General features: G+C 35.1%; 3 protein-coding genes and 2 long non-coding RNA genes across 9 annotated transcripts; 3 read left to right on the top strand and 2 right to left on the bottom strand.

Annotated features, from left to right (window-relative positions):
- Nucleotides 1-18,594: 18,594 nt before the first annotated feature.
- Nucleotides 18,595-44,972, top strand: LOC126970688 (uncharacterized). Its single transcript, XR_007730685.1, has 3 exons — nucleotides 18,595-18,774; nucleotides 20,232-20,396; nucleotides 44,711-44,972. It is a non-coding gene; the product is annotated as an uncharacterized LOC126970688 (long non-coding RNA).
- A 21,755-nt stretch (nucleotides 44,973-66,727) lies between these two features.
- On the top strand, nucleotides 66,728-74,200 carry LOC126970683 (uncharacterized). Its single transcript, XR_007730679.1, has 5 exons — nucleotides 66,728-66,896; nucleotides 67,775-67,840; nucleotides 68,479-70,653; nucleotides 71,197-71,262; nucleotides 73,968-74,200. It is a non-coding gene; the product is annotated as an uncharacterized LOC126970683 (long non-coding RNA).
- Nucleotides 74,201-75,329: 1,129 nt separating this feature from the next.
- On the top strand, nucleotides 75,330-77,463 carry LOC126970662 (uncharacterized). The gene is made up of 2 exons (XM_050816749.1): nucleotides 75,330-75,656; nucleotides 76,737-77,463. The coding sequence occupies exons 1-2, from the start codon at nucleotides 75,330-75,332 to the stop codon at nucleotides 77,343-77,345; spliced, it is 936 nt and encodes a 311-aa protein (XP_050672706.1). The 3' UTR covers nucleotides 77,346-77,463.
- Nucleotides 75,449-78,101, bottom strand: LOC126970648 (putative nuclease HARBI1). The gene is made up of 2 exons (XM_050816728.1): nucleotides 77,479-78,101; nucleotides 75,449-76,488 (listed from the first exon to the last, which is right to left on the bottom strand). Exons 1-2 carry the CDS (start codon nucleotides 77,884-77,886, stop codon nucleotides 75,679-75,681), a joined length of 1,218 nt encoding a protein of 405 aa, XP_050672685.1. The 5' UTR covers nucleotides 77,887-78,101; the 3' UTR covers nucleotides 75,449-75,678.
- Nucleotides 78,102-78,107: 6 nt separating this feature from the next.
- On the bottom strand, nucleotides 78,108-138,192 carry LOC126970615 (vascular endothelial growth factor receptor 1). Of its 5 annotated transcripts, XM_050816641.1 has the most exons (24): nucleotides 137,732-138,192; nucleotides 117,865-118,218; nucleotides 117,674-117,786; nucleotides 116,632-116,764; nucleotides 115,863-116,011; nucleotides 114,270-114,432; nucleotides 111,600-111,717; nucleotides 108,500-108,675; nucleotides 105,902-106,053; nucleotides 104,251-104,530; nucleotides 103,175-103,318; nucleotides 101,406-101,533; nucleotides 99,546-99,726; nucleotides 99,221-99,475; nucleotides 98,237-98,461; nucleotides 94,156-94,312; nucleotides 93,720-93,811; nucleotides 91,212-91,250; nucleotides 90,207-90,361; nucleotides 86,068-86,190; nucleotides 84,436-84,605; nucleotides 83,733-83,877; nucleotides 83,092-83,272; nucleotides 78,108-79,432 (listed from the first exon to the last, which is right to left on the bottom strand). In XM_050816641.1, the coding sequence occupies exons 1-24, from the start codon at nucleotides 137,817-137,819 to the stop codon at nucleotides 79,023-79,025; spliced, it is 4,131 nt and encodes a 1,376-aa protein (XP_050672598.1). In that variant the 5' UTR covers nucleotides 137,820-138,192; the 3' UTR covers nucleotides 78,108-79,022. The 5 variants fall into 5 exon arrangements, with proteins under 5 accessions (XP_050672598.1, XP_050672599.1, XP_050672601.1 ...); XM_050816642.1 differs by lacking the exon at nucleotides 91,212-91,250; XM_050816644.1 differs by lacking the exons at nucleotides 116,632-116,764; nucleotides 117,674-117,786.
- Between the last annotated feature and the right edge of the window lie 5,987 nt (nucleotides 138,193-144,179).

The following is a 144,179-nucleotide window of genomic DNA, read 5'->3' as shown; positions in this document are numbered from 1 at the left end:
CGTAATAAAAATATAGAATTGTGTTTACTTATATCATACATTGTATATTAAGGATAATTATTATACAATGAATCTAAAAATGCAGCGACTATCCAATTTAATTTTAATTCGACTAATGGGGACAACTGGGGACACTCACAAATTGAGGTCAAAACGTTCAATCCGCAATTCATTTCGATTATGACGCTGTCCCTTCCAATTTCATTAATTGAAAATTCCAACCTCTGGTAATATAAAAATAACATTAAAAATTTACATGCAATGTTTAATTAATATGTATTTTGCCGTAATGTGCCTCGGAAAAACGTTTATTTTATCATTTGGAGTGCCATCACAGAAGGGTATGGTACTCCATTCAACTTAAAAGTTCAATTACCATTTAAAGCATGAAGCCCCAGCTTTCTCTATTAATTCAAGCAAAATTTTGAACTTTTCTCGTATTGTAGTAATTCCATTTCGTAACGATAGAATACAAAAATGTATTATTTTGATTAGTTCTTGTGACGTCGTTGTGGGGCGGGTCGCGGGTTCCCACAAATTTTATGGCTTAGGAAAAGATGGCTATCGGCAGCGCTTTTTATGATGGCTGAACTGAAATAATTTACTTTTATAAAATGTTCGCATAATATTATTATTTTTTATGAAAAAGGAGGACTAACGAGCGTACGGGTGGGCCACTTGGGAGTTAATTGATCACTGCCGCCCACATTATCTTGCAACACCAGCATTCCAATCACAGGAGCGTTGCCGGCCTTTGAGGACACCTTCCTTTACGCGCTTTTCTTTTAAGAAACCCATGTCGTATCATTCCGGAAACACACACATCTAAGATCAATACAGCGTATTTTTACATGGATGTAACGCCATTGAAAGCTGCTTTGTGTGACAAATCTAGATACTGAGGGTACAGGAGTAAGAATTAAGAGCTCCTTGGTACAATCCTCTGATAGGTTTTAGAAGACGCCTATTGAAAAAACGTGTAGATTCGTAACGGAAAGATATCGAGTGATTCATAGAGTACTGTTTCCACGATAATTTAAGCAGAGTTTAGGAACCTCGACAAATTGACCCTCAAAAATTCCCTTCAAACTCCAACACTTTTACTACCTACTCAAATATTAAATAACCTAATAAGTCAAAGTAATAAATCAGCCTGTCTATGCAACTCAAAAATTTTAATTAACTCGCTTCTCTTACACAAAACTTAGTAAAATTTCTGCAAGTCATTAGTCTATGGCATGAATCTTTTCATGTCTCCTTTAAACTTCGTTTGATTATATATTATACTAGCTAGAGCTAGTATAATATATAATCAAACGAAGACCCGAGACTTCATTCGCTTTCGATGCATATAGCGCGTCCTCGCGAAAGCTGTCACGTTGTGTGTAAACGGTTGTGTTGTAAAATGTAATGCCTACTACTCGCCTAAGTCGAGTTAGTGTGTCTTTGTGGGGCGTTGTATTATGAAATTCAAAAGAATTATTAAAAAACGTTTGTGTGGTAAAGGTTACTACAACATAAATGACTTTCTTAATGACATAAGCCACACTTTTAATTTACAATTTATTAACTATATGATACAAGTATAAAGCAGCTTGCATTTCAACAATTAAATTAAGTTAGATGCTGCGGTGCTCGTAATCTTGCTGCGGGGTCGGCTTCCTTGTAAACTGGAACAGACAACTAACAAATCGACGTTAACGTCTGTGGGATATCGTACCAGTGAGAGCTTTGTGCTGAATTTACGAAGGACTCATTATTAGAGCACAATTATTGTTTTTAACGGGTATTGTAATACCGAAAGCAATGCATTGTACATTATAAAATTACAATTCGCTGATGATGCAAATGATTTATATTTTAGTAGAACTGCACTGCAAAATTATTAGAATATAGATATAAACTACTTGACCCGGTAAACGTTGTTTTTTCATATAAGTTATTTTGAGTATTCGATGGTTTTATCTCCGAAGAAGTCTAATCATTTTTTCGGTTAATAAATAGTATATAAATGACACTCGTGAAAATTTGAATTGCTAGTCGTAACAGATTCAAAATCGGCTTAGTAGATCCAGAGATAAAGACCGGCAATACTCTTGTGATTCCTCTGGTGTTGCAAGAAAATGTGGGTGGCGGTGATCACTAAACACCAGGTTCGTCGGCTGTGGTGATCACTTAACCCGTACGCTCATCTGTCCTCCTTTTCTATTAAAAAAGGTTACCCTGTAGAAAATTGTGATAATGATTTTAAACGAATGAAAGTATTTTATTTTTTCGTCCATTTTTCAATGGTTTTATATTAATCTGCTATTCGGGACGGAGGCAAATCCATCAAATTAAAGATAATGGAAATCAGTCCAGAGATCTTCAGATATAAGTGTTCGAACAACTATATTGTGTAATGTATGTGCTTTGTTCTGGAATGAAATACAAAACTTTTACATAACTTAATAGCAGATTGATTGTCATTATAAATCGTGATTTTAGCCATGGTACCAAAAACTTCAAATAAAAATTTTCTAATAAATAAAGCTTCCTTACATGTGTCTGACAACGCCATGTACTCTGCTTCAGTGCTTGACAGAGCAACAGTGCGCTGCTTGCGGCTCTCCCAAGCAACAACGGACTTGCCCACGGTAAAAATGAAGCCAGTAAACGATTTACGGTCGATGTTGTCTGACGCCCAGTCAGCATCTGCGTAGGCTGAAATGTTCAAACCTGATTTGGAAAATACAAGGTTAAAATTAATTGTACCTTTCAAATAACGTAGTATTCTTTTGGCAGCTTTCCAGTGAGTTTCGCCGAAACAATCATTGAATTGACTGAGGTAGCTAACTGCATGACTGATGTCAGGTCTGGTGCAAACTGCCACATACATCAAAGAACCAATCAAACCTCTGTAGTCGTAGGTCTCGTACTGCTTGGGTTCTTTGGTAAGTTTAAGACCTGTCTCCATGGGTGTTGCAGCTGGTTTGCAGTCCTCCATGCGAAACTTTTTCAGTACCTTCTGGATGTAGTTCGACTGATTTAGGTAAATTTTGTTATCTTCCCTCATCAGCTTCATGCCAAGTACATGCTGAGCTGGCCCTAGATCAGTGATTTCGAATTCCTCCTGTAGTTCCTTCTTTATTTTATCCTTTCCTTGAAAATCTGGTGATGAAAATACAATCAAGTCGTCCACATACAACGCTATGATCATCATTGATCCATTTTCACACTTAAAGAATACGCATGGCTCAGAAGTCAAGCGGCAGAACTTTAATTTGTCACAGAGCACCTTAGTAATTTTATCGTACCAAGACTTGGAAGCTTGTTTAAGGCCGTACACAGCCTTGTCGAGCTTATATACCATATCTTCGCTCCCTTTAACCTTGAAACACTCTGGTTGCTCCATGTATACTGTTTCCTCAAGATCTCCATTGAGAAAAGCAGTTTTCACATCAAGATGTTCCAAATCCAAGTTGTATTCTGCTGCTAGAGCAAGAAGCATTCTTATTGTGGAGTACCTTACTACAGGTGAAAAAGTATCCTGGTAATCTATACCATATTTCTGGGTATAACCTTTGGCAACCAAACGAGCTTTAAATTTTATGAGCTCACCATTAGCACCATATTTCCTTTTAAAAATCCATTTACATTGAACGGGCTTATGGCCAGGTTTACGTTTTGTCAAAGTCCAACATTTGTTCTTAATGAATGAATTATACTCATCTGTCATTGCCCTCCGCCAACTGTCTGAATCCGGTCCCTTCAGTGCTTCGGTTGCAGTCTGCGGGTCATCAGGGTAACCATCAGCCAGTGCCACAAAATTAGCAATTAGGCAGGACCCATCAGCTTCTTCGTAGGAGGTGTCTTCCTGCTCTGCTTGAGCCAGCGTGTCATCTCCTGGAACGTAAGTATAATCCAAACAGTTCTCCGTTTCAGAACTTGTGTTATCGCTCTCAGAATCATACAGTGTGATCATGCTGATCCTCTGTTCCTCTCTCTGTGATAATCTCATGTCATCAGATTGATCAGAACTCACAGTGGATGATTCTGATTGCTGAATTTCATTAGAAATCAGACTGTTGATGTCAACAATAGGATGTTGCTTGAAACTATCATCATGTGACATGTCTTTGTTCCAAAATTTATTTTCTATGAACACAACATTGCGAGAATTGACACAGTTTCTGTGGTTCTCAGTATCTATTAGTCGGTAGCCTTTCGACTCTTCATTGTATCCCACAAAAATATATGGTTTGCTTTTAGGATCAAGTTTCCTCCTATTCTTTACCATAGAATAAGCTACACAACCAAAAATTCTTAAATGGTTTAGATTTACCTTCTTGTTTGTCCACTTCTCCTCGGGGGTTTCACCAGGAACGGCCTTGGTAGGACTGCGGTTCTTTAAGTAGACTGCTGTGTTCACTGCCTCTGCCCAGAATTTCTTTTCCAGTCCAGCGTCACGCAGCATGCATCTAACCTTCTCCATCACCGTCCTATTGGCCCGTTCCGCGACGCCATTTTGTTGTGGGCAGTCGGGGATGGTCTTCTGGTGTTTGATCCCGCAGGTCTTTAGGTATTCCTTAAATTTAGAACTCATATATTCTCCGCCTCTATCACTTCTAAGAACTTTTAACTTCTTCCCAGTTTCATTCTCCACAAGGGCTTTGAATTTTTTGAAATTAGCAAAAGTTTCATTTTTTGATTTCAAAAAATAGACAAACTGCTTTCTTGTGTAGTCATCGATGAAACTAAGTATGTACCTAGCACCACTTATAGAGGGAACCTGTATGGGACCACATAAGTCTGTATGTATTAAACCCAGCACTTCTGTCGCTCTACTACTTGATTTCTTAGGAAAAGGGAGTCTACTTTGCTTTCCTTCAACACAAGACACACATTGCTGAAAATCAGAAGTATTAAAATGAACGCCAATTGCCATACCTTTTTGCAAAAGTTGCATACTTCTTAGATTAAGGTGACCGAGCCGCTTGTGCCACACTTCCTGGGATTTCAAGTCTGCCGCAGCTGATGCCATCATACTGCACTCCTGTTCCTCTGCAGTACAAACGCTATCAGACACAGTATCTAGCTGATAGACACCATTGACATGGGTACCTGTAGCTAAAATCTCGTTATTATCATAGATAGTACATGATGTACTATCAAAAGTAACAATATAACCTTTTTTGGTCATGGCACTGACTGACAACAAATTAGTACTTAAATTAGGAACATAATAAGTATCACTTATTGTCCTTACACAGTCTTTCAGCTGCACTTTTACTTGACCTAACCCCGCAGTGGATAGCTTTGCACCGTTTGCAATGCACACATCCACTGTTTTTTTCGGATCACATCCTACCATCACTTTTGCACTGTTACACATATGATTAGTGGCTCCGGAATCAATGTACCACTTGTTACTATTCACATTCACAGAGAGAGCCGTCACAAGCGCCTTGTTTTTAACAGGAACCTTCTTCTGCGAGCTCCTCGGTGGATGCCTCGTTCCCAGGCTGCTACTGTAGTTGCTTGCAGTTGCAATCTTTCTCTCCGGACAGTTCCGAGAAAGGTGTCCTTTGCCGTTGCACTTAAAACATTTGAATTGTTTCTGTGTGTGTGTGGTGACTAAGGCTGTACCACCTTCGTTCTTGTCTTCACGCCTTTGTACCTCTTGTAATAGTTTAGAGGAGATGGTATCGGTCGTCAACTTGGAACTAGAATTCTCAATTGCCATGATGAGCGGGTCGTAGTCTTCTGTGAGTCCACTCAACATTATCACTGCAACAAATTCATCATCCAGAGGTGATTCTATTTCCTCCAGTTGGTGAGAAATCTCCTTAATTTTGTGTAGGTATGACTCCATCGAGGGATCTTCACTCAACTTGGTGCTGAAAAGACTCCGCAGCAGGCCCAATCTTCTGCTCAGACCACGTCCTTCATAAGCCTTTTTCAGTATGTTCCACGCCTCAAACGCGGTTTTGGCAGAACGGATGTACGGTATTACCGTCGGTGCCACAGAGAGCGCGATCCTCGCCAACGCTTTCTCACCTTTATTTTTGTCGCTTTCGTTATTGGTTTCAACGAAGTCCCACAATTCCTCGTGAATTAATAGCATGCGCATAGTAAACTTCCAAGTGGAGTAGTTTTCTGCCCCTTTTAGTTTCTCCATACCTTGTGCAAGCGGGGACGCCATGTTGTTCACCGAAGCAACGAAGTAACGCGTGCGTGATGAAAAATTGGTACGCGTAATCTCGCCGAAATAAATATTTTTTCCTATTCTCCCAACCACGCTCTGCTACCATGTTAGGAAAAATGATAGGAATAAAAACACTGCGATGAGATTACACTTGATTTTAATACTATGAGCGATAACAAACAAGACAAGTGCGTACATTACCAATGACCATTAGCAGAGAACAGGAAGTTAAAGGGCTGACGTCTATTTGACATTACATATGTCACACTGAGCACAGACAAAATAAACTTTTAGGTTGCGTTTACATTTAAGCAATAGCTTCAACAAATTTGTACTAAGAATTTTTATGATGATTTCAATAAACTTAACTTACAATAAACGCTATAGTTTTTAGAAAAGATAGGTTTCAGATTTATTTCAGTCAAAATGCAAATTTTGCGATTTAGAAATGCATGAGCAAGTCACGTAGAGTAGAGTTGGCCGTAGGAAAAACTGCGATTTGTTGATAGTCATTGAAAATGCAAATTAATTGGAATTGCACTCTCCCGCAACTCCTTCACCCGCAGTCGTCCGATCGCCCGCAAGCCCGTCCCACCGCCTGCCACCGGACTGCACCGCAATATCGCGCACTCGGTTGTTTATCGTCATCGTCATAACTGTTCAAATATTTGATCATATAATGTTGTATAGACAAAGATTATATACTTTAAATATCTATTATGTAAGTATTATTATGATATATAATACGCGTGAAAGAGCAACAAACATACATCCATGTATCTAGACGTCCATACATTCTTACAAACTTTCGTATTATAATATGAGTAGATACTTCTTTGGAAAGCCAGAAGGTAGGGCTGAGATTTTCACACGGTCGTAAGATTAAGTGATGTACCTGTTTATTATGTCTGACCTAAATGACTCTTCGTTCTCACTCTTTGCCTCAGGTGGATATGACGTCCGTCACACACAATTGATTTAATATGAATGACGCTATGCTGGGCTATGTTTTTGTAGTGTTTTACTTTCCCGCAGGAACCCGTCACTTTTATGGGTTTTTTTTTTATTTTAGAATACTTACACATTGTCATACCGGCAATATAAGGTATCAACTAGACAAATTTAACTAAATTAGACGCATAAATTGTTGTGTACTAAGCGTTATAAGAAATGATAGTTTTTTATATTTCCCACGGGAACTGATTAATATTCCAGGATGAAAGGTATCCAAGATGTTGACTAGCAACGGCTGGATTACTTGGCGTTGCGTAGAGACATCGCTTCATTGTGTGTCCTCTACCGCATTTATCACGGGGAGTGTTCCGAAGAGCTGTTTAACCTGATTCCTGCCGCCGAATTCAACCTTCGCACGACACGCCACAAGTTAGGATGGATGTGTGGCGGTCCTCCACATTGCGGTTTTCAAGGAGCTTTCTTCCACGTACTACAAAGTTGTAGAATGAACTTCCTTGTGCGGTGTTTCCGGTACGATACGAAATGGGTACCTTCAAAAAGAGCGCGAACACCTTCCTTCAAGGCCGGCAACGCTCCTGTTTTTCCTCTGGTGTTGCAAGAGAAAGTGGGCGGCGGCTCGTTTGTGGTCCTTTTCCATAAAAAAAGACCAACATATTTGCGACGCTTGCTGTCTTCTTATTTCTTCTTCTCTAGTTTCTTATATTAATTACAAAATAATAACAAAATTGCTTTTATCTGATATTGAAGTCGGTGTAACAGTGGCCCAGTTGGTTGAAAGTTTTACAATAGAAAGAGTTCGATGGTTTAAGTTTGTTCGGGTAACGACGTCTAGTTTAAAACTTGTTTCGTGGTACAATAATAATATTAAATGATATGTGTGCTTTTCGTAAGCATATTTGTGGTTATTAGATGGGCCATTTTTTAGGGTTCCGTAGCCAAATGGCAAAAAACGGAACCCTTATGGATTCGTCATGTCTATCTGTCTGTCTGTTCCTTGTCACAGACACTTTTTTAAGGGTTCTATAACAACTATACTGTTGAAACTTGGTAAGTAGATGTATTCTGTAAGCCGCAGAAAGATTTTCACACAACAATAGGAAAAAAAAAGCAATAAATTTTGGGGGATCCCCATACTTATAACTGAAACTCAAAAAAATTTTTTTTTTCATCTAAGCAATACGTGTCTAATATATGGATAGGTCTTCAAACATGATATTGAGGTTTCTGATATCATTTATTTCTAAACTGAATAGTTTGCGCGAGAGACACTTCCAAAGTTGTAAAAAGTGTGTCCCCCCCCTGTAACTTCTAAAATAAGAGAATGAGAAAACTAAAAAAAAATATGGTGCACATTACCATGCAATCTTCCACCGAAAACCATGGTATGAACGAAATCTAGTAAGCAGTTTTTTTAATACGTCATAAATCGTAAGCCGCAATTTACCTTTCATTCAATCAACCCAAAAATTACTACGGAACCCTTCATCCCACTCCGACTCGCACTTGGCCGATTTTTATTCGTTCATGTCGTGACAAAACATGAAAGAACTCATATTAGATAAGTTATTATAATATTTATGATAATATATGTTGACTTAGATATAATGTGAGTTTATTGAAAGCACCATGATACAAGAGATATAAAAAACAATAAATAAACCCATTTCACTAGACGAAGCTTTAAACCCGTAGTGTGTTGAGTCGTCAAAGGTGGGAAAAGCTCTGTTCGGTGATCACAGCGTATCATCAGGTAAACTTATAATAACCGATAAACTTTATAATATCTGTGACTAATAATGTTATAAAGACTAATATATGTTTTTTATAATAAACTGGTCACACTCACACCGCCCTTTAAGAATACAATATTGTGTTTAAATTTCAAAACAATCAATAAGCAACTTTATTACATATGTTATTTTGAACAAATGAATATGTTTTATTTTAATTTTTTTTATTTGTTGATTAATAAGGACATGGCCCTATATATTTTTTTTTATAAATACACTATTTCGTAAAAGATTTTATAGATAATGTGTTGCATAAACCAAATAAAAAATGAACTATTGAACAAGAAGAACGAAGATGTATTTTTTAAAAGATCTATATCTAATTGTAAGTTTGAATAATTAACACAAAAATATCAAAAATGTACAAGAGAGATGTTTATAAGCAAAAGATTTCAGTAATAATAGTACAACTAAAGATACAATTTAGTTTAAATATCCTAAAAAGCAAGTACCTAAGTTATTACATTAAGAATAATATAAACTACAGATTGTTTTAGAGTCGTCAGATGTAATTGAGAACAAACTTTTATTGACAACTTCATAATATCTTAAAATATATTGAGAATCTTTTGAAGTCCTGCAAATTGAGATCTTGCAGCAAGAACTTGCTTCATTTTTCTGAGTTGAAATTTAAAAAGTTTCAATAAGTTTCTTTTCTAGAGCATACGCCGAAGTTTCCACGAAATCTTGAGGCGGATAAATTTAAAACTAATAATTTTAATTGTATATGCTATTTCATTTTATTTTTTACCAACTTGTTATGTTTTAAAGTGATAACCCTCACTTCTGGGATTAATTGGTGGTGATAGATGAAGCCACAACCTGAGAGTTGAACAAAGCATACAAGATTTTATCAACGATACGTCACTCGAACGGTTGGCTCAGTTGGAAAGAGCGCTCGCAAGGAACGTGAGAGATCGTGGGTTCGAGTCCCGTATCGTTCATAAAAAAATTGTTTTGAGTTTCTTTTTATTATTCAAAGTTATCCATAGTACCTAAGTTAGCAAAAAGTTCCTTGAAAACTGCCTGTTGACAGAGTACTCTAGATCCCTGACGCTTCGAGTACCTCTGCATTGCACGCGGTCAAACATTTTGAGATGACACTGGGGTGAACCAGACCAGAGATGGGAACAATACTCCATATATGGCCGAACCTGCACTTTGTAAAGGGCTATAATGTAGGCTGGCACAAGTCAATTTCCTAATATTGCATATTAGGAAATTAACTTTAAATTGACTTGAGATGTCGCTCTTGTAAATCTAAGCAATTTATTATGTTATAATTGGGGTTGAGCTGGTCATCAACTGTAAAGTAGATCCTGTAGATGAAGCCACAACCTGAGATTTGAACAAAGCATACAAGATTTTAGGACTATACGTCACTCGAACGGTTAGCTAAGTTGGCAGAGCACTGGCACGGAACGCCAGAGGTCGTGGGTTCAAGTCCAGCATTGTTCATAAAACTGTGTTTTCAAATTTTATTTGTGTGTTAATGATCCTAGAAGTGAGGGTTATCACTTTAAAAACATAACACATCCAATATATAATTATTAATATCAATATAAATTAACAAAGAAATTACTGGAAAAGTATACATATTATCTTTCAGTATGCTATATTTTTATTGCTATTATTATTCGAGTAAACTGTTATTAGTATCGTATTTGGTTTGATCCTTTTGTTTAGAAAGCTTTTATATACATAATGAATTTCAGTAGAATATTCTATAAGCAAAAGTAAGAATTATATATACTGATATATAGATATATATTATGTATCTGGACAAAAACCTATTATCAAATATGTTACAAGTTAAAACCTATCCTTGTTAAAAACTAATCCGATACATGAGTACCACAAAGCTTCGTCCAGCTTTGAATCCGGGAAGCCTTTCGTTATAATCCTGTGGCTTTAAACATGCAGGCATGCCTTACATTAACTTAAAAGTCAGGATTTCATCTACCCCTTTTATTTCTCACAAAAAGTAATTTAATTATAATAGATATAATTTGATATTTGAAACATTTCAACAATAAATATACAAATTAAACTATCTTTTGAAAAATAAATTGGCAGTAATTAAAAAATATATACACATATTATTAAAATATAATAATAAATCTGTTGTGTTTATAATATAAATATAAGCACAGCACTATTTTACTTCTTACCAGGAATAATTTAAGTTATGATCTTGTATTTGAAACAAAACTAGTCCAGATTTGTTTTTATAAAATCAATTGATAACATTATATATAAAAATATAATGTTGGTGACCACGTACTGGAAGACCCAGTGTTGGTAGGTCACAAGATGGACCGACGATCTGGTCAAGATCGCCGGAGTAGGCCCTCATCCACGATCCACGATCGTCGTGGAAACCTTTGGAGGAGGCCTTTGTCCAGCAATGGACGTGTTCCGGCAAGAATGGATATAAAAATAGTGTAGTGTACAAATAATATTACTATATTTCTACACTTATAATTCCCTGCTCTTAAACTTCTCCACATACCCAATCAGATATGGATATTTTAGAGTAAGTAAACTTCCGCTGCTTTATACGTTCCCAGTAATCCAAAAAAAGTTCTATTGCATTATTTGAAGGCAAAGGTTTATTTATATGCTTTGTAACCTTCACCTGTATGTAGTGGAACCTTCGAACGTGATTTTTCACCACCTAAAAGAGACGTCCAATTTCCTTGAAACTTTGCAAACGTATCAAACACCGATGACAATACAATATTTTGCTTTTTAGGGCTTGTCTATTTAAACTATTTTGTTAAAGATTGAGAATGATGAATATAAATATTAAATTTTAACTTTTATGACCAACACAACCTCTCGCTTTCCGTGCGAGCGCTCTTCCACTGAACCAACCGTTCGAATGACGTATCGTTGATATATCTTATATGCTTTGTTCAACTCTCAGGTTGTGGTTTAATCTACAGGATCTACTTTACAGTTGATAACCTGCTCATCCCCAATATTTGCGTAATATTAGGAAATTGACTTGAGATGTTGCTCTTTCAAAATAATCTAATTTCGTTTTAAAACTTAATTTGTGTATTTAAACCCAGAAGTAAAGGTTATCACTTTTAAAAAAATTAACATATTATAAATATTCTAAGTGAACTATATAAAGTCATTATTTTCTTTCGAGTATATTTTGTTTCTTTTTTTAATAAAATTTTAAGTTGAGAATAACTTGTTTTGCTTTTGTCGCTATTTTTTTTTAAATTATAAGTACAGAGCTGCAGATGAGATACAAATTGCAGAATCGCATAAATATAATAACAAAAATATTAAATAAGTAAATTTCAAAACATCTAAATAATTTTCAGTGGATCTGTTACAAACAAGGTACCGCTAGATAGTCCTATTAAACTGCTTAGCGGTAATTGGTTTTGGCCTCAGGTGTTAGAGTTAACTAAAATAATTTAAGAAAAAAATGATTTAAGCTTTAAGTAGGTACTACATATATACAGGGACTAAAATAGCATTTTATCGCTAGGGATTAAGAGTGATTTGAATTATGAATGTGCCTATTGTTAATTAAAGTTTCAATCACCAAAGAGATCAATCACGAACAGTGAATGAACAAGAAACAGGCTGAATGAGAGGTAAACCGAGAGATAGCCAAATTAAAAAAAAAACTTTGTAAAAGAAGTAATAAAACGTTGATTCATTCGGAGTTCCGACTACATTGGCAATTGCTTACTCAGATTTCACTTGGTTTTAGAAAAAAAATATAAGTATGTATTCTTCAAATAGCGAGGCTTACTGTATTATATTGACAATTGATAAATATTTAAAATCATTGGGCTACAACGAGACTGAAAATTCTTATTTGACCGGTAGGCACAAAGGCATTACTTCCCCTCAGGTACCTCAATGCAGTACATACATCACCCTTCACACATACAAACATACTTACACATTCACGATACCCATACACACATAACAGTCATAACGTAAATATTACACACTTGATCGAATTCGAACACAATCTAGTACCTAGTTTGTAAAAGTTTGTTAATTTCAATTACACGCACCCAAAGTATGGCCGATCTAAAGTCGAGGAGAATTATTCTTTTCTGATACAGTATTTACTAGTACGAAAGGATTGGGTTAATCAATTTAATGACATCCTCTTAGTTACCTATAGTATTGGTGTATTTTAGGGCTTACCTCGATTTCCGGCAAAACTACAAGTCCTATTTAAAAAAGTCAAATGGAAAAGATGTACACTTTTTTCACATAACCTCAAAATGTATGTAAAAAATTTAAAAACCAAGTTATTGGTTTTTTATTTTTATCTCTTACAAAAAAATACTTTTTTGCACGAAATTTGGTGAAAAGTTACCTTTTTTTGTCGCAAATATACTAATTTCATTCATTTTTGTTATGTTCAGTTTTGTTACATTCTCTACCATTTCCAATTGGATTCATCTTACTATTATTTTTTATGGTTTCAATAATTATCGACACTGGTCTATCATATAACATGGTATGTAAGCTCCAAGAAATTAGCTTGACGTAACTATGTAAGTAATTGCAAATGTTATTCGTGTAACTCAACTTGCGCCGGTTGCCGCACATGAACAAATATCCACTCAAAATTAAATTATACATGAAGAGAAACTGACGCTAGTAAGAGAATAATTTATTAGTAATAGGTTTATTTAAATCAAATTGGGAATTGAACCATGACGCACGTCTTAATACAGACACTTGAGTCTAAGACTACATTAATATGTACTCATGTGTTTTAATTAGTCATGAGTTTACTATGACTTATAAACAGCCACTATTGCATCGTCGGAATCAGTTTTATTAAAGGCATAAAAGTCATTTATTTTCTCAAAATTGAATCCTTTAGAATTCTTTTTGATGTCATTTTTTTATACTAGATAATTATACTACCGCTTTGGAAATAAATGGCGCTCTGAGAGAGAAGAAGCGGCGCAAGAAACTCTCCCAGCATTCTTTTTTTGCGCTCTTTTTAATGAAATATAGGAACTGTATTGTATTGTCATTGCAATTGCTATAAAATAATCATAATCTAGTCCCAGGCTGTGCGATCACTTAGATATTCAGCTGTGGAGTAGAAGGATTTACGACGGAGATATTTTTAATAAAACATTTAAATTTATTTATAGATAATGCCTGAACAGTGGCTGGGACTTTATTTAAAAGTGTATACATTTATCCTTAAAGCTATTATGTATCTTATGAAGCCTACTAGAATTAGTTACAAGCGAACCCTTACATCTAGTGTAACAAAAATTAAAATCACTATTAAGAGCAAAAAGGTAACGATTTTATGAACGTATATAAAAATTTCATAAATGTACTGACAATAAACAGTCATAGTAATTATTTCTTTAAAATTTTGAGAGATTGCCTATTCAAATTCAAATTCAAATATTTTTATTCAAAATAGGATGTGAAATCACTTATTGAAAGTCAAAAAAACTACCACCCATTCCAAAGTGAATGCCTCAGGCCTGAGAAGAATGGGCGCAAACAAAAAAAAACTCAAACTCAGCGGGTCACTTTCGGCTCACTTTTTTTTCACCAAAAATATGTTTTACAATTAAAGTAACATTTACAAAGTAACATTGTACAATTAAACTTATTATTTAATAGCCTGAGGGCGGTCGCTCCATTCCCAATCTGTGGTATCATTAAGAAAGTCATTTATGTTATAGTAACCTTTACCACACAAACGTTTTTTAACAATTCTATTGAATAACGTAATACTTTTGTTTTGAACATTTTCTGGGAACCAAGGATCTATAACCAAGATGTCTATACTTAAGGCCACGATTTTTTTAATGTAATTGCATATCAATAGGACTTTACTACTAAAACTCATTATTACCTAAACTTAATCTTTGTTTTGTAATTAATACATTATTTTATATCTATTTCCTGTTTTTGTACTTTTTCCCCTCTTACAAACTATCATAAGATAACATTCTTGTAAGTAGTGGTATATTTGTAATTAGCGAACAAGTTGTTAAGCAGACGTAAACTTAGTTGTGAGTTCAGTTCAACTGATCATTTTCTACGGAAACGTGTCGGAAGTTTGCTAACATTCATTTATTTCTTTGTATACTTCACTTTAGTTAACTATTTCATGTCATAAATGTGGACTGTATAAATGTTTGTAAAGTAATTTTTGAAAAATCATACTTAATTTTTAAACAAACGTTGGGTTTAACCCATTCTCGTCGGATTTAATGTGATTATTGCTGATAAATACATAGCCATAGACTATAACCTCTTAATTAAGCTGTAATGTGTAAACATTATTGTGTTTCGGTATTGGCGCCGTAGCTAGTGAAATTACTGGCCAAATGAGGCTTAACATGACGCGCGCAATTGTAGTGCCGCTCAGAATTTTTGGGGTTTTCAAGAATCCTGAGTAGCACTGTATTCTGTGTCAGGGCGTATCAATTGCCATAAGCTGAACGTCCTGCTCCACTCATTGCTTATTATCATAAAACAAATACATTTATAAGTAACTTGTATCGACTAATACTCGATTAAGTTTGAAGTTTTAAGTGAATAATGTATTTAGATAGGCTATTGCCTATATAATACCTATTACATTGAAGCTAGTAAGAGTTATTTCCCGATTTTAACGATACCACTCTTAATAAGAGGTAGTCCATATTTTTGATTAAAAAAAATCTATTTTCTATTAGAAAACGTTAAAACGGAACGATCGACAGTGACACACACCGCAATTAACTGGCAGGGCCGGGATTAAATCACTCAAAATCAAATTCGGTTAAATCTTTTATTAAATTACGAATGTTTCGCATGATTATTGTAATTTTCTTTTTAAAAAAAATTGACAAGTGTCAGTTAATTTTTTATGTTCAATTTAACGTTTAATTTTATCTTTTTATCTGATTTGAGGTTAATTAACAAATTCTTGTTAATTATTCTAAGTGCATTCTTTAGCACTAATAAATATAATATAGTATTGACACACTTTGACACAAATTATCTTGACCAAACCTGGCGTAGCCTGTACAATGGATCCAAGACAACGAAATATTTAACACAATATACTTACTTAGACAAACATAAATACATATAAATGTTTGCACCTACCGAGATTCGAACCCGGGACCTCTAGCGCAGTAGGCAGGGTCACTAATCACTGGGAAATTGTTAAAACCCATTAATTAACTGCACCTAATAATATACGTAAAAGCCTACTTCACTGAAATAACACATAACCTCAACTAGTATCTATGTACCTACCTACACCTATACCTGTTTATAAAAACCTGAACCTAAGTAATATATATATTCCAATCTATTTGGTAATTAATTTGATTAACCCCGTCGATGAAATAATAACACATAAAACCATTTACAGATATTTAATGAATATATAACCACCACTACCATTACAAATTTCAAGGAAATAACTATTCATCCGTTACATAGCTCTATAGTACTCACATTTTAGAAAATCACAGGTTATCCCTGTGATTTAGCTAGATCAAGATAATATTAATAATTATAAGGTTTATTTGGTTCAAAAGGTTAACAGAAATCCTATAACAAATAACAATATGGACATTAAAGAACCAAAATGGCGTCTAGTCAGCATAAAAATAATTTCTAACAGAATCTCTTTAAATTATCAAATATACTTATCTTTTGACACCAATTCCGTTTTTACAAAGGGCACAATTCTACAAATTGGATGTAGGAATAGAATAGATATTAAACCACAAAAATAATAATGAGCCTCCAGTCTTCTGCCCGCTGGCCTAAATACCTTTTTTATTTTTTTTTAAAAGGAGTGTCACTGATTCTTAACAATTTAATATAACCACATCCGCCACTTCCGTTGTTGACGACATGACAATAGATTTCAATAACTTGACTAAATCAGCGCCATCTAGTTGAATTCGGTTTCAACTTCTTCATAATTAAGTAAATATTCATGTCGTAGATAGATAGTGCACCCATCATGGGTACCTGGTAAACGCCTTATTCACACTATATAGTTCCTATATTATATATAAATAACGTTACAACAAAGATCTTTGCTATACCGATTTCCGAAAGCACGCCAATAGCTTCGGTGCGGCTACGACCATCAATTCCACTTATCTATACAATTATTCAACTACCGTCATAATGTGGGTTTCCTAGCGATCCTTTGTCTGTAATCGAACTACTAAGCCACATGATTTAAGGTTATTGTCCGGGATAATAGCGTTCATTTTCGGCTCTACCCAACACAGGTGCGATAGGAGGTTTTTTACCAAAATCATTTTATTTATGGTCGTTGTAATCCGCTGAATCTGAACTCAAATATAAGGATTATTCCATGATGTGATGTGTTATATGCATAAAATACGTCGATGTAACCGTTATTTATTGTAGCTTAGAATTTCTATTTGACACGGGGTTTTATTTATTTATGGAAAAATTACAAAGTTTGTTTTGTACAGTGACATCAAGTACTTTGTTACATTAAACTTAAACACTTCTTATACATGGGGCTAAAAAAGTTTTGCACTTCTGGCTTATCGGAACTATTTGAATTTCGAATGTTATATTTTTTGATGCCATGTTTTTTGTCACCCGACCTGTGAATTCTGTATTTTCCCCAAAATTAAAGATTTGATGAGAGGTTTCACTTTTATCAATTTCGAAGAGGCAGTGATAGTGTTCAATCAGCACGTAGAAAACATGCGTTCAGATCTGTAGTCCTCCTGTTTTAAAAAATGGTTCGATCGCATGACAAAATGTTTAAAATGTAAAGGAGATTATTTTGAAAAGCAATAAACTTAATATTTTGGTAATAACATGTTGTTTTTTTAAGTTACGCAAAACTTTTAGTGTGACCTACGTATAGAATGTAATTAATTGTGATGTGTGGTGACTATTTAATTGCATAGGAAAGTTTTGTCACGCAGAATTAAAAAAAATGCATGGTGAATAATTTGGATGAGATTGTCTGACAAAATCTAGGAGTATGTGAAATGTAAAGTAGTGAAAAGAGTCATGGGTTGATTTTATAATGCATAAAATCACAATTTATTATGTATAAAAAATTGTCAGTGTTATAAAATGTAATGCTGTGTCTAAGGCTTACATAGACTAAAAAACCTTGCTGAATTAATAATTATTATGCTTAACAACGTTTTTTTACCATGTAATTAACTTATTCTATACATTTTATATGTTTTTATTAGGCCTAAGTACCCACAAAACAATACCTAAAACCACAATACTGTACTACTAGGATCTACCTACACTGGTTTTGTACATAACTTAATTTACTTGATAATAAAGATATTTTGAAATTGAATTGATATGTATAAAAGAATTAAGTTATTGTATTTTTTTTAAATTTGGAGTTATATTTTCGGCAAAAACTTCATGCTTTCTATGAATTTTCTGTCTAATAGGAACTTAAAACACGTGTTTGCGCCGCAATTGTCTATTATCTTTATTTTTTTATGGCAAGCTTTAGTGCAGATAGATTCCGGTAGATAATAGAGAGATAACTATGGACAACAGACGAATTAGTATCTGATTGGTTAAACTAATGCCAATTCACTCTTGCGCCGGTTAATAATCATTTGTCACCGAGCACCGTCATAGTCGCACGCATATTCATTGATAATTCATCAGTGGTCACCGGCATATTCGCATTACATCAAAGTCATCGGTGTAGCGCATTCATTCAACAAACTTCGAGCGCCTACAGAACCTCAAGCAAAGTCCTAGAGGATTAGCAGGGGCCCCCAGCATACCATCTTTTCCTCGGAACCTCAGGTATGTCTGTCTATTGTTTTGACAAATCTATATTTAGTTTTAATCTAACAGAGTGACAAATTAAGACACAATGCGGCATAGATTGTTTCTAAATGGAAAACATTGTGATTTTTTCCTCCGATTCAGTACAGTCAAAACCCAATTTATCGTGATGAAGTGAATTTTTCAGAGAAAGTACTAAAATTGAAAATGCCTTGCACTAAATTGCTAACAGTTTGTAGCCGACTATTTACTTCACGCCATTTCTCACTTGTTATAAAATGAAGCTACATGAAAACAGTTTGAAAATTGTATAATTGCGAACGTCGTAAATATTACACGTAAGTAATTATTTTGTTATGACAGCAAGGGATGAGATGAGCAGGACATTTAGCTGATGGTAATTGATACGCCCTGCTTATTACAATGCAGTACCGCTCATTCTTGAATAACCAAAAAATTCTCAGCGGTACTACAATTGCGCTCGACACCTTGAGACAAGTCTCATTTGCCTAGTAATTTCACTAACTACGGCGCCCTTCAGATCAAAACACAATAATGCTTACACATTACTGCTTCACGACAGAAATAGGTGCCATTTTGGTACCATAAACTGGCCGGCATCTTGTGCAAAGGAGCTTCCCACTAATCATCGCTACCCTGTGGTATAACATTTTTTAAATTGAATATTAAAAAAAAAAACAAGAAAAATTTTAAAATATAGTATATTCATTTAAATTTAATAAATACTAGCTGATTACAAAAATATACGAAAGCATAGATAATTTAAATAATATTTCCTTACTACTCACAATTTCCAAAAAGGCTTTATTTTATGAAGGTGTGGACTTAATTAATATTTGTCATTTATGAACCTATACGGGAGTATTTTTATTTATTTATTCATTTATTAGTTTTGTTCAGTGGAGATTTCCTAATTGAGATATAAAAAGGCAAACTACACAAGCCATAAGTTTCTCATAAATTTGTTATCATATTTCTGAGTCATACGAAATGATTTGTGTAAAATACACATATGATAAAGGTGTATAACCTCTCGGGAAATTATTTGCCAAAATCTCACGTGCTCGCCCAATAGATGGTTTGTACGCTTCCTTTGTACTTTAAATCAATTCCCCGAACTTATCTACATATTTAGTGAGATTGTGAGGCGTTGTGTTGCCGCAGCATGATATAATTGTACGTAATATTCTGTTATGTCAAATACCTTATAACTTAATAAAGCTTGTATCGTGCAAGAAATTTAGTTTAAATACCACTTTCTCTATTTGCGCTACGTGCTTTTGAAGTTGGTTGATAGCTATAATAGAATTTTAAGTAAAATACAATTATTGAACAATTTGTGTGACTTTACATAGATCTGTCCTCACACCATGTCTTAATACTCTGATAGCTTCAGTATTCTATAATATTCATGTATAAAAATAACCTTGCATGATATTAATATTTCGTTTTAGTTCATCATCATTATCAGCCGGAAGACGTCAACTGCTGGACAAACGCCTCATCCAAAGATCTCCACGACTATCAGACCTGCGCTACCCTCGTCAAATGTATTCCGGCGATCTTCACCAGATCGTCGGTCCATCTTATGGGAGTGCCTACCATTACTGCGTCTTCCGGTACGTGGTCGCCATTCGAGGACTTTTCTGCCCCAACGGCGATCTATTCGTCGTTTTTGTTCAACTGAAGTAAATAATAGATTGCCTGCAAAGTTAAACGCGGTCCTTCACCCGATGCCTTCCAACAAAATTAAGTAATATATTAATATCACTTAAAAAAACTTCTTTTTATCAGCAATTCGATATCACCTGCTACTATATAAAGTGCATATTCAGTCAGACAGTAATGGAGAACTGTTTGCACCTCTGACTGCTTGATTCTTTACCATTGCATTGTAGAGAGCCCGATGCGTGATACGAGTAGTGCTAAGAGGAGTTGTTAGTGTGCCACTACCGGACATTACGTCAAAATACAAAAGTCCACCCGCATCCCGTTGACGTATGTCATTACAAAATCTGCGAAGCTTCTTGCCTCGCACAGTCACTGTAAGGAATCAATTACCAGCTGCTCTTTTACGAACCGATACAACTTAGAAACTTTCAAGCTTAAGTCATACTCCCAAATTAAAGGCTGCCAACGCATCTCTTGATACCTGTTGTGTTGTCGTGTGTAGATGTCCGTGGACGGTCGCTGCACCAATTCACCACGTGAGCCTCGTGTCCGTTTTTCCCCTTTTATATAAAAAAATATTGATCCCGGTGAGTGCGAGCTATAAATACACCTGTTAATAAAGAATATTTAACTAATAAAGTCCGACTTGGCAAAAACGATAATTTTATATAAGCTTTTTATAAATAATATAACTATAAATGTTAACCTGTGGGAGGCTTCTTTGCACAGGATGCCGGTTAGATTATGGGTACGGCAACGGCGCCTATTTCTGCCGTGAAGCAGTTATTGTGTTTCAGTCTGAAGGATGCCATTGCTAGTGAACTTACTGGGCAAATGAGACTTATCACCTCATGTATCAAGATGACGAGCGCAATTGCAGTGCTGCTCAGAATTTTTGGATTTTTCAAGAATCCTGAGCGGCAATATATTGTAATGGGCAGGGAGTATCTATTACCATCCGCTGAGCGTCCTGCTCGTCTTGTCCCTTATTGTCCTAAAAAAACATTTACTTATAGCTATCTAAATAATCAAATTGATGTCATTACTTAATAATAATGAAAGCAAGTGCAGTAATCTGCACTACATCCGCAACAAAATTTAATTTAATAAGTTTGAGCGATGTGGATATTAAAAAAGGAGGTACACATAATTTTCAGACTAAGTCAAAGAAATTACCCCAGGAGGGTACCGGCTCTTGTAGAGCCGGAGAATCCCTTCCCGAGCATTCGCGCTCGGGCTGCCCCTCGTATTCTGGGGAGGGCACAGTACCGCGTATGTCACAGGACAAACAGGGCAGCAACACCACGGCACCCCGCTCCACGCTTAATGTGGACTTTTGTAACATCCGGGGAATTCACTCCAACTTAAACGCCGTCCACCACCACCTTGAGACGGCGCAGCCGGCCTTGTGTTTCCTTACGGAGACGCAGATATCTCGACCTAGCGATACGTCATATTTAACGTACCCCGGGTACAAAATTGAGCATAATTTCATGTCTCATGCCGGCATATGTGTGTACGTTAGGGAGGATATCTGCTGTCGCCGTCTCGGCAATTTTGAGGGTAGGGGCCTGTATACTCTCTGGCTCCGCGTAGATTTAGAGGACCGCGTCCGCATCTATGCGTGTGTCTACAGGTCGCATAGTGGTAACGCAGAAACGGATCACCTCATGGGCTGCGTTCAAGCGGCATTTGATGACGTGCTTGCTCAGATCCCCTCCGCTGAAATCGTAGTCTTGGGTGATTTCAACGGGCACAATGCCGAATGGCTTGGATCACGTACCACAGACTACGCAGGGCGATCTGTGCATAATTTTGCATTGGCGTATGGTCTGTCCCAATTGGTTGAGTCGCCGACGCGGCTCCCGGATGTGGATAGCCACATGCCGTCCTTATTAGATCTTCTGCTGACTACACATCCCGATGGTTACCAGGTCTCTGTCGACGTCCCTCTCGGAACGTGCGACCATTGCCTGGTCAGGAGTGTAGTGCCTATCCGACGCCAACGTCGCAGACCACCAGCGACCCGCCGCGTTTGGCACTACAAGTCAGCAGATTGGGATATGATGCGTTCCTTTTTTGCATCCTACCCTTGGGGCAGGGTTTGTTTCCTTTCGGATGATCCTAGTGCCTGCGCCGTTGCAGTAGCCGATGTGATACTGCAGGGCATGGATATTTTTATACAAAGCTCTGTAGTACCGATCGGTGGCAGATCACAGCCCTGGTTCGATGCGTCAGTTAAAGCAGCATCTGACTGCAAAAAACAGGCGTATCGAACTTGGGTTGCGGCGCTGAGCTCACAGGATCCGAACTGCAAAGTTCTGAAGAGGTAATATAACCGTGCCTCCAGATTTTTTAAGCGGCAAATCGCCCGTGCGAAATCGAAGCACGTCGTCAAAAATTCCAGTTACCCGACCGGAACACGCAAGTTCTGGTCGTTGCCGAAAGCTGCTCTTGGTAACTTCAACCAGCCGTCCATGCCGCCGTTGCACATGAGGAATGACACCCTGGCCCATACGGCAAAAGAGAAAGCCGATCTCCTGTGCACTCTTTTTGACTTTTTGCCGTTTACCACTAAAAAATCCCCATTTGCCGTATCAACGCTCTTCGAGAACACTTCCCTTAAAGCCTCGCCTAGTATCGGAATACTGGGTCTCGAAATCTCGAGCAATTGCCAATTCCGTGGCCATCTGGAGGGCAAAGCCAAACTGGCTTCAAAGAAACTGGGCGTCATAAATAGAGCACGGCAATACTTCAAGCCAGCCCACATTCTAGCGCTCTACAAAGCACAGGTCCGGCCTCACATGGAGTATTGCTGTCATCTCTGGACTGGCGCACCCCAGTATCAGCTCGATTCATTTGACCGCGTGCAACGCAGAGCAGCTCGAATTGTTGGGGACCCAGTACTCTGTGAACGGCTGGATCACTTGGCGTTGCGTAGAGACGTCGCTTCATTGTGTGTCTTCTACCGCATTTATCATGGGGAGTGTTCCGAAGAGCTGTTCAACCTGATTCCTGCCGCCGAATTTCTTCTTCGCACGACACGCTACAAGTTACGATATCATCCCCACCGGATGTGTGGCGGTCCTCCACAGTGCGGTTTTCAAGGAGCTTTCTTCCTCCTACCACGAAGCTGTGGAATGAGCTTCCTTGTGCGGTGTTTCCGGGACGATACGACATGGGTACCTTCAAGAAAAGCGCGGACACCTTCCTTAAAGGCCGGCAACGCTCTTGCGATTCCTCTGGTGTTGCAGGAGAGTGTGGGCGGCGGTGATCATTTAACACCAGGTGACCCGTACGCTCGTTTGTCCTCCTATTTCATAAAAAAAAAAAAAAAAAAAAAAACAAAAACAAAAAAAAAAAAAAAAGTCAACTCAAGTAATTTAACCAAATGCGGCAATAGTCTGTAGAGTATTATTTCCATCAGAAAAATAGTCTGGGTTCTCACAAATCATCATCATCAGCCGGTAGTCCGTCTCCTCCATCTCGGGGGCCTACCAATATTTTGAGGTAATTGAATTAGACTGATTATGTTGCGCCACTCAACGGTAAGGGCTGCTCGAGTCGACCCAGGGAAGCACGATCGGTAAGGATATCTGTACTTCGTATTTTTAACTCAGTTTGGTGATATTTTCACATCTGCCGTTTTGTATTAATCACTCTCTCTCTCTCTTTCTCATTGTTATCATTTTGGGAAAATCATAAATTTACAAATTCAGATATTCAAATTTTACTCATCATCATCATTTCATTCGGGAGCGTCCACTGCTGGACAAAAGACTCAATGTCGAGCTCTTTGCCCTGCCCACTGCCACTTCAGTTTCGCAACCATCTGGGCTATGTCGTTAAATTAAAATGGTAGATGTAAAAATTTGTTTATTTTAAGTGTGCTACACGTACATCATACTCCTTTGTCATCACACAACCGAAAACATTTACCTTACTAAAAAAATATTAGAATAGCTCCGTATATTTTTAATGAAATTATGACTTTCTTTAACTACATCATCAAAGGCATTAACAAGATAAAAGTACTTATATTATAATTTATATTCTAGTTTTTTATTTAAATTTAATTAAGTTTAATTTAATTTGTTAGATCTTTTCTATCAATGCGCATAATCAACTAAGTTATTTCTGTGATTGTTTGCGTTTCTGACTGTTATTATTGTATCTGTGAAAGATGTGTTAGGATACATCTATATGTATATTTTGTATCTCTTCTTATATTTTTCAGTTCTTGTGATGATAAAATAAATTCAATTAACTTGCAGGCTTCGGTATGAAATAGTTCGTAAAGCGTTGAGCGTAAAATGGAAGGTGAATATTGGAAGCACTCACCATATATCACATGTGTGGGCACGTTTTATTTTCACCTGTTAGTCAAAAGGTTTTGTGAAGCTATTGGTTTTCGTTATCGTTGTAATTGCTTAAAAAAGCATTTTTCATAACATCCACGCTTGCAAACAGTGGATTTGGCATAACATTATAGTTTGGAATAATTTCTTGCAATATTCAATAAATGGTTCCTGATAAGCTATGCCATTCCACTTGAAGTGATCTTTAATGCACACACAAGGCCATAGTTCTATAAAGATAAAAATATTATGTGCTATTTTACTAATGAAAGTATGTATTTGTAGGAATCCTAGCGGTAAGGGGAGGGAGTGCGAGGGGCCAATACCGAAGCAGGGGACGCGAAATCAAGTTTTTACTGATTTATGATTAAGATTGTGAATTGTAAGAGCGAACACAATCAAAGTCATGGTAATTTGTCAATGATATTATCTTGACGTACCTCTTTCGTTACATAATTTAATTGTTTTTTATGTTTTTTGTTTCATAAATGTCTGTAGTAGTGATAAAGTAAGAACCAGTTTTATTTTAATTAATTGTGTATAACATTTGTTGTATATTCCCGTACAACATATTGGATTCCTCGATACGTGGTTAACATACACGTCTTATAAATAAATAAGGGTAACGTCTGCTGATACACAAATAGATTTTGGAAATTGATTCAAATCACCTTTGTGTTATCTCTTTCTTTTACATGCAGAAAGTTTAGTAAAGTTTCAACACGTTTACCGTTTCCCAATGGAGTTCCTACACATTTGCGATTCTGTTATCTTTTATTTCTCTTAGTAGTTTATTTATAGGTTTTAAAAAGGCATTTATTTTCTCAAAATTGATTTCTTCAGAATTATTTTTGATGTCATTTCTAATATACTAAATATTTAATGTTTCGATCGAGTAAAAAATCTTATCTATTGTGCTTAAAAGATTTCTAATAAAGTTCGTTTATTGAAATGTAAGTAATGTCCCTTTATTAAAAAGCGTCAAATGATATTCATCCAATATCTAAATTCTATTGGTTTCGGTTTTGTTGGAGTTTGTTTATCCATAATAACATTAATATATCCCTATAAGAGTTATCAAATAATAATAAAAGTTGTATAGAACAGGAGGACAAATTAGCATACATACGTGTCACCTAATGTTGAGTGATCACCGCAACCCATATTCTCTTGTAACACCCGAGGAATCAATAATCTCTTTTTATAAGCTCAATGCTATTAACGTACATATGAATTCCAGAACCGAAAACACCTTGATACGTGGCGGACGAGGATTGAACCTTAGATCCGTGGTGAGAGTGAACGGTTCTACCTATTGCACCACTGACGCTGTTATATGTATGTATAATATATTATGTTTGAGCGCATGCGTGGTTAAGATATGAATATTATTGCGAAAACAGTTATGGCTAAATTAATATGCCGACGTACCTGATATTCCTGGTCGCGATGGTCTGCCCCCGCTAGTCCTTTAGGAACTCCTGGTAATTATGTGCGTCTGACTTCCTTAGAGGTGCGTAGAAAAAGGGTATTTGCGTTATACCGAGAACTTCTTGATTATATTATAGTTCCCTGATGAAGTCCTTTGAATAACTTGCGTAATTATATTAAGCGGATTTTAAGCGTACCTATGTGACAATTTGCGTGAGAAGTATATTGCTCAGTGACAATTTTTGGTTATATTAGGCGGAATATGCAACTCTCATTATGTTAACCTCACAGGTGACAATGCGTGTGTTGTCTATGGTATTTCTCTATCTACAGGCGTCGGCTGTAAATTGGCCATAACCAAATAACAATAAAAATAATAATTGCGGCGCATACAATATATTATTTTAAGAACCTTATGAATTTTTTTAATTCGAATTAAGAATTTTCTTATGAATATTATCTCCTTATTATTATTTTAAGTTATGAGTTAGTAAATGTTTAGCGTCACCAAAATGTTTTTCGTTCATTTACACTGAATAAATTTACAATCTTAAATTCAAAATCAAAAGTAATTTTTTATTATGAAAATAAGGGATGAGACGAGCAGGACGTTCAGCTGATGAAAATTGATACGCCCTGACCATTAATTCATGTAAGTCAAAAAAATTACGCTTATAAATGTAAATGTCAATCAAAAGTATAATATCATTCACCGCTTTGAAAAGTTAAGCTTTAATGAGAAGAAGTAGCAAGAAAGTCATTGCTACTCTATTGAGTCAATATTTATAGCTTCATCATTTTTAAAAAATATATATGCTAAGTGATGCAACAAATATTCAGACCTATGAAATTACTTAATTAAAATAAACTTAAGTACATATGCTAAGAACCTCAAGAGCTATTGAATACAGTAAAAAAATCTGTATATATCTAAATCCAGTGTCCTGATGTTTGTTTTCAGTGAGCTCCTAAACTAATGAACGGATTTTAATGGGGATTACTTCTTGGAGTGCAGTTAATCCAACTTGAGAGATAGGAATGTATTTATTTCGATTTGGGAATCATATATATTCATTTCCAATATTTATTTTGTATGTACATATTTTCTATGAGCGAATTTATTGACGCACGGTTTTACAGTTCTATGAACCACAATGAATATACATATCATGATTTCCCGTAAAATTGATTTTAACTTTACTTGAAGCTTTTCAACACACAAGTTTTTTACAAAAAAAAAATCAGTATGGTATAACAAATATTTTCTGAAACCAAAAAATGGGTAATAGTAAAATTTTACTAAATATACACAATATATGTTTTACTTTATGAGTAATTGTAAATTATTAATAATTAGTATAATTACCATACTCTCAACGATGTGATGTTATACTGCCTCAAGTATAATCAGAAAATTTGCACGAATAGATGCCTCGACGATAGTAACTCTAATGGCGACCACGTACCGGAAGACGTAGTGTTGGTAGGCCCCCCACAAGATGGATCAACGATCTGGTCAAGATAGCCAGAATAGGTTGGAAGAGGGCAGCGCAGGACCGATCGTCATGGCGATCTTTGGGGATCAATTTATTATAAGCACGGACGAGTAAAAAAGGAAGCACTCCGTGTCACCTTACATGACAGTGAAGCACCAAAACAAGCCGGTAAACGAGTAAATACATAGCACCACGCACACACACTAATACAAGCCGATCTGCCTCCATTATGAGATTTGCCATCGTCTGTGACAGATAAGTTTGCGTCGCAATAAAATATTTTAACAATGCCGTCGTGCGTTGTGAAAAAGTGTAAAAACGTTACTATATGCGGCCATATATGATTATTTAAAGGAGAAAAAATTGTGTAACTACTATGCCCCGTAACCACACACACAATAGCATAAAGGTGCTTCACTTGCTAATATCACGGCGCCGAGTCCTTATTTTTTTACTCGTCCGTGATTATAAGTATGTATTATTACTTACAATAACTTTCGATACACACAAATTACAACAGAATGAAATCCCGACTCGGATTTATTACAAAAGTTCTACAACAGATAGAAAATAGAAAGAAACCCGGGTTAGTTGGATCTGATTATTCGCAGCCGATATCGAACACAAAGAATAAAAGTATTAGTGAACTACACTCGAACAAACTCGTGGAACGAGCTAGCTCTTTGCTTTTTCATATTATCACTTTGAGATATCGAGTGGTGTTTTTCCTTGTTTTTGGATTGCTATTACGTATTATTAACGTCTTCTAGTTCTTTATAATAATAATAATTTATTTCAGAAAAAATCCATAATAATTGTTAGTAAAATGTCCTTAATAAATTATGTTAGTATAATTATAACTAAACAGGCACATGAACCCTATGCATATAAAGCATCGTAATGACTAACAATGGTTTGCAGAATGATGTTAGGGCTACCCCGCAACCTCTTCACCAATGACGCGGTTATTTTGCGTTGGATGGCATGGAAGCCGTCCACCCTCGCATCGGCGAACATTGCCACTGCAATTTCTAACTTTTAAATGTAAGACAGCATCTGACACGTTCCAAAACATTAACTCTGAATTTACAAAAATATAGATTCGAAGAGCTGTTTCACCTGATTCCTGCCGCCGAATTCCACCACGACACGACATCAATTAGGATATGATCCCCACCATCTGGATGTGTGGCGGTCCTCCATAGTGCGGTTTTCAAGGAACTTCCACGTACAACCAAGCTGTGGAATGAGCTTCCTTGTGCGGTGTTTCCGCGAGGATACGACATGGGTACCTTCAAAAAAAGCGCGTATACCTTCCTTAAAGGCTGGCAACGCTCCTGTGATTCATCTGATGTTGCAAGAGAATGTGGGCGGCGGTGATCATTTAGCACCAGATGACCCTCCTTGTTTGTCCTCCTTTTCCATAAAAAAATAAGTTTGATTAATATTAATTTCAGATTATGTTATAATATATTAAAAACAACTTTTAAAATACACAAAACATGTAAATAGAACATTGATAGTGTCGTTTCTCCCAAATAAAGACGCACTCACTACCTAAACCTTTCTTAAAACCTTAAGCCCGCGCTGAGGCAGCGACAACAAATTGCGGCTATATATTCCGTGGTTCCTCTTCTGTATAGATATCTAAAGAATTCAGTATATAAATTTAAAATTTAAGTCTAAAAAGTATAATAATACTTAGTTTATATAACCTAAATGTTTCTGAGAACCTTTTTATCGTACGTTTTCAAAATAACATCCTTTCTCAACTATGTCGTAACTACTGATTTTCTTTAAAAATGGCGTTCATTTTATCCGAACAGGGCGACCAGAGCAAGTGTATCTTTGACATGAAATTCTCAGATTGAATACTGAAACCGACTCTGTGCTACTTACTCTCAATGACACTGCATTAGGACCTTATGCATCTAACAAAATAAAAAAAAAGAACATGAAAAAAGAACAACACTAATTTCTTTCGTTTTTTGAAATGTAACCTTTATATTGTCATCAAAACTAGCCAGATACCAATAGTACAAGCCAAAAAGTTTTTAATTTAAAAAATATTTAATGTAAAAAGACTTTTTCCAGGTTTATTATAAGACTCACCATCTTGATATTATGTGACGATTATACTCACGTTATGGAGTACTATTGTATCCGTTTATTTCAAAACATATCTGCAATAATTAAGTGGCTCAGTCACAAAATTAATTTCAGTAATTTATCTAATAGTACTTGTATTGGGAAATATTATATTATAACTAGCTTTTTCCCGCGACTTCTTTCAATAGCATTTCCGCATTGAATTGTTACTTTGTAGTTACTTAATAGTATTTCCCCATTAACTTTAATATCCTATTTCATCCCCATGTAGGTCAAAGATTCAAAAATGCTGGAACAAATGTTCATAAATTATTTCTCATCAAGTGCCTAAATAGAAAATTTAATGGTATTATCTTCGATTATGATGAATTTCCCTACAGACTGCCATCCCCTATTTTAATCCCTCCATTTATTGTTTTTGCAATAAATGGTAGCCTATATCCTTTTTCAAGCTCTAGTCTATCTCTGTACTAAAATTTATCAAAATTGGTTCAGTGGTTTAGGCGTGGAAGCGTAACAAACAAACTGACATACACATTTATAATACTAGTAGGAATCTTATCATGTATTATTAAATTAAACTCATTTCATTAAGGTTTATTATTGCGCAGAATACTTGTTATTAAGTTTGCCTTATTCCATTAGCTTAAACAAGCTGTCGATTAAGCTAATTAAGATAAACATTTTTTTTTTTTATGTAATAGGAGGACAAACGAGCGTACGGGTCACCTGGTGTTAAGTGATCACCGCCGCCCACACTCTCCTGCAACACCAGAGGAATCACAAGAGCGTTGCCGGCCTTTAAGGAAGGTGTACGCGCTTTTCTTGAATGTACCCATGTCGTATCATCCCGGAAACACCGCACAAGGAAGCTCATTCCACAGCTTCGTGGTACGAGGAAGAAAGCTCCTTGAAAACCGCACTGTGGAGGACCGCCACACATCCAGATGGTGGGGATGATATCGTAACTTGTTGCGTGTCGTGCGAAGGTGAAATTCGGCGGCAGGAATCAGGTTGAACAGCTCTTCGGAACACTCCCCGTGATAAATGCGGTAGAAGACACACAATGAAGCGACGTCTCTACGCAACGCCAAGTGATCCAGCCGTTCACAGAGTACTGGGTCCCCGACAATTCGAGCTGCTCTGCGTTGCACGCGGTCAAATGGATCGAGCTGATACTGGGGTGCGCCAGACCAGAGATGACAGCAATACTCCATGTGAGGCCGGACCTGCGCTTTGTAGAGCGCTAGAATGTGGGCCGGCTTGAAGTATTACCGTGCTCTATTTATGACGCCCAGTTTCTTTGAAGCCAGTTTGGCTTTGCCCTCCAGATGGCCACGGAATTGGAAATTGCTCGAGATTTCGAGACCCAGTATTCCGATACTAGGCGAGGCTTTAAGGGAAGTGTTCTCGAAGAGCGGTGATACGGCAAATGGGGTTTTTTTAGTGGTAAACGCGCAAACTTGAGTCTTCTGGGGGTTAAATTGGACAAGGTTCAACTTACCCCATTCCGCGACCTTCTCGAGAGAGGACTCGATAGAAGACACAAGTTTCTCCGGGCACTGGTCGACGTTTTCCCGAGAGAGACCTGCATGGCCCGTGTATACGGCATCACCAGTGCTGTCGTCTGCATAGCAATGCATGTTGGCGGTGTCCAACATATCATTGATATGCAGAAGAAACAGCGTGGGAGATAGCACACAGCCTTGGGGCACTCCAGCATTCACGGGCTTGGGATTTGAGCAATAACCGTCGATAACGACCTGTATGCTGCGCCCAGTGAGGAAGCTGGAGGTCCACTTGCATAAGCTCTCGGGAAGCCCAAATGATGGAAGTTTTGCGAGGAGCGCCTTGTGCCATACACGATCAAAGGCCCTCGCTATATCCAGACCAACTGCCAGGCCTTCCCCCTTGCTTTCAATAGCCGCCGCCCATCTATGTGTTAGGTATACCAGAAGATCGCCTGTCGACCGACCATGGCGAAAGCCGTACTGCCGGTCGTTGATCAACTGGTGACCCTCAAGGTATACCAAGAGCTGGCGGTTAATTATGCTCTCCATGATTTTGGAGAGTAGGGAGGTAATAGCAATATGCCTGTAGTTTGCCGGATCCGAACTGTCTCCTTTTTTTGGGATCGGATGGACAAGGGCTGACTTCCATGAATCAGGGACTACGCCTTTTGAATAAGAGTGCCGGAATAAACGCGTTAGCACCGGCGTCAACTCAGGGGCACACATTCTAAGCACGATTATTAATGTGTTCAGATTGTTTAAAATCCAGCTTTCAGTAAAACCATTCTAATGAAACATTTATAAAAAAAATACGGGTTGCTCTCCGGGAGTGCCGGAAGCGAAGCCTTATTTTGGCGCGTTAGACATTTTTAGAGGGGTACTAGGGTTATTAGGTTTATTTATTTATTTTTATTTATTTAACACCAACAAGACAAACACTAACAAAATATAATAACATTATTACAATGAATAATAAATTCTAAGTGTTCACTTAATTATAGGTGTTACACACATTTCAAAAACATAGACACAAACATATTTAATTAAAATAAATGCAAACATTATCGGAATATTACAAATTGAATTAAACGTAAATGAATGAGAGATCAATATATTATATAATAATTAAAACATGCATCATTTCACAATTATATAAAACAGACTTAAACTTATCAGTATTTATTAATTATTTGAATAAAATATACTTTTTGCCTATAATTTACAAAAAAAAATCATGAATATAAATGAAATAAATTCCGTTTGAATGACGAAATATGATCTGAAAATATATCAGTATCAACTTTTTTATCTTTTTCTTTATCCTTTTCTTTATTAACAGTAGTTGTTATGACACCAATACATTTCTTATGTGATAATTTATATATAGCATTATAACTCAACATCAATCTATTAATTGGAGAATAGCGTCTTTGACGTGAGAGTGTGCTTTTTTCTACGAATGGCATAAAAGACGACGGCCTTATTGTCTTCAGTGGGGCACGAATATTTAATTGAGCTAATAAATATCAATGACGCCATTCACCAACTTATATAAGAAAGTAAGATCGAGGAGCTGTCTTCGATTCGAAAGTGACTGAAGCTTGAAGTACTTTAATTTGTCCTCGTAAATCCTAAGAGTTTTAACTAGATTATGATCGTAAGATAGATGCAAAAGAAATCTCTTTTGTATCCTTTCGATTCTTTGTGAGTAAATATTAAAGTGTGGATTCCATACAACGCTGCAGTATTCCAAAATACTACGTACCAAAGCTGAGTAAATAATTATTTTAGTGCGAGCATCCTTAAATTGCTTACAGTTACGAAAGAGGAAGCCAAGAGTCCTAAAACCCTTGCTAACAATATTATCTATGTGGATATTATAGCGGAGCTTCTTGTCTAGCGTAACTCCTAAATCGTGTATGTGAGGAACTTCAGACAAAAGACTACCATCAATGTAATATGTTGATGCAAGAGATGTTTTCATTCTAGAAAATTTCATAACATGACACTTGTTAGCATTTAAAATCATGCCATTGTTACGACACCACAATAACAAATTGTTTAAGTCTTCCTGTAAAAGCTCTGCATCTGCATTTGAAGAGACAGGTCTAAAGATCGTCAGCGAATAAGTAAAACTTAGAATTCGTAAGGCAATCACTGATGTCGTTAATGAATATGTTAAACAACAAAGGCCCTAGATGAGACCCTTGAGGTACACCAGAATAGGCAAAAAATGGCTCAGAAGCATAACCATTAACAACAACAGTTGATGACCGATTGGCAAGATAATATTTAAACCAGTTCAGCAATGGGTCTGCTATACCTATGCCTTTGAGTTTCATTAGTAAAATGGAGTGATCAACCTTGTCGAAGGCTTTACTGAAGTCTGTGTAGATTGCATCAACGGATTTGCCAGTATCAAGAGCCTCAGTAATGTCTTCCACAAAGGAAACATAAAGGAAGCTTTTAAAGTGCCATGAAACGACAGGACATATAAGTAGCTCAAACACTTTTGCAAAAACAGAAATTATGGAGATAGGTCTATAATTTTTTACCTCCTCTTTGTCACCGGCTTTAAATAAAGGCAACACCAGGGCTTTTTTCCATAAGGTTGGATATGTACTAGTCCTAAGAGATTTGTTGATAATCAGTGCAAGTGGTAAAGCTAATGCACTAGCGCAATTATGTACAAATATCGATGGAATACCGTCTGCTCCAGCTCCTTTCCTAATATCAAGTCTTTTTAAAACATTATAAACTTGGTCCTCTGTATAAGATATATAATCAAGGTACACATTACAACAAGGGTTGATAAGATTTGAAATACTATTAGAATTTTGATTATTACTATTACTATTATTGGAACTGTATACTGACGCGAAATAATCAGCGAAAACATTACAAATGTCTGTCCCATTGGAAACAGAGTTATTATCGTTTTAAATTTTTGAAGGATACGAACTTTTGCCTCTCTTTTGTTTTAAGAATCACCAAAATAATTTAGGGTTTGATTGTAATGATAGTTCAAGTCGTTCAATATATTTAGCGTAGGAGCTTGCTAGCAATACCTCACATCTTTTTTTCAATAAATCAAAGGATAGTTTATCGCGAGGATTGTTATATTTTCGAACTTTCATCCTATATTTATATTTTTCTTTAATGCACTTGATCAGACACGGAGTGAACCAAATTGGGTATTTATGACTGCGTGATTTTGCTTTAGGTACATATTTCAAAATTAATTTACGAATTTTACCATAAAATAATAATGGTTGTAACCATATCGTCAACACAAGAACATTCACTCAAAATTTCCCTCCAGTCTAATTCATTGAGACCTTTCCTTATGTTTTCATAATCAGCCTTATGAAAACAAAATTTTGTAACGGTATTATTAGGGACTAGAGATGCCGGGTTTGTTAAATGAATTGTGAAAACCAATGGTGGATGTAGATGTAGGTAAATTCATGGCACGAGAGGAAGTCCGTAAAAAGATTCTGTAGATAACTATTGGAGTGATTTGCAGAAAGATGCCCGTGTGGCTCCAGAGACCATGTTATACTACTTAGGTTGAAATCACCAGCAAAAATTATATTGTCATCGACTGACTCCAATACTCGACTTGCATTATTGATAAAATGCTCAAGAATGTGTTTTTGGACGGGTGGGGGAATATACACAGCACATATATAAAGTTTTTGAGGCTTACCTTGGTCATTTTCTACTTCTACGCAAACCCAAAGATCCTCGCACTCAGACTCGAAATTAAAGAGCCGCTCAGAATTTAATTGCTTAGAAATTGCTATAAGTACACCACCGCCATTCTTTGAAGCGTGATAACCACTACTCTCCCGATCACGTCTAAATACATAATAACGATCATCAATAATTTCTGAATCGAAAACACTCACATTTAACCATGTTTCCGTCATAATAACAATATCATATCCATTACAAACTATGTTATTAAATACATCAACTGTTTTGGATCTGAGACCCCGAACATTTTGGTAATAAATAGTCTTGATTTAATGACGACAAGGAAGTTTCAAGTCGGTTGTTTTTTTGCTAAAAAGTTTTTTCTAAAACTTTATTTCTATATGGCTTAAACGTGTCGTGAAAAATGTCAACGTCATGATCGTTGATATCGTTGAATGTTGTAGATATTCTATTCTATTACATTATAATACTATTATATAATGTTATGCAATATTATTGCCAATTCGTTAAAAACAGTATTTTATTTATTATGAACAGAACAACGTCTGTCGGGTCAGCTAGTAGTAAGTATAAATCTGGAGAAGACATCCTAAATAATATTCTGAAACTTACATAAATAAGCAAAACTTCGTCCAATAACTGTCTGTGTAGCTCCAGGAGATTGTAGGTGTCTTATCCTTCCACGTGGAAAATTATGTGTTACGACCTGAGAGTCTGAACCCGTGACATCGCTTCTGGCAGTTAATCTATTGTTTGCTGGATTCGTATAATACGAGACTTCTCAAGAAGGCAAATAAAAAATTGCGTATTCAAATTACTCAATATTGTATTTTGATTATCCTTAGAGTAACATTTTCATTTCAATCTGAAATGTGAAATTAGCGAATTATTCTGTAAAATAATAAATCTACTTTCAAATTTATAAATATAAATTTAAATGCGTTGAGACCTTACATATTTTTTTTTTAATTTCATAATTTTTCTTAATCTTATTATATTGTTCTATGAACCACAATGAATATACATATCATGATTTCCCGTAAAATTGATTTTAACTTTACTTGAAGCTTTTCAACACACAAGTTTTTTACAAAAAAAAATCAGTATGGTATAACAAATATTTTCTGAAACCAAAAAATGGTTAATAGTAAAATTTTACTAAATATACACAATATATGTTTTACTTTATGAGTAATTGTAAATTATTAATAATTAGTATAATTACCATACTCTCAACGATGTGATGTTATACTGCCTCAAGTATAATCAGAAATATTGCACGAATAGATGCCTCGACGTTAGTAACTCTAATGGCGACCACGTACCGGAAGACGTAGTGTTGGTAGGCCCCCCACAAGATGGATCAACGATCTGGTCAAGATAGCCAGAATAGGTTGTAAGAGGGCAGCGCAGGACCGATCGTCATGGCGATCTTTGGGGATCAATTTATTATAAGCACGGATGAGTAAAAAAGGAAGCACTCCGTGTCACCTTACATGACAGTGAAGCACCAAAACAAGCCGGTAAACGAGTAAATACATAGCCCCACGCACACACACTAATACAAGCCGATCTGCCTCCATTATGAGATTTGCCATCGTCTGTGACAGATCAGTTCGCGTCGCAATAAAATATTTTAAAAATGCCGTCGTGTGTTGTGAAAAAGTGTGAAAACGTTACAATAAAAGTAATTGTGGCCATATATGATTATTTAAGGAAGAAAAAATTGTGTAACTACTATGCCCCGTAACCACACACAGAATAGCATAAAGGTGCTTCACTTGCTAATATCACGGCGCCGAGTCCTTATTTTTTTACTCGTCCGTGATTATAAGTATGTATTATTACTTACTATAACTTTCGATACACACAAATTACAACAGAATGAAATCCCGACTCGGATTTATTACAAAAGTTCTACAACAGACAGAAAATAGAAAGAAACCCGGGTTAGTTGGATCTGATTATTCGCAGCCGATATCGAACACAAAGAATAAAAGTATTAGTGAACTACACTCGAACAAACTCGTAGAACGAGTGCTAGCTCTTTGCTATTTCATATTATCACTTTGAGATATCGAATGGTGTTTTTCCTTGTTTTTGGATTGCTATTACATATTATTAACGTCTTCTAGTTATTTACAATAATAATAATAATAATTAAATTCAGAAAAAATCCATAATAATTGTTAGTAAAATGTCATTAATAAATTATGTTAGTATATTAATTATAACTAAACAGGCACATGAAGCCTATGCATATAATGCTCGTAATGACTATCAATGGTTTGCAGAATGATGTTAGGGCTACCCCGCAACCTCTTCACCAATGACGCGGTTATTTTGCGTTGGATGGCATGGAAGCCGTCCACCCTCGCATCGGCGAACATTGCCACTGCAATTTATAACTTTTAAATGTAAGACAGCATCTCACACGTTCCAAAACATTAACTCTGAATTTAAAAAAATATAGATTCGAAGAGCTGTTTTACCTGATTCCTGCCGCCGAATTCCACCACGACACGACATCAATTAGGATATGATCCCCACCATCTGGATGTGTGGCGGTCCTCCATAGTGCGGTTTTCAAGGAACTTCCACGTACAACCAAGCTGTGGAATGAGCTTCCTTGTGCGGTGTTTCCGCGAGGATACGACATGGGTACCTTCAAAAAAAGCGCGTATACCTTCTTTAAAGGCTGGCAACGCTCCTGTGATTCATCTGATGTTGCAAGAGAATGTGGGCGGCGGTGATCATTTAGCACCAGATGACCTCCTTGTTTGTCTTCCTTTTCCTTAAAAAAATAAGTTTAAGTAATATTAATTTCAGATTATGTTATAATATATTAAAAACAACTTTTAAAATACACAAAACATGTAAATAGAACATTGATAGTGTCGTTTCTCCCAAATAAAGACGCACTCACTACCTAAACCTTTCTTAAAACCTTAAGCCCGCGCTGAGGCAGCGACAACAAATTGCGGCTATAAATATATTCCGTGGTTCCTCTTCTGTACAGATATCTAAAGAATTCAGTATATCAATTTAAAATTTAAGTCTAAAAAGTATAATAATACTTAGTTTATATAACCTAAATGTTTTTGAGAACCTTTTTATCGTACGTTTTCAAAATAACATCCTTTCTCAACTATGTCGTAACTACTGATTTTCTTTAAAAATGGCGTTCAATTTATCCGAACAGGGCGACCAGAGCAAGTGTATCTTTATCATGAAATTCTCAGATTGAATACTGAAACCGACTCTGTGCTACTTACTCTCAATGACACTGCATTAGGACCTTATGCATCTAACAAAATAAAAAAAAAGAACATGAAAAAAGAACAACACTAATTACTTTCGTTTTTTGAAATGTAACCTTTATATTGTCATCAAAACTAGCCAGATACCAATAGTACAAGCCAAAAAGTTTTTAATTTAAAATATATTTAATGTGAAAAGACTTTCTCCAGGTCTATTATAAGACTCACCATCTTGATATTATGTGACGATTATACTCACGTTATGGAATACTATTGTATCCGTTTATTTCTAAATATATCTGCAATAATTTAGTGACTGATCACAAAATTAATTACAGTAATTTATCTAATAGTACTTGTATTGGAAAATATTATATTATAACTAGCTTTTACCCGCGACTTCTTTCAATGGCATTTCCGCATTGAATTGTTACTTTGGGCAATTTATTTTATCTTTTAGGATACTTTTCAAATAATAAACATACTAAGTTCTCTTTCTGCTGCTGGCAGCGTTCTTCATATACATCGCATACCCCTTGTCATTGTGGACAGTCTCTTTAATAGTATTTCCCCATTAACTTTAATATCCTATTTCATCCCCATGTAGGTCAAAGATTCAAAAATGCTGGAACAAATGTTCATAAATTATTTCTTATCAAGTACCTAAATAGAAAATTTAATGGTATTATCTTCGATTATGACGAATTTCCCTACAGACTGCCATCCCCTATTTCAATCCCTCCATTTATTGTTTTTGCAATAAATGGTAGCCTATATCCTTTTTCAAGCTCTAGTCTATCTCTGTACTAAAATTTATCAAAATTGGTTCAGTGGTTTAGGCGTGAAAGCGTAACAAACAAACTGACATACACATTTATAATACTAGTAGGAATCTTATCATGTATTATTAAATTAAACTCATTTCATTAAGGTTTATTATTGCGCAGAATACTTGTTATTAAGTTTGCCTTATTCTTATAGCTTAAACAAGCTGTCGATTAAGCTATTTAAGGTAAACATTTATTAATGTGTTCAGATTGTTTAAAATCCAGCTTTCAGTAAAACCATTCTAATGAAACATTTATAAAAAATATACGGGTTGCTCTCTGGGAGTGCCGGAAGCGAAGCCTTATTTTGGCGCGTTAGACATTTTTAGATGGGTACTAAGGTTATTAGGTTATTGGACTATGAATCGTATTTTATTAATTATTAGAAACTTTAAGATACATTTAACATTCTTTTATGAAGCATCGTTAACAATTTCGACAACTCTTGTATCATTATCATTAAAATTATTACAATCTGAAATAGAAACCATAGATTCATGGTAACTCAAACAGGAAATAAAAGATTTTGATTGGAATAATATATAATAATAATAAATCTAAATTTTATCTATCTAGACGCGTTCGCGGTCTACTATGTACATGCATATATATATGCACACACTATAGCTGCGTCTCGTAACGGTGTCGCGAGATTTTATCTCATCTAAAATTATGCGTACCGCGCTAAAAGAAGTTTTCACTTCAATAATATTTTCGTAACGTTTTCCACAATATAATTAGTGTTGTGAGTGCCAGTGACATGAACTGGATCCAATTTGCTTCAATTCAAACTACGTGCAGCCCTTACCGAATAAAAGCTTATCGATTTTTCACATCTGATACAAGCGATCATTTGTAAAAACATGACCCCAACATTAACCGCTTTACGTACTTTGAAAACAAGATTGGTGCTCGTGCTATCGTGAAATGATTATCTTCGAATTTGATCTGCAATTAGATTTCTGGGAGATTTGAAAAAAGTATATGTAAGGTGATCTTGACCAGATCGTCGGTCCATCTTGTGGGAGGCCTACCAACACTGCGTCTTCCGGTTGGAATACGTTGGATTAAGGCAGCGCAGGACCGATCGCCGTGGGAATCTTTGGGCCTTTGTCCAGCAGTGGACGTCTTTTGGCTGATGATTTTATAAAACGTAAAACACCATGTAATAAAAATTATTGAAATGAAGCTATTCAACTTTGAATTTGCTACTGCTTCTAAACTTTCTTAAATTTTCATACTACTAAGGTAGCAAGCAAGGGTATTGTCATTCTCACACTTATTGATAGAGATGGTTGTTGGACTAACAGGACGTACAAAAAACTGAGACTATTATTTTATGATAACATTAAAATTAAGTTATTATGTTTAGGTACTGCGAACACAAGCAGTTCTGACTGTAAATTGCTTGTCCAAGAATTAATGGAAACTATAATTACCCAAATGTGTTGAATTTTTCTTGAGTGCTAATATTTGTCTTTTAAACAATTCAACACATGTTTCGCCTCTACACGAGGCATCTTCAGGACATGTTGACTCACCAAAATCTGGCACGATACTCTGAGTCTTAACACTAAAGAAAAACTCAAAATATTTGGATAATTATGGATTTCCGCAAAGTAACGTAGTATAGGAAATAGGAATAGCAGTATAGGAAACTATAATAATTTCAATTTATATAATCATTTAATATATTTCGCGGGCTAACACATTAACGATTACTTTTCATAAACTAATAAGTAATATTTTTAATTATGTACTTAACAACTTCTGTCGGACACACGTATAATGAATTCAAGAAAATTAACTTCTACCGTCATTTACAAATGAGAGAGTGCAGCTTGGTAATAATGAAAAGCACTCTAAAGTTTCGAGCCAAGACACCCTGAAGGAATGTCTGAATTAAACAAGTCACGTCAAATGCTACTCGTAAACCGTTTTACGTTTAGCATGAAATAAGAGAACTTCGATACTCTAACGGCTTACTTGACGTCTCCGCGTCGTATCAAAATGGCGGACATTATTGACAGTGGCTGTCTTGAAGAAATTTCAAATTACGAAAACAATTTCAATACTATTATTAAATTACAGTGAATATTTATTAAATACGCAAAATATATTTGCAGAGTTTTGGAGTCTCAAAAACGAACAGAGACCAGTGGTTCCTTTGCACATGATGCCGGCGATTATGTGTATCACAACGGTGCATATTTCTGTCATTAAGCAGTAATGTGTAAGCATTATTGTGTTTTGGTCAGAAGGGCGCCGCAGCTAGTGAAATTACTGAGAAAATGAGACTTAACATCTTATGTCTCAAGATGACGAGCGCAATTGTAGTGCCGTTTAGAATTTTTGCTGTCCTCAAGAATCCTGAGCGGCACTGCATTGTAATGGGCAGGGCGTATCATTTACCATCATCTGAACGCCCTGCTCGTCTCGTCTCTTGCTGTCCTAATAAAATCATATTATTTATTATGTTATAGCCTATAATTTGCGGAATCTTATTATATTATTACTTAAAACCAATTTTCATAAAGATAAGGAATACAGACCAAGTTTACCACGCAATTGTTGTGTCAATAAAAAATATAATATTGGCACAATATAATGAAATCTGAAACATTGTTTCAGGCTATTCCTATTGTAAAATATTGTATTCAACCATACAACAAAGCTACCTCTATTTCGAGTAGAAGACGTATGTCGTGACGTAAACAACTATGACAAAATATAGATCGGTGTTTCGTATGCAAAGTGAGGCGCTCGTTACCTAGCTTGTGTCTCCAGCGATTGACACACTTCAATTATATTTTAACTTCATTGTATGAACAGTGTTTTGACAACCTATTAAGCGATCCTGACTGATTGTGCTAAGTGTTCGAATTCCGGTTGGTACTAAAGATTGTATGATGAATATTAATAGGAAGGAGAAACGTCAATATGGGACGAGACGAGCAGAACGTTCAGCTGATGGTAATTGATACGCCCTGCCCATTACAATGCAGTGCCGCTCAGGATTCTTGAAAAATCCAAAGCTCTGTGTCACATAAGATGTCAAATATTATTTTCCCAGTAATTTCACTAGCTACGGCGCCCTGAAGAGCTAAGGGGTAATGTTTACACATTACTTCTTCACGGCAGATATAGATGCCGTTGTGACACCCATAATCTAGCCGGCATCCTCTGCAAAGGAGCCTCCCACTGGTAAATAATAACATTAAAATAGTTGTTATACTATAGCAATTGTTGAGTTTTATGTCAGTTCTTAACATAAGTAGTACAATGAATCGACAACAGCAGTAGTATTAAAAATGTATTTGAATATTCAAAATAGATTTTCAAAAAAGTTATGATAAAAAAAAATCATTACTACCATGCCAGAAATGTTTAAGTAGTCTGGTCTGTTACAACTAATTATTTTGGTAAGGAAGTATATTTTGAAGAAGACAACAGGTATTTTATTAAACGGAGCTTTAAAGAGACATTTGCTAGGAATGGCTTATCGAAAAATTATTTCTGTCGCGAATCACAATTGATGAAATAAGTTCACAGGTGTTCGGTGAATATTAGTTTTGTACAAGAGATAATATAACTTTTCAGTAAAATTTATAAGAATTCTAGATCAAAGCAATATATAGCTATGTGATTATTTAAATTTAATTAAACGGGTGGTTTCTTTTCATATTTTTCATGAATTAACTGTTATATAGTTTAATGCAAACACTAATATATCACAGAGGAAATATAACCTTTCAAAAAACTAAAAAGTTTTATCCCTCATCAGACGATTATCCTAAACATCATCAAGATTTGAGTTAAAAATAGTCATTGAAATAATTATTGAAGTTATACTTCTTCAGGCGCGATATGAAATACTAGCTGACCCGGCAAACGTTGTTTTGCCATATAAAGTATAATTCACGCGATAGTTTTATAAGTAATAAAATATTGCCTATATTATAGCCTGTACATCATTTTGTTCTATTGTCAATAGTTTTTGCAGCGCACACAAAAATAGGTTTTCGATTTTACACCTTGTGTTACAAAATAGCAATTTTATTACGGATCCCTAATTTTGAAAAAAAAAACATAGCCTTCTTCGATAAATGGACTACCCAACACTGAAAGAATCATTCAAATCGGACCAATAGAACCAGAGATTAGCGCGTTCAAACAAACAAACAAACACTGCAGCTTTATAATATTAGTATAGATGATGAGAGTGAAATTTTAAGATGCGCGTAGTGACGCACGCGTAAAACAAAAGTAACAGGGTGAAGTTGGTTCCTAAAGTTTTCTTACGTTTACGACATTCGTTATTTTATTTTGGTTTCTTCGTCCATTATTAGGATAGGCAAAGGGTCCAAGCTCGTACAGCCGTATTCGTTATTTAATAATTGATTGTCTAAGCCATCGCTGCAATTTTTTACAATATTAATATTTCTTCTCAACGTAGAATAGCACGAGGAATAAATAATTTTAAGGATTTTTGCTTTGCCAAAGAAGTATAACTTTTTGCGTGCACACACACATTTTTTAAATATATCGACTTAGGTTTGCCAGATAAAACAAGTGACTGCGAAAAGTCAATCTAGTAAAATTTTTATAGAGCAGAGCTTCAGTTGGTCTCGTCGCTTGGGAGAGATCAAAATTGAGGTCAGACTAAAACTTTAATAGACTACGGAAATAGTCTGTTCAAATACCTATTTCTAAATCAGATTACAGATTGCCTACGCTCTTAATAATACCATTTAACCACATTCAATGAAAAATTTCATTGACACATGAACTGTAGAATAGTTAATGTAATTTATTAAGGCAAAAATAGATATACAAGAATAAAAAGCCTTTAATTCCTACAAATGTGTGATTACAGTGATAATGTGAATTTTAACTAAATGCTACGTAAATGTACTATAAAATTATTTGAAAAAAATAAAGACCTAGAAGTTCAATTACCAGTGGGAGGCCCCGTTGCCCCGGATGCCGGCTAGATTATGGCTACCACAACGGCGCCTATTTCTGCCGAAATTACTGGGCAAATGAGACTTGACATGTCTAGGTGACGAGCGCAGTTGTACTGCCGCGCAGAATTTTTGGGTTTTTAAATAATCTTGAGCGGCGCTGAATTTTAACATGCAAGGCGTATCGATTACTATCACCTGCTATACTCGTCCCTTATTTTCATAAAAAAAAAGTAAATTATTTGCACAAGAACCCCTCTCTAGGCGAAGGTGAAGGCCTCCTCTAAAGAACTTCATTTGTCTCTGTCTTTAGCTATTTGTAGGCAGCAGGGGCCAGCTATCTTAGTTATATCGTCTGCCCATCTTTTGTGAGGTCTACTTCTGATACGTTTTCCGTATGGACCCTTCCACTTTGTAACCTGCTGGTCCATCTCTCATCTAGCCTTGTTACGTGTCCTACCCACTTCCATTTAAATTTTTTAGCTTTGGTCCGAACATCTTTGGTTATTTGCCTAATTTTATCATGTTAAATTTAAAAAAAAATATGAGAATTAACAAAAAGTATTTTACGCTTTTACTATTCCAGAGGCAGTAAATCTTATGAAAACCACAACGGAGCAAGCCTTACCTCGAATCTAAAAGCGGAAATGGAGTGAATAAGCGAAGCTAGTGAATAAATGGTAAGAAGGGGTAACCGCAACACCTGGATAATACTAGTTCGTCCTGACTCAGCGATTCAAGGCCCGACCACAGACAATTTATCATGCTCTCTGCTTATATTCTTTATGTATAATAACTCAATACTGTAATTTAGCGGCCACATACCTACAGATAATAATATGTAGTTAGTATGTTTGGTCTGATATTAAATTTGTATATAAGAATGCATTTTGATGAAGACGGTTTGTATATGTTGTGATATAATCTTGATTGTCATTACTAATAAATCAAGTCAAATCAAATCAAAATAACTCTATTCATGTAGGTCAGAAATCACACTTTTGAATGTCATTTGTCATTTTTTTTATTGAATTTTACCGCTTCTTCCTTAAGGGTTGAGCTAATGAGAAGAAGAAGCAAGAAACTCATTGCAACTCTTTTAAATCAAGATTTATATTATCATGGTAAACCATAATGTGTTATCATAATATGTAAAGTGATGCAACAAAAATACTCAAACGTCAAATAGTCAAATACGTAAGAATCCTTCCCTACTACAGCACAGGCTGTAACATATTCATGTATTAATTTCAACCATTGTAACTATCTACGGAAACGAAAAACCTTTTCGGTTTTATAAAATTATATGTAACAGAAGTCTATTCAAAGCTCCACAAATTAAAATACCTATTGTCTGCGTCAAAATATACCTCCATTCTTTAATAACCAGTTGTAGTGCAGTAGCCCAATTTAATATATTTCTGGCATGGTAGTTTTGAAGAAAAAAAAAAGTGATCTAGTAATTTTACAAATTTAATATAAAAATAATTTCAATTCTATTCAAATACATAAAAACACTTATGAATAGTGTGTTACATATTTTATTACTACCACTGATTCCTTAAACTGCTAATGTTGAGAAGAATAAGGTTAGGTACTATAGCATAAACAATTTTCTTAATTATACCACATACTGGGAATGAAGCGAACACCCCCAGGTTTTTTAATTATAAATGTTTATTGTACGATATTACATTGTAATCCATATTTTTATTAAAAAAAACCCGCTGAGATTCTTGCGCCCGTTCTCCTCAGGCAGTCTATTTTCAATGGGTGGTACTTTTAGACGTTCAATAAGTGATTTTGAATCCTATTTTGAATAAAAATATTTGAATTTGAATAGACACGATATTCAAATATTGATCTTTTAAATACTAAGGTCTTGTTTCCCGTCAAATGGCGGTAAATACCATTGCCCTAATATTCTACAAGAAGTTATCTATTAATTGAACTGATACTACTAGAGACTAGAGAAAATTTTAAAAAATTTAAAGAAATAAATACTTCAGTCTTGCATCGCAATATATTCTTCATAATTATACGTATTTTCACATTCACATGCATATTAGCCAATTTTTCTAGAAAGTGTGATAGTCATAATGTTAGCACCAAGAGCAAACACAAACTTGTAATGCCTGCTTCTCAATTACGTCTAAAATATACCAAACAAATGTGTTACGTATTTCAAAAAAATTGTATTAACGTCAATGAATTTCTTAAGATTGCGGATTGGGAATGGAGCGACTGCCCTCAGTTTGTTTAATATTTTTTTGTATAATATCTAAATTATATTATGACGAGATCTTATTAAAAAAATAGAACTCCACTGAGCTTCTTGCACCCGTTCTTCTCAGGTCTAAGTCAACGCTTGAAAACCAAAGGACAGTTGCCTTACAATGGTATAGATACCATGCACAGTACACAAGTACAGTACAGGCAAATTTGCTTTTTTATCTTAAAAGACATTGAGGCTAAATATTTTACTATAATATACGTTTTCAAACAGTAAAATGTATATACAAAACACGTGCACGTATTTTTCAAAGGAAACTCAAACTGAATCCAGATTCCAGGTGTCCGCGAACAATGCAATTCTGTGAACAAATCGCATCGTCGAAACGCCTCCATGGTCTGTTGTACAGTCAAGTGAAAAAGTGTATAAGCAACTATAAATTAAATTAAATTAATAATATACCGAAATGAAACACTGTTTAAGTTTTCTACTTCTTCTGGACCAAGTAAAATAATATAATCAAATTGATCTTGATATCATATACATTTTCTACTATGATTATTGATGATTGTTATATCTTTGATAATGAAATATTATCGAGTAAGCACTGAGAAAATTTCATATCGTTTTTTTCACACCTTCGTACGTTGTGGACGCGAATTCACAATAACAACAGAACAGTGTTAAATTAAGACTTAAGACAGCGACAGTATTTATACTATTCTGTGTACAATGTATACATGTATAAACATAATAATATAACAAATACGAGTAGCTCTCACGAGCCACAACTGTATAATAATTCAAATGTTCACACAAATAAAACTGAAAACAAAATTTTATGAACGACGTAGGACTCGAACCCGCGACTTCTCGCGTTCCGTGCGAGCGCTCTTTCCAACTAACCGTTCGAGTGACGTATCGTTTATTAAATCTTGTATGCTTTGTTCAACTCTTAGGTTGTGGCTTCACACCATAGAAGTGAGGGTTATCGCTTTAAAAACAATACAAATTATTTAAATTCAAATATTTATTAAATGTTTTTCGCGGTTACGATGTAATAGTATGAAATTCCTTGTAGTACATAACAACACGCTTCCATTAACGTAGTAGTATAAACACAGTCACGTGCACACTATTACAAGAGTATTAATTCTACATAATATTTTATAAGTCAAATTTGGTCATGACTGTACAACATGCCGCACACATCCACACTCTCTCACTGCTCCACTCACAATGACGGGTGACTAATACGAATTCTACACACCTATGAATTGAACACATTGAGAACATAATCACTCACTTGAACACTACGTCCATATTTCGTGAAATACTCGTACATTCGATTTATCGTATAGTAAAATTTTTCTCACATCTGCGATACCTGTATTGATAAATTGTGGCGAATTATTTGTGTGTAAGTTTTTAAATATCTATTGTCTTGGCTAAGGTTTAGTGTAGGTGGGGAAATAGGTAGTAATCACTAGTAACCGTTGAATCTAACCACGGTGCTCGCATTGAATCCTCGCCGCCACGTAGCAATGCGTATGTACGTAGCGATATAGTCAACATTTTGCATATTCTTGGCTTATTATCAGGTATAATTTTATGCCAAGTTTATTTGTAAATCTTTTAGAAGTAAGAGAAATAAGTAGGCACATAACATAATATCACGTAGATGAACATATGGGGAAAATAAATATGGAATTATTTATCGTCACGTATCAAGTGGGGTAATCCAATATTGTCGAACATAATGACGAAGGGTAGCCATGGAGGTAAATCGTTCAGGTATTCGACGATTGATATATTTTCCCGTAATTGGAACATTTTCGCGAACTAATGTTCTGTCCAACTATAACTATACTAAATCCATCATCGGCGTTAAGTATAGTATACCACACCTCGGATTATGCCTCCGTATTAAAGTGGTAACTGCGCCGAAAGTGCACCGATTTAGATACAAATAATATATGGGATCACCAAGTGATGCATATTTCCTCCGCCTTAGGTTTTCGGTAGATTCCGCCGCTGCACCTCACGCTCTCGATGAATGTTCAATATGAGAGGGGGCTAGCGTGTCCACACAAGTCGCATCCCACACCAGTGCCTTTCCACGACTCCAAGGAATCAACGTCATGCCATAAGGCCTCTTACCATCATCACGTGAAATTCCATTCGGCTCTAGGATAGCCGGCACGTTGACGGTAGTAAAGACGCAAGACGTCGTTTAAGGCGGAAAGGCGTGAGAGACGGCCCGCACTGCGGCGGCAAGATAAGCCATGGTGACCAAGGCTGTATACATTGCCTCCGCAGCGGCACATATGGGGAACTGTTCTACGGATACCCAGGCGTAAACCAACTGCGATTGAGAAGCTGGAATTATCAAGAAGTGTCCCTATGTTACTCGAAGGAGTGGCCTGAAGGCAGTACCCTGAATCTCGTTCGCTAACAGCAGTAAAACGAGCCTGATCCAAAATATCGTGATTTGATAATAATATCCTTTTGTGAATGATTTTGCACTGTGGCTCATCCCAAAGCTTTTGTGATCGCATGTTTAAAGGGAATTTTTCACTTGGACAGGCAACTTTCCAAGCATTTTTAGCAGTTTCCGCATACACCAGTGGCAGGGGCACCCTAATGGCGGGGACATAATTTTATCATATAAAGTGCTGACATTGTGAACAGAAGATAAGAATGCTGGTAAGGATATACTAGATATTTTTCTGATGCCAATTCCACCAAAACGAATGGGCAGAGATGCCTGGCACCAAGAAATATCAGACAACAATATCAGTGAACAATTTAATATTTTTGATAGTAAATTTCGTAGAGAATCGTCTAAACTTGACAAAAGTACCTCATGATTCCAAAGAGGGCAACATCAGAGAACATAGGTTAGCTTGGGGACAAAAAGACAAAACCAAATTATATGATACGCCATGGGAATGTATGCATAGTAAGCGGTCTGAATATTGTTCAAATTTTGAATTTTGTTCATTTATATATGCTGAGAAAGAATTTTCCAAAATTGGTGCAACTAAAAGGCGAAGAGATTGATTTTCTATAATTTTTAAATTTGGGGCAATAATGTTGAATTGTTTAATTATCGCATCTGTTCTATCAAAAGGTACCAAATCTGAGATAAAAAGTTCACACTTTGAAAAATTTAGCTCTAAACCAATTTCATAAAACTTTTTTATCAAAAAACTGAGATCTTTTAGAACTGTATTTGTTTCACTTCCTAAAGTGCCGTCATCTAAGTACCACATATTTAATTTAGAGTTTATTTAATTAATTATTGGGTGTATAGCGAGACTGAATATTGCCGGTCCGAGTGGATCACCCTGTTGACAACCAATAGAAGACTGGATAATATTGTCCCTATAAAATAATTTACTCCGAACCATAACATTGCCAAAGATAGCTAAATGTTTCTGAAATCGAATTTTGAAGTTCTGTTAAAATGCTTGATCTACTTACAGAATTGAAGGCATTTTTTACATCCACTTTCAAGACCACCTCACCTCCATCATTTTTCAAAAAGGAACGGAGCGCGTGTACTGCAGCTTCGCAGCCGCCTTTCGAACCAAATCCTAGCTGCAGTGGCTGGAACTTTTCAGCAAGTTTAGTCATAATAGATTTACAGCAATCTTTGAAAGCTATTCGTCTATAGGTGCAACCTACAGCAATCGGCCTAATGCCACCATCTTTCTTTTTAAAAGCACATAGGTTGGCACCATACAGAATGGAAGCAAAATTTTGGGATACTTTGCCTGCCAGCATGACATTTGGAATTGGCATGTAGAACCTGAAAGGGAAAGTATAGCAGCTGCTCCCAAGCATGAGTTTTCATTGATGGCTTTTTTAATTTTAATTGATAAATTCTGTGCTACAACTATCCTCGCAACACGAGGAATACGCTTAACTATTGGAGTATTTAATTTTGATTGTGATATATTTATAGGGGATAGGGGGAGTTGACTGGTCGCATTGCGAGAGTGCCTTATGTGCCTTACCAATGTGAATATTCAAACCCCGTTGACCTTTATAATGACGAGCTGGAGAACAATGTGGGCATACTAACAGAGTTGTAATATTTTCACCAAAAAAAAAAAATATTGAATTAGGCGTTACTTTGCGGAAATCCATAATTATACAAATGATTTAAGTTTTTTCTTTAGTGTTAATTCCGCCAATATTTGTTTTTAAAACAACTCGACACGTGTTTCGCCTCTACACGAGGCATCCTCAGGACGTGTTGTCTCGCCAAAATCTGGCACGAGACTGAAACAAATTCTTACCTTGCCAAAAAACTTAATGTAATAATAAAAAACAAATCATTGTTCAACCCTCAGTATAGTTTGAAAAATAGTCTAGATTTGATAAATAAAGTGAAAAATACCAACCTTCCACCAAATGCCAAATTATTGTCTCTCGATGTAGATAGTTTATTTACCAATGTTCCATATGAACAAAGTTTAATTATCCTTGATGATCTCTTTGAAAAACAGAGGATACATCCCGGTGAAGAGGATGACATCATCAATCTTACTAGGTTATGTATGAAACAAAATTATTTTAAATTCAAAAATCAATTCTTTCGCAAAAAGGAAGGATTAGCAATGGGATCACCATTAAGTCCAATTATGGCTGAAATATTTATGGATAATTTTGAGTGTAATTACGTGGTGAGAGACCCACATATCCTGTTTTATTACCGATACGTTGACGACATAATAATTTGCTGGACAGGCACCAAACGTCAAATCGATCTTTACATGAATAAAATTAATAAGATCCACTCAAATATAAAGTTTAAATTGGAATTCGAATCAAACCAATCTCTAATTTTTTTGGATTTAACATTAACAAGAGTAAATAATAAATTAGAATTCCAAATCTATAGAAAGCCGTCATATACAGATATTGCTATTCCCGCGTCATCTTGCCACCCCGTACAACATAAACTAGCGGCCTTCCGCTGCTATGTTCACAGATTAATGTCAGTTCCACTGTCCCGTGACAGCTTCGCGAAAGAACTTAATACAATATACCAAATCGCGGTTTTCAACGGCTATACAAAACAGTTAGTGAACAAATTAATTAAAAATAAACAAAAACATTTAATTAATTCAGAACTTTATCCCGTCCCACCACAATCAAATACCAAATATGTGGGTAGTTTGACATATATTGGTCCAATATCAGATAAAATAGCTAAAATATTTAGGAAAAACAATATTAATGTGTCCTTCCGAACGAGTCACAATGTCAGTCGAGTATGTAATGGCAAAGATCGATTAAATAATTCCGAAAAATCCGGCGTTTATAAACTAAGTTGTGACACTTGTAACGGGGTATATATAGGTCAAACAGGTCGAAATTTCGAAATTAGATTAAAGGAGCATATTGCCGCATTTAGATATAATCATCCCGAAAAGTCACACTTCACGAAACATTTAATTGATACAGGTCACTCGGAAACAATAATAATTTTAATATTTTACATACATGTGAAAAAGGATTTCGCTTAAATGTGTTAGAGCAATTAGAAATAATAAAACACAAAAATAACATGTTTACATTGTTGAATGAACAAACAAATTTAGTCCCATCACCTTTGTTACGTGTCTCTTCCGGGGGTAATACGTCACAACAGCCGACCAATCACAGCGCGTCATTTCATGGGACGAGGGTATAAAAGAGCGGCTTGCGGCTCATTTGATTCAGTCTCGTGCCAGATTTTGGCGAGACAACACGTCCTGAGGATGCCTCGTGTAGAGGCGAAACACGTGTCGAATTGTTTTAAAAACAAATATTGGCGGAATTAACACTAAAGAAAAAACTTAAATCATTTGTATATTATCATCAGTCGTTCGAATAACATGGAACGGGCCTGCCGACTGCAACATAATAACATATAATAATAACAATATTTTTGGAACGTAAGAAAAAACACAAAATACTTACACACAAAATAACTAACAAAATTAATAATATAAATATACACATAAAACACTTTTTAGTAATGTCAGTATAACAGACAGGCGTCAGGGCCGGCGGACACAGAGCGCCGTCGCACCATCACCCGCGACTGGGCGCCATGGAGACGTTGGTGGCTAGGGTGGCTGTGTCCCTAGAAATTATAATTTCAAGACTTTGAACCACAAAATAATAGATTATAACACTTGTCCATAAAATCGATAATAATATTTTTGCTTGTCAAAATGCAATCCACGAACTCAAGACTAAAGCACTTGTATATTTTTTGTTTCTAATATCAATCAGGTCTTCTTTTGCTTTGTCAAATTATTGGCACAGAATTTAGATGTATTTTACCATTTTATAGTAATAAATATAATCTTACAAAAATAAACGAATATGAGCCTTGACGTGTCAAGGCTTGACCTATTATATTACCTTTGGCTTGGCACCGACATAAAACCTATCAATATGTAGCACATATAAATAATAGTATGTTAATAATATTAAAGGTAAAGGTTTTGCATAAGAGGTGTATTAAATTACATTTTTGGGCAACTAATCGCAGGGTCAAACCTGAAAAGAAGCAGGTATACATTTGAGCATGCCATGTTTTTCCCACGGCCATCTCTACGCAGCTTGCTCACGCGTTTCTAAATCGCAAAATGTTGCTGACTGAAATAAATCTTTTAACATAATTTATAGGAGTATATTGCTGTAGCTACCTATAACTTTTGCAAAGCCATCAATCATCATATTATACACACATCCGTACCTATATATCCTTACAAACCTTATCCTTACAAATAGCGATTATAATAGATACCTATTATTGAGAACGTCATAAAAATACTACTTAGTTATACAACTTCAAATTTACATACACTACACAATACGGTTGTTTGAAAGACGTTCTCCACATGTAAGTAGGTATGTGGAGAACGGCTTGAACGATTTTCATGATTTTTAATTTGTTGGATTTGTCTCCCTCCTAAATAGCTGATTAATATAAAATTAAATATTTTCTTTCATTTAAACTCATCGTCACAATTTTCAAGAGGCTAATCTTTTTTTATAGAAAAATAGGACTAAAGAGCCTACCTGGTGTTAAATGCCGATGATCACCGCCGTCCACATTCTCTTACAACACCACAGGAATCACAGGAGCGTGGCCGGCCTTTATCGCATGATCTACTGCACCGATTTTGAAAGTTTTTTTACCAATAGAAAACCACATTTTTTGTGAGTGTTATAGATATGTTATATATTATCCCGAAAAATTAAAAGAGATTTTCGTAGTGGTCGGATTTATAAAGTACGTCGGTGAAAAGCAGTCGAATACTAAAAATAATTTATATGGCAAAACAACTCAGGGTCAGCTAATAATAGTATATTTATAACGTGTTCCTAATCGAATATCTTGCAGATATATTGGCCAATTACTTTTCATACAAGCACTGTGTCAACCTTAATATTTTTTAAAACGCTCTCCAAAATCAATTTGAACTACAGAAATGGTGTGACTATAAAAATAACGTGTACAGTTTGACATGCTTTGGGGACGAATAGGGCTGCCTTTATTAGTGCCGCTGCGGCCGGTAAAATCGATTGACATCGACTGTCAAATAATAAAAAGTGACACACGCTTTTCATAATTTTTTTACTTGTCGATACATCGATTATATCCATTATGATATCATATGAACATAATTTTTTAGCTTAGGACAAAAGAACAGAGGCTCAATTTCGCAATCCTAATTATTTTGAGTAAACCAAAAAAGTATATTTTTTATAAAAGAGGAGGATGTACTAAATCATATATGGGGGGGATATATGGGGTAGGGGTACCTGATGGCATGTGATCAACGCAGCCTCTGTGTATTTGATCGTCTCTCTTAAAATACACCAGAGTAGTCACAAAAGCATACCAACCGTAAAAAGCGTCGAATTGACGTACATATGAATTCGGAAACATAGTGGGGGGACCAGTGGGAGGCTCCGTTGCACAGGATGCCGGCTAGATTTTGGGTACCACAACGGCGCCTATTTCAGCCGTGAAGCAGTAATGTGTAAGCATTACTGTGTTTCGGTCAGAAGGACACCGCAGCTAGTTAAATTACTAGGCAAATGAGACTTAACATCTTGTCTCAAGGTGACGAGCGTAATTGTAGTGCCGCTCAGAATTATTGTTTTTTTCAAGAAGACTGCATAATGGGCAGAGTGTACCAATTACCATCAGCCGAACGTACTGCGCGTCTCTTCCCTAATTTTAACTTAAAAAAATGGATGAAAGGGTATCCGTCTCCTTTACAACTCAAAACAACAGATTCAAAGATACCTTTACACACATAGAAACAAACAAAACTAAAGAAAAGATAAAGTATATAAAATTTGGTATGCCAATATTAATAAGCAAGCATAAAATATAGTAATATTTTGCTAAACAGCGTATCCATACAAATTATTATGAAAACGGAGATGTATTCAGGTAAGCACTAATGAGGTGCTCGTCCACTGGGGTCGTGTTTGACCGGCGCTCGAGAATATTACTCGAAAATTTACATAATAGCCGCCGTCGTCCTGTGAAATACGGAGCTGCTGATTTGCGTCACATTGTACTAGCCATTGGTTTCAACCATTTTCTGTGGCAGGTTTCGCCTGCTCTATTTCGTATCAATATTCATAATATAGAATCGTCATTGAAACTTACACCCTTAGAATAATAACGTTTAGAACGTGAGTAGGCCCAAGCGAAATGAAGCAGTTTCAATGTGGTCGTTTATTGCATATGTTTCCCGCCGCGTAAGTGTCATTCTGTCAACTTCCAGGACAATCAGTGCGTGAAATTTAATTGAAAAATTACTAACTGTGCAGTAAAAGGGAGTCACAAAGCGTCTTATCATAAAAATTATGATAAGAAAATCACATTTCACACCAAAATACTATTTCACAGCTTTTAACTTAAGCTAATATATTCGTCAAAACAGCAAAATATTTTGTAAACAAAACAAACGCCATTAAAAAAATATATTGCCAGCTATGAATGTATGTTTATTGGTAGATATTGAAAAGAGGCTATAATGTACGACGCCATATGATGTTATAAGTATTCAAAGTCAAAGTTAAATAATTTTAATTCAATTAGGCTTAAACTAAGCGCTTTGTATATTCACTATAAATATTTCGTTTAAATTACCTCATTTACCATATTATGTTTGTTAAAAGTTGAGCTCGAGAGAACATTAACGGCCACTCTTTTTTCTATGTTTGTGAAGAGAAACTTCTTTATCAACGTATGAGAGAAATTTTATAGCAAATCGTCACGATTTTCTGTTACGCACCAGTCTGTTTTTTTTTTAATCCAAGATGGCCGCTGCGATTTTTCAATTTTTCGATAACTACAATGAGAATTTTCCAATATTCATATACATAATTGGCTAATTGGGTAAACTGTGCCGGAAACGCTTCGCGTCATTAGGTAATTGCAGATTCGAAACTTGGCACACGTTCTCCCGCCGCTAATGAACAAATATACCACCTTATCTAACACAGACATCAGATTTAACTATTGATTGAATAGAGTAAAATTTTGAATGAAAAAATATGTCAAATGTTACTTGAAATAATTCAAAAAAGGTTTAGATTTGAAAGACTCAAGTTTATGCGTTTACCACGTTTTGCCCTGTGCTTCCCCGGGGCGTAAAAATAATAGGGTAGTCCCAGGCCCAAGGGTGTCGTAAGTAGCGACTACGGGCTTTTTGAAAGTGGGAGAGTCACGCTGCCGTTTTATGCACTCGCACAGAATACCGGTGTGAAGCAGCGGGCTAGTGCCGCTATGTATTGCATAGGTTAGTGTCGAGGACCGGAGGTCATCCCCCCCCCCCCCAACAAATACGAGAGAGGTCCTAAATAAGATATTACCCCAGGAGGGTACCAGAGCCGGCGAATCCCTCCCCGAGCATTCGCGCTCGGGCTGCCCCTCGTATTCTGGGGAGGGCACAGTACCGCGCATTTCACAGGACAAAGGCAGCAACACCACGGCACCCCGCTCCACGCTTAATGTGGACTTCTGCAACATCAGGGGAATTCACTCCAATTTAAACGCCGTCCACCACCACCTTGAGACGATGCAGCCAGCCTTGTGTTTCCTTACGGAGACGCAGATATCTCGACCTAGCGATACGTCATATTTAACGTACCCCGGGTACACAATTGAGCACAATTTTTTGCCTCATGCCGCAGTATGTGTGTACGTTAGAGAGGATATCTACTGTCGCCGTCTCGGCAATTGAGGGACCTGTCTACTCTCTGGCTCCGCGTAGATTTAGAGGACTGCGTCCGCATCTATGCGTGTGTATACAGGTCCCATAGTGGTAACGCAGAAACGGATCACCTCATGGGCTGCGTTCAAGCGGCATTTAATGACGTGCTTGCACAGATCCCCTGAAATCGCTGAAATCGTAGTCTTGGGTGATTTCAACGGGCACAATGCCGAATGGCTTGGATCACGAACCACACACTACGCAGGGCGATCTGTGCATAATTGTGCATTGGTGTATGGTCTGTCCCAATTGGTTGAGCCGCCCACGCGGGTCCCGGATGTGGCTGTCCTTATTAGATCTTCTGCTGACTACAAATCCCGATAGTGACCAGGTCTCTGTCGACGCCCCTCTAGGAATGTCCGACCATTGCCTGGTCAGGAGTGTAGTGCCTATCCAACGCTAACGTCGCAGACCACCAGCGACCCGCCGCGTTTGGCACTACAAGTCAGCAGATTGGGATAGGATGCGTTCCTTTTTTGCGTCCTACCATTGGGGCAAGGTTTATTTCCCTTCGGATGATCCTAGTGCCTGCGCCGTTGCGGTAGACGATGCGATACTGCAGGGAATGGATATTTTTATACCAAGTTCTGTAGTACCGATCGGTGGCAGATCACAGCCCTGGTTCGATGCGTCATTTAAAGCAGCATCTGACTGCAAAAAACAGGCGTATCGAACTTAGGTTGCGGCGCTGGGCACAAAGTATCCGAACTGCAAAGTTCTTAAGAGGAAATATAACCGTGCCTCCAGATTTTATAAGCGGCAAATCGCTGGTGCGAAATTGAAACACGTCGTCAAAATCGGCAAGCAGCTTTCCAGTTACCCGACCGGAACACGCAAGTTCTGGTCGTTGTCGAAAGCTGCTCTTGGTAACTTCAATCAGACGTCCATGCCACCGTTGCACATGAGGAATGACACCCTGGCCCATACGGCAAAAGAGAAAGCCGATCACCTGTGCACTCCTTTTGCCTCCAACTGGACTCTTGACGACAGCGGAAAAACACCGCCGACCATCCCGCGGTGTCAGAGCTCCATGACTTAAGTACAGTTCAGACAGAAAACTGTTAGGTGAGATTTTTTTTTTTTGGAATAGGAGGACAAACGAGCGTACGGGTCACCTGGTGTTAAGTGATCACCGCCGCCTACACTCTCCTGCAACACCAGAGGAATCACAAGAGCGTTGCCGGCCTTTCACGAAGGTGTACGCGCTTTTCTTGAAGGTACCCATGTCGTATCGTCCCGGAAACACCGCACAAGGAAGCTCATTCCACAGCTTCGTGGTACGAGGAAGAAAGCTCCTTGAAAACCGCACTGTGGAGGACCGCCACACATCCAGATGGTGGGGATGATATCGTAACTTGTGGCGTGTCGTGCGAAGGTGAAATTCGGCGGCAGGAATCAGGTTGAACAGCTCTTCGGAACACTCCCCGTGATAAATGCGGTAGAAGACACAAAATGAAGCGACGTCTCTACGCAACGCCAAGTGATCCAGCCGTTCACAGAGTACTGGGTCCCCGACAATTCGAGCTGCTCTGCGTTGCACGCGGTCAAATGGATCGAGCTGATACTGGGGTGCGCCAGACCAGAGATGACAGCAATACTCCATGTGAGGCCGGACCTGCGCTTTGTAGAGCGCTAGAATGTGGGCCGGCTTGAAGTATTGCCGTGCTCTATTTATGATGCCCAGTTTCTTTGAAGCCAGTTTGAATTTGCCCTCCAGATGGCCACGGAATTGGCAATTGCTCGAGATTTCGAGACCCAGTATTCCGATACTATGCGAGGCTTTAAGGGAAGTGTTCTCGAAGAGCGGTAATACGGCAAATGGGGTTTTTTTAGTGGTAAACGCGCAAACTTGAGTCTCTGGGGGTTAAATTGGACAAGGTTCAACTTACCCCATTCCGCGACCTTCTCGAGAGAGGACTCGATAGAAAACACAAGTTTCTCCCGGCACTGGTCGACGTTTTCCCGAGAGAGACCTGCATGGCCCGTGTAAACGGCATCACCAGTGCTGTCGTCTGCATAGCAATGCATGTTGGCGGTGTCCAACATATCATTGATATGCAGAAGAAACAGCGTGGGAGATAGCACACAGCCTTGGGGCACTCCAGCGTTCACGGGCTAGGGATTCGAGCAATAACCATCGATAACGACCTGTATGCTGCGCCCAGTGAGGAAGCTGGAGGTCCACTTGCATAAGCTCTCGGAAAGCCCAAATGATGGAAGTTTTGCGAGGAGCGCCTTATGCCATACACGATCAAAGGCCTTCGCTATATCCAGACCAACTGCCAGGCCTTCCCCCTTGCTTTCAATAGCCGCCGCCCATCTATGTGTTAGGTATACCAGAAGATCGCCAGGCGACCGAAACAAACGCTTATAATAAATAATTTGTAAAATACTTAATATGATAACATGAAGTTACTCACATCACATCACTACGAGGTAGGGAACCAAGAATACTTGGCAGTATTTCTGCGTTGGATAGCTATCCTGATCCATTGGCCGAAATAGATGCCAGCAATTGGGTTTTTTTATGAAAATAAGGGACGAGACGAGCAGGATGTTCAGCTGATGGTAATTGATACGCCCTACCCATTATAATGTAGTGTCACTCAGGATTCTTGAAAAACCAAAAAATTCTGAGTGGCACTACAATTGCGCTCGTCACCTTGAGACATAAGATGTTAAGTCTCATTTGCGCAGTAATTTCACTGGGTACAGCGCCCTTTAGACCGAAACACAGTATCGCGTAGAATGTATTCGCGTGTAATACTTTGAAAATTTTCCACGGCTTTTCTGCCCCACGGGACAATTAGTGTTTCGACACCAAACGGCAGAAAGACTCGATGAGAATATAATATATTCTATCAGTTTTTTTATCTGCTTAAATTGACGCAACGAAATTTCAATGTGTTAAACAATAATTGTAGGTATTACTTTACCCACATAAAAATAAAAGTGCAATGTATGTTTCATATACGAAAATATAGTTATTTTCAGAAAATAACTACTAAATACAAATGAATGTTTATCTACATGTAAATAACAATTATTAAAAGTAAATTAAGGAACCACCGTTTAGAAATATAAGGGGTTAATTCTACCTTAGTATTCACTAAGATTTTTTTAACTATAATAAATCCGTGGACTTTAAAGCTATACTCAGCCAGACAAACTCATGCAAATCAAAAATATCAAACGATTATTTTTCTTAGGATTTTCTATGATAATTTTAATGCGCTATTAGTTAAGGTTTTTTCAATTTGTTTATTAATTGAATGCAAAGTATACACATGGGACATGTGGTATTAAATATTTCGATCCGATTGCATGAAATAAAGTGACGACAGAATTTAAGAGCGGCGAGAAACTCTTGGAAAATTTATGTCTAAGTTCCAACGTGACAAAAGATTAAAATCATTTAAATCATAATAATTAAAACTAAGACGCTAGTAGAGTTAATGAATTTGATTTAAATTAATTCAAATGTTTTAAGCTATGACTGCTTCTACTTATGCAAATTGTCGATAAGCATAAATAGATGCTTACATAGTTCAGCTTATCTCGTGGTGCAGTTCACGCGGTTACTTAAGTAACTTAGCTTTATGTAATAGCTAAAATCCAAGTAAACACATAGATATAAATGGTGAATCTAGAATTATTATTACATTTGTTATGATATTATGAAAACGATTTTTGGATAAAAAAAATTTAAGATATAACACAAATAAATATATAGCTACTATCAAATCACACCCAAAATAAACAAGAATTTGGAACCACATCCTTTAATTGTTGTGGTAAAGTATAAAACCATTTTTTATTATACCAGTGGCTCCTTTGCACAGGATGCAGACTAGATTGTGAGTACCACAGCGATGTCTATATCTGCCGTGAAGCAGTAATGTGTAAGCAATATTGTGTTTCAGTCTGAAGGGTGCCGTAGCTAGTGAGATTATTGGTGAAATGAGACTTAACATCTTATGTCTCACGGTGACGAGCGCAATTTTTGTGCTGCTCAGAATTTTTGGGTTTTTATAGAACCCTGAGCAGCACTGCATTGTAATGGGCAGGGCGTATCAATTACTCTCAGCTGAACGTCCTGCTCGTCTGGTACTTATTATCGTAAAAAAAAGTTTACTTAAGGTAAGTAAAAACAATATACTACTATGCATATCAAGTGATACAGGCAGCAAACCTGCAAAGCCTGCCAAAATACACAATGCAAATTTTATACTTAGATGCTCACTTTGTAGGCCAGTTAAGAATATAATGAAACACTTATTGAAATTCATAAGTCTATTTATAAGGTAAAATATGTGCTGTTGAAAATATTTCTAAAATACACGGTATTATATTCAAACTGATTCACTTAAAGATCGACCCACTGGGGCATGTGACAGAATGTAAGCGACTGCAGTAAAAATTTCATAATATTATATCATTATGAAGTTTTCAGTCTTTTGTCCATATTAGTATCCCATCTACTTAGCCTTATTATATAACCGTATTTATAAACAATTATAAAACAAAATTGAGACTTTTAATAATAAGTACTTGTAAGTTGTGCTGCGGTTTTTGATACTAAAAATAACTATATTAAAATAAAATATAACTATCAATTACACTGTTATAAGTAGAAATAATAGTAATAATAAGCCCATTTATTCCGAAGCTTTAATACATAAAATACAATAATTTTTAAATAAAATTTATAAAATATCTCTAATTACGGCGTGCTTTTAACATAGCCCTCCTGTAAAGTTTTCTATTGTTTCCTATCTCGTGTGACTCTCCTCAGTTCCTCTCATCTGGTAAACTGCTTATCTCGGCTTCGCTTGCCATCCCTTGGATACCATTGCCTGGCATCGTTTTCTTTTTATGTCTGGCATCAAGTGCCCTACCCACCTCCATTTCTGTAGGTCTATTCTTTCCAGTATGTCGGTGAGTTTCGTTTTTGATCAATGTTTCTGACTCTATCTCTTCTTTTCAAGCCTGACAAGCTACTCTCCAAAAAGTAGAAATAGGAGGGGTCAAATTGTTGTCAGTATTATAAGCCAGTCTCTGGAACAACTAGAACTCAAACATGTATTTTATTTTTTTACTTATGATTTATTAGCAATATATTTATAATTTTAATTAGAGAGGTACTTTACGTAAGTATTTATAACTATATATTATTATATTTTCGGCTACATAACATTATAATTGTATAACAAGAAATACATTTGCATTTCAAAAAGAAAAAGAAACCTGAAATTTCGAAGTGATTTTCATTTAAATATTAAATTTTAGCTGTTAATCTCAAGGTAGTAATTTCTTGTTTATTAACATAGTAATATCAGCTTCAACTTTATTAGTACTTACCCCGCGTACACTTTCAGCGCAGTAATTAAGCAAGTGCTCCTCGGTGGGTATTTAGCTCAGGAAATTAAGCTTTCCCAAAGGCGTGAAATGTTGAAACACCAGTAACTATCTTTACAGTATTAAAGCTGCTCAACTCATGCGAAATTTCATTTTCTCTGTTGCGACTTTGAAATGTTTTATTTTTCTTTCTAACAAAGATTTTATGAACTTAAAGCTTTTATTAACTTACCTTTACTTATTTTCTACTGTAAACTTTTTATGAAAGAGGAGGACCAACCAGAGCACAGGTCACCTGATATTAAGTGATCACCGCCACCCACATTCTCTTTCAATACCAAAGGAATCACTGGAGCGTTGCTGGTCTGTTAGAAAGCTGTACGCTCTTTTTTTGAAGGTAAGGTTTGGTATAGGTATGAAGGTTGATATTCTATCGTCCTGGAAATACCACACAAGGAAGCTCATTCCACAGCTTGGTTGTACGTTGAAGAAAGTTCCATGAAAACCGCACTGCGGAGGAATTCCTCACATTTAGATGGTAGAATGGCATTATAAGGCATAAAGGCATAAAAGGCATTTATTTTCTCAAAATTGATTCCTTAAGAATTCTTTTCGATGTCATGTAAGATGTTCAAGAATCAGGGCAAATAGCTCCTCGGAACACTCCCCGTGATTAATCTGGTAGAACGTATAAATTGAAGGCGACGCCTCTATGCAACGCCAAGTGATCTAGCTGTTCACAGAACACTGGATCCCCGACAATTTGAGCAGCTCTGCGTTGCAAACAGTTTAAGTTACTTTTCTGGGGTACGTCAGACCAGAGATGACAGCAATACTCCACATGTGGCCGGAGCTGCGCTTTGTAGAGCGCTAGAATATGGGCCTGCTTGAAGTATTCCCGTGCTCTATTGCCGACGCCCAGATTCTTGGAAGCCAGTTTTTTTGGAAGGCTTTTCCTTCCAGAAGACCGCGGAATTGGCAATCGCTCGAAACCCAGTATTTCGATACTAAGCAAGGCTTTAAAGTGTTGTCGTAGAGCGGTGATACGATTAATGGGGTTTTTTAGTGGTACACACGCAAACTTGAGTCTTCTGGGAGTTAATTTGGACAATGTTCAGTTTTCTCCATTCCGCGAACTTGCCAAGAGAGGACTCGATAGAAGACACAGTTCGGCTTTTGCTTATAATTAAATTAATTATATAAACATTCAATATTTGCATTAGTGTTCAATAAGTTCTTGGTTCAATGTTGTTTAATAATTTATTTGTTTACTTTAAATTACCAATGGATGGCTTCTTTGTGGGGGATACCAGCTAAGTAGGCATCACAGCGTGGCGCCGTGTGCATTAATTATAATCCTTTTGGAGGTCCCAGTAGCTAGTAAAATTACAGAGCTAGTGACACTTAATAATCATATCTCAAAGCGACAAGCGCAAATGCGATGCCGTTCAATTCTGAATTATGAGCAGCACTGTATTATAATAAGCATGGCGTGTCTCTCACTTTTAGGGGAACTTTTAGCTCATATCATCACTTTTGCTTATAAAAAGTTAAATGAATAGGTATGTTCAAGTAGGTTGTGGCCATGCCAAGCATATACGGAGGATGTCTGAGGGTATTTAAATGTCCTGTAGAGTTAAAATAGTTTCCCGAGACTAGTATATCCTTTACAATAAAAAAGAATAATGGAAAGCGGTTTTTCTATTTGTAGATTGCAAAATGAGCTAGTCTTTTGTATTTCACATCAGAAAAATATACCTATTTTTAAAAGTATATTTCAACTTGTTAACATCAGGCCCAAAAGTCCCATTCTCATTTCTCACGCACATACTTATAAGATTTTATGGTTTTTTTCATGGATGCCATGAAAGTGTCCGATCTGGACCAAATTGCAATGGGACCAGACCGGAAGCACCAGCTTTCAAATAAAAAAAGAATTGTCAAAATGGTTCACACAGTCGAAAGTTCTGGGGTAATAAACATAAAAAAACATACCGACGAATTGAGAACCTCCTCCTTTTTTGTATGTTTTGTATTTTCTAGTTTTGTGGCTGAGCAGGTCTGAGGGTCTTTAAATGCATGTCCTGTACAGATACGTTTACGTACGTTTCTCGAGTCGTGTGAGGTATGGCGTCATCATGGAGCAATATGAGCCAAGCTCGGTTTACGAGTCACTCACTGTAAGCTTCGCCATATTTTTTTTACATTTTTTTATGAAAATAAGGAACGAGCAGGACGTTCAGCTGGTGGTAATTGATACGCTCTACCCATTACAATGCAGTGCCACTCAGGATTCTTGAAAAACCCAAAAATTCTGAGCGGCACCACAATTGCGCTCGTCACCTTCAAACATAAGATGTTAAGTCTCATTTGCCCAGTAATTTCAATAGGTACGGCGCCCTTCAGATTTTTCAGCTTCACGGCAGAAATAGTCGTTGTGGTACCCATAATCTAGCCGGCTTCGGCAGCCTCCCACTGGTAAAAACATAAACTTTGGTCAGTACAAAAGACTGATTTTATTACTTGACCAGATATAGGGAACCTGTATTGAATTCAATACAGGTTCCCTGGTGGTCCAGTGGTTGTAATTACAACCATCCAAAGAACAGTACGCTTAAACAGCAATTTTATATTTAAACTCCTTATATTATGACGTTTCATTTTTTTATGGAAAAGGAGGACGAACGAGCGTGGTGTTAAGTGATCACCGCCGCCCAAATTCTCTTCGCAACAGCAGAGGAATCACAGAACCGTTGCCAGCATTTAAGGCCTTTCATTGCATTTAAATTATAAAATATTAAAATACAATTTAATTCCATAAAATATTTAAATCAGTGAACCGTATTTCATAAAGTTCATTATGAAGCCCTCTTCAAATTGAATATGAATCTGAAAATGAATGAAAAATTATGTATTATTTGACCGATCACGAATAATTTACGTGCGCTGAACTCGACACTTTATGAATAATAATCAAACCGCTTTCCTCCAGCTATTTATCCGCCGACCGGCTGCCAATGACAATGAGTCCCTTTTGATAAACCCACCGCATAATTAACACTTTTATTCAATAACTAGGATTTACCCGCAACTTCGTCCGCGTGCAATAGTTACTTTGGGCAGCATTTTTTATTTTTAAATACACTCTATACCAGTGGAAGGCTCATTTACACAGGATGCCGGCTAGATTATGAGTACCACAACGGCGCCTATTCCTGCCGTGAAGCAGTAATGTGTAAATATTTACTGTGTTTCGGTCTAAAGAGCGAAGTAGCTAGTGAAATTACTGGGCAATTGACATTTAAGAAAATTTATTGAATTAGGCGTTACTTTGCGGAAATCCATAGTTATACAAATGATTTAAGTTTTCTTTAGTGTTAATTCCGCCAATATTTGTTTTTGAAACAATTCGACACGTGTTTCGCCTCTACACGAGGCATCCTCAGGACGTGTTGTCTCGCCAAAATCTGGCACGAGACTCGGCATTGTACAATATGTACAATTGACATTTAACATCTTGTCTCAAGGTGACGAGCACAGTTGTAGTGCCGCTCAGAATTTTTGGGTTTTTCAATAATGCTGATAGGCACTGCATTATAATGGGCAGGGCGTATCAATTACCAAGATCTGAACATCCTGCTGGTCTCGTCCCCTCTTTTCACAAAAAAAATACCCACTTTGCAATTATTACTTCCAACGCCACAAGTGGCATTCAGCGAACATGACGATGCCGGTCACGAGAACTCTACCAAATAACAAAAGATAATGTTCATCTACATCTTATACAATACTTACTTAAGTATTGTATTAACTTATTGAACTTTTATTGAACATTAATTAAGGCATTACAATTAAGGCATTAATGCCGTTACTTCGTCAATTTGACCATTTTGTCTAAATTTACATTAAATATAGTTACATAAATTAGGTATAATCGGTCGAAGTATGATTAATCTGCAATAAAGCGGTGTAAAAGTAGTTTTTCGTGGCATACATGCCTTAATAACTTTAAATTGAAACCCCTACCACTCTTTGTTAATGTTTGCCGTAACCCATGTTTTGAATTCACTATCTAATCCCATCATTAAATAGACGATAATTACACGACACGCCAGAAATTAGGATATCATCCCCACCATATGTGGCGGTCTTCCACAGTGCGGTTTTCAAAGAACTTGCTTCCAAGTACTACAAAGCTGTGGAATGAGCTACCTTGTACGGTATATCCGGGACGATACGACATGGGTACCTTCAAAAAAAGCGCATACATTTTGCTTAAAGGCATACAACGCTCCTGTGATTCCTCTGGTCTTAAAAAAACTCTATAAAAATGGTAAAGTTTAAATGATTTAAGCGTCATACCACAGCGTCACAACTGAATAAAGATATTCTAACAAAATATTACAATATTAAAGCAGCATGTTTACCGCAAGGGCAAAAACGTCAATCAAAATTGGATACGTGTTCACGCAACCCAAAACAAAACATGACGCTTTTCGCCTTTCATCCAGAATATTTAAGAATGAGTTATTTTCGAGGTGGCCATCGAATGAATATTCATAGCATATTAACACACAGTTCGTAACCGAAATATATTACCATATCATTATGTTATACGTGATTACATGGCAAGTTGAATGGATCTCAATGGCGTCTTACAATACTCTTGTTACGGGTATCAATAAGATCTATATATTGTGAGCGGTTTGAATAGCAACACTACATTTGGTAAGATGTTGCGAATATGTTTGGTGTTGGTATTTTGTATGCTGATTGTGATGTCTTTGTGTCAAAACTCAACAGAGGCTCCTGCTACCACCGCCGCAACAACAATGGCAACTACAATGGCACCAACAACACCCAAACCATCCGTAAGTTTAATTGATTTAATAAGCGACGAGACGAGCAGGAGTTTCAGCTAATGGTAATTTATACGCCTTGCTCATTACAATGAAGTGCCGCTCAGGATTATTGAAAAACCCTAAAATATTCTGAGCGGCGCTACAATTGCACAAGATTTTAAGTCTCGTTTGCCCAGTAATTTTACTAGTTACGGCGCCCTTCAGTCCGAAACACAATCATGTAGCAATAATGTAAATACTGCTTGAATGAATGAGTGAAAAGGAGCCTCCCACTGGTCTGACTCTAAGTAAGGGTTGGCATTTCAGGAACATACGTTAAATACATTCTATTCGACAATAAATATTTCTTCAAAGAAAAATAGTGTAAATAAGTACTATCTACGCACCTCAATAGGGCTACTGGAAACCCAAGCGCTGGCAGATATTTCAGTCAACGGAGCCTAGCTATACAACGCGGAAATGCTGCCAGTATTCTTTGTATACTTCCTCTTAGTGGTGGCTCTTACTTCATGTAATCATATTGAGTATTTTAAATATAGTTAAAATAATTTTATTTTACCATTTATTTTACCAGTGGGAGGCTCCTTTGCACAGGATGCCAGCTAGATTTTGGGTACCACAAAGGCGCCTATTTCTGCCGCGAAGCAGTAATGTGTAATATTTACTGAAATTAGTGGGCAAATGAGACTTAACGTCTTATGTCTCAAGGTGACGAGCGCAATTGTAGTGCCGCTCAAAAATTTTGGGATTTTCAAGAATCCTGAGCGGCACTTAATTGTAATGGGCAGGGCGTATCAATTACCATCAGCTGAACATACCACTCGTCTCGTCCCGTATTTTCTTAAAAAAAAGTTTTATTGTAAATACATGAACTTTATTTGTTCTAGATGTTCGAGGATTTACTGAATGCTGCGTTTGCTATACCGAAAGGCATGGTATCAGCTTGTACCAATGTAAGTTATAAAATTTATTTATTTTTAATAATTGTATATCTAACAAGGTACTCCTTTTCATACAGAATTACATTGTTTTATTTTCCAAAATGATATTAGATATAAACTAATTATATAGACACGGGTATGGTTATTTTTCTTTATATAAGCTTACACTTCACATACAAATTGAATTTTGCTTTGAATTTACTTCACTGATTGATACTTTGAATCTATGAGGTCCGCGGCGTGGCCAAAAAAGATTCTAACCGGTTAACGATTAAGTGTACAGAAAACTTTTTATTCGGTTTCGTTTCACATTTTACAAGACTTTTACAGTTTTTGGTTATTTAAGTTCATTATAATAGGTTTTGATAAACCGGTATAGAACGGTTTATTCCATCACCGTATTTAACACGGCAACATACGAACGCTCGGTTTGCTATTTAGTAGGGATGCTCGTTCATTTCGACTCTTGTAGAATTAGCCAGTTAATACTGGTACACATAACTCCCTTGAAGTAATAGATATAAACCGCTTTTAACCGTTAATTTAAAACTGTATCCCAGCCACAGACCCAAATTGCTTAAAAGTCAGGCGATGAAATAGTATATATTGTAATACGTAAATGAACTTATTGCCTTTTCTCTTTGTTTCAGGTAAAAAAAGCGATTGGCAGCTTTTTTCAGTGAAATTATAAGATGAATTAACTATTTTTTTATATCCTTATACATTAATATGACTGCATGTAACTTTCTGGTTTAGAGAAAAGTATTATTTAATTTGCTTACAACAAAACTATTGCTGATAATATACAATATGATATACACAAAATACTTTATTTTCTAATAACAAAATGTATCGGTAGGTGTAAGTGCACCAAGAATACCAGAAGCACCCCAATATCAGCTCGATCCATTTGACCGCGTACAACGTACCGCGTAGGGGACCCAGTGCTCTGTGAACGGCTGGCTCACTTGGCGTTGCGTAGAGGCATCGCTTCACCTGATTCCTGCCGCCAAATTCCACCTTCGCACGACACGCCACAAGCTAGGATGTCATCCCCACCATCTGGATGTGTGGCGGTCCTATGATTCTTCTGGTGTTGCAAGAGAATGTGGGCGGCGGTGATCACTTAACACCAGGTGACCCGTACGCTCGTTGCTTGTCCGCCTTTTCCATAAAAAAGCAGCATATTCTACTAATATCATACGCCCACCTGAATTGTTTGAAAGTAATAAATACTTAAGTTCTAATTATAAACATATTTTTTATTTCTTACTTCATCTTATTAATGTCTAATACACCGATGGAAGCTGTTTTCTTCTTTCGCTTGAGGTATCTTCTTGGGTTCAATTGACACGAACCATAAAAAGAGTCTTCCAGGGATTTTATAAATTTGACAGGTGGCAATTAAAAGATGCCACGCTGCCATTTTCATGTGTGAAAAATATATTTGTTCAATCTAAAGTTAATGTAAATCAATAGCATGTCATTATAAATTAATAAAAAATTCTTACTAGAATTCATACTTTTTTATACAACATGAAGACATAATCTGTTGTAACCGCAAAGGATTCTATGAAGCGTCGCCTTTCTTTTGTGTAGGAGTACGCACTTTGTAACGTTTCTGAAGATGAAGTCCTATTAATTTTGGAACTCATAATAAATCCAATCCTACACCCCATGTTGTGCTCAAGAAGAGGGCGTGTGGAAATCAAAGGACCTAAAGGATTTATCTACCACGTGGAGCCTGATTAGTTCTTTAATCTTTTATATTTAGTGGCCACTAAATCCAAATTGGGTTTAATAGGTTCTGCTATGAACTGCACTGCTTGTCGCGTGTGTTGAGTGAAATTTTAACTTGTTACATTAGCTGTGATATCACAGCCGTTAATAGCCGTTTGCTTCCTGGCGAGAGGATGCTAGGTGATCACTCCCTTCCAATACTGTCACACTTCTTGTATCCATGTGAGAGCCCTAAAACAATTTTCTTACTATATAAGTCCATGCGTGTTTATTACTATTTACTATTTATTTGCTAAGGAACTTTAAAAGTACCTTTGAAATTTATAGTAAATAGTAATATAATTTAGACACACACAATGTCTTTAATTATTTAATGCGACGAAACTTATCACACATTAATTTTTATATCAACGTATTACGTGACTTGTTCATCCATATAAATATTGTCAACTTATAATAATAATATCTGGACGACCAAGCCTTGCTCGGATTTTTAAGAATGTACAAAACATGAACAAAAAAAACTAATAGAACATCTGAATTCGAACCGTGGTCTTCTGCTTTCCGGATCACCCAATGTCCCATCTGAGCTATTATAGTCTTGTATATAGTGGCAAAATTTACCTTTGCATTAATGTTATTGTAACTGTTTCTCATTAAAATATTCATTTTTTTTAATTGAAGCCTATCGATTTCTCGCCCTCGAAATTACCTGTATACTAAATTTCATTAAAATCGTTGAAACCATTTCCGAGATTCAGAAAATATATATATACAAGAATTGCTCAATTAAAGATATAAGATTTGGATATGTACAAGTCATTGAACAATAGCACAACAGACCATGCGAGAAGCATTTAACAATCCAAGTTACACATTACTCATTCAAAGACTGCTATTTCGAGTTAAAAACAAAACCCACTCAGGAATTCTGAAATCACTAATGAGATCTAGTTCAAGATAGTTGTGTGAAAATGAAGTCAAGAGTTGTGATTGTTTTAACTATGTTACTTGTGGTTTGTTATTCCAATAATGACAGCTCTTTCGACTCAAGTGGCTCGAAGGATTATTATAAGCCAAGTGGGGTAAGTGCTCTTCAGTATAATCTAAATACTGTCGAAAATTTTAATTGTATTATATTGACAAGTTAGTCTTTGAAATATAATTATTTACTTTAATATTACATGCTTCATTCATTCTTTGGATAAAGACAATAAAATATATCTGTTATTATTGTTAGTGAAACTAGAATATATATAAATCAGATTGATTCAATTAATTCAAAAGTTATATGTAGATTTTTCCATTTACCAACGTTTTGGAATATGTTGAGATTTAATAAGACGTAGTGGCAAGAAATTAATTGCGAATCTTTTATATCAGCATACAAACATTTTATGTTTGAATTCAACTCTTCACCATGATAGATTTGAATGACGATGTATTTTTCAGACTCCTAAAACAATGGGTATCTGTCGTATGATACAAGTGTTTGTATGCACCCAAGTGCTGAATAAATATCATTGTTTTATTATTGTCATCATTTCAACTAACTGTTGAAAATATTTTTTTTTCTTGAAGAATCTCTTGGGCTTTTCTGGTAAAATAATGTAGTTTTAATCTTTAAGGTGTTAGCAAGTGTTGGAAGAATGTTCATAGACATACCTTTGGGATTTGTTGAAGCCTTAAAAGATGTAAGTATTGTTGTTAAATTCATTGTTTTTAATAATGTTTGTTCAGCAAAAATATTCAAAGTGAATATTTTTATTTAAATTTATAACTCATTGCCCATTGCTATTTAAGTAAGATTGATATACTAAAGAAATTAAATTTAAATTAGTTAATATGTAAGTTTATTAGATTTACTTTTTATGTCACCTTACTTATAATTTTGCTAACAATAAAAACACTTTGTGGAATCAACTACCGGCAGCGGTCTTCCCGAACAGATACGACTTAGGGACCTTCAAGAAAAAAGCATACTCCCACCTTAAAGGCCGGCAACGCATTTCTTGACACACCTTTTGTTGCGGATGTCCATGGGCGGTTGCCTCACCTCTCCCCATCCCGTGAGCCTCTTGCCCGTTTGCCCCCTCTCATATAAAAAAAAATTGCTTTATTTATATCTAAATATTTACCGTGAAGTCGTAAATAGTAGAAATGTTTCAGTCTTATTATTTTTTGCGTGTTTATCTCTATTATAAGTTTCTTTTTATTTTACATCTTTTGTAATGTAGGTTATCCGACTTATACGTTTCAAAATATATTTTTATCTTACTTTCAAAATTATTTTTGTGTTAGCATCAATTTGCAAACGAAAGTAACAATAAAAGTTTGCATGACAATAAATAAATTAGATTATCATCCTCGGATTTCATTGCAATATTTTTTGTAACTGTTAGTCTAATAGTATGGACACCGTACTGCCAACACACTACTATATTTCTGTTGTAATGTAGCAATACAATTATATTATTGTGCGCAGTTTTTATGGAGTTATAATATTTTTTTAATAATAAATTAATAAATTTCGTTTATTTCAAGGACTGCATATACATTTTAGTGACTGAGACGTCCCAGTAAGTTGTCTTAGGACACTTCTATCGGGAATATCACAAAAATCAAAAATGTACAAATAAACAAAAATTATTAATAACCATTAAAAAGTTTACAATCATCGCATTATTAAAACAAGTCTGGAAACTGTGTTTTTACACACACACGTGTGTATGTGAGTGAGTGTGTGTGGGTTTGAGTTTGGACCTTTAAATGTCAGTCCGATAAGAAGATTTTCCACTTCACCATACAAAGTATATAACTTCAGAAAATCAGTTAAATATTTCAAAATCGGTATTTTTTATTTAATGTAATCGTGTATACGTAATATGTTACTTATATACACGGACAAGTAAAAAAAGAAGGACTCCGCGCCATGATATTAGCAAGTGAAGCACCTTTATGATAGTGTGTGTGCGGTTACGGGGTATACCAGTTACACAATTTTTTGTCCCTTAAATAATCATATATCCACAAATACTTTTATATTATTGTTTTTACACTTTTTCACAAACGCACGACGGCATTTTTAACATATTTTATTGCGACTCAAACTGATCTGTCACAGACGATGGCAAATCTCATAATGGCGGCCGATCGGCTTGTTTTAGTGTATATGTATGCGTAGGGCTATGTATATACACGTTTACCGGCTTGTTTAGTTGCCTCACTGTTATGTAAGGTGACACGGAGTCCTTCTTTTTTTACTCGTCCGTGCTTATATACTTATAATAAGCTCGGTGATTGAATCCGACTTGCAGTCCGTCCATTTTTTTATAAAAAAGGAAGACAAATAAACGACACCTGATGGGTGTTATTATCACCACTTTCTCTTTGTAAGACCAGAAGAGGAGAGGAATGATAAGGAGCGTTACCGGCCTTTTCGATATGTGTAATATATAAACATACTAAAATTTTAAAAAATTTAATTTTTTTGTATGTATATTTCAATATATGCATAGTTAAATTTAAAAATAGATGACATAAATAACTGCCCAAAGAGGTGCAAGAAATGTACATAAGTAGCACGAAAATCAACACTCGCTTTAAAATATACATCCTGAAAAAAGAATAGATTAAGAAAAAAAATGTTAAAATTGAAAATTAAAAATAAAATGAATGGCTCTAAGTACCCAGATAAAGCCGTGAGATTTTCGTGGTACTAATTTCATAAAAAGTTTATGTATTTGTTCTGTATTGGCCAATAAACTAAAAAAAAAACAAAGAAAAAAATGGTGTCATGAAAAAAATTTCCACTCAGCATTTATGGAATTCAGATTAGGATCACCCCAATTCCGACACTGATAATCAGTTCCTACCAAGTCGACCTGTTGACAGCAGCCGTAGACAACACAGTTCCTTTTGTTATAGTTTTTTTTATGTCAATAAGGGACAAGACAAGCAGGCCATTCAGTTGATGGTAATTTATACGCCCTGCCCATTTTCAATGTAGTGCCGCTCAGGATTCTTTAAAACACAAAAATTCTGGGCGGCACTACAATTGCGCTCGTCACCTTGAGACATAAAATGTTTCATTTGCACAGTAATTTCACTAGCTACGGCGCGCTTCAGACCGAAACACAGTAATGCTTACACATTATTGCTTCGCGGCAGAAATAGGCGCAGTTGTGGTACCCATAATCTAACTGGCATCCTGTGCAAAGGAAACTGGTGAAAAATTAAAATAGATTGAATTTTAATTTGAGTTTTAAAAGATTTTTTTTATTATAATTATCTGTCGTATCCCTATTAATAACCGTTCTATCTCATTCCGTCATTTATTTCCATAAAAAATCATGATTTGGTCATTTTCAGCTGGAAATAAACTTATTTAATATTACAGGCAGCCGAAGCAATAGAGGACGTTGCAGTAACATTTGTGAGAGGAATTTTTGGATAGACGATGTACATTGCGGAGTGTGAAGTACAAACAAGAAGTACCAATACATCAAGACTTAAGAAAAACAATTAATGTATAGTTTACGACGTTTATTAACAATTGCTTGCAATATAATAGTAATGGCGAAATTATAAAACTAACGAGCGATTTTGTATAAAGGCAAACTTTATTTACAATAAAGTACATCAAATGTAATCTATGCTTAATTATTTTGTATCTCCTTAAAAATATACCATGTTTAAATAGCCATAACTTTTATTTTTGTACTAAGATCTAACTTAAATTCAACAACATAAAATCTTTGCCAACAAAAATTATATAACAATAAATAATACTTGAATATCAAGTTATAGTATAAACTAAAAATAGTATAGAAATGCATTTCAATTTTATATAATTTTAATTGTATTAGTTTTATTGAAGTGATCGAAGGAATGATATTAGTTTGAATAACTAAAGATATTTTAAATATGGTGGGGTCATTTCAATACTGGCAATAACATATCATTTACGCTAATGTCAAACTCTGACTGCCCGAACTACGACTACTACTACTTTGTTTCAAATTCATTACACATAATCAATATTGAGATGTGAGTAAAAAAAGGCTTAAATCGCATTACAAAAGAACCTAAGACGTATTGTAATGCGATTAAACCCAGATCAAATAACTTTGCGCCCGTCACCTCCACTAAAATCACACTGGCACCCTTAAACTGGAGCAGTAGAAATCAAGTTACTTCTCCAGATCAACACTGCAAATACATCAGTTAGTTTTACTGCTACTAAAACCGACCTAGACAGCCAGATTTTAACATTTGTACATAACACTGGCTCCTAACATATGCTTAAATAAACTTAAATATACAATATCACACACATTCACGGCAATTTATACCACAAGTTAAACTGGCTTTATGTCAAAGTTCACAATAATTACATAATGTCAGATTATAGAGAGTTTATCTCCATATAATTATCGTATTGAAAACACACTTTTTTGGAAGGTATGGTGCTCCCACATTGCCGTTAGAAAATGTTTAATAACGTTAGTAAACATTTGTTAGCAAACATTTAATCACAAATAAATTTTCATGTTAGAAAATGTTTAGTAATGTTAGTAAAATGTGTTATCTTTTGTTTGTAAACATTTTATAAGGGTGATGGCGGGATAGGCGGTGCGGTGCGGTGGGGGTTAGAGTACGCAGGTCGCTGCGCGTGGTGTCTCGCTTGTCAGTTCCTTTGTGTCAGCGTGCATCGCTGTGCGTGTGTATTAGTGGTTGCGCGTGCGCCAAGCAATAAAATATGTCCGGTAATTGGAATAACGATGATGTTTACAAACTGATTGAAATGTTTCAAGCAAGAGAAGTACTATGGAACACGATGTCAGAGAGCTACAAAGACCGAAATAAAAAACACGATGCTTGGATGGAAATTGCCAGTGAATTTAATATGGATAAAAAAGTAATTGAAAAAAAGATTCGATCACTCGTAGGTCAATTTAACCGAGAATGTAAATCTAATAAATCTGGTGCAGGAGCTAATGAGTCAAGTAAATGGTTTGCATTTAAAAAACTCATGTTCCTTAAAGGCAAAAATATTCCAAGTTTAACTGTCGATGGAGGGTTGCAGGTGAGTTTTATTTTAACGTCTTTTAATAATATTTAGATGCCCAGTCCAAAAACCCTTCATTTGAAAAATATTCTGCGAATTCTTTTCTTATTTCTTTCCCATCATCTGTCAGGGATTCACATGCTTCAAGTGGTGTTAATTGCTGCTGTTCTAATCTCCATTGTCCATCGATACGTGTACCAGTTACTATGTCATCTCCATCATAGTATTGAGATGGAGCGTAAATCATGCTCGATTCAGTTTTTCTTATAAAATTATGCAGTAGCACGCATGTCATAATTAAAGTAGTAGTTTTTTCTGGATCTAATAATATTGTAGTTCGTAAAACTCTAAATCTGGCTGACAAAATCCCAAATGCGTTCTCTACTGTTCTCCTCGCACGACTCAGTCTATAACTGAAGATTCTTTCCTTAGAATTGCTATCCTGTGGTCCTGGAAAAGGTTTTAATAAGTGTTTTTGTAAAGGGAACGCATCATCTGTTACGAACACATAAGGAAGAGGTTTGTTTCTGCCTGGTAGTGAGCTGTCACTGGGTATTTTTAAACTATTGTCGTTAATTTTATTTCGAAATTTTGTGTTTGCGAAAACTCCGCCATCACTTATGCGTCCTTGGCAGCCAATATTCACGTACAGAAAGTTGTATTCTGCGTCCACTATCGCTAAAAGTACAACGCTGTAAAATCCTTTATAGTTGTAATATTCACTGCCGCTATCAATTGGCTTTTGTATGGCTACGTGCTTTCCATCGATACTTCCTAAGCAATTTGGGAAATTCCATTTTTCTTCAAATGAATTTGCCACGTGTAGCCACTCTTGAGGTGTTGTTGGTATCTGGAACAAAAATAGAAGATTAAGAAATAGGCGCGAAAAATAAATTTATAACTCGTTATTCTAACAAATTTTATTGGATATTTTTATTAAGTATGAAATATTAATAGAATACACTATAAAAAAATATGATTTCAGTTAAGGGTTGTTAAGTAATAGAAAAAGAAAATCGCGGTTATAGATTTTTTTACAATTTTAGCTAATTTGACGCGCCTATAACTTGAAATTATCGTTTAGTTCTATTCTTTCAGGGTAACGAAGAAAACAGAATTGCTTCAGAAAACACTCTCAGTTTGAACGAAACAGGAAATACTGTCACTGATGAAACTACGGGCACGCCTTTCGCCACCCCAAAACCATTTCGGAAAAGAAGACGGCCTGAAGTAGAACAAGATCCAACACAACAAGAAGCTGTAAATATTTTACAAAGAATGTACGAATCTAGAAAAAGCAGGGATGAAAATGACGCATTTGGAGAGTATGTCTCGATGAAACTGAAACAAATAAAAAACAGTCATGCTAAGAATACTGCTCAACATCACATTAACAATATTTTGTACAATGCGACAATGGGACAATATGATTTTCCAACAACCTTTACAGACCCAACCGCTAGTAGTTCCTGGGGATACAACTCTGAACCAAATCTATCCACTTTTTCGGAAAATAATGCTGACTGTAGCTCGAGAGGATACTACACCGCACCGAGTCCCTCGGCTTCATTTGAAACCAGTTCTTCGGATAACTCCAGGACACATACTCGTACCAGCGCAAGAACACAGAGTCCGTCTAATTTATCGGAATCAAGCCAAGATTCGACCCAATCATTAAACGATTTGTTGGAATCAATCAAAAATTAAAAAATACATGTTTGGTTTGTTAAGTATTAAAAAAATTATTAGTAAGGTAAGATAGGTACCTACCTAAAGTATGATTAGATTAGATCATATTAAAAGTAAATAAAAAAATAATTAAAAATGTTGTTTGACTTACCTGTATGTATTCCTTTAAAACCTCATTGAGAGCCTCGCACACTTCTGGTACGATAATAGATATCACTTGGTCTGACAACTTGAACACATTTCCAAGACTTTTATAACTGCTACCAGTTGCCAAAAATCTTAACGTTACCGCAAGTCTTTCCGTCACACTTACAGATTTTCTAAATGTAGTGTCTCGTTTGCCTATTTTTGCCCCAATTAAATTTTGTAGATATTCAAATTCGGAACTGTTCATTCTTATAAAATCTTTTAAGCAACCATCAATACCTAAATCCTTGAGATAGTCTGTGGCACTATATTTTCCTCTAGCTTTTAGCGTTTGGCGCATCCAATAAGAGCGCTTTTTCTTCTTTTTTAAACAAAAAATAAAAGCTATTCCAATGAGCAAATCTTCTTCCATTTTCGTGTAGACGTCCTCAGCCCTCAGAAGGCGAAACCAAACTGCGAGCCAATACTAGATGTTATAAAATGTTTAAACATTTTCCATCAATGTAGGAGCACTTATAACATGTAACAGTTTCTAACAAAGTGCAACAATTGTTAACATTTGTTAGTAAATGTTTTGGTGTTATAAAATGTTTACAAACATTTTATAACGGCAATGTGGGAGCACCAGTAGCATTAAATAAAACCAAACGAGGCAAGATATCACAATTTATGAGAAGAAGTTACTAGATGAGCAAGACGTTCACCTAAGTTCTGAATGGTATCTCAATTGCATTCGTCAAACATAAGCGGTATTATTACAAAAAAGTTAAACACATGTTAAACACTTGTTTAAAAAAAGTTGTATTACAAATCCGTGTATTTCTGTTTATTGTTTAGCGTCAATCTTTAGACGTCGCTTAAATAGTTGGACACTGTTTAACAAAACACGTGTCTAAGCCAATTTTTTTTTGTAATAATACCAAAGATGTTTAGTCTCATTAGCTCAATTATTTCACTATCTACGTCATCCTCAAACCGAAACAATATTCTAAGCAGTAAAATCTCTTCTGGGATTAAATATAAAAATTTATAAACAATGCGGGACTCAAACCCATGCCTCTCGTCCGTTCCGTCTAGCGCTACTTACCACAACCTGACAGTTGAACAAGACATACCAAGATTTACGTTCGATGCGTCACTGGACGATTGACTCAGTTGGTAAGAGCGCTCGTACAAAATCAGAGAACCCCACATCGTCCATAAATATTGGTACAAATTAAATTTGAAACAATAATACTTGTACTAATTAACGGTAGAAAAGGACACAGCTATGGTACAAAGCTAGCAAGCATATAGTAGAAAGAAGCCTCCGACATGTTAAATATGTTAAAGGCAATATGTAAAAGCTGTTAATAACAGGCTTCATATACATCACATCTGTCTTGTAATATAATATACTTAATAACTTACACGTACGTTAGAAGTAATGAGATTTTGTATTCAATATATCATAAAGAAATCAAATTCATCAGGCGAATTTGATACAATACTATGATATAGGTTACAGTAATTCAGAGACCAATCCTCAATAATACATAATACATAAAATTACTTGACTAGACCATTGGGTACACTTATATTAATGTAATTATTGGAGAGATTGTTAGGTTTCTTCTCCACGTCAAAGGTAATGTAGCTTGGATTAGATACGGCACTATTCTTACTATTTTTATTATTATAGTCTTTAGTAACGAATACTTCATCTGATTCTTCTTCGATCCGAGGGCACATCTTCAGATAGGAGGATGAGTTAGTGTCTTGATCAGATTCCGAGCCACTCCGAGCTGGCAGATTGTTAAGAGTTAACATGGGCGTTAATTCAGTACCGTGAGTGTTAGCCATTGCCTCAGTTGGCCTGGGGTTCAATTTACGAGCGTCGAAATCGAATTTAGTGCTTTGAACACGTGGATTGAATGAATTCTTGTTCGCTGGACTCATCTGTAGGTATCCCTCGTCGTCTGTAAACACATTATATGTTAAAATTGGACAATGCTGTTACGATTTATGCAACCCTTTATACTAAGTCTGACCATAAATACTGTTACAATTAAAAATAAACAAAATATTACATTTGAATTTGGAATTTGTCATTTTTATATGATTGTTCCAATGGACAAACATCTCAATAGTTGAGTAAATATTTTGCGATATTAAAATGGAGTGGGATGATAAAGAGAACCGAATTTCTGTGATTGCATTACATAAAGTAGGTTTGGAGCCAAATGCAATTTTTAAAACTCTCCATACGCTTAGTATTAGTAAAATGTTTGTACCTCCTCTGTTTGTGTCAGAAAAACATCTAGCCGTCCATCTAGTGTTCGTAAATCAAAACAACTACTGAAGCGGTACGCAAAGGGAGGTCACAGAATTTTTTTGTTTACGGATGAGTTTTACAATTGAGCAACATTTTAAAAAACAAAAAGAAAGAAAATAATTCACCATTTTAAAGCTGATTTTTTTTAGTGAAGAGTATCCGCACTATTCACCTTGTTTATTTATTTAATAATATTTATTTATTATATTCCTGTAATTTCTGTGGTTTTTCAGAAAGCTTAGATAATCAAGGTCAAAGCGTATATTTTTTACATTAAAGAAATTATCTTACTGGTCTTATACAACTGGCAATTTTCGTTTTATTTTTTAAGCCATTGAACTTTTGAGAGCCACAGATTAAAAAATATTTATTTAATAAGACCAAAATTGTGTTGTAGTAATCCTATTTAGAAACTTAAAAAAAACATACAAATTATACACAGAATGCAATTAATAAAACTTTGTTAACATAAAAAACGAAAAATATTCAACGGGTTACTTCTGAAAGCAAAAATTAATAGTGCCAGTACGTAATAAAAACTCTATCAGTGCAAACACAAATGTATCACCCATCTTAAAGATAATTGAAATATATTCTAATATCAAGTTTAAGTAATTTTTAGATGTATCGTTACTCTATCGCCAAAACATCGAATATTTAATAATGTATATGTAACAATCATAAATACCCTTACCAAAACTTACATAATCAAAGAGTACAATTTGAAATACCATGTACGCAAATAATTCCCTTGTTATCATCGTATTATTCCTAAATAACTCACACAATACAATTACAAAAAAAAATGGAAAATCCAAAAGTGCACGCCTCGAACGCTTATGCCATATTTTTATTTAAAACCTGGCATTCGCGTTTAAAAAAAAACGAGAATTCCTGGCAAGAAAGTAGTGATTTTCGAAAGGAACCTTCTCTGCTTAATTCTGAAAGTTTCGTCAAGTCGTTCTCGAGATATCCGTACCACGCCGTTTTTTTAAGGCGAAGAGTAAGCAGAAAACACGCAATCATATATGAGACGAAGATTATTTATTAATAAAGGAATAATAAATCTTATACCTACATTAAGATTATGGTGATTTTTATTAATAATTTCTAATATAGCAGCTCCTCCTTCAATAATCGTATAGCATTTCGAGCTATGAACACTACTTAATCCTATTACACATATCCTTAAGTCTTATTTGTAGGTTGCTAATGCTTGCTGTTGGTTATAGTTAACACTGCCAAGCCTTTTTGAACTACCACTTTTCTTTGATGTTAAACAAGTTTTTTTGGCATGGCGTGACGCATTTTTTTGGTACTTCTCTCAGAAAAGTTATTCTCATAGCTTGTACTTTTTTGTGTAGGTTCATTTATTCGGATTAGTAGTGAATAACGAGGATTGTAAGCATATAAACTGTTTTCCACCCAAGAATTTTGAAAATATTAGCTTTGTTACATAGATGGCGGGCCGGCAGCTGTGAACTCATATCGCTCAAGGTCGTTGGCATTTAGTGTCGCCTTAACCACTGACTAGTGGACGTCCACGATAGAAAAAATGACTTTTTTTTATATTAATACGTATTCGACAACTTAAAAAAAGTATCAGGATTATTCATTTGTGTCTCAGCTTTATATTGATGTGCTTTTTATAATGTGTAAGAGTAATAGAAAAAAAATATGCAGTTTAAAAAGTGGAAATCGTGTGACCTTGACAGGTCGGCTATAAAGCACAACCCCGCCGCTTCGCGTTCGAGGCGTGCAATATCAGTAATAAGCCCGAAGCTTAAATAACAATACCTTTAATTTGTTAAAGACACAATAAAAACAGAACGCAATTCAAACTTCTGTTAGTTACACCAACCATGCTTGTAGTATAACATTACTATTACTGTACCGTTTAATATGTTAGTGAAGATTGATACGATCAAACTGAAGTATTCTCTGATCTGTCTGGTAATAGAAAAATGAATTGTATTAATAACATAATAAAAACGGGTTTTCTGTTTTAATTAGGTTTTAGCTTAGGGCTCACTGAATCGTAACCTATCACTCGAGCACTGCGCACAAAGAAATAGTTCTAGAGTATTGTTAAATTTTAATTAGCTTTTTTTAGCTTAGGGCTCACTGAATCGTAACCTATCCCTCGAGCACTGTGCACAAAGAAATAGTTCTAGAGTATTGTTAAATTTTAATTAGCTTTTTTTTAGCTTAGGACTCACTGAATCGTAACCTATCACTCGAGCACTGTGCACAAAGAAATAGTTCTAGAGTATTGTTAAATTTTAATTAGCTTTTTTTTAGCTTAGGACTCACTGAATCGTAACCTATCACTCGAGCACTGCGCACAAAGAAATAGTTCTAGATATTGTAATTGTTACATTAAATTTATATTTTATGTCTCTGGAAGCGGTGGGAATACCTAGGAGAATGACTAAAAATATATGATTTGGTATGAACACTTTCTATTGAGTCACTTTAGTAAAAAGATATGAACTGGTCAACACTGACAGTTTAACTGGATGGCGAATATTAAAAATTAGTAATACGTAAGCATCTATCCCTCTTTTGTGATACAGGGATTGATTTGTCACATTATTTTGTCGATTCGTATAATTAACGCCGTGTATAGTTTTATTGCCGAGAGGATAAAAGCATACAATTCTAGCAATAATCTAAGATTGTCATATAACGCTAAGTGGCTTAAACCTTAGATCATTTATGCGACATTGTGACAGCTGTAAGAACGGCAAAAATAAATTGAGGGTGACAGTTAATCTCTTGTTTGAGCAATGTGAAATACGAATCTCGAGTGTAAGACGTAGCTTGTCACGCACACTAAAGTAATAAAACTGGCCTGTTTTAACAGCATGAGGCGCATCTAGACGAATTAAATTATGTAAGCTTAAAAACCTTTGGCGGGCTTTGTTCCATTTTGAAGACGAAGACCACTGGAATCCATTAGTTACGTAACTAAAGAATATTGAGACCCCTCATTTCTAAACAGCACCATGATTGTGTTTGTGACCTTAAGACGTACAAAGTCAGTAATCCAGTAAATTAACTAGCTATGGCACCTTTCAAACCGAAACACATAATGTTTACACCATATTGTTTGACGGCAAAAAAAGACCGCGGTGGCAGAGAGAGAGAGGTTGAGACATAAGATGTCAAGTCTCGTTCGCCCAGTAATTTCACTTGCTACGGCGCCCTTCAGACCTAAAGGCGCCGATGTGTTATACATAATCCAACCGGCATCCTGTGCAAAGGAGCCTCCCTCTGGTAAACAAGTATGTTAAGTCTTACCATGCTGCAGTTGCATAGGAGTTGTGGGTGGAAAGAAGCTTGTGGACTCATTGACGTAGTGGCATGGACTGGGAGTCACAATGTTGTTGTAGTCCGGAGCCGTCACCATGGCCAGGTAGTCCTCTTGACCTTCCACCCGGAGATTGGTATCCATGTAAGACGAATTCAAATCAACGTAATGCTGAAAGTAATAGAAAAGTTTAGGCATTATTTTTGCTAGAGGGACTGTTCGTTTGAGAGTGTCTTAATGTAAAAAAAAGGAAAAAGGTTTATTAATTGTAACTTATAGTACCTACATGTAAATACAAGCATTGATTAAATTTAAATTTAAATAGAAACAGTGTTGTGGAATACTTTCAATCTTAACCAGATCTACATGCAATGTTAGATTTGCTGATTTTGTTTTTTTTTTTTCGTGGTGCCCCAGCTTCACTATAAGTTAATTCAGATGATATGACTAGTTTTCTTTGTTCAGCCTCGCACATGCTAATAAGGCCCTGGTCCTAGCCTTTGATAACCTGTCCTGAACCAAGTGTGAATGTTAGGGGATTCTCCTTAGGTATAGAACTGTCAAATTCTGTTCCATCTTCTAGTCTAGCCGTATAATGTGAAGGAGCTCCAAAAAATAATTAATAACTCACATTTCGCACATTATCTTCGAGGAAAGAACCAAGTATTTCTTGTAGCTGAGAGAAGGTCGGCCTGACTGTGGGCTTCTGCTCCCAGCACCGTCGCATCACGTCGTATAGGCGGTCATCAGCATATGTTGGCTTCTCTAAGCGGTTCCTAAAAAAATATACATACAAATTTTATATAGATTTTAATAGTAAATGTCACTTATACTATGATTATAAGAAAAAGTAATAAATTAGATTGTATAAAAATACGCAATTATTTTTATACTTTTTAGTGCACATTATATCTATTGTTTTGGAATAGTGTTTTTGAAGTTGGTTGTATTTTTTGTTATTTTTTTTTAACTATACAAAACTGTTATTCTAATTTAAATTCTAGTTTAAACTTCATCCCACTGCTGGGCGAAGGACTCCCCCTTTTTCTTCCACAATATTTTGTCGGCTGAAGATCGTCTAGAGTACTCCTTCAAAGGCAATTAATTCGTCGATCCACCTGGTGGTAGGTCTGCGTCTTTTTCGTTTTGCGTCCCTCGGATACTATGATGTGACCAGACTACTCCAGCTATTGCTAGATATATGTCCTGCCCAATTCCATTTCATTCTTTTCGTTATTCATGATCTCCAACATTTATATCCAACAAATATTTTGTGAGATTTAACAGAACAATAATGATAAGAACCTGAGCAACGAAATTAAAAAAATAATCACCCTTCAGATAGCCATTTCAGTAGGTGAGATGGACTGATGTTCGGATAAGGTGTTTTGGCAAGGGAGAACAGCTCCCACAAGACTATGCCAAACGACCAGACATCCGACTGTGTAGAAAATATGCGATCTGTCATACATTCGACCGCTAGCCATTTTACTGGGAGTGGACTCTGTAACAAAATGTATGTTTAAGATCATTAATAGTTGAAGAATGAAATAAATAAGACTTTATGCCTGCGTTTTTAATAAGTGTTATATAAAATAGTTTTATAATATAATCGTATTATTTAATATAAGAAATAGCATGGATTCATTTAGTGATATGATAGTGAACCCACGACAAAATGAAGTACTTGTAGTGTTGTGAATCGTGATTTGACTCTTTGAAGCTGTATTCTTCACACGGTCTTTTAAATTTTGAATATCTCATGAGATATTATAGCAGCACTTAGTCTTAAAACCGCAAGGCAGCATCTTTCTATAGGTGTGGTGGCAGTACTGCGCGGCCAGATCATAATAATTATCATTATCAGCCGAAAGACGTCCACTGCTGGACAAAGGCCTCCCCCAAAGGTCTCCACGACGAGCAGTCTGTCCGTCGAACTGTGTGCCTTGTCCACTGACACTTCAGTTTCGCAATCATTTGGGATATGTGTTTGACTTTGATTCTCCTACGGACTCGATCTCGCAAGGAAACTCCGAGCATAGCCCTCTCCATTGCCTTCTGAGCGACCATGGGCTTTCTCATCAGACTCATATTAAGCGTACCGTAAGTCATCACTGACAACACACACTGTTTGAAAACCATCGTCTTCAGACACAGCGGTATTTGGGATTGGAAGATTTTACGGAGCTTCCCGAACGCTCTCCATCCGAGTTGGATTTGACGAGTGACCTCTTCCGCGAAATTGGGCCTGCCTAACTGAATTGTATGTCCAAGGTGCACGGCCAGATATTGCACATTTGTTTGAGAAAAAGTGACGACATAAGCAAAACTTTGGCCTGATGGTTAGTATTACGCCCTACCTATTATAATACAGTGTCGCTCAGGCACAATGCACATTGAGCCATAAAATGTAACAAGTAACAATAGCACAGTTATTAATTCTAAAGCTACGAAAAAGGAGCCGCTGTAGTGGAAAGAAGCCTTCCACTCAGTTTGTACGTACAGTTTGTTACATACTGACATCGACCTTATAATGAATAGGCGCAATAGAACGCTTTTAAATATTATATGATAATTAGAACTGAATTAGAATAGAACTTTGATAAATCTACAATAGCCAGTAGCGATTATTTACCGTATGTTGAGATTAATTACCTGACCAATTACGACATGTTGTGTTCGTTAACTGACCAATGAACATGCAGTGATCGCGCCCGCTCACCTCTTTTGATTGAATTTTGCATTGCAAATATATTATAGATATTGGGAGTATACTATCTTATAAAGTTGATTTAAACTAGTTAATTATTTTTGCGAGGGCAGTTCAGACAATATAAGGCTACTAAAAATATCATGCTACGATTAAAAAATAATGTGAAATTAATTATTAACACTTGCAATTATCTGGGTGAATAGTTCACATAAATATCAAGATTCTTTAAGTACAAATTAATATACTAACTTACATTTTCCTTTTTCTGGTATTCGTCATTCTTATAGATGCTTCGTGCTAAGCCGAAGTCACAAATTTTAACAATGTTATCATCAGCTAACAACACATTTCTGGCAGCCAAATCGCCGTGCAAGACCTGATAAGAAAAAAACAGTACAGTAACCGAAGATATCAGTAGAGGCTCAGAATAAAAATACCGGTATGAAAATGTGTGTCGACACGGCCGTGTTTTGCGTGAATACGTGTAACTGCATAATGATTGTGAATACTACAGATTAGTTTAAAGAGATCTCTTTTACCTGTTCTGTGGTGAATACTAAGAGTTTTTAGATTTTCATATTTTATTGCAGGAAAGAAACCAAAAAGGTTTCAACCAGTGGCTTTGTCTGGGATAGTATTACCACAGTATTACTTAGCAGTGGTAAGTGATTCTCTTTGGTATTTTCAAAGAGCGAAATACGTGTTACTGATACGGTCGTTCATGCGCTCGACTAGATTATTTTACGTTTCTGGGACCACAGTTATATTGTGTTTTATTGATTTTATTACGTTGCTTTAGAGAAACCCTTTTCAAATTTGGCTGTGAGACGAGTATAGACCGCAATTTTTTTTACTGTTATAATCCGAATTTTGCAATATATTGATATTTGATACTGTATCCCACAAATAATTCTAAACGCAATCGTTAGATACCAACATCAATAGATACCAAGTGTCTGACGATTGAAATATAAACTTAAGCTCTGTTCAAACTGAGGCGAATACGCGGGACGCGTTTTAGAGCTATTCGCTCGCTCGCTTAGCCTCTCAAACTGACGCGACTTCCCGCGTGACATTTTTGGTTCTTCAGTGAAGAAACATCATGCATTGTGAGATTAAACAATCCCGCCGGGCGTCGCGCTCTTGTTTCGCTTCAACTTGAGCGAGTACTCGCGTTAAATTGAACACGTCCATACAAGTTAGCTGATACAATCGGCGCGAACGACTTACGTCCCGAGTCCCGCGCGATAGTAGCCTCACTTTGAACAGAGCTGTGAAAGTCATAAGATATTCGTGTTGTAAGTTGTGAGATGCAGCAAAAATATGTATGAAAAAAGACGTGTGGCACTCGGGGACTGCAGCGGTAAAGCTATTGCATAGCATTTTTTATCAACTTATGCAATTATAATTATTTATTTATTTTATTTATGCAGTATTTTTTTTGATAAAATTAATTAAAAAAAAAAGCAAACGGGAAGTGAGTAAAATTTTACTTGCAAGATTTGATTACAGATAGACAACGGGACAGGTGAAACTATATTTAGTTTCACCTGTCCCTCTTTCTTTCAAATTCTTGTCATAATAATAAAAATAAAAAACGTGATAATTAAAAATAAAGAAATTATAAAAAATCAAGACGTACCCCAGGCTCGAACCTGGGATCTTCTGCACAAAAAGCATACGTGTAACCGCTGTTCCACGGCAACTGTAATGACTGTGGCGAAATATATAAATAGATCTAGTAAGTGTTAGGTTATTTTCGTTACGGAATTTCTGGATTCGGTCTCCACGCTCAAGGCCCGCGAAAGAAGCTATGCAATAGCTTAAAATATTCGATTTAATTTCAGAATGTATCTACTAGAGCAAGAGCCCGTGGACCCCAGACCTACGTCATTTTATAAAAGCTGAAAGTTTGTCAGCGCACGCTCCCAAAACAGGTAAGAACGATGGTCCATTATAGAGTTTGGGTTGCAGTGGTATTGTCAGGAAACGGTACTAAATGTGTGTAAAATACCGATCTAAATACATCAAAGAATAAAGTGCGTTTTTTCGGTATTACCTTCAGAATATTATTAAAAATCACGTTATTCATTGTCAGACACTTAACATCGTGGCAGACACCCTTAATGGTCACAAAATTATAATTTTACTCCATCTAAGTTGAATTTAAAAATAAATAGTGTTAGCTTAAGCGACATCTAGTGTCACTTTCATAAACTATTTCGTATGTCCAAATCGAACGTTGAATCTATCGAGTGTAATACAACATAACACTTTCCGATAGATGGCGCTGATCACGGAACACTAGGGGGTGTTAGGTTTTATTTTCGATACGGAATTTCTTGGTTAGGTCGCCGCGCTCAAAGCCCGCGATAAAAGCTATGCAATAGCTTAAAAATTGGTACTAGTACTTCCCCCTTCCTCACAAAATGTAATACAATAACATTTATAGAATGGTATAAATAAACTTTAGATCTGGATAACTGGTGTATTACACCAGTATTCCCATATTTTGTTATTAAAGTGAAACTTTTATTACATCGTCACAAACTTTTTCGTCTGTGTGTTGCATGTCGCGTGACGGTCGGGCGGCGCCTATAGTTCGCAGCCGTGACCGTGTAGTGTATAGACTATTACTCATTTGTGCCAGTGCTCCACGCTATTTTGTTTGTTTTTGTCAGTGTTTAATATAAATGTTGTTTGTCAGTGTTTATTGTAAATGTTGTTATTTATTAAAGTGAAACTTTTATTCAATATTTTTAACCAGGGCTAAGACACAGATTTCAATAAAAATATTAGTTGTAGACTTAGTCTACTTTTATTGTTTCCCATTATCATTCCAATTTTCCAAGTATAAAATTAAGGTTGATAGAGCGATTTTTATACCCTTAATGGAATATTATTCCAAATTTTTTTAGTCAAATGTCTATAATGTGAAAAAAGTTCACTTTTACCGTGGTTTCATAAAACCACACAACCCTTTCTTTTATTAACATAAATTTATTTTCTGGTTTGCCTTCTGCTATGGAAGCAAATGAAAGATGATAAATGCTACACTGTGACAGGTACAAAACATTAATGATAATAAATGTTATATAATTACAGTGAATATTCACTTAATTATAACGGAAGTATGCAGAAAGCACTGGTTAAGTTGAAGTGACAACAATTTGATAAGTTAATACTTATAAATGAGTAGATTTACCTTTTTCTTTTGCCTGTATTAAAAATCGCTTTCTCTTTTATAAAATTTTTGGGGTTTTAAGTGATAAATACATATTATATTAATATTATTTTGTATTTAATTGTACTATAATTATGTATTGTATACTTCTTTGCAATTTAAAATATCAAATAAATATTATATAAAATTAAAGATGGAAGGAAGTACATCTTATTAAAAATTAATAATAAAATTAATTCCCATATGCGGTCCTTTAGCACGCCGAGCCAAAAAGTCGATTTATTTTAGATTTGATGAACTATTTCTATGTTTGTAAGTAAAAATCATTGTTTGTATAATAATAAATATCTATTTATTTATACTATATACTACTACTACACTATATATATTTAGTATAAGTAGTATGTTACAAAATCATTGAACAGATTGTGATGAAACTTTGATAATTCTATGAAAGTTTCAAGTTGCAAGGCATGTCAGGCACAGCTAGTAGCGGTTTACTGCACATTGTGGTTTTTAACAGACTCTCCAGTTTTAGGGTTCCGTAGCCAAATAGCAAAAAACGGAACCCTTATGGATTCGTCATGTCTGTCTGTCCTTCCGTATGTCACAGCCACTTCCTAAACTAAAAGACCTAAACTGTTGAAACTTGGTAAGTACATGTATTCTGAGAACTAATAAATTTTGGGGGTTCCATGTACTTAGAACTGAATCTTTTTTTTTTTCATCAAACACGTACGTCACATGGATAGGTCTTCAAAAATGGTATTGAGGTTTCCAATATCATTTTTTTTCTTAACTGAATAATTTGCGCGAGAGACACTTCCAAAATGGTTAAATTTGTGTGCCCCCCCTGTAACTTCCAAAGTAAAAGAAGGATAAAACTAAAAAAAATATATGATGTACATTACCATGCAAACTTCTGTCGAAAATTGGTTTGAACCAGATCTAGTAAATACGTCATAAGTCGTATTATCAGTAACATAATTGAAAAAATACACTACTATTAAAACATCAATCGAAGTTACAACGAAAAACAAGAACTTTTATATTATGTTACTTGCTGGTACGGAACCCTTCGTGGGAGAGTTCGACTCGCACTTGGCCGCTTTTTGAATTATTTTCTAATATACAGCACGGTTTGATTTAAAAGCATGTTACATAGCTATTAAACATAATTTAGTTAATATTTACTTAACATGATGTACCTTTCTGCTGGCTAAATACTCCATTCCCCTGGCTATCTGGAAGCCCCAGGCCAATAGATCCCTGGAGGTGAGCGGACGGGGTGTCAGTCCATCGTAGCTGTAGTCACATTCATAGTTCGATCTCCATTCCGGTTGAATGTAGCCCGCTTCCGACACTGAATTAAATGAACTCTTAATTAATTCAACAAATAAGTGACAATTTTTTTTTCAATGCGTATAACTAAACTAACATTATCTTTACACCAAAAGCACAATTTAAAAAGCATGAGAGCATCATCTAAAACTAATAAAATTAGTATAATTAAAAATATATTTATAAATATTAAAATGCAAATATTTAAATGTGCAATAAACAATAAAAACATTTCTCATATGTATTTAAATAAATTTTTACAAGCACACACTCAACACACATTTGGGTTAGATGAATCTTATACACTGTATCAATCCGAAAACATTAAAATATTAAATTCTAATTAGTTCTAAAACTAAATTAGTTCTTATCTAATAGCGAGAGAATAACTGCATAAAAAGTTTAATCTGCAGCTGTTGTATAAATATACACATAATAAATAATTCGAAGCAGAATTCAGTTTTAGTAATATATTTTAATCAGCTATTGTTTCAAATGAAAGACTATGTTCTATCAATATTATTAAGAAGTTCCTCAAAAATCTCGACTTCAAAATAATGTGACTTAATTCTAATTTATTTTTGTAACGCCATCTAGTGAATCATTGAGGCACTCGCATGTTTCTTCAAGGTCTCAGTTGTGTGAAGGTGTGTTTCAATCACTCTCTAAAGATATAATTTACTGAATCTATTCTAATAGGTGGCGTTAATATGCTAAATCTTATATCTATTGCCACAGAAGAATCAACACCTTGCATAGAATCAGTGTTTCAGATACCTGTTCTTTAATAGGTTTTCGGGATAATACAGTGAATATTAAGTAGGAATTATCAAGTGCATTAAAAAAACCGTTCAATCAATTAAATATTTTACCTTTACCAAATTCCAACTGCTGAGTTTGTGTCGCATTTTCTGATAAAAGTAATTATTTATCAGTATGACAAATAAATTTAAAATAAATAAGTACGTTTTACCATGTCTCGTCAGCTCCATACGCTTTAAGTTTCATGCCCAGACAGTAGCGAGAGATGTCGCCCACGTACCATTTGAATGAGTAATTAGATCGGCAATTAATCCGTAGATAATAATAAAAATAATGCTATTTCTTGTACCGACATTTTCGGAATTCAAAGCGAATTTTGCACATGATTACCGGAGTTCGATTTAACCGTGAAAATTCTGTTCAACCGAATGTACGACAAATTTCGGCTAATCCCTAGTTATTGCGTTATATTTTTTTAATTTTCAATACTAAATACAGGTGAAAATTTATAAGATTAAGCGTTATTTTGCAGGAATCCACAATTAATTGAATGATACTAATTCGCATCTACACAGGAGCTGTTGACTCGCCGCACTTTGGAATCTCTCGTGTCGAATTGATCAGCAGTCTTTCACATTACCACTAACCCGGTCTTTCAGATAAGAGTACAGTGGGAGCTGAAGCTTGAGTGAAGGACGACCCTAACTCTAGACTGTGCAAGATGTTGTGCTGCATTCTGTATGTATTTACGTGTTACGTGTATTCTATACGTGTACAAGTGTATACGTGTACGTATGCTAACAAAACTAAGCGGAATTTACTCTAAAGACATTAATTAATTAATTCAGAAAATTTACAGTCTCGCTCCAGAATTTGGCGAGCTAGCATCTCCTGAGGATGTTTCGTGTAGGGGCGAAACATGTGTCGAATTGATTAAAGACAAAATTTAGCGGAATATACACTCGATAAATTTTATTATTTCATTTACAACTTATTTATGTAATTTCTGTATGACTGTGGCACAATGACTGGAAATAATTTATTTTAATATGGTCTAATAATTAATATTCATTTGCTTGTACTGACGGAGCAAGTATTTAGAAATATATTGACGCACTTGGTACGTGTTAATTATAATATTTCTAAATATAGTTAAAAGCAACAATGGCGTCAGTTACTCGGTGCTAATACTGTGACTTACTGTTTTGTAATTGAACAATGCATGACTCACAACTATATATATATATTCTTAATATATATAAATTACGTGGCACGTTGTTTGTCCGCGATGGACTCCCTAAACTAATGATCGGATTTAAATGGGGATTACTTCATGGAGTGCAGTTTAGTCCAACGTTTTGTATGGACATATTTTCTATGAGAGAATTTAGTGACGCACGGTTTGACAGTTCCGCTGTAAAACAGGGAGAATTTTTTACGAAATAATTCTTGATGTTTTGAAATATTATTGGCAAATTCCTATAAAACAGTATTTTCTTAATTATCTACAGAACAACGTCTGTCGAGTCAGCTCGTAGTTATATATAAACACATGAATCCTGCGATTTATGTTGTCTGCCTCGAAGATTTAAAAGCAATAAAAGTTAAATGGAAGTTTTATGTGTAATGTAAATACTTATCAAACTTTTGACTTTACACATCATCTCCCCTCCCCCCCATTTTTTGCATTTCGAATTAAAATTAAAGCAATTAAAGCTGTCTGATAACAAGTGTAATAAGGTTCACAAATCCAATTTGAAGCCTACTTTTTATTATATAAAAAATCTAAAATATATTAATACAAGAGCTAAACTTTTTAACTTTTTGATTTTGTGTATGTTACCAGCCAAAAGATTTTAGTTTACACGTTTACCCTAGGCTGAAATATATATACATTTATAAAACCATTAAGTTCTCAAATAACAATGAAACAGGTGGATGTGTGGCGGTCCTACACAGTGCGGTTTTCAAGCTTTCTTCCTCGTACCACGAAGCTGTGGAATGAGCTTCCTTGTGCGGTGTTTCCGGGACGATACGACATGTGTACCTTCAAGAAAAGCGCGTACACCTTCCTTAAAGGCCGGCAACGCTCTTGTGATTCCTCTAGTATTGCAGGAGAGTGTGGGCGGCGGTGATCACTTAACACCAGGTGACCCGTACGCTCGTTTGTCCTCCTATTCCATAAACAAAAAAAAAATGAGATAATAAAAATAGTTATTATTTGAGAAATAAAAATTATTTTGATGTTGTAAGTATTGTATTTAACATAAGAATAATATTAGAATCATCATCATAGCCGGAAGACGTCCACTGCTGGACAAAGGCCTCCCCCAAAGATCTCCACGACGATCGGTCCTGCGCTGCCCTCATCCAACTTATTCCGTCGATCTTGACCAGATCGTCGATGGACCGATTCATCTTGTGGGGGGCCTACCAACACTGCGTCTTCCGGTACGTGGTCGCCATTCGAGGACATTTTTGCCCCACTGGCCATCTGTCCGTCGAACTATGTACCCTGCCCACTGTCACTTCAGTTCCGCAATCATTTGGGCTATGGTTTTGTTTCTCCTACGGATCTACTCATTATTAGAATAATAAGAATAATTTATTGTAAATACCTTTTCTCACAGATCGGTTTGTGTTAGCAGAATTGATGAAGGTGTTATCCGTTTCTTGTGTCTGGTTTGAACCGAAATAATCCGATTGCATCCTGTAAATCGATTTAATATCAATAAAGCATTGAATATTAATAACTTCTAAATATTGTAAAATAAAAAAATGCTGTTCGAGAAGTGTTTTCGAACAGTCTTTAAATTTGCTATTCTATTATTTGTACATTTTCTTGTGTTTTAAAAAAGTGATCTAGTGATCCTATTATGAGAAATAAACTATTTCAATATTGAATTTAAATTTAAACAATGATCATAACTAGAATTATATTACTTTTTAGTGCATATTATTTCTACTGTTTTTGAAGTCGGTTGGTTTTTTGTTATTAATACTTAGTCATTTTAGCCATGCAAGTCCCAATGGTAAATATTGAATGTTACCAACCCAGTGCTTCCTGTACTGTAAGAGAACGCCTTATTAACTTTGCCAAGATTTTTCTCTTTATTATCAGTCAACTGATCAATGAAGACTTCCCGATGCCGCATCATATAGTTGTGTATGTTTCCGAATTGACAGTACTCAACGATAACAACCAGTTCACCTGAAAAAACAACTTAGAGTTAAGGGCAAATGTATACACTTTTATAATACAGCCACTGTTCGGGCATTATCTAAAAATAAATTAAAATGTTTTATTAAAAAACACACCAGTAGTATTAGTTTAGTGTGCGTGACAAGCTACGTTTTACACTAGCGATTTGTATGACACTTTGTCTAACGCAGTGTGTTAGTTCTAAACTTTTTTTTTCAACGTTTTCACAGCTCTCATAGTCTCTGTAGACCAACTCTAGACGTACAAGTTATCTAAGAGTGACAAATTTTTTAGGATAATTTATTGAATTAGGCGTTACTTTGCGGAAATCCATAATTATACAAATGATTAAAGTTTTCTTTAGTGTTAATTCCGCCAATATATAATTTACTGAAAATAACCAATGGTAACCTATACCTACCATTTAGAATTAAGCGACAGCTGGCTACTTTAGTAGCTTATAGTCTTAGTCAACAAACTACTTCCTCTGTAGTATTATTTAATAAACATGCCTCTATTGGGCAAAATTGTAAAATAATCGACATACAAGCCCCTATTGGGGAATTTATTAGTACTAATGTACAAAAATATAACAATGAAGATTTTTCTTCAATTAATTTAAATTAAGTTATTTGACAAGGGAGGACAACTCTTGCAATATCATACAAAATAGGCAACATTCACCAAATATAAATGTTACTGCTATAGATAATCATAATATAAAGCTCATAAATATTGTTCACCAGAATATACAAGGTATCTCAAGTAAGGAATTAGAAATTGAACTGTTTTTGAGCTGATGTAATATAGATATATTATGTATTACAGAACATTGGCGTAAGAGTCATCAGCTCCAGTTTAGTTTTAGAGAACATAAAGTAGTCAGTTCGTTTTGTAGAAGTAGGGCAATACATGGAGGTTCCCTAATTATTATTAATAATAGATTAAAATGGAAAAAATAGAAGAGATATAGTTAATCTCTCTATAGAACAACTAATTGAGATAGCTTGTATAGAACTAGAGCAATTTATTATTGTAAGTGTATACCGCCCCCCCACCGCATCATATGAACAATTCCAACATAGAATGGAGGAGGTACTATAAAAATTTAGCAAAACTAGCAAGTCAATTATAGTGTGTGGAGATTTTAATATAAACTTGCTTGAACCTTCGGCCAATTGTACTAGCCTTAAAAATTTATTTCAAAGTTTTAATTTGTTCAATGTATTTTGTGAACCTACTAGAATCACTTCTACAACAGCAACCTGTTTAGATAATATTTTTACAGATGTTACTATTACTAGTAATCTCATAATTAATAATCTTCAGTCCGACCATAGTGGGCAACTTATAAAAGTAAATACAAGATTGGACAATGTCAGACCAAAAAAGGTGACGATTATATCAGTTACGGGTAGCCGTCTTGCGAGGTTTAGAAATAATTTGGTAAATACAATACCATTTTTACACTGTGGCGAAACTGCTAATTTTCACTACAACTTAGTCTTCAATTCCTTCTGTGAGGAATTTGACAGGATTTTTACTCCAGTACCGGTGACAGTAAACAACAAACATAGTTTTAATGATTGGGCAACAATGGGTATCCACAAAAGTCGTAAACGCTTATATGACCTTTGTTATGAGAAACATTACAATAATAGTGAAGAATTTAAAATATATGTAAAAAAATACTCCAAGCTCTTTAAAATAGTTTGTCATGAAGCGAAAACACGTTTTATTGCAGATAAAATTAAAAACAGTAATAATAAAGTAAAAGCGACTTGGAGTGTAATTAACAATGAAACTGGTAGATCGAATTGCCGTAACACCTCTATCTGTTTAAATATTAATAATCGCGTTATAAATTCGGAAATAGAAATTGCAAATGAATTTGATAAATACTTCTCCGAAATCCCGATTGTCACGACCAAATACCTTAACTCTTCGCCAAAAGCAGCATATGATATGCTTAAATTACACGTACCAGTATCTTCTACTGACTTGAAATTTAAGTATGTTACAGGTAGCGATATAATAAAAATCTTCAAATTAATTAACCTAAAAAATACCATTCGACTAATATTGTTAAATACATACTTGACATTATAGCACCTGAATTAGCAATAATATTTAATGAATGCATAGATGAGGGTGTGTTCCCTGACCTCATGAAATACAGCAAAGTTATACCTTTGTTTAAATCGGGCAGTTCTTTTGACCATGCTAATTTCAGACCTATTTCAGTGCTGCCTGTTTTTAGTAAAATTTTTGAAAAACTTTTGCTTCAACAGCTACAAATGCATTTTTGTAAATTAATGAACAAAAATCAGTTTGGTTTCACTAGGGGCTTATCAACAATTAATGCGGGTACTAGACTCATTGAGCACATCTTTGACGCCTGGGAAGAGTCACAGGATGCATTGGGCATTTTTTGTGATTTTTCAAAAGCATTTGACTGCGTCCACCATGAAACTTTACTCCTAAAACTAAAGCATTATGGAGTGAAAAATAGAGCCCTAAATCTGTTAAAATCATATTTAAGCGAAAGAGTTCAGATAGTCGATGTAAATGGCAAACGGTCTTCGGGTAAACCTGTGGGAATAGGTGTTCCACAGGGTTCTCGGTCCTTTCTTGTTTCTTATATATATTAACGATCTACCGTTTGTGGTAGATGATAGCCATAAGATTGTATTGTTTGCTGATGATACTTCACTTATTTTTAAAGTGAAGCGACGTGCGGATATTGATGACGAGGTAAGCAATGCACTCTCAAAGATAGTGCGTTGGTTTGAGACGAATAATCTGCACTTAAACAGTAAAAAAACAAAGTGTTTACGGTTCATTACACCAAACACAGTGGAGGTACAAACCAACGTACTTATAAATGACCAGAGATTGGAACTTGTGGACACTACGGTCTTCTTGGGTATCACGTTAGATAAAAAGCTTCAGTGGGGTCCACATATTACCCATCTAGCAGATAGACTCAGCTCTGCGGCATATGCAGTTAGAAAGATTAGAGAGTACACGAATGTTGCGACCGCTAGATTAGTGTACTTTAGTTATTTTCACAGCATCATGTACGGTATATTACTATGGGGTCATGCTGCTGACATTGATATAGTGTTTGCACTGCAAAAGAGAGCTGTTCGTGCTATATATCAGCTTGGTTATAGACAGTCTCTCAAAAAAATTAAAAGAAATAAATATTATGACTGTTTATTGTCAGTACATTTATGAAAATTTAATATATGTTCACAAAAATCGTCACCTTTTTGCTCTTAATAGTGATTTTCATTATTATAACACTAGAAATAAGGGATTGCTTGTATTCAATTCTAGTAGGCTTCATAAGATACATAATAGCTTTAAGGGTAAATGTATACACTTCTACAATAAAGTCCCAGCCACTGTTCAGGCATTATCTATAAATAAATTTAAATGTTTTATAAAAAAAATGGCTCTGTCGTAAATCCTATTACTCCACTGCTGAATATCTAAATGATCGGACAGCCTGGGACTAGATTGTGATTATTTTATAGCGACTGTACAATATTGTATATTTTTATTGAAAAGAGCGCAAAAAAAAAGAATGCTGGGAGAGTTTCTTGCGCCGCTTCTTCTCTCTCAGAGCGCCATTTGTTTCCGAAGCGGTAGTAGTATCTAGTATGAGAAATGACATCAAAAAGAATTCTAAAGGAATCAATTTTGAGAAAATAAATGCCTTTAATGCCTTTTAATATTTGTTTTTAAAACAATTCTCAGGCATCCTCAGGACGTGTTGTCTCGCCAAAATCTGCCACGAGACAAATATTGGCGGAATTAACACTAAAGAAAACTTAAATCATTTGTATAATTATGGATTTCCGCAAGGTAACGCCTAGTTCAATAAATTTTCCCAATTGTAGTGTCATAAAAAAAAAGAATACATACGTTTCCCTACATTCTTAGTGCAGGCGCCAAGTAAGTTGACAATGTTAATATGCTTCCCAAGGTGCACCATTATCTTCAATTCGGAAGCCAAAGCTTTGATGTACATATTATCAGCTGTCTTCTTGACCATTTTAACAGCTACCGTCGTTGTTTCTTCAGCATTAATGATGCCCCTGGCTTCAGCTTTGTATACCACTCCAAAGGCACCAGCACCGAGTTGTTTTCCTTAAATATAAAATGTCTGTGAGAAATATGATTTTAGAAGAACAAAATTCACTTAATTATGCAATTTTTATTTTGACCTTGAAACTCCCCCATTTAAGATATAATTTTAACAACAGCAACACAAGATATGATTGAACAATAATTGACATTATATTTAGGCCGAAATTCATCATAATATTATTAAAACATCAAAAATTATTCAATTCAAAATCAAAATCACTTTATTCATGTAGGTCAATAAAAATTTTTTTTCGTATTGAATTTATTTCTAATTCGTAAAGGTTTGAGCTGTGCTATGAGAAGTGGTAGCAAGAAACCCATTGCAACTCTTTTAAATCAAGATTTACATTTTCATCGTTTTAGAAATCGTTTCAATTACAATATAACATGTAAAGTGATGCAACAAACATACTCAAACGTCAAACAGTCAATGCCTTACGGCCGTTTTCAATAACATATCTCTAGTTACGGTAACATTGCTATCATCGTTTAATGACAAGATCTTATCTACCCATAGTTATGCTCAATATAGTTTGTTATTAGTTGTAGTTCAATGCTATCTGTCGATAGGTTATTGAAATAAAAGAAGGCGTAAAAGGATAGATTTGTCTACCTCTAGTAAGTTAATCTAAGTATAGATAGGGTAATTGAAAACGGCCGTCAATCAAATAAAGATAATTCATCTTATTAGCAAATACAGGAATTTCGTCCAGTCGATTAAATTAAATAATAAAAATAAGTAATTGATGCTAATTTTACCTAAAACAAGTTTATCTGCTGGGAATTCATATCTGTCATCATAGGGCAGCAACTCAGCTTGTTCGTCGATTCCAAGGTCGGGATTTATTGACCTTGGAACGCCTTCTTTAAAGTACAACAAACCAGCAGCCGCTAATTCTTTTCTAAATTGCTTTTCTTTCCTAATTTTCCAAGCTAAATAGACGACTAATAAAAGCAGCACGAATACAATAACTCCGATTATACCCAAATAAGCCGCTTTGAAAGTAGATTTCTCTGAAATAAACATTAATATTAATTTATCTGCCTCGTTTAATACAATAAAGAAGCTAAAAGCTCTTCTTACCTTTTATTAAGAGATTATAAAATTTACTTTGTGTTTCGTCGCCGCTTTGGATAATACACTCGTATTTTCCCTTATTTTCATCCATCATATGTTCAATAGTTATTGTGGAGTTAACTGTAGTCAGATTAAGATAATCTGTTACAATTTCAAACTGGCTGCTATTTTGTATAAGCACACCATCCTATAAAATATTAATATTTATAATTTAACTGTTCGCATCATTCTACAATGATTAGTATATTTTGGTACCACATTCATTAAGAGCTTACTAAATTACGGTACACAATTATTTAAGTTTACGAATATTTAAATATGAATGTTAGCATTGATAAGTTATAATAATGGGTTTCTTTATATTTTATTATCAAAAGATTTTTTAATATTTGTTTATACAATCTTTATATATATAATTCTTGTGTGCGTGTGTATGTCACTGAACTCCTCCTAGACGGCTGGACCGATTCTAATGAAACTTTCTGTGTGTATTCAGGTGGATTCGAGAATGGTTTAGATTCACAATTGAACTACCTCCTAAACGGCTGGACCGATTTTGATGATATTTTTGTGTGTTCCAGTGAATTTGAGATTGGCGTGTGTCTTCAGGTGGATTCGAAAATGGTTTAGATTCACAATTAAACTACCTCCTAAATGGCTGGACTGATTTTGATGACTTTTTTGTTTGTTTCAGTGAATTTGAGATTGGTTTAGATTCTCAATTCCGCCCATATAATATAATTCTCCTGCTCATGTGTATGTTAGTGAACTGCTCCTAACGGCTGGACCGATTTTTCAAATTTAAAACATGTGTACAAGACAACGTCTGTTGGGTCCACTAGTATTATATATAACTTGTACTTACAAAATTTTGTAGGTAAGTGTACCTAATTTTAACTGGAATTTATTGTTTTTTATTTTTTTTATATGATAAAAAGGGGCGAAACGAGCAGGACGTTCAGCTGATGGTAATTGATACGCCCTGCCCATCACAATTCAGTGCCGTTCAGTATTCTTTAAAAACCTAAAAAATCTGAGTGGCACTACAATTGCGCTGAAAACCTTGAGACATAAGATGCTATGTCCCATTTGCCCTATCATTTCACTACGGTGCCCTTCAGACCGAAACACAGTAATGCTTATACATTACTGCTTCACGGCAGAAATAAGCGACACAGAATAGATAGTGAAAGATATAAATTAAAATGACAAAATAGTAGAAACAGAACTACAGAAAATTTAAGTGGCAAAATTGGAAGATAATGTGTTTCATGTGACATCTCAGCAAATTATAGTGTAAAATTATGTAAATATTTTATCACAAGCGAGTATGTTCTCACGCAACGACACTACAAAATTTGTAGGAATTTATGGAACTATAGCCAAGCGATGATCGTGCCACATTTCCGTGGAGGATAACATTCCAAAACAAAATGAAAAAAAAATTACACTACACATCGAGACTGACTGTATGACATATCTACTGACCCAAATATCTAAAAAACTGATCTTTGCTTAATATTTTTTGAATCTCTCATTTAAATTCATGATTAAATAAACATTAATTATAGTTGTCATATCTAAGATAGTGCAGGTTTAGCACAATTTCTTTGTAACGTACAAATCAGAGTTCCTGACCGAAAGATTCAATCATTTAGCAAAGTATTATAATAAAGATATTTATTTTTTGTTGATGCATTAATAATTCATAAATATTCATATAAATACGGTATTATATTAACAAGTTGGTTCTGAGATACATCAATACATAAAAAAAAATATGTTTAAACAAGTATTGATTTAAATAAATTTGTGAAGTAATATGCAGAATGAATTTATTTTTTTTATTAGTATGAATTGGCTTACCCTTAACCAAGTAATGGTCGGTGGTGGGACGGCGTCTGCTTGGCATGTCAGCTGTATTGGTTGATATGGATTCACTTCCAAATCCTCCTCATTTAATACAGGCAAATTAATAACGGGAAGCCGTCGAGCTAGAATATAATTTATACAACATTTTACGCTATTAAAATCTACATTATCCCAGCGAACTCGAAGAGGATTTCCTATTTGAAGATTGTAAGTAATGAAAGAAAAGATTGATACTGATGGCAGGATTAAATTTTAAAGCTTTATTATATATTCTGGTATGCGAAAGTCATTAGAATAATTAAAGTCAAAGTCAAAAATATTTTATTGACATAAAATCAACAGATTGTTAGTCAACGTCAATACAATTCAAACACATGCTAATTACACAAAAGTTAAAAGTAAAATAACACAAGGCTGAACTATAAAATCCTTAAAAAATAACAACAATTTTTTTATTTATTTCTTTAGGTAATACCGTATAACCGGTCTTAGTTCGGCCCTGTATTGATAGCACTCCCTATGTGTGCGTGATTACAACACAATTAAAGCGAATGTTTGATCTACTTTTGCTTTTTATAACCGTCACTTGATTTGGCTGGATCACTTAGCGTTGCGTAGAGACATCGCTTCATTGTGTGTCCTCTACCGCATTTATCATGGGGAGTGTTCCGAAGAGCTGTTTCACCTGATTCCTGCTGCCAAATTTCACCTTCTTACGACAAGCCACACGTTAGGATATCATCCCCACCATCTGGATGTGTGGCGGTGGTCCACAGTGCGGTTTTCAAGGAGCTTTCTTCCACGTTCTACAAAGCTGTGAAATGAACTTCCTTGTGCGATGTTTCCGGGACGATACAACATGGGTACCTTCAAAAAAAGCGCGTACACGTTCCTTAAAGGCCGGCAACGCTCCTATGATTCCTCTGGTGTTGCAATAGAATGTGGGCGGCGGTGATCACTTAACACCAGGTGACCCGTACGCTTGTTTGTCCTCCTTTTCCATAAAAAAAATCGCCAAAACAACAAATTAGCAATATCCCATGATTTGATGCATTATTGCATTCTAAGCATTACTAATGATCAGGGTATTTAACAATGTATGAAAATTAATTATGTGGTTTGTTGAGTAAATGTCGGTTTTATCATATCGGACATTACGGAGCATGTCGGGCTTATCTATTTCATTATTATAATATAAATACTAGGTGACTGGTGGGCTTAGCTTGACCTAATCACTTTTTATGAAAATAACGTACGAGACGAGCAGGAAGTTCAGAACTTCTACAAATTTCGGAAATACCAAACGGTTTTTAAATTTTAATATGAATTTTTAGAGTAATATATGCATTTATACCAGTATGGGTTCCTTTGCACAGGAAGCCGGCTAGATTATGGGTACCACAACGGCGCCTATTTCTGCCGAGAAGCAGTAATATGTAGACATTACTGTGTTTCGGTCTGAAGGGCACTGTAGCTAGTGAAATTACTGGGAAAATGAGAGTTAACATCTTACGTCTTAAGGTGGCAAGCGCAATTGTAGTGCCGCTCAAAATTTTTGGGGTTTTTCAAGAATCCTAAGCGGCACTGCATTGTATTGGTCAGGGCGCATCCATTACCATCAGATGAACTGAACTGAACCGGCTCGTCTTGTCCCTTATTTTCATAAAAAAAACACAGTTTAAGTAGTTTAAGAGTTCATCGTGAACAAACAAATTTTTATATATGAAGATAATTTAATTGACAGGATAACAATATTGTCTCACCTTCAACACTTATTGTGATCGTATAACTTTCTCGCTCAACGTCGTCTTGTTCACCAATACAAGTATAATTACCAGCTTGATCCAAAGTTATGCCATCGAATATTAATTGAGCGATGTATGAAAAGGCTGTTTCTCGTTGGATTACTGAAATGAAAACTTCAAGTATTATTTATATGGTTATTATTTTTAACAAAGTTAGTAATTATATTTATATTTATTTGAGAGATTCTGTATATGAATCTCTCTTAAACTTGAACTTGAAAAATTTGTCAACATTAATTAAAAAAAAATTGACACACTTTTAGAGAAATTATCTTGCCCCAAACTAGGCATAGCCTATGCTATGGGTAGAAGACAACAATATATTTAATATAATATACTTACATAAATATATATTAATACATAAAAACATCCATGTCTTGGAAAAAACATGCATGTTTATCATAATATAAATGTTTACACCTACCGGGATTCGAACCCGGGACTTCTAGCTCAGTAAGCAGGCTCACTAACCACTTCGCTATAGGAGTCGTAAAACGACAAATATTATAAAGACATTGTAGATATCAAAGCCACCAACAAGTGTATCAAAGTCTATAATCCACCTACGATTAGAATAATAAAGGACCTTTAGTGAGACACACGCTGTTCGTCAGACAATCATTGCGTTTTCTTAGCAACCTTATGTTGAAGTTTGTAAGACAGTGATTCGTGACGTCTGGGTGGAATTTTTCTGCTTTATAATTCAGAACATTATCTCTTAATATACAGGTTACCGACTGTAAAGTAGATGGAGTGAGTAAGACATACCAAAATTTCGGTCGATGTATCACTCGGACTGTTGGCTCAGTTAGTAAGAGCGCTCGGGCGGAATCCGAGAGGCACGGGTTCGAGTTTTGCATCAATCATAGATTTTGGTACAAATTAAATGTGTATATTTAATCCCAAAAGTGAGGGATATCACTTAAAAATAACAATCTGATTATCTCTTAAAGTTACTTCTTTTAAGACCTGACTCATCTTGTTTTGATTGAGCGAAGATTGGGTCATTATCAATATAAAATGATCACACTTACTGTTATCTTCCAGCAGTTCACCTTCATCATCAATCCACGTCACATTTGTAAAGTCATACTTGGAGGCGTAACATTGTACAAGAACCCTATCACCTTCAGAAAACCAAGATTTCTGCGAATCTAGTCCAAATCCATCAGGAACTTCATATATCAGGAATCTTCTAGACAAAGAAGTTCTATTCACACTGTTGTGAGCGTGGCAAGTTATTGTTCCCGATGTCCGAGCTGGGATTTTCAAGATAGATGTTGTTTTTATTATTGAATCTGATCTACTTTCTGCCTGCAAGTCGTAAATTGTTTATTAGAATCGGTTTGTAGAAGCAACCTTTTAAAAGACCTCGATATAACTTATCATCATCATCGTCACTATCAGCCGGAAGACGTCCACTGCTGGTCAAAGGCCTCCCCCAAATATTTTCAAGACTATCGGTCCTGCGTCGCCCTTATCCAACGTATTCCGGCGATCTTGATTAGATCGTCGGTCCATCTTGTGGGGGGCCTACCAACACTACGTCTTCCGGTACATGGTCGCCATTCGAGGACTTTACAGCCCCAACGGCCATCTGTCCGTCGAACTATGTACCCTGCCCACTGCCACTTCAGTTTCGCAATCATTTGTGGGCTGTGTCGGTAAGTTTGGTTCTCCTACGGATCTCCTCATTTCATATAAGGTATACTTGAATTCGATTATGTTATTTGTAGAGAGTTCAATAAAAAATGAGAATGCGAAGGGATATTGCCGGTAAGTTTGAATAAATCTTCTGATTTGATTTAAAATAGTCGTCTTTTAGAAAAAATCGCTAGGAATATCTTATTTTATTAATATCTTCAAATATTTGAATATGAATCTGAACTTAAAATTCATTTCTGAAAAAAACTCTTCATCCTTACACACTTAAAATTCTCTCTGTCATTTTCAATTATATATTGATAATAGATAGAAATAATTGGGTTCGAAGTCAGTTGAATATAGAGGATGGTCAAGCATTTGGAATCGCATCCAGCATCTTGAATTACAGCAATCTGTGAACACGTGCATTATCTTGGAGAAAAAAACAAGCGAGTTTGCCTTGAGTTCTCACTAATGTTATTACAAATATAACGGTACTACAAAACGCCTTAAAGAAAAAAGAGGTATTTGTTATCATTTCTTTTTCTTAATCGAATCAATATACATTAGTGGCTTTTTTGTACAGGTTGCCGGCTAGATGATGAGTAGGTACGACAGCGGCGCCTATTTCCTCCGTGAAGCAGTAATGTGTAAGCATTATTGTGTTTCGGTCGGAAGGGCGCCGTAGCTAGTGAAATTACTGGGCAAATGAGACTTAACATCTTATGTCTCAAGGTGACGAACCCAATTGTACTGCCGCTAAATTTTATTGGGTTGTTCAAGAACCCTGAACAGCACTGCATTGTATGGGCAGGGCGTATCAATCACCATCAGCTGAACGTCTTGCTCGTCTCGTCCTTTATTGTCACAAAAAAAGGCTTCACCAGGCAATATATTGTGTTTTTTTGTTTCCAAAGAGCTTGCACCACATTCTCACAATTTAGTGAAGGTCTCAACAGAAAACTTAGAAAATATTTTTTGAATTGGTCAATTCATGTTAATTTTATGTTATATATTTTATGTTTGACATGTGTAGCGTACCGATAAAGCCTTTTCCTGGCCTCGTTCATTTGTAAACACCCAGTCGATAATTGGTTGGGGATATCCAATAGCGCGGCATTCCAGAGACGCAATCGTATTCATTAAAACTTTCTTATCAACATTAACAAGTCCAAAGTCAATTATTGGTGCAGCTGAAATTTAAAAGTATATAAATCTGATGCATAAAATATGTCAATTATCTAAAAATACTTAATTAGGGTCTGGTTTAAGCTTGCCTATAGTTTTTTACTTAAATCAGATTAACTGATTTAAATATTTAGCATACTTTGTAACGAATACAAGTTTTACATTGATCTGTAAATGTATTGAAATGTTTTTTTTTATTACTTACTTTTACGTAAACATTAATGTTACAATTACAAGCATTCTAATCCTTTAAAAAGTGTTTTATTTAAATACATTAAAGAGATAATGTTGCTTTAAAACTTGTTATAAATATTATGATTTTCGATTAAGAAAATTTCTAATTCAATGCTATTATATCTAAAATTCTAATATATTAGATCTCATTCTAGTATGTATTAATCCTGAACGATATAGATCGCAGTGAGACAGCTGCTCAGAAACACTTTCTAGGGCGACCGCTGTTTCATTGCGATCTATATACAAAAAAAAATACAAAATCATTTATTTCGCACTTTACATAACACACTAGGCGTTGCCTATCTCGTGAGGGAAATGGTAGAGTTAACAGAAAATAAAAATATACAAGCAGCTAGTGACAACAAGCTGATAACTAAAATTTAACAAATCAAATAAATAAATAAACTAAAAGTATTATAACTATACAAATATTAATTGTGTGTATTGTGTTATGTGTATTTTTTAGGATTGTTCCTTAAGAAGATTTTCAGTTTCCATATAGGATAGTTGTATTAAATATTTTGATAGAAGCCTTGACGATGGAGTGTTCATTATATTTACATAACAGGACCAGTTTATTATAAATCCGGGGGTAGAAAAAGGATGGAAAGCGACATGCAAATACAGTTTTGACAGTAGTAACGGGCAATTTGTAAGCTCGGTTTTTAAGTATTGTACTCTCTGCACAAAACAGCTCTGAACTCAAAAGAGTTCAGAGCTGTTTTGTGGACATCCATCGTCACTCTTATCAGGTAAAGCTTTCGAACGATGAGCACCTGAGCGTCGCTGTACAAATCATTCGCGGGGGTCTAATCGGTTTCCTCAAAGCGACTTTTAACACAGCTCTTTGCGCTCTTTCCAATTTTATGATGTTGGTGGAATTTGTACCTCCCCAAGCTAGAATGCAGATATTTACGATTGATTGTCTGAGGGCTAAATAGTTTTAATAATGAAAGCTCGGCGGACTCTCCGAGCAATTTAATGGTGTATACTAGTTTTCGTAAACGAGCTGAGACAGCAGCAACGTGCTCTCTGAAACTCAATGTTTCGTCTACGACTATTACAAGATTTCTCATTGCTCTATCATCATCAAATATTTTTATTCAAAATCACTTATTGAACTTCAAATCAACCACCCATTCAAAAAAGAGTGCCTTAGACCTGAGAAGAACGGGCGCAAGAAACTCAGCGGGCTTTTTTTATATAAAATTAGAGCACTAAAGGCATAGTTCCGAATAAATTCGACAGAGTTTACCATACAAAAAAAAAATCACAGAAGCAACCCTAAAAATATTGCCTGCTTGTTACAATAAAAAGTAATTGCACCATATTCGTTCACACTGTATTTTATTCATCATTTGTGTATCACTCATCACTCTACGTGACCGTGGCGAGATACAAGTTTATCAGTTTTGCAATATATCACGACTCATACTATATTTTACACTGTGAATAGATCTATATATAAGGGGTTAAAGTACGAAATTGCCGTTTTACTGTATTATGTACTTGGAATTGACATAGAATCTTCATGGTTTCAGATTTTTGAGTGAAACTTTATTCACATGGTACCTATATAGTTCTTCTTTTAAAAATTGTGCAACATTCGATTATCGACTTTCAGTTGGTTTTTTTAATCAGCTTAGAGAAGATTTTGAAAATTCGAGTGATTTTTTAATACGAATGAACGAACGCGGCAGAAACAGCTCGCAATATCATTGTTGCGTTTGGAGAGGGGACTTTACTTTTATCTTTTTCAAAATTATAAAAGCAAAAGTTGTAGATCTTTTTATTTGTCTTTTATCTACAACTTTACTATTTGACTTATTTCCATTGGACTTGCAGTTTTGCCGGAAATCGAGATAAACCGTTTTTTACCTTAAAACAACCCCCTTTTCTACTTCACGACCTCAAATCGAACGTAATTTACTTTTTCCTTTCATTTTTGTTATATTCTCTTCCGTTTCCAATGAGTTTCATCCTACTATAATTTTCTTGCGTCTGAGTGCATACAGAGAGCTTTTCAATCCCCAAAGAAAATATATAGCTCTTCCACTACACCAATCGGATACTGTTTTCCTATTGCTATACACATGTGCCTTCTTTGTCATGCTGGTATATAAAATATACAATTTTTGACTGAGCGAGGATTGAACCATAACCTTATAAAATGTTCATACTTATATATAGTAATCAAATAATAACATAACTTACCTTTAACTCTCAAGTCAAAAGTGACGTTTGTTGTGACGTAGTCATTTTTTGCGATGATTGTGTAATTCCCTGTATCATTGATGTTAAGAGAGGTGATGTCCAAAATCACGCTTCCTCGATCAACTTTGAGGAAATACTTTCTGGAATCTATGTGCACATTGTACCCGTCTCGAACTCTATAACAAAATTGTTTCATCATCATCATCAGCCGGAACACGTCCACTGCTGGACGGAGGCCTCCCCCAAAGATTTCCACGATGATAGGTCCTGCGCTGCCCTCATCAAACGTATTCGGGCGATCTTGACCAGATCGTCGGTCCATCTTGTGGGGGCCTACCAACACTGCGTCTTCCAGTAGGTAGTAATTATTACAAAATTATTTGTCGTAAAAAAATTATTTACTATAAAATAAAGAAGCTAGAGTAAGAAAAGGTTAATTTTCCATCTTTCTATCTGTCAAGACATTTTATCTCATAAACGTGTGAAGGTATAAATTTGATAATAACCTCAAGTTTTAACGTCTTCGAAATCTAAGCTATAAAAAGAGACGGCTGCTTTAGGTATATATTTTAAAACGCTGGAAAAGATACAAACATATGGTACTTATTTGTTGAGTAAAATCAAATTTGAAATACTGAGAAATCTTAGCGCGGATATGTAGCGGTGACGCTAAATAGTTTCAAAATAAAAACTGCGGAAATTGTTGCAGTAAAGGGAGTAAAATTAGTTCTATTTTCAAATGCTTTTTGGCTTTTCAATAAAAGGATTGTTTCATTTTTAAATAAAGACCATTGAGCACCTACGGTTTTACAGATTTATCTCTATCTAGTTTCCGAACTTTATTTGGAATCTTTAGAAATTATTTTACACAAAAGTAACAGATACAGATTATACTATTTGTAAAATATACGTTGATATTAAAACGACGCACGACGCCCACATTAATTATATATAACAATAATTCTTATCAGAATTGTGTTTTGCAGACATGCTGTACCGCGATATGAAAGTTATAATAACATCTCTATTCTATTATTTAATGATTTAATACTTCTCGTTGAAACGACTTTCCTTATTTATAAAAGGTAAATTTATCAATAACCGCAATGCGACGTTTGCGATATTAAATTTTACACAATATACTTAAATTATTATATTATAAAATATTAATATAAAGGTGAGTAGTTAAGAAGGCGTTGTTAAATCTTTACATATATATGAGATTTTCACCTATGTATTGACAATTTTACCAGTGGGAGGCTCCTTTGCACAGGATGCCGGCTAGATTATGGGTATAACAACGGTGCTTATGTTTGCCGTGAAGCAGTAATGTGTAAGCATTACTGTGTTTCGGTCTGAAGGGCGCCGTAGCTATTGAAATTACTGGGCAAATGATACTTAACATCTTATGTATCAAGGTGACAGCCCAGTTGTAGTGCCGCTCAGAATTTTTTGGGTATTTCAAGAATCCTGAGCGGCACTGCATTGTGATGGGCAGGGCGTATAAATTACCATCAGCTGAACGTCCCGCTCGTCCCGTCTCTTATTGTTATAAAAAAATCTTGGGAGAAATATTCCTCAGGTCAACTAAGAAACAGGGATTTTACGAAATTCCACAACAAAAAAACGTCTGTCGTGTCAGCTAGTATATACAGGTCTCCCAAAGTTATGGGACGTGAAGGGGTTTTACTGAAAGAAGACTTTATGTTATTTTTAAAAGTTAGTAATCCTGCTTTCAAAGATTTTCTAAAAAATTACTTGCCTCGTCTGGGAATCGAACCGACTTAAATGTACAAAAAAAACATCCCTACTTTTATGATGCCAATCGAAAGAATGGCCAAAAACTAATAACTCTTCTTAAGTAACATAGTATTTGAAAGAAAGGAGCAACGTAAAATGTTTGAGTCAAATTTCAAGAAAGTTATTTATTGCCGACGACGATGTTCGAATAGTAGAGATATTATCATTCCATAGATAGCATTGATTATTCGTAAATAAGTACCTAGTTCATAATCAAAATACTTTAAAGCATAGTTTTTTTAGTTTAAAAGCGATACGAGTATGTGGGCAAGTTACAAACAGAATTGTGCCATATCATCGAGTATTCACCATAAAATTATAAGAAAATCAAAGGGCAGCGGACTCATTGCTTCAATTTTCGTAAGACAGGAGGGACCACATTTTGAGCATTTAATTAATTAATTTACAAAAAAATACCCCCTTAATTGACTTCTTTCTCATATCTTCATATCATAAAAGTAGGGGTGTTTTTTTTACATTTAAGTCGGTTCGATTCCCAGACGAGGTAAGTAATTTTTAGAAAATCTTCGAATGCAGAATTACTAACTTTTTAAAATAACATAAAGTCTTCTTTCAGTAAAATACCCTATCTACGATATTTAAGGTACTTTCCCTTCATGTCCCATACCTTTGGGAGACCCTGTATATTATGTACATGATAGTCCGTTAGAATATATTGTTCGGGAGAAACATATGTGGGAAGTTTATTCTCCAACTGTGACATTTGTATTTGAAAGTATTAGCAAAAGTCTCTGTGCGCATATAAGGTAATTATATCAACCACATAAAGGTGAAGGGCGACTATACCAAGAAGTACATTCTCCTAGTCTGCTTAGCCGCTTACACTGGTTCATACAGCTCGCGACGACTGTCTTTTGTTAGTCGGTGAGGACCGATACGTGCCTAAGCGAGACACGGAGGATGTGACGCACGGCGCGCCGACCAATTGGGTTATATTATTTTATTTCGTGCACTTTTCGTCATGGAATCAAACTTAAATAATAATAATACAATTACATAGTTAGTTTAACTTAATAGGTGTCTTGTGGAAAACCGAAGAATGGGAAGAAGAACTCAAAGTTATATTTTTATATAATGTTATGTTGCCAATTGACCCTGAATTCTATTTCACTACTACAGGGGTGGCTGATAAGAAATCTACTTTGCTTAAAAACTTTCTTGAGTTATTCTGTCGCTAAAAAGAAATTCCTTTTGAAATTCAAGAAAATCATTTGTTTTCATGCGTAAATCAAATACAAATTAGGTATCATTTGTTATTTATTAAAAATTATATACTTACACGGAAAAGTTTGCAGGAGGATGGGCGTTCACATTGGCTTTTAACTTCATCATACCTTGAAATGTTTCTATTGGATTAATAGGATTTCCCCTTTTTAGGCTAATAAATCCATTGGTTCCTAAAATATTAATTGATATTGTTTAGAACACAAAGCAATGAATAAAAACATCTTGTCATAATAACAATAAACTATATCTTGTAACTTGGACCACCGCCTGAAACCGGAAAGCAGCAATGAGCAAATTCGCCTCTCACTCACTGATTTTATGTTCTCATGTAAGTGACGACAGTCTTAATGAAAAATTAAAGTTCTTTAAACCGAATACCATCAATTTCAATTATCATTATTTTCGATTTTCATCATCAATATAGTTACAATCGGCACTATTTTTGAGATTATAAATTAACTGGGGGTGAAGTTAGAGATACAGGACTTTACAAATAAAATTTGCAAACAAAACTTTATGAACGATGCGGGACTCGAACCCACGACCTCTGGCGTTCCGTGCCAGTGCTCTAGGACTTTAATCTCCTACGACACTGACTGTCCCTCTCATCATCTTCATCAATCCTTTCAATCTTCAACCATCAAAGAACAGATTTTTTATAACATCGCTCTTTTACACTTATTCCTGCTTTGGATGCCACACGCCCCTATCTAAGCTCTCTTTTTAACTGCTCTCGACATGGTTTCAGTACTTCTGACTAAGATCAGAGGGTTACTGAAGAAAGAGGAATATATCCTAGGCATCTAGATACATCCCCAACACACTCTCTCACTGCATCAATACATCCTCTCTACCATTACCAAAACACCCATATTCCCTTTATTTCACAGTCACTTAACGTCCACAATTACTTTTCTTACAATAAATTCATTATTATAACGCTCTCTAACACTGTTAACTAACAACGTATCTTTTCTGCTTACAATATTCTACTACTTCTTCTTCGTGTTTCAACTTAGAAAATTTCTGGCTTCGCATTAACGTGTATACAGCTCCGTTCACTCAACCACCACTTTCACCCGTCGTTTAATCTCAGCTTTACATTTTCCGTCTCTTATAAACAACACTTCCCAGTAAACAAACTCTTTCATTTGTTCCACTGTCTTAGTATCATTCATAATATAACCCTTTTCTGCTTTCATACATTCATCTCTTTTAATTGCCGTTACTTTCATTTCTATATTTTCCAAAGAATCATGAGCTTCTACATCATCATCATTATCATTTACTGTAGTCTTCTGCCTATAATAAAATGATAAGACAATTGGCAAAAACCACGCAGATTTCCCCGAACTGCAATTACTCCGGTCGTGCCTCCAGGCACTAGAACAGTCTTTGGCGCCAACTGCACTATCCCTCGCTTGTGTAAAGTATATAATAAATTCAGTTCATTAATTATTATTATATTGATTCCCCTAACACTATTCGTAAATTAGTTATCAGCAATCTAGCCAGCCAGTTATGAGTGTGATAGATTACTTTGCTCTGTTAGTTATAACATAGGTTATATATTTTAATTAAAGATTAGTGTATTTTATTTTATTATATAATTTCTTAGCTTAGATTTAGATTTTTGTTATACTTAGTTGTATGTAATTAAAACGCTTATTATTTGTTTCTAACTATCTGTTAAACAATTCTTAATTGATTATTGCAGACTTTCAAATTTTTCATACTTTTTTTTCACCGGTTTTAGTTTTTAACTCACTTTTAGATTTGTAATAATGTATCGATAAGCGAAATTAGCATGTAGTGTTTACCTTTAAATGATTTTGCATACCCTGCACATGTAATTTAAATTGTTAATTGTTTAAGAAATATTTTTATGTAAAATCGCTGGTAGACCAATAAATTAATAAATAAATAAATAAAACCAAAGGCCACCAAAACAGAACCTTTTTTTGAATTTTCATGGTGATTTGTATGACAGGCTTTCTCAGTATCATGGTTATATTTGTTCATATTTTAAGCAGCAATAAATACATACTCTGTCAAAATTTCAAGCCATTTTTGAGATGAAGAGGTAACTGCTTGGCAACAATTTGTTTCCGAAGCGGTGGTAGAGTTACAAATGACATCAAAACGGATTATAAAGGAATTAAATCAATTTTGAGAAATTAAATGCCTTTTCACGCCTGTAAGTAAGACAGACAACGTATTCTTAGTAACTGATTGATACTGGTAAGTCTCAATACCTGTAGAGCACTGACTTGTATAAATACCACTGGACAGTCTGTTCCATATGTTTGACAGCAAATTTTTGTGCCTATTTGAAGTGCCACTCGCGAGCGTCCAGAGAACTAATTTTGACGTATAATACAAATGGCTGCGAAGACAGTACAATACTCTGAAGTATTTTTACATTTTGAATTAGTTTCGTTCGATTTCTTCTCAATTTTCTTTTATAAATAGTTTCCCACCATCTATTGATGTTTGCTGAGGTTGTTATCACTAGTTTAAGTACCGCAAACTGTTGCTACATGGCCAACAGGGCCAAAATGGCGAATATCAAACAGGCACAAAAGCACTTTGACAGCCGCCAGTCCAGTGGTGTATAGTAGAGGCACAGTAGAGACATGTGTAGAGGTCAGTGTTGTAGAGTAATAAAAGTCAAGCAGCTGTAATATGGAAAGTTTCCAGGAGTAGACCTGTAAATGTATACCTCTATATATCTTTTTCTTCGATTCACTTCGTACTCCGCTAGTGGTCTTAGATGTACAAGTGTATGTCCCCTCATCCTCGGCAGTGGCGTTCACTATTATAATCTTCTTGTATAAGATGCCTCCAGTCGCTTCTCTTTCATTTGTGTCGTTGAGAATATTACCCTGTTAAATTTTTCAAGTTTACAAGACTTTCTAATACTTAGTAAAGAGTGTTTGTACTAAATAGTATTTTTTATGGAAAAGGAGGACAAACGAGCGTACGGGTCACCTGGTGTTAAGTGATCACTGCCGCCCACATTCTCTTGCAACACCAGAGGAATCACAGGAGCGTTTCCGGCCTTTAAGGAAGGTGTACGCGCTTTTTTTGAAGGTACCCATGTCGTATATACAATTATACTTTTTTGGCAAATAACAATATATACTCCAGAAGTTTTCTCTGGCGTGGCCCATGTATGTTTATGGAAATGAAAAAATAATAAAATAAAGATAATCAATAAAATTATTAGTTTTAAATAAAAATCATGCATACGATAATAAACCGCAATGATTATACATTTTTTTTCTTTAAATTGCTTAGATTCTTTGTTTTAAATTATCAAATTGTTTACATTTAAAAGAGCGACATGTCAAGTCAATTTCCTAATATGCAAATATTGGGGTTGAGCAGGTTATCAACTGTAAAGTAGATCCTGTAGATAAAGCCACAAACTGCGAGTTAAACAAGACACACAAGATTTATCAACGATACGTCACTAATTCGTTCATAAATTTTGTTTTCAAATTTAATTTGTGTAATTCATCCCCGAAGTGAAATTGTTAATAATTTCCCGTTGTTATGTGTTGACCGTTTCACTTGCTTAATAAATATATTGCACCTTATGAAAATTTATTGAAGTAGGCGTTATTTTATGGACATGCATAATTATTTAAAACCAATGAATCTTAGATCAACAAAACTAAACAGAATTATCACTAACGACTTACAATATTTCTTTACATAGTCAAAATAATATATTATCTACTAAATAATAGGAAGAGCGGCAACCCGCTTTACCTCCTCTTATATAAAAAATTATGACACGCTCATAAAATAACTAAATCGAAAATGTTTTATAGCTTGAGTTTGTTCCTTTTTAGTAAGGATCTCAAATATTAGTGAAAATACATTTACAGCGAATGCTACCCGCTGATAAATGAGGTTTCATTAAGTCAAAATAATTATTTTCACTTTAGCAAACATAATATTTTCTATTCAAATAGTACGTATTTTTAAAATAGACTTCTATTTTAAGAAATACACAATTCAAACCTGGATTAAAGGATCAATGGCAAGAATTCATTAACTTTATATTTTTTTATATTATGTATTGTTAATATTTAAAAAACTTACTTGATTTTAATAATAAATATATTCAGCAATATAATAGTGTTTTACTTTTCTTTAGCATAATCATATTATTTAAGATGATATAGGGAAAACAATATTACTAAAACTAAAAGTAGATTAATTTATAGTTCTGTTGTTGTCAGTTAATGAGTTCTTGCAGTAAACCAACGATAAGCTTAGTACATAATTAGTAATTTATTCTTACCTTTGAAAACGGCCGTGGTATGTTCCAGGTCAATTCGACAGGGGAGTTCGATTGATAAGTTGTCGTACAGTTAAGTGAAAAAGTTTCACCTTCGAGGAAATACAGCGAGTTGCTCACAATTTTTGGCGGAGGCGTTTCAACGTTTATGGCTAAAATAAATAACAATGTAAGTTAAAATGTTACACAAGGTTTATAAGACCTTACGAAACGATATCAGTAAAAAATGCAATCATTTAATCTCCAAAATATATAAATTCAAAATATGGAAGATATGTAATACATGCTAAAGAAAAACACTGGTTAGGTTGATGCAACATTTGGCAGCGATAAATAAGGCGTTCTTCTTATTGAAGACAATTTAAAAGCATTTAAATTGTGTAAAAAATCAAACACAGAACACTGCTGTCTGTAAAAATAATATTCGTATAAATACCTTTATAAATGATAAAACATGCTGACATCTGCATTAAATAACCAGTCTTTAAAATATTTTGTAGCATATTATCTCAACTGACATATATAAAAAACAACATAATAAAATATATATTTAAAAATTACCTTTTAATTAGTTAAGTGTTAGTAAATTAATACAAATAAAGAGATGCACAGAAAAGTAAGCCAGAACCACACACCAAGAGGACAGAAAGACACTGCATTAAGCTCTACAAAACGATAACAGAAGAGTTATTAAATGACAACCAAATCAATAATAAATAAATCCATAACACCATTCTACCTTATGACATCAAGACCAGCTTCTATTACTTACTATTACGTATAAGTTTCCAATTTCCCTGCGGTCCAATGCATTTATAAGCGGTCTCTTTCAAATCTTTCAATTTCATTAAAAATCCAATTTTTGATGAATACATTAAGATTTCTGGTGTCTGGTTACTCTGCAGCTATGTTTGTATACCATATTTTATAAATATTTTGGGTTAGTAAGTATAAACGAATGGGTTATGTCTTTCAATTATTAACTGTTACGGGAGATTTTTCGTAATCATTAAGAAGCTTCAAAAAGTTTCGAATATTCATTTTTGGTAAATTTTGTTGTTATAGTTCTAGCAAATTACTTTGTTTTAATATAAGTAACTGAAAAACATAACATAAAGTATATACCACAGATCAATTAATTTTAGAATTGTATTTAAATAGTAAATAATTAAATCATGAAAAAAACGTATGAAATACTTTATACATTTTAAATAAATGAGTGTGGTATATACAGTAGAAGACATAGAATTAAACACATCTTCGGAACACCTACGTTTATTTACAATCACTTCTTTCTTATCTTCAATATTTCCTCTTACAAAGTCACAACTGAAAATTGCTATCGGTACATCCAACAGATTATTATCGAAGGTGAAACCGATTTTTGGGTTAAAATTGATTTGAGATTGATTGATTGATTCACTTTCTGCAAAGACCTGAATATTGAGAATGCTGTGATGAATTTAGTGTGAGGAATCGGTATTGTGACCGATTTAGCATGCCTTAGTTGACGACACTTGCAGTAAGCATTATTTTTTAATGAAGTAATGTTATTTCTTCTTAGCATGCGCTGTAGTTAATTTATCATTATACTAAAGAGAGCAAAGTATTTACATACTCTTTGTTATCAAATTTACATTGTTAGACTATTATATTGTCAATGTTAGATTAATGAACATGCAGATGTGCAAGCAATTCTTGTGGAAGTATTACGGGCTTATATAGTTTATTTTAGTCAAGTGCAATTAATCTTCGTCTTGTCAATGTGTAACTCTGTTCTGGGTGCCTTAAAATGTTAATTAGTTAATACATACCAAATGCAAAGACACCTCAACATCGGGTGTAGTAGGTCTACATTCAATAGCAACTTTTAAACCACCTCTAGATATTACTACTTCCCTCATAGGTGCAAATATATTATCAGTTCCTAAAAGACATGCAAGATTTTTATAAAAATTAAAATTTATTGACATACGACAAAATTAATGGCAATATAATCTCTCACCATTCACGTAAATGTAAATATACGAGACGTGTTCATTATCTTTTGGTTCCTCAACGAAATTGTTTAATATTTCGCTATCATTTTTTGTCGTGTTATCAAAACAAGCGTAATAACCAACAGCAAGTTGGTCAACGTTAGTCAAATCTAATGCAGTTTCATAGAGATACATCGGATCAGACGATGGCATATTTCTTTGAGTCATGTTAAATAAACTTATAACGTCTTCAGATATCTCTTGTTGTTTAATCTGCACCGGAGTATTAGCTCTACATATTATAGTATAGTTTTGTCCTTTTTGTAAAATTAGTTCTTTTTCAGATGATATTATAACTGGACCCTTGTTTTGTTGAATATCTGAAAATCAGAAGGCGGCTCTAGAGAAATCTTTACGGCAATTTTATTTCAATTCGAGAAAAATATTATAATCAAATTTCATGAAGTTGAAACTGTAAATTAATTTGATAAGTTTATGTTTGCCGATGCAAATAAACGAGACCTTAATAATAGTAGATTAGCCTTTCCTTGAATTTCACCCAAGCTAATTTGTCATCGTACAGGTAATGTCACCCATCAAGTAGTTAATCATGTTGGGAAGACAAACATTGATAACCTTGTAGGGGTTGTATTACGTTACAGCGTCACACGAAGGATACATAATGATGACACTAGAAGAGCTCTGAGCTTATCATGCTAATGGCAGATGTAATATGAGGAAACATTGTCGCATACCCATCGAAAACACTTTTAATTAGTTTGTAGTAGGGTGTGACTGGGGTGCGGTCAACATTCGGAAAATTAATCCGACCACTACGATAGCAAGATTAATCATGCTGCCAGCGGCTAAATAGTTTGTAACAATAATTGATCAGCCGTTATTCTGGAAAATTCTATCAATTAACCTATTGGAATCCCGTTGCTTTTCTTATTATCGGTTACTATCCGATATCTAACGACAGTTTGGGGTGAGTTGACGTTTCAATATTCACTGCCATGGTATTATTTTAATTTGTTCCATTATCTATACTCCTATACTAATATTATAAAGAGGAAAGATTTGATTGTTTGTTTGTTTGCATTGAATAGGCTCTGCAACTACTGAACCGATTGGAAAAGCTACATTATCCCCGAGTGTTATAGGCTATATTACATTTTCAAAAAATTAGGGATCCCTACTAAAAGTACAGTAAAGTAAACCAAGGTGTAAAAATACGTACGCAAACGACGTCGCGGGGTATCAGCTTGTTAATTATAATTACAGTCGTTGTTTCCTGATGCCTAATATTATGTTAAAAGTAAAGCAATGAGGCAACTTCAAGGTATTAAAATACTCTTGATAGTTGATGGTTCAGTAGGACACCTTGTGCTGAGGCAACCACTAAGTTCCGTCGGCTTTGCAATTCAATTTTAATTTAAACCTTAAAATATCCCTTCCTGATAAAAATTATATGCGTTACAGAAGTAAAAACGAAGAATGTAAATAGTTATAAATTTAATATAATTTTGATTTGATAATTTTCTCTGTTTCATCAGAGCTTAATTGTTAAAGCCAGTCTCGTACTTACGTACTTTGCAAGAAGAGAAGTTCACAATTTTTATTTTTATTATTTACTTGGTTATATATTGAAGGTTTTTGATAGTTAGCATGATTTCGACTTAACACTAATTCAAGAATACGCCAGAATAGTGTATAATTGAAACCATTCATTGGCGGCTTATATTTTTACAAAAAAAAATACTTATTATTATTATTACTACACAATATAAGAAGAAAATACATTCTTTCTTTACATTTCTATTTTTATAGACAGTGCGAAAAAAAATCACCAAAAATACCCCTAACTTTTACAGTTGGCGTCATGATAATCATTCAATCTGGATAAAAATTGTAAGAAAATTTATTAATTGTATTTATTTATTGTGTTTGTAATAAATGAAAATGCTAATTCTCAATTAAAACTACGGCTATCTTTTACGATGGAGGTAACCTAGCTCAGCTCGATTCCTCATGATTAACATGAATGAATGAAATGAAATGATTTATTTGTATGAATCGTGGTAACATAGTTGTTAACAATTAATTGGTGTACAGCACAATTCGCCAATATATCGGCATACAAATATTTGATTGTCAATATCGGTACATGTAAATATTTTGTAATCTGTGGGCTTAGCCGAACTTTCTTTTACACGTTACTAGCTGACCCGACAGACGTTGTTCTGTATATAATAAATAAAATAATGTTTTTATATGAATTTGTTAATAATAATAACATTAAGAATTCCTTAGTAAAATATGCACCCTGCTGTCGTAATGAAATTGTTTCACAGCAGACCTGTCAAACCGTGCGTCAATAAATTCTCTCATAGAAATTATGTACGGACACATCAAAGGAAAAACAAGTGTTGTTTTTATTAAATTCCGAACATTTTTTCATATTTATTTACCTTTTAAACCTTCCCTGGGCTTCCACAAATAATTGAAGACCAAAATTAGCCAAATCGGACCAGCCATTCTCGAGTTTTAGCGAGACTAACGAACAGCAATTCATTTATATATATATATATATATATATATATATATATATAGAAGATAGATTATTTAGTGATGAACATTATAACTTAGTCAACCAACTACTTCCTCTGTAGTATTATTTAATAAACATTCCACAATAGAGGCATATTGGGCAAAATTGTAAAATAATGGACATACAAGCCTCTATTGGGGAATGTATTAGTACTAATGTACAAAAATATAACAATGAAGATTTTTCTTCAATTAATTTAAATTAAGTTATTTGACAAGGGAGGACAACTCTTGCAATATCATACAAAATAGGCAACACTCACCAAATATAAATGTTACTGCTATAGATAATCATAATATATGAAATGAAATGAAATTTATTTGCAGGAAACATAAAGCTCATAAATATTGTTCACCAGAATATACAAAGTATCTCAAGTAAGGAATTAGAAATTGAACTGTTTTTGAGCTGCTGTAATTTAGATATATTATGTATTACAGAACATTGGCGTAAGAGTCATCAGCTCCAGTTTAGTTTTAGAGAACATAAAGTAGTCAGTTCGTTTTGTAGAAGTAGGGCAATACATGGAGGTTCCCTAATTATTATTAATAATAGATTAAAATGTAAAAATAGAAGAGATATTGTTAATCTCTCTATAGAACAACTAATTGAGATAGCTTGTATAGAACTAGAGCAATTTATTATTGTAAGTGTATACCGCCCCCCCACTGCATCACATGAACAATTCCAACATAGAATGGAGGAGGTACTATCAAAATTTAGCAAAACTAGCAAGTCAATTATAGTGTGTGGAGATTTTAATATAAACTTGCTTGAACCTTCGGCCAATATTACTAGCCTTAAAAATTTATTTCAAAGTTTTAATTTGTTCAATGTATTTTGGGAACCTACTAGAATCACTTCTACAACAGCAACCTGTTTAGATAATATTTTTACAGATGTTACTATTACTAGTAAACTCATAATTAATAATCTTCAGTCCGACCATAGTGGGCAACTTATAAAAGTAAATACAAGATTGGACAACAGACCAAAAAAGGTGACGATTATACCAGTTACGGGTAGCCGTCTTGAGAGGTTTAGAAATAATTTGGTAAATACGATACCATTTTTACACTGTGGCGAAACTGCAAATTTTCACTACAACTTAGTCTTCAATTCCTTCTGTGAGGAATTTGACAGGATTTTTACTCCAGTAACGGTGACAGTAAACAACAAACATAGTTTTAATGATTGGGCAACAATGGGTATCCACAAAAGTCGTAAACGCTTGTATGACCTTTATTATGAGACACATTACAATAATAGTGAAGAATTTAAAATATATGTAAAAAAATACTCCAAGCTCTTTAAAATAGTTTGTCATGAAGCGAAAACACGTTTCATTGCAGATAAAATTAAAAACAGTAATAATAAAGTAAAAGCGACTTGGAGTGTAATTAACAATGAAACTGGTAGATCGAATTGCCGTAACACCTCTATCTGTTTAAATATTAATAATCGCGTTATAAATTCGGAAATAGAAATTGCAAATGAATTTGATAAATACTTCTCCGAAATCCCGATTGTCACGACCAAATACCTTAACTCTTCGCCAAAAGCAGCATATGATATGCTTAAATTACACGTACCAGTATCTTCTACTGATTTGAAATTTAAGTATGTTACAGGTAGCGATATAATAAAAATCTTCAAATTAATTAACCTAAAAAATACAAAAGACCTATGGGGCCATTCGACTAATATTGTTAAATACATACTTGACATTATAGCACCTGAATTAGCAATAATATTTAATGAATGCATAGATGAGGGTGTGTTCCCTGACCTCATGAAATACAGCAAAGTTATACCTTTGTTTAAATCGGGCAGTTCTTTTGACCCTGCTAATTTCAGACCTATTTCAGTGCTGCCTGTTTTTAGTAAAATTTTTGAAAAACTTTTGCTTTAACAGCTACAAATGCATTTTTGTAAATTAATGAACAAAAATCAGTTTGGTTTCACTAGGGGCTTATCAACAATTAATGCGGGGACTAGACTCATTGAGCACATCTTTGACGCCTGGGAAGAGTCACAGGATGCATTGGGCATTTTTTGTGATTTGTCAAAAGCATTTGACTGCGTCCACCATGAAACTTTACTCCTAAAACTAAAGCATTATGGAGTGAAAAATAGAGCCCTTAATCTGTTAAAATCATATTTAAGCGAAAGAGTTCAGATAGTCGATGTAAATGGCAAACGGTCTTCGGGTAAACCTGTGGGAATAGGTGTTCCACAGGGTTCTATTCTCGGTCCTTTCTTGTTTCTTATATATATTAACGATCTACCGTTTGTGGTAGATGAATGCCATGAGATTGTATTGTTTGCTGATGATACTTCACTTGTTTTTAAAGTGAAGCGACGTGCGGATATTGATGACGAGGTAAGCAGTGCACTCTCAAAGATAGTGCGTTGGTTTGAGACGAATAATCTGCACTTAAACAGTAAACAAACAAAGTGTTTACGGTTCATTACACCAAACACAGCGGAGGTACAAACCAACGTACTTATAAATGACCAGAGATTGGAACTTGTGGACACTACGGTCTTCTTGGGTATCACGTTAGATAAAAAGCTTCAGTGGGGTCCACATATTACCCATCTAGCAGATAGACTCAGCTCTGCGGCATATGCAGTTAGAAAGATTAGAGAGTACACGAATGTTGCGACCGCTAGATTAGTGTACTTTAGTTATTTTCACAGCATCATGACGTACGGTATATTACTATGGGGTCATGCTGCTGACATTAATATAGTGTTTGCACTGCAAAAGAGAGCTGTTCGTGCTATATATCAGCTTGGTTATAGACAGTCTCTCAAAGAAAAATTTAAAGAAATAAATATTATGACTGTTTATTGTCAGTACATTTATGAAAATTTAATATATGTTCACAAAAATCGTCACGTTTTTGCTCTTAATAGTGATTTTCATTATTATAACACTAGAAATAAGGGATTGCTTGTAACTAATTCTAGTAGGCTTCATAAGATACATAATAGCTTTAAGGGTAAATGTATACACTTCTACAATAAAGTCCCAGCCACTGTTCAGGCATTATCTATAAATAAATTTAAATGTTTTATAAAAAAATGGCTCTGTCGTAAATCCTATTACTCCACTGCTGAATATCTAAATGATCGGACAGCCTGGGACTAGATTGTGATTATTTTATAGCGACTGTACAATATTGTATATTTTTATTGAAAAGAGCGCATAAAAAAAGAATGCTGGGAGAGTTTCTTGCGCCGCTTCTTCTCTCTCAGAGCGCCATTTGTTTCCGAAGCGGTAGAAGTATCTAGTAGTATAAGAAATGACATCAAAAAGAATTCTAAAGGAATCAATTTTGAGAAAATAAATGCCTTTTATAGTTCTATGAACAATAATCCATTTAGTGACAACCAAATGATTAATAAATTTTATCATGCGTCAGAATAATTAAGGCCGCTTGCATTTTTCACTTGCATTAGTTTCACTCACGTACTATATACATACCATCAGTGTTATTGTTATTAATTGTTTTACTATATAGTTAGCAATTTATATGTAAAATTTTACTTAAACGGGAATTACACTGGGGGTGTTCGGTCAGACAAAATTCGTAATGAGTATCTCCGAGGCACCTTTAAAATTACACCTATACATCATAAAATGCAGGTAGGCTGATTACGCTGGTATGGACATGTAATGCGTAGAGACGAACACCATATGACGAGACGAGTCATATCCATGACTCGTTGGATGAGGCAAAGAGAGGCAGAGGCCGCCCACAAACTAGCTGGACTAGAACTGTTAACAAAGACATGACGATGCTAGGCTTAACGCCAGTAATGACCCAAGAACGCAAACAGTGGCGATCTTGTATCAGAAGGGTCGACCCCAAATAGGGAATGTGCCAGGGGATATATATATATATATATATAACAACTTGCTACTAGGACAGTCCAAAGCGTAACTTTTTTTTAAGGGTTTTAATAGTTTTTCAATAATTCATTAATATAATACATATTTTTTCGAACTAGCGAGTTCTTGAACCGGTTACTTACTGATAGCTCTTATAGTTTAAATAATATGATTATGTAATCACTACATATTATAAAACAAAGTCCACAGACGCGTCTGTCTGACTGTCTGTTAGCGTTAAACTCAAAAACGACTACAAGGCACAACAATACAATTTTGTTTATTCCGGCTGTTCTCCAAAACGGCTGATCTGATTTAGACGGGAGCTCATGCTATGGAGCGTGACTACGCCAATTTAATATTCTTTTTTTATGAGAAAAAGTGATGAGACAAGCCATCACCTGGTGATAACTGATACGCCCTGGCCTTTGTAATAATGAGTGCCGCTCTGGATTTTTGAAAAACTCAAAATTTCCAGCGTAAAGGTTAGCTTGAAAATGTGATACAAAACCCTTCTCCGGTTAAAAATGAATTGAATGTTAAATGTGCTTTATAACTGCGACAGTATAATGTTTCAAATGCACCGGATATTCCTGTTAAGATATCAGTAGATGTTTCCTGTACCAAAACTGATGTGGAACGAGATACTTCCTCAGAAGCGGTCAATGAGTACCAATTATATAATTAGTTTTACATTTCCCAATTATTTAGATAAAATGAAATTCAAATCTTGTACTGCAAAATCGAAATAAGAACATTAAGTTTTTTAAATAAAGATATCATGCCTAATTGCAGAACAAGTCTTCAATTCACCTAGTGGTATATAAAAATGACCTCCAATGGTCTTGCATTATATCCTATATGGCCTAAGTCTTATATTATGGTCTTACAGCAACATTGTTTAATTTGGTGTTATTTAATCTGCAGCAGTGCTTGTTATTTCACATTGTAATAAATACAGAATAGGAGAACTAGCTTATCAGTTCACCTAAAGATATATGATCACTACCGTTGCATTGCTTTTTACACGCTTTTTATTGGCTTCATCAATATGCATGTTTGTTTGTAACTGACTCATTTTTGCGCTTTTTTGGCCCACTTTAAACTAATATATTTCGTTCAAACTACGTAGATTTATCGAGGACCAATGACAGTACATTAATTTGATAAAATTATTGTATTTTTCAATTTGCAAATAAAGATTTTTGTTATTTTATATAATTTTCATCTATCGTCAATAAGGCAGGAATTGATGATATGGATGAATGAAGAAATTTAAAATAATTTCTTCTCTATTTTTTAGTTTGGTTTTCTATACAAAGCGTGTTTTTAAGTTTTTTTTTTAACTTCTATTTATTGCATTATTCTTACAAAATATTACACATTATTCTGTTACAACACCATTACTTAACTGGGTGTAAGGTAATTTGTATCAATGCCTGTACCATTTCGATCACAATTAATACGGGACAGGAGAACGAACAACGCAACGCACTTGATGATGCATTCTGTATGGTCTTAGTCTTATAATATGGTCTTACAACAACGTCGTTTAGTTTGTACACGAAAGAGCCTTTTGTTCCCTGATGGTATGAGATAACTGTCACCATTGCTCTCTTCCTGTGATTATTTCATATACGGCCTTAGTCTTATGCTATTATGGTCTTTCAATGTTTTTAAACTCGTTAAGTAAAACTGACCTAACTTTGTCTGTACCTGTTCGGAATGGGTCTAGCTGTCTTACGTCTCTCATGAATCAAAAGAAAATATTGAGCGTGTGATACGCACTACAGTGAATTTTTTTTATGAAAATAAGGGACTTGATGAGCAGGACGTTCAGCTAATGTTCTGCCCATTACAATGAAGTGCCGCTCAGGATTATTGAAAAACCCAAAAATTCTGAGCGGCACCACAACTAGGCTGTCACCTTGATACATAAGATGTTAAGTCTCATTTGCCCAGTAATTTCAATAGCTACGGCGCCCTTCAGACCGAAACACAGTAATGCTTACACATTACTGCTTCACGGCAGAAATAGGCGCCGTCGTGGTACCAACAATCTAGCCGGCATCCTGTGCAAAGGAGCCTGGCAAAAGATAAGATAAAAGATACTTAAGAATAGTCATGGCAAAGTGCAGAGTACAATGGATGAAGCTGCTTATGTTTTGTATAGTTTCCACTTCAATATTTTCGTTATCATAATAAAATTCACGAATTCCATGTGTACACGACACCAAACGCCTACGATGAATTTCAATAATCATTTTTCAGGTCCATCGCACAATAGGATTGCGACGAGCACAAAAGATATAATGAATCGTTATTTAATAATAATATAGTGACAATGATGAATTTGAATTTATTGATTGAAATGTTGTTTATTGAATTTGGTGAGTTTCGTAACAGACGTATTTGGAGTTTCGTCAACTTAATGAGAGTTGATATTGTAAGGACTAATGCCAGTCAGTCAGACTGTTATAAGGTTTTTTCTAATTTGTAGATCAATTCGGTTCTCTTTGTAGTACACAATATATATAGAATCAGAAGTCAAGAGTTAAACCGTTGACCGATAATGGCGCCCCCGATTTTTATAACCGCCCGTGACGTACCAATTTATTTTCAGTTTTTGAACTCAAATGCACGATTATTCGATGCTATATATATTATTATTCTTCTAATAACTCTAGTGTTACAATTGATGAGCAGTATGTGTGCTCATTTGTTCTCCTTTTCCATTAAAAAAATATCCTTTTCATACCTATACATAGCGTGTCTTCATAAATTCTGAAAGAATCAATACATATATTGATTACATGTGGCGAAAGTTTGCTACTGAAAACAATAATTAATTTCTTAATACTACACATACAAAAAGCGAGAGTGATTGGTTTTATTCGTTTAATCAGCAATCTATCTTCTACTTATCTACCCCAATCCCCACCCTGCCCCAAAACTGAAGATACAGAATGCCTACCGTCCGGTAGAATGTTCGTGAAAGAATACTATCAGATACCTGTCTAATATATTTGTATTTTGTTTCTAAATGTATAGTATCTCCTTGTACGATTTGTTTCGTATGTACAACTGAAGAGGACAAATTCCTATTGACGATTATTAAGATAATTACTTGGTCATAATATTACATGTACTTGGCTCCGTAAAATTGCTAAATCTTTGAAAGTGGATTGTATAATATTTTATAAAATGTCCAACCTGTATATCAGTGCGTCTCTATAATATGTGGGTCTTGATCCAAGCATTAATCGATCTGATGCGTTAGTATATAGTGATGTCATGATTGTAAGATGGAAGGTGCTCGGACCCCTCGGTATGGAAACGGTTATAAGAAGGACCTTGCTTTTATTTATACACAAATTTAAACCAAATCGTAAACTTTAAGTTGTAGATACACATTACCATACAGATTTACCAGTGGGAGGCTTTTCACAGGATGCCGGCTAGATTATAGGTACCCCAACGGCGCCTTTTTCTGCCGTGAAGCAGTAATGTGTAAGCATTATTGTGTTTTGGTCTGGAGGGTTGAAGGGCCGTAGCTAGAGAAATTACTGAACAGATGAGACTTAACATCTTATCTCTCTGTATATGAGTGCCCCTATAATATGTGGGTCTAGAGCCCAAGTAGTGATGTAGAGTTTGTAGAGATGTTTAAGGCCGGCAACGCTCTTGTGATTCCTCTGGTGTTGCAAGAGAATGTGGGCAGCGGTGATCACTTAACACCAGGTGACCCGTATGCTCGTTTGTCCTCCTATTCCAAAAAAAAGAGTATTATCCAATCTGATGCGTAAGTAAATGGTGATGTCATGATTGTAAGATGGAAGGTGCTCGGACCCCTCGGTAACAGTTATTCGAAGGGCCTTGGTTTTATTTATACACAGATTTAAAGAAAACCGTCAACTTGGCATTTCTTTGAAATCTTGTAGCGGGCTTGGTCATGCTCGCTTAGTAAATGATATTGTGGTGGCTTCATGGATAGGATTTTTTAAGACAATAAGGGACGAGACGAGCAGGACATTGGAACTGATGTTAATTGATACGCCCTGCCTATTATAATGCAGTGCCCCTCAGGTTTCTTGAAAAATTAATTAAATTAAACTACAATTGCGCTCGTCACCTTAAGACATAAATTGTTAAGTCTCATTTGCCCAGTAATTTCACTAGCTACGTCGCCTTTCCGACCGAAACACAATAAAATCTTGCACACTACTGTTTCACGGAAGAAATAGGCGCCGTTGTGGTACCCATATTCAGACCGGCATTCTGTGCAAAGGAGCCTCTCACTGGTGAGTGGGTCATTTTCTTCCCTAAAGGTTTCCCTATGGTCGAGGGAGGCGAAGGCTTTTTTTTTTCTATGGAAAAGTAGGACAAACGAGCGTACGGGTCACGGATGTAAAGGGATCGCCGCCGCCCACATTCTCTTGCAACACCACAGGAATCACAAGGGGGTGTTCGGCCTTGAAGGAAGGTGTGCTCGCTTTTTTGAAAGTACCCATGTCGTATCGTCCCGGAAACACCACACAAGGAAGTTCATTCCACAGCTTTGTAGTACGTGGAAGAAAGCTTCTTGAAAACCGCACTGTGGAGGACCGCCACACATCCAGATGATGGAGTTGATATCCTAACTTGTGGCGTGTCGTGCGAAAGTGTAATTCGACGGCAAAAATCAGGTGAAACAGCTCTTCTGAACACTCCCCGTAATAATTGCGATACAAGACATACAATGAAGCATAGTCTCTACGCAACGCCAAGTTATTGAACCGTTCTCAGAGCACGCGGTCAACAGCTGATATTGGGGTGCCCAGACCAGAGATGACAGCAATACTCCATGGCCGCATCTGCGCTTTGTAGAGCGCTAGATTGCGGGCCGGCTTGAAGTATTGCCGTGCTCTATTTATGACGCCCAGCTTCTTCAAAGCCAATTTGGCTTGCCCTCCTTTCTTCGAAATCAATTTAGCTTCATGACGACAAATTTGGCAATCGCTTGAGATTTCCAGACCCAGTATTCCGATACTAGGCGAGGCTTTAAGGGAGGTGGTGTCAAAGAATGGTGATACGAAAAATAGAGTTTTTTTGTGTTAAGCGCGCAAACTTGAGTCTTCTGGGGGTTAAATTGGACAAGGTTAATTTTACCCCATTCCGCGATCTCCTCAAGAGAGGACTCGATAGAAGACGCAAGTTTCTTCCGGCACTGGTCGACGATTTCACGAGAGTGACCTACGTGGCCGGTGTATACGGCATCAACAGTACTGTCGTCTGCATAGCAATATATGTTGGAAGTGTACAACATATCATTCATATGAAGAAAAACAGTGTAGGAGATAGAACACAGCCTTGGGGCACTCCAGCGTTAATGGGCTTCGGGTTCGAGGAATATCCCTCGACAAGCCCTTGTATACAGCGCCCAGTAAGGAAGCTGGAAGTTATGATACTCTCATAATTAATTTGTTTATGTGCATTTTGTGTGGATTGATGCATCTATTGTCTGTCAATAACTTTTGTTCTTATTTTAAATATTTCAACTTACTCGTGTGATTCTTGACGTTTATTTTTGTTGCTTCACTTCAGGTAATTTCAATTACTTTTTTTAATTAAATCAGATTTGTAAAATGATGAAGTTGTAAATATTGTTATTAAAAAGTGGCAATGAGTTCCTGGCCACCACTATTCATTCAAGCTCAACTTTTTCCAAAGTGGTATTCATAAGTTTCATTTTAAACCTAATTGAATAAATATGAATGGATTTTCCCGTTGATTAGTGAAGATATAATATATTCGGACCTCAGGTTCAATCTTAGTAAAAGTAGTAATTGATGTATTGATTAGACTGGTTATATAAACTAGTTACGGATACATTGCTGTCACCGTTTAATGACAAGATCTTATCTATCCATAGTTATGTCGAATATAGTTATAGTCCAATGCTTTATGTCGATAGGTTATTGAAATGTAAGTAAGCGTAAAGGAATAGATATGTCTACCTCTAGTTAGTTAAACTAAGGATAGATAGGTTATTGAAAACGGCCGTTAGTCGTCTAACAAAAAAAGTGCAGGAGATAAAATATCTAAGCTCAATCGATACATAAAATAACAGTAGTGGTAACAAGAATATCTGGTGACTAACATAAATGGTAAAAAGAAACTATGACAAGCTATGTAGAAATATGGAGAAACCGTATCGTCGAACAAAGGTCAAACTTGTGTTTCTCCCGTATCTTCTCTGTATTCCATTTATGTACATACTAATCTAAACTAATATTATAAAGAGGAATCATTTGTATATTTGTATGTATGTTTGTGATGTTTTCACACAAAAACTACTGGACCGATTTCAAAAATTCTTTCTTAGAAAGCTGCATCTACACTGAGTGACATATACTTTATTAAATTTTCAAATAAAAATAGGGATCCTTAATAAAAACGCAATAGTTATAACCCAAGGTGCGAAATAATTAGTCATAAAAATCTGTCATCGCTTGCGTTGCAGAAAATATTGATGATAGAACAAAAATATGTCTTAGCTTTTATTTATGTCAAAATAACAACGAAATTGTAAACAAATAATTGTTGTATGCAATTACTAATTGAGACGGTAATCACGACCATCATGTTCACGGAGCATCCTTACACAAACAATGAGTTTAAGTTTTAATTATTTATTACTTTTCATGAACCTGCAGCACCTTTCAAACTACAAATATTTTACAAATATTTATTTATTACAACATAATATACAATATCTGTGTTGGTGTCTCCTATTAAGCAAAGAGTTGCCTGTAGTAGGAGGCCCCGCTCTTCCATAGCAAAAACATAATAATATGATGTCATAATAAACAAGTTGACCTTAACATAAATATAATTAATTAACTAAGGGAAAGAAAACTACTAACAATAATAACATAATAAAAATTTATTTATTTGTATTCTAAACTTAATGTGCGTATGTATGTGAACGTGTGTGTGATTGTATGTATTGGTGAGTGTGTGTGTTAGTTTGAAATAATTTGTTATGTATATTACAGCCATTGTAAAATACTCTATTTGATTCAAAAGAGTGGCCGTTGAGTTTTTTATATATGTTCTTCTCACGAACTTAACTTTTTACAAACATATGGTAAAGTCAGTAATTTAAAAGAAATACGTGTAGTGACGATTCAGAAGCGCATAGCTTAAGCCTATTTGAATAAAGTTTATTTGACTTTGACTTTGACTTTGACAAAATACAATTCAAGAATTGGATTGCTTCGAGATTTAATCCATGCAGCCGAGTCATGGAAAGCAACTTGTACCAAACTATAAATTATTAACTGCACAACACGATGAAAAACGAAAACTATTTAACTTCAACAACACAAATTATCTTTTTTGTGATTTCCAACACTAATGAATAAACTTGACCTTGCGAAGGTCACTGCTTCGGCGCCTTCGCTCTTACAAATACTGCCGAGAACTATTATAATAGTTATAATGTTTGTTAGGTCGTTATTTATTTCAAAAGTCATGTTTGAAACATAACATGTGGTAATGTTTATATTTTACGTTTTTGCGTACGCCGTTCGCAGAAAGTGATATTTTTGTTACACAAATTATTCCTTAATCTTGTTTCTTCTAAATAAATTTAGCTTTATATTAGAAAATAGGGGACGAGACGAGAAGGACGTTCACGTTATGTCTCAAGGTGATGAGCGCAATTGTAGTGCCGCTCAAAAGTTTTGGGTTATTTCAAGAATCCTGAGCGCACTACATTGTAATGGGTAGGGCGTATCAATTACCATCAGCTGAACGTCCTGCTAGTCTCGTCCCTTATTATTATAAAAAAAAAAATATACTAAAACCTTCGAACGAAATTATTATTGATGTTATGAAATATTATTGACTAATTTATAAAAAACAGAATTTTATTTATTATGTACAGAACAACGTCTGTCGGGTCAGCTAGCAATATTATAAAACTAGCCCTATCGTGAACTAGTATGACTCACAAAACACGTAAGTTCGTATATTCAGAGCAATCTCTGTTAAGTTACAGACTCCGTTGTCTGGCGCTATGACTCACCGTCTTATACAAAATATATCGGAAATGAGAAATACAAATATAAGTGATCGAGTAATGATTCATTAAAACACGAAGTACAAATATAAATATATTCTATATGTGTGTGTGTGTGTACGTACACCGTTTCAATAAGTGGCTCCTCTAACGTTCTCATGTGTTACATATACATTAGGACCAAGTACCTATATTATGTTATTTATAAAATTTTACTATTACATCATTATTAAATAAATTTAAGGGAGCTTATTAAAAAAAAAACTGTTATCTAGATCTCGGTCAAACCAATTTTCTGTGGAAGTTTGCAGGGCACCTCATATATTTTTAGTTTTATCAATTTACCAATTTGGAAGAGAAAATACTTAAGAAAACAGGTATGCGTATGATTTCTCGAACCCCCAAAATTTATTGTTTTTTTTTTTCTATTTTTGTGTGAAAATCTTTAGTAGAATTTTCCATTGGCTACGGAACCCTAAAAATGAAAGTTCATATTTTGAATAACTAGCTGTGCCCGTTACGAAACTGTACACCAGGGGTGCTCAAACGGTCGATCGAGTTCTTTTTGAGTCGATCTCTCAAAAAATCCGATATAGAACTATTCACAGATTTTGTTTTAGGTAACTAAAATCCATAATTACGTGCGATCTTATGAAAATTATGCTCAGGACTTGCAGTGTCAAGCAGATTCAACATCCAAAGTCACTCTTTAGTTAAGTTTAGTTTATTAGACACTAGAACTAAAAACCAATAAACTCTCCATTTTGAATAATTATGAGTTTTTTCATTGATATTTTAGAGCAGACCTACACTTACCTTGACAAAAAAATGCATATCATTGTGCGCAAAACTAATATCTATGTCATCGTGATACTCTACCTAGACGACTAATCCTTCACCACACTTACTTGTAGGCTCTCAGAGTCGATCGATCGTAGTCTAACAATTTTGAGGTAGATCGCCAGCAGTTCAAGCTTGAGCACCCCTGGTATAGCATATCCATTTGTCAGTCACATGATATAACTATATACCAATTATCATTAAGATCGTGGAGGCGGTTCGAGTTATAGAAGAACATAAAGACAGACAAAAATTTCAAAAAACATAGAATCGGTGTCAGTTAGACATACAGGTTTATTTAACAAAAATAATCACAGAAACATGTTATAGTATAGATATGAGGATTAAATTATTCTTAGAAAAGCTTTTCTTGTTTGTTAAACTATTATTTATACCATGCATTTTCATATCATATAAAACACCATCTTTATTAAAAGCCCGTTAAAACCCAATTTAAAAAATGCGCATATTCAAAATATCATGTATATCCGCTGAAACTTTTATTCGATAATCAAATTAAATTGCCACCACATGCAAGAAATATGGTCTCAAACCTCAGTTTTCGAAAACTAAAAAAAAAAGCAAAAATTCAATAAATTTCTCGTTGGACTCTTTTAGCGGGGATACGAAGAAAAAGATGTTCTCATAGAAAAATATTGTTCTTTTATCATAAAATATACAGAACCCATCTTTACTATACGACTCTTACATTACTCTATAATAATAATTACTATTAATAGATGACTGACTTATTTTATCCTTGTTTTCCTCGCCACGTCAATCTAGCGGGCACTGGATGTGAAAATAGGTTAAATGGACTAATATGTCATAGTTATTTGTATGGAGTGACAAGAAAATAAATGTAATATTGTAGGAACTTCATTATTTTAGGCATCTCATAACTGGCTATACTTGGTGTATCCACTGATTGCAGTACTTCGGGATCTTGAAATTTTATTTATGAAGTTATACTTCTGTAGGCGCGTTATGAAAATATTATCAGAGTGAAATTTTAAGACGCGCGCGCATCACTGTGACACATAAGTAACAGGGTGAAGTTGGTTCCCAAAATTTTCTAACGTTCGTTATTTTTGTAGTTTCTTTGTCCATTATTAGGACAGGTAAAAGGTTCAAGCCCATACAGCCGTATTCCTTATTTAATAATGAGTTGTCACCACCATCTTTGCAAGATTTTTAAAATATTGTTCTATCTACAATCGTAGAATAGCAGGAGGAACTAATAATTTTAAGGATTTTTCTTTGTTTTTTTTATGTTATTAATTAAATTACACATTAATTACACAATTATAAAATATACACACGGTTTTTTTTATGTTATTTATTAAATTTTAAGATCAATTTATATAAACAGATGACATTTTACAGCAGCTGCAGAGATAAAATGAAATCTAAATGATAAGCTTGACTATTATATATCCGTCCTAAATACAATGTTATTTTATTTATTTCACTGAGAAATTTTAGGAGACAAACAATGGCAAACAATAATATAGTGTCTTTAGAATACTTATGTTATACTTCTTGCGTGAATACATAAGTACACACACACACATTTTTTTTATTTTATTTATTAAATTTTAAGATCCCTCATTTTTCTCACATCTTGAGTAGACTTACTGTTTATGTCTGCTTACTAACTGTATTTATTACTGTACATTAAATAAAGAAAATACGATTGCTAACTTGATTTCTCTAATATGGAACTACGAGTGCGCGATCCTCGGGGCTTGTTGCACTAACAGATGTCCTTACTCCCGCACAAAAAGTTTGTACTATTCAAAAGGAATTCCATAATTCTTTGTGCCATTTGGTGTTGAGACACTTGACCCATGCGGCCCAGAGGAGCAGAGAATGCACAAAATACTATATACGCGCCTCAATAGGTGGGACAATTACTGGACACCTAAGCGCTGGCAGCAATTTCAGTCAACGGATAAGTACCAAGAATTTCCGCGTTGGATAGCTACGAAAGTATTAATTTAATAAAATCATAGTATTGCGAATATAGTAATACTATTAGTTTTGTCTGAACAAATTTAACTAAAAAAATCCATAATATCTATAAAATACTCCATGGTTTGATGGGTATGTATTTGATACTGTCTTCTACAATTTATTCAAGTGGAAATCGAAAGGTCTTTCTCTGCTGAGATAATCAGTGAGTACGGTAATTTTTTTCTAAATCATTGTAAAATTATAACACTCAAAAGACATCTGATCGTGCTGCATTCACCCCCACATACCGCAGGATACCGCAAAGTCCAAGATCCACGTGATCAACAATCACTCATCCCGCAAATACCGAGATTACAAATATCCTGCGGGATTTGGATGCCCTAAAAGAGTCCTTTATTTAAAGACAGTAATATCATTTTTTTTATGAAAATAAGGGACGAGGCAAGCTGGACGTTCAGCTGATGGTAATTGATACGCCCTACTACGATTCTTGAAAAACCCAAAAATTCTGAGCGACACTACAATTGCGCTCGTCACCTTGAGACATAAGATGTTAAGTCTCATTTGCCCATTAATTTCACTAGCTACGGCGCCTTTCAGACCGAAACACAGTAATTTTTCACGGCAGAAATTGGCGCCGTTTTGTACCCATAATCTAGCCGACTTCCTGTGGAAAGGAGTCTCCCACTGGTATTACTAGGATATACAATAATATCATATTGCTTGAATAGCGTAAAAATCTGTGCATAAGTAGTTTAAAAATAGGACTAATAGATACAGAAGTCCATAAATCTATCATGGGACAACTATTGAAGATAAGGTTGGCGATAAAACAGATGACATTTTACAGCAGCTGCAGAGATAAAATGAAATCTTAGTGATAAGCTTGACTTTTATAATATATCTGTCCTAAATACAATATTATTTTATTTATTTCATTGTGAAATTTTCGCAGACAAACAATAATATCTATGTATTGTATAAAATTTTGTGTGCATATCGGGCCGGTTTGAGAATAGGCCAACATCTATTTTTCATATCCCTAAATGATAAGGAGACCCCTACGTTTTTTTTAATTAAAAAAAAATTGCTAAACAAGCAATTTTATTTTTATACTCGTCTATGATCAACATCTATTTTTGTAACACGATTTTTATATAATTCTGTTCCATGCACAGATCCGCAATAGGATTGCAAGATGGCAATCGAATATAATAATTATTGTAGTAGGATATATTTGGGAGGTCTGAGAATCAGCCGTCATCGATTTTTTATACCCCAAAAGTTTGCTGGGTCAGCTAGTTATTTATGGAGCTAGTTATATAGGAGGATAAAAACTTACTATGATAAATGATTATTAGTTCTGAGGTATCTTACTATAATCTGTGGCAATAGTTAAATATCATTTACTTGTTATATCTACTTTCTTTAATAATATTTTAATATCGTAGCGTTTAGTCACGGTTTTACTTGTGTGAACATTGTTAGCACAAGATAACTTATTAAATACATTACAATTAACCAATATTAGCACAAAATCTACATTCCCAATTCCGTTATTATTATGTATTTACAATATTTTTATAAGCAAAGCTAATGCCGGTCACTGTTTAATAGCAGACTGTTTTATTACTATGCCCATTAGTATTTGGCAGCGATGTGACAGCGTAGTTAATTTGCAAATTATGCGTATATAGAGTTGCTCAGTGCAAATCAGTGACAAATTTTATAATTATTGTTTAGTCCATGAATGATGTCAGTAATGCGAACTAGACCAATTTGATTAATAAGTGAAAACATATTTTATGCGTGCTGAGCTATTGTGATTATGGCGATAATCAGGGATTATAATCCTTTTGGCAATATTCACAAATTGAAAAATAAAGTTCAGTTTTCATATTCCTACTACTGGGATATACTACAGCTAAGTTTTCTAACGAGGGAAACTTAGATGTAAGTACCTACTGTAACATTTCCTGGTACAGAAATTACGAATATTTCTGGAAAAGGACTATTAATTTTATTTCTTAACAAGTCTGTCTGGTATCCGAACAGGATCAAGCTTGGAGTTTCTTTCCTAAATGTAAATAAATGGAAATACATTTAAATTACAATAGTAAAATCGTGCACAAAAAGAGCACAAAAATTGTTTTCTATGATAAGACCAATCATAACATTAAGTTTCTTCAATATCAATTTTAAACCCTGTATACGACAAAATTTTAATAAAACTACCTCTTTCTCGTTCATATTTACTTTGAACTATTTCCCTGGTTAAAGATTCCTAATTAATTGCCTAATAAGTGAAACAAATATACAGGGTGATTTACCGCACAAAAAGAGCAACTCGATTTTATATTTTAAAGACAATATTATTTTATTAGAACAAGGTGCAATTTAGTTTGGAAGAGTTAAGTTAAAAGAGCATTCAAAGGTTCGGTAAAAGCATCAACTGCCAATAGAAGTTAGTCCACAAGTTGAAGACGAAAATATGCAAACCTCCATCGCCATATGCCATAACACTTGAGTGTATTATTAGAGCTCCAATCACCGCTGCTAACAGCCGTGAATGCTGATAGCCAATCATTTTGATTAAAAACCAATCAGTTTTACTGAAATGCTGAATCTTCTCTCATTACTACAATCCATGTAACATATCTGCAGTTTGTGTCTGTCTATTTTGACATGAATCCAACGATCGCAAATATTCCAATACACACAGATAATGTAAACACTTAAAACTTTACAACACTGAGTCACTACGTTGCAATATGAATTGAGGCCTTAATTTCACATTTTAGATTACTTAAAAGTCACAAATACAAACAACGGGTTATTCAATGTTTGTTAGCTAAACCACAATGTAATTAGGTCACTGTTAAAGTTAACTGTTGTTTAGTACGCGTGTATCAAACAAGCCACGGTAACGCGACTGTATCGCGGCGTTTGTTGTGTTGGAATGTCGATTCACAATTGTCGCTGGCCAAGGCGCGCTCAAGGCCCAAGAGTTAAACGTTGTGGTGTACATATTACATATGGTATAACTAGCCGCCGTACCAATACTATAAGCACATGAGTGAATTATTGTAGTATAGAGTACTAGCTTATACCCGCAATCTCGTCCGCGTGGTATAGTAACTTTGGGAAGCATTTTTTTTTACTTTTTAAAATACATTGCCAATAATACACATACAGCTCTGTCTGAATCAATACATATGGCTTACTAATATGACCCTTGAAAATGACATGACACATAAACAAAAGAGTCCCGCATAACTGCTGCGGTTAACTATAAAGTTTTATTAACTACTTTATTTTGTTATTCCATCATTTGCTAAAACATTTTGCGTGTTCGATATTCGTAAGCAATGACATACTCGTAATATAGTTTCATATGGAAAAAACATTTTGTTCTTAAAGTATTCCTGAAACTTTTAAGCGTTCTATTTTTGTACCAAATATAATTAAAATCGCATTTCTAGCGTGACTTTGTTTGGACTTACATATGAACTTCCAGCCCCACACAGGTCGAAATTACAAAAACGCTAGAACAAATATTTATTTATTACTTATTAATTGCCTAAATACAAAGTTTCATGGTGTAATCTAATAATGACGAACTTCAATACAAATTCACGATAAAAGCTTATGTCCTTTTCCATGTTCTAATCTATTTCTGTACTTAATTTCATCAAAATATTTCCAGTGGCTTAGGCATGAAAGCATAACAAACAAACTTACATTCAGATTTATAATATTAGTAGGGATTAGAAATAAACTTGTGGTAAGCCAACTGCGACCTCTACATCTGATGACCGATAACAGAATGTAACCACAGAACTTGTTTGAGCATTCAGAGCAAGGCAAGAGAAAACTATTTTATGTCAATGAGCTTGCATAGGCTTAGCAGTTATCCGAGGATGTTGAAATCCTAAAAATCAGCGATGCAATAGAATTATTTATATATTTTATTTTGTTACTAATATAGGTAGGTATAATACAGAAAACTTTATAGAAAACGGATTGTAGGTTTGACATTAATGTTTTAAAAACATTGCACATATGGTAGCTACCGAACTCCGGTCCCACGGAACGTGAGTCAGACTAGAATTATTTTAAAAACCATATTTTACTACGCGGCTTATACATATATGACAATATTAAAACTGTGTTTATCCCAGGCGTTCTTCGCGTGAAATGTCAAATTTGGGTGAGCCCAATACATAATAGATGCCAATATATTACAATTTAATATTGTATAGCTCGAAAAAATCAAAAAAAATATACCGGACACATTGACAGGATGAAGCATGTTAATCAGTTATTCGGTGTTAAGTGTCTTTTTAACGTTAAAACAACATTTACGTACATACCTATGTTACTTTGTTTGTTAATGTGAATATTACACAATTTATAAAAATTATATAAATTTATTATTTCGCTTGCTGTACAACCTGAATGACCACAAACAACAAAGCAGTTTCTTTTTATACTTATACAACTATTTGTTAAGCCCGGTACTCGGTATATGCTGTTTCCTTTTTTTATAATAGCTTCAAGGTTAAATGTATACACTTTTATAATAAAGTTTCAGCCTCTATTCAGGCATTATCTATAAATAATAATTTTAATGTTTTATTAAAAATGGCTTTGTCGTAAATCCTATACTACTCCATAGCTGAATATCTAAGTGATCCGACAGCCTGGGACTAGATTATGAAATTTTTATGGCAATAGCAATGACAGTACAATATTGTATATTTTATGTAAAAGAGCGCAAAAAATAATAATGGTGGGAGAGTTTCTTGCGCCGCTTCTTCTCTCACAGAGCGCCATTTCTTTCCGAAGCGGTAGTATCTAGCATATTAGAAATGACTTCAAAAAGAATTCTTAAGTATATTGAGAAAATAAATGCCTTTTATGGTCATAGAATTTGAATTGTTTCAACAATATATAATTGCCGTATTTAACTGATAATATTTTTAACACAATTTTTTATTTAAATTTAATTACATAGGTGATACAGTTAATATTTACATCACTTAATATGATCTTTCTATACAGATAAGGAGCATTGTTAACACTTATTATGAAAAAGTAAAATAAAGAAACAGTTTCTTTAAAGGTATCTGCAGTCAAGTCTTCTTGCTTCTAGTCATTCTTGCGGCTTCTTCTTCGTGGAAAACTGAAAGATCCCATAACGAAACCAACTCCAAAGTGACCAAGGAAGCGGTGCTAAAATTGAAAAAAGCGCTTTAAGATGTGGTAAGGGTTTTTTAAAACGAGGAAGAACAACACGCCTTTGGCAGAAAATTGTAGATGAAGTCAAGAGTATAAGTAACTATTCCCCTTCTATTGGTGTTTATTTATTTCATTTGTATATTTTATTCATTTGTATTAACATTTTCACACAAAAATAGAAAAACTAAACCGTGTGGTGTCGTGGTACACCGGGTAGAAACGTAGTTCCTTATTATAAAAATATTAATTTTAAGTTCTATACGAGGTATAAATAAAATAATTATTCGGGTATACATTTTTATTAAGATTTTTTAATGATAAAAATAAAAAAATTATGATTTGACGGGAAAAATAAAAAAACACTGCTTTACAAAATTTATTATGTATACTTTACAGGACAATGATTTATAAAAAATATGAAAACATTTTAAATAATGGAAAGTGAATTGACTTCAGCGATAGAAAGTGATACAGTGACAGAATTGGTGATTGATAATTATATAAAGTCACCAAATACCTATGTAAGTAAAAAAATAAAAATTTATTTAAAACATTTCACATAATATAAGCAACACGTCTTTTTTGTTTGGTTATATGTATGATTACCACGTGTTTTATAATTTATACACATACAACCACAAAGGTTGTATGTGTATAAATTTAGTCCCATCACCTTTGTTACGTATCTCTTCCGGGGGTAATACGTCACAACAGCCGACCAATCACAGCGCGTCATTTCATGGGACGAGGGTGTAAAAGAGCGGCTTCGGGCTCATTTGGTTCAGTCTCGTGCCAGATTTTGGCGAGACAACACGTCCTGAGGATGCCTCGTGTAGAGGCGAAACACGTGTCGAATTGACAACAACAACAAACAAGACAAATATTGGCGGAATTAACACTAAAGAAAACTCAAATCATTTATATTTTTTATGTTGTATGTGTATGATTCTTTTTTACTTTTTTTATATAAAATTTATTATTTTATTTGTTATGTTAATAATGTTGCATTAAATAATTAGCAAGATATAGCGTAGCAACGCTTCGACGTACATTATTCATGTACGAGTTTTCAATTTCATGTCTTACGTTCCGGACGTTTTTTCCCGTATAGGGTATCCCTCCGCATCGTCCCGTCATCGTCGATAAGGAACTTATCTAAACTGAATAGTTTGCGCAAGAGAAACTTCCAAAGAGGTAAAATGTGTGTCTTTTACGCTGGAGCTATTGAACCGACTTTGATGAAATTTGGTACAGCGATAGACTAGAGCTTGGAAAAAGACATAGGCTACATTTAATCCTGGAAAAATCCATGGTTTCCGCGGGATTTATGACTAACTGAAATTCACGTCGATGAGCTAGAATTAGTTAATCTCAATAGAGGGTTTAGTTTGCCTTAGCAATCTTCCTCGAAATAAGATTCATATAATATGTTGGGAACGGGAGCGAAAACGGGAACCGAAACTGGAATAGTACATGAGATAATCTTCAATTCCAAACTTGCTTATTAATTTTCAAAACCCTTTATCTACGCAGACGAAGTTGAGGGCATCAGCTAGTAAAATATAAAGAATTACCTAAATCACTTGGAACATCCAAGGCTTCTTTAAATTAGGATCTATCTGAAAATTGTTCAAAAAGTTTAATAACTTTTAAACAATCATAAAAAAAAAAGAAAAATTAATAAGCTTCGCCATTTTTGCAGTAGTTGATATACATCATATTAAACCTTGTGCTAATTTACTAAGTAGAAAGAAGCATAGGTGAAACGTTGATGTAATTAAATTGCAGAGTAATGAATTTACTGCGCCCCAGGGATTGCTGCAAGCTGTGGCGGCCTCACGCGGAGTGAAGTAACGAGCGATAAACTGTAATGTACTATTAGTGTGCTTTAAGGTACGGACAGACGTGCTCAAAAAAAGCGTACTTTTAAGTATGCTTAAAGTGAGCATGCTCATGCAACTGTTCACATTTGCCAGCAATAAGCATGCTTGCTTAAGCATACTCATAAAAAAGCATGCTCAAAGCAAACGTACCGGACAGACGTGCTGCTATTTGGCACCAGGCTCTTGGACAAAATGGATGTACAAAGATATAGTGACAGTGATATCCATACAGAACTCAATAAAATAATCATAGTCGCCCGCCGCGGATCGAGATCAAATCGATAATAGCATGCTAATAAGCAAACCTGTTCAGACGCAAAAGAAGCTCTACCTCAAATAGACCCCAAGCTCTCTCGCAAGCTAGAAAAACTTCCACGACCTAGGTTACGGAAAATAACTCATGTACTAACGGGTCACGGCCCTTTTAACAAGCATCTGTTCAATATAGGTGTCACCGACAGCCCACTGTGCAGAGCCTGCATGGAGGCGGATGAAACGGCCGCACACGTCATTTTGGAGTGTAGGAGTGTGGCCACATACCGGGCCAAACATCTGGGGTCACCGAGGACTCTCCCCGAGGTCATGGGTGACATCAGAGGTTTGATACATTACCTTGAGGAACTGGGGTGGCAGGATTAGCTGCCCTCCTCACCACGCAAAATAGGCGCGCTGTAGTCGTCGAGTTGCGGATAATAGCCAGTGATAACCTATAACCTATACTACCGATTTTTTATAAGGAGTGCCCAATTCGTAGGTATAATGTTTTTGGTTGTGTGTGTCAAAGAGGATATAAATACTACGTAATAAGAGGCGGGACTGCCTAAGTATAAATTGAAATCTAGTTAAGTGTGAAACTTGCAGTGATTTGACATAAGTTTGAAATAGTTGTGATTAGTATAATACTGTAATCAGTATGGCGCTTGGCGACAAAGTATAACCCGGCTAAGTTTAACAGCGAAGAGTTGGTTATAACGTCGAGGATTTCAGCTATCTCCGTTTTTTACAACATTATAGCTGTCATCTGTCAATCTACCAATGACTGCATACAATCGAGTGAATCATTTTTTTCTTTGAGAGTTTCGCTAGTCTGGTGTGTGTGTTAGACAGTCTATCCACTAATTTCATTATTTCTTTAGTGACTGGACTATATTTCAAGGTTTTGTTTTTTAATTTAAACAAGAATGCCACCCCAAGTGTAATAATCACATCTATTTAACATTTTGAGACTTTTCTGGGAGTATTTAAATTAATTTCCAAACATTTACTTTTTGTTTAATAAATAGCAAAAAAACATGGCTATATGACACCATTTACTGTTTATAGGTATAGGTATAAGGCGAAGTCTTACTCAAACCATTTCTAGATATTCCAAATATTATTTAAGTAGATATTCATTACATAATGCAATATAGCGTAAATTTATCTATTTGTGATAGTGCAATCAGGCACAAACCACACTCTGTAGATAAATGATACGACATCTCACAATATGATATGTAGCATTTCTGTTGGTTTTGCGATTGAGATAACGAGAAGCAAGTATGTTCAAACAATAATTACATTAACAATAAACTGCACATTAAACACGTGATTTAATACTAAAATCAAATTATTGAAAATTTCTTATGTTTTAAATTGATAACCCTCACTTCTGGGATTAATTACACGAATAAATCTGAAAACAGTATTTTATGAACGACTCGAACCCGCGATCTCTGACGAGGAACGCTTTTTTATTAGAAATAGTGTTTTCAGTTTTATTTGTCAAATTCTTGATTTTTTTTTTGCTAATACGGGAAGAGACGAGCAGGACGTTCAGCTGA

Source organism: Leptidea sinapis, chromosome 21, assembly GCF_905404315.1.
Source record: "Leptidea sinapis chromosome 21, ilLepSina1.1, whole genome shotgun sequence".
NCBI classification, from domain to species: Eukaryota; Metazoa; Arthropoda; class Insecta; order Lepidoptera; family Pieridae; genus Leptidea; species Leptidea sinapis.
Note: the sequence above shows the minus strand (reverse complement) of the source record. Positions and strands in the feature narration are given on the sequence as shown.

Excerpts from the sequence above, each read along its gene's own strand:
- LOC126970662 (XM_050816749.1), top strand. The coding sequence starts at position 75,330 with ATGTCCGGTAATTGGAATAACGATGATGTTTACAAACTGATTGAAATG. Across the intron at positions 75,657-76,736 it reads CTGTCGATGGAGGGTTGCAG|GGTAACGAAGAAAACAGAAT; the intron begins GTGAGTTTTATT and ends CTATTCTTTCAG.
- LOC126970648 (XM_050816728.1), bottom strand. The coding sequence starts at position 77,886 with ATGGAAGAAGATTTGCTCATTGGAATAGCTTTTATTTTTTGTTTAAAA. Across the intron at positions 76,489-77,478 it reads TTTTAAAGGAATACATACAG|ATACCAACAACACCTCAAGA; the intron begins GTAAGTCAAACA and ends TTTTTGTTCCAG.
- LOC126970615 (XM_050816641.1), bottom strand. The coding sequence starts at position 137,819 with ATGATTGGCTATCAGCATTCACGGCTGTTAGCAGCGGTGATTGGAGCT. Across the intron at positions 116,012-116,631 it reads TTGGAAACTTATACGTAATA|CCATAAACGTTGAAACGCCT; the intron begins GTAAGTAATAGA and ends TATTTATTTTAG. Across the intron at positions 83,273-83,732 it reads TCGAAGATAATGTGCGAAAT|CATTACGTTGATTTGAATTC; the intron begins GTGAGTTATTAA and ends TATTACTTTCAG.